We start from the raw sequence: 144179 nt of genomic DNA on the forward strand, positions 1-144179 counted from the left end.
GATTTTTATGCTCAAGTCCCTGATAGAATAAAATAAGATAGAGGGGAAATCATAAATTCGGACGAACACGAGTATTTTAATTAATTTTAATTTGCCAGTTCAATTGTCAAACATAGAACTGTGACTTGCACTTCAACCTTCTTTCTCTCTTCGCTGTAATTGTTAACCTTTATTCACAAACCTTCCCATAGTGTAGACGCAGTGTAACTACAGGCCAGCACTGGACTGCCCTGCAGCGGCACATTCATAAGCCTAATTTCTTGCTGGAAACTCATTTAAGTAATTTGCCGTCTTTTTAATGCGCTTGGTTTTTCTGGGGTGTTTTTAAAAAAAGGGCAATCCTTGCAGCCAGAGCGGTGGCCAATTGCAGTGTAAATAGCGGCGTTCCCTGCAAAGGAGACTCAATCTTCCTTATAATTAAAAATAAACAATACCGCGGCGGGGAGTCAGTTTCACTGCATTCAGGAAACTCGGGAGTGGGGAGAAAGAGGCCACTGATTGGCCAAAGGCAAAGCAAACAGGAGGCTTATCTGAGGCTCCGGGTGACAGCAAAGTTAAAATAATACGCTTACGCAAGGTGGAGGAGCCAATGGTGCAGGAGCACAAGACGTTTGCAAACTCCTCCCCGCGCTGCCCCTGTTCATGTGCACTATATAATCTCCCTCTGACCCAGTAACAAGAGGCACGCTTCAGGAGCTGGATACAAGTGGATTTTTTTTAACCTTAAAAAAAAACCATATTTGTGTGATGTGCGAGTGTATGGCCGAAATTTCCTAGGCGATCGTGGTTTCTACAATTTCCCGGACAACGTCTTTTTTTTTGCAGTCTGTTTAAAACAGGTGAAGGTAAGCTCGCTCTCTCTATCTCTCTCTCTTTCTTTTCTCGCTCTCTCTCTCCCTTTGCTTTCTTTCAGTTGCACTTTTTTAAACAATTCTAAAATGAAATTGCAACGTTCACCCACCCGCCCCCCCCTCAGCAGCGATTGTGGCTGGAAATCAGTTTTCGGTATTAATGTGTCTCATTTTTCCCTGGGCGAAATTGGCAAGAGTTACACAGTTTTTTTTTTACTTAAAAAGGTTGCGATGTGAAAGTTTCGCCCTGGACATGGAGAGTGGGCATTGAACCTACTCTCCCAGCGCGGTGTTTTTTTTGCACACACGGGCTACATTGTATTTGTTGTGTGTTTTTCTGTTTGTTTGTTGCAGCGACCAGAGAATGGCAGAGCATATGATGATGTCCATGAACCCCGGGCGCTTTCCTGACGGTGCAAACGGACTGCAGAATTATCGGATTGGCATCAACGGGCTTCCGAACCCACAGCATGCTGCGGCCGGATTAAGGCGAGATCACCCCGGCGCCCCACTTCTGCACTACGGAGGGGCCGGTATAGACAGCAGTGGGGGCATGAGGTCCCGGCCCGGGGTGGGCAGTCTGACCGGACAGATGACCCACCATCAGATGCCCTCTAACCTGATGTACAGCAGTCAACAACAGCAGCAGCAACAACAGCAACAACAACAACAACAGCAGCAGCAGCAACAACAGCAACAGCAGTTCCTGGGCAGCCTGAGCCCCCAGCAGCTGATGGCCACCATGCACTTGCAAAAACTCAACAATCAGTACCACGGCCACCCCCTCATGGGCATGAACAACGGGCTGGGGGCGGCTGGGCAGCAGTTCCGCCACGCCATGAGCCAGAACCCGCTGCCCAGCATCCAACATGTTGCAGCCCCCGCCCTCTCGCTCAATGTTATGGACACCGACCTGATCGACGAGGAGGTTTTAACATCGCTGGTTCTGGAGCTGGGCTTGGATCGCATTCAAGAGCTGCCCGAACTCTGGCTGGGACAGAACGAATTTGATTTCATCGCAGACTTTGTCAATAAGCAACAGCCCAGTACTGTCAGCTGCTGAGAACGGCTGCCTTTCAGCAACAACAGCAGCAACAAAAGGCTGGACAATTTGGATCGCCAGGTTACAAGCAGCGGAAAATATTGCACTGGGGAAAAAGGGTCGTCAAGTCTCATTATTGGAGTGTGCTGGGCGCTTTCTGCCTCTGGACGCCGGCAGCCTTGTTGCTCCTTAAAGAGACAGCTGCCTTGTTGTTGTTCTATGTTTTTTAAAATCTGCTTGAACTACCCAGAGTGTAGCGCAAGACTCAAATCAAAAATGCAATCCAAGTTCTCAACATATCAAAAAAAAAGTGTTGCAAAATTAGTTTTTGTGTTTTTTTTGAAGGGAGGTTTTAACGTGTAATTTCAGCCTAAGGGTACTTTCAGCGAAGCTCTCCACGAAATACGGCTGCCCATATCAGACCCGTCCTCTGGGACTAAATCGATTTAAAATTCTCTTGATTCTATTAGACCATGGCCAGCGACATGGTTACCTTTCGGATAATAATCCAAGCGACCGAGGCTGCAAGGAGCACTGTTTCTTTAAAGGAACAGCAACTGCTTCTGGGAAGGATACTTGAGACGCCAGTCAGAACTTTCACTGTTGTTCCGACCTGAATTTGAAACTCTGACTGCAGCAGGGTATTAAATGTATTGTGTATAAATATTTTTTTTTTTAAAAAGCAAGACTTCAGAGTGTGGCACCTCCGGAGCTGTTTATGACTGATGCAATCATGTATAATTTTAAGTATCTTATGAGCAAGACCAATGTAAAGTCGAATTGTACTTTATATGTTTGACCCGCTGGATTTTATTTTTGTTCGCTTTTATTTTGGGAGTGCTTAATTTCGTCTACTGCCAGTTGCTTCCGCCACCTACTGTTCTGGATAGCAAGTTGCAGCTCCTCATTGTTGATCGATGAAGCGAGACTTTTAACACAAAAAAAACAACAACAACAAAAAATAACGAATAAAGACGTTTAAAGTTACACCGAACTTTCTTCTTCAGTCATTTCCATGACCTGTTCGCTCAAGGATTTAGGTCGACGGCCAATTGCTGTAAGGCAGAAACTAAAACAAAGAATGTTTGCCTCTGGTGTGTTGTAGCCAGCTTCTGAAATGTTTGTAGTTAAACCTGGGTTTGACTTTTTTTTAACAAGACAAAACAAAAGCAAAATTATATATATAGATTTTAAATGAAGTAGCTCAGACAAAAGGTTAAAAACTAAGCCCTCGGGATACCTGATTCTGAAACTTGCATTTCAGTTGGCAGAAGGTTTCCTTTGAATTACAATAAGTGACCCAATAAAGTTCATACATAAACAACATTTTAAAATGTTGTGGAAACTCACTAGGGTGACATTCCACCGGGTTCAAGGTCCTCAATCCAGCTTTGCTCAGAGGTCAAGAATAACTCGAGAAACAACCATTTTTAAAGTTGTGTTTCACTGGGTGTTGACAGCCACAAACGAAAAGCTGGGATATATTATTAAATAGTGGCACAACTGCTTCATAAACATGTCTGTTCCCGCTTCTACTTCTGTTTTTTCAGGTTTATGAAGTCTGTGACGTCTCCCTTTCTCCTACAAGTATTTAATCTCAGAGATGGCAGCCCACAAATTCTTTTTAAACAGTAAATGTGTGTATTTAATTTGAAACACTTTCTGCTGGTGAGGTTTGGGTGTAGCTGGATGATAAGCTATGGACATTGCTGTATTTTTAATATCGAACACAGGGGCCACAGTTGTTCTATTTAAAATGTTTCATGAGTGGAGACATGGAGATGTGTCAGATTTTCAAGTTCTATTTCAGAATACAGTAATTTGAAAAAACAAAAGATATAACCTTAAAAATAGCCAAAGCTCTTCAGCTTACAGCATGTGTTAAATACATCATCGTATTTTTGATGGTTTATAGCAAAAAGAAATCCAAATTTTGCACCTCGAGTTTAAAGACTGGAGTTTAAATTGTCATTTGGTTAGAAAGCCAAATTGTATCCCTCTTTTATTTCCCATTTTTAATCTGTTCTGTCAAGCTCACTGAGATCAATTTTGTTAATATTATTAAAAGAAAGTGAGAGTGAAAAGGTTAATCTTATTGGAAAGTAATCCCATAAGAATTTGCCTCTGTCACTTTCACCATCCCTCCCCTTTTTCAAAAATGGAACTGTTTGAATTAAAATATAAACAGAATATGCTGGAAATACTCAGCAGGTCAGGCAGCATCTGTGGAGAGAGAAACAGAGTTAACGTTTCCGGTCGATGACCCTTCGTCAGAACTGGAAAATGTTAGAGATGGAACAGATTTTAAGCAAGTGTAGGGGCAGGGAAAGGGGGGAGGGGAGGAAAGAACAAAAGGGAAGGTCTGTGATAGGGTGGAAGGCAGGAGAGATTAAATGACAAAAGGGATGATGGTGCAAGGCAAAAGGAGATGGTAATGGGACAAGTTAAACAAAAGAGGAGTCTAGAGGAGGTGTAAATGGGAATGGCAGACTCATCAACAGCTGCCATGTGGAAAAATTGGGGCCGAGGTTATGGTCTGAAATTGTTGAACTCGATGTTGGGTCCAGAAGGCTGTAAAGTGCCTAATCGAAAGATGAGGTGCTGTTCCTCGAGCTTACGTTGAGATTCATTGGAACAGTGTAAGAGGCCGAGGACCGAGGGGTCCGAGTGGGAGTGGAGCGGAGAATTAAAGTGACAGGCAACCGGAAGCTCGGGGTCACCGTTACGGACTGAACGGAGGTGTTCTGCAAAGCGGTCACTCAATCTGCGTTTGGTCTCCCCAATGTAGAGGAGACCGCACCGTGAGCAGCGAATACAGTATACTAGATTGCAAGAAGCACAAGTAAATCGCTGTTTCACCTGGAAAGGGTGTTTGGGGCCCTGGACAGTGGGAAGGGAGGAGGAGAAAGGGCAGGTGTTGCATCTCCTGTGCTTGCGCGGGAAGGTGCCGTGGGGAAGGGAGGGTGTGTTGGGGGTGATTTGGAATTAATTCCGATTAACTTTAGTATGCTTTGCTTTTTCTGTTCATTTTTGCTGGTCAAACTGATGAGAACTCAGTATGTATGACCATTTATTTACCCGTGGTGTTTCAACAATTGTCATTTGAGCTTCCAGTTTTCTCACCTTTTCTTCGGAAGGCACTGATTCATGTTGGGCTGTAGTTTTAGGGTGCCAATAGTTGTCTGATAGCCCATCGCAGCTACGACTCTTAATGCATAGACCTAGAAATGGAGCGATGGCAGGCTATTCAACCTTTGGAGGAGGGGGGGGAATTGCGACTGAGCTCAATTGGGTGATTGGACAGAAGCACAAACGTTGGCTGATTTTTCTTTTTCAGAGACACTGTGGCCAATTGTAGCACCTTTACAGCTACCCAGCTGATATTATCAAAAGCAGCTTTAATGCTCGATTTAGTTACGATGCTCCCAACAAGCAGGTCTCAGACAGCCTGGGGAAAATTGAAATTTGGATGCTGAATCGTTAAGGCTGAGGTCGATAGGTTTTTGGACTCTCTGGGGGAATCGAGGTATATGGGGATCGGGCGGGAAAGTGGAGTTGAGGTCGAAGATCAGCCACGATCTCATTGAATGGCGGAGCAGGCTCGAGGGGCCGTGTGGCCGACTCCTGCTCCTATTTCTTATGTTCTTATGACAGATTTGCAAAGGCTGTCCACCAGGAAAACCTGCTGAAAAAGAAGTCTTCCCCAGCAACTGGCCGAAATAAATTCAGCAAGCTCACTTTGTGGTTGCCACTGGCCGCGTTAGACCGGTGCTTTCGGAGCCAGTGGCAATAACACCTTGCTAAAACCCCAGATAAAAAGCAGCTCAATTCATTTTACAGCAGGGGATTGGACTTGGAACCTACCTGCCCTATTCTACATCAGGCAGTGGACCTGTCCACTGAATCAGCAGGCCATTTGTCATTTCAATTGTGTAAGGCTGTTACACACAAATCAATTCCCTAATGATGTCTTTAGCATTCAATATATAAACAAAATTAATAAGAGAAAAATCAAAGTATGCTGACGTTCATAATAATTAATACTCATTACTAATGGCTAACCTTGCCTTTTAAATAGATTGTGTAACACAATACAACTGGCCTGAGAATTGAAGTACTGTAGATATTCTTGGTGTTTTCCCTCAATAACTGGGAGCCTGAATGTTTTTTTCTATGTAAATGAGCTAAACTGCGAAGGGTTTTTTTCTGCCGCTGTACTTTAACCCTGTGCTGTCTACGTGTGGAATGCTTGATCAAGTATTCCTCCTGCACCTCACAAACAACCCCATAAAACCACCGCCTTCCTGTTTTGTCTTACACATACCGGAAATGTGAACAGCCTTAACGAAAGTAGCTGGGGCAAGGCAAACCGTTCAAAGGCTTGAAATAATCTGTTTAGAGATTAATATTAGACTTTTTTTTTTGTTGAAAAAAACCAGGCTACGCAGAATGTTTGCATGCATTATGATTTATACACAGCTGTTCAATCGTTTCATTAAACTGCAGGAGCGGGCGGATGGCCGCGCGGTCTGAATCTAATAATTCAAAAGAAATTTTGGCTGATGAAACAACATATTTTAGCAGATCTCGCGTGGCGTTGCTCAAAGGATAGGGGTGTTATTAATAAAGTGGGATGGGGAAGTGTTACAGGAAATAAGTGTGATACTTACACTGAAGTACAGGCGATACATAAGGCTTCAGTGTATCACAACTCAATGTTGCATTTCACACAGGGACCCGAGACCAAGTTTTGTCTTAAAGGTGAGGAGAAGTTAGAGAAAGAAAGAAAGACTTGCATTTCTAAAGTGCCTTTCACGACCACCGGACGTCTCAAAGCGCTTTACAGCCAATGAAGTACTATTTTGAAGTGTCGTCACTGCTGTAATGTGGGAAACGCAGCAGCCAATTTGCGCACAACAAGCTCCCACAAACAGCAATGTGATAATGACCAGATCATCTGTTGGTTTTTTGTTATGGTGGTTGAGGGATAAATATTGGACAGGACACCGGGGGTAACTCCACTGCTCTTCTTCAATATAGTGCTATGGGATCTTTCACATCCACCTGAGAGAGCAGATGGGGCCTCGGTTTAACGTCTCATCCAAAAGACGGCACCTCCGACAGTGCAGCACTCCCTCAGTACCACACTGGGAGTGTCAGCCTAGCTTTATGTGCTCAAGTCCCTGGAGTGGAACTTGAACCCACAACCTTCTGACTCGGGCGAGAATGCACCAACTGAGTCCACAGCTGATGTAGGTCTGTCCCCATTTTCAAGCCATGTATTCTGTCCATACGTTTTGAATTTACAAGATAACTTCTTGTATACACATTTATAATGGAACTTATAATGCTGCAATTCCAAGCTCTCGGCAGTGGTAGCGCTGCAGCACCTCCACTGGGGGGGAGGGTGTAATTACAGACAACTTTCCATTATAAATGTGGACATGGGGATTTTATAATGGGAAAAATTCACATGAAGTAAGATTTTTAATAAATTATAATGGATCGATAAACTAGCACCTGGGGTTTTGGAAACAAGTATTCTGTGTGCTGTTACATAAACCAATGCAATGACCCCTCCGGAAGCCATTATCGACCATATTACACGGAACACCTTGCCCAGGATTTGCTAATCATGTTTCTATAATCATAATGATCTTTGCTCAGGAGAATCCACCAACAGTTAAAATTGAAGTTTAAAACACGTTACAAGTGTTAAGGTAACTCAGCTGCGTACTTTCAGTTTGCTGAATATTTCATCTAACTTAAGCATGAAAGCATTCAAACTCCTTTTGAGTGCTGAAAAAAACTTGTCAGGGTTTCCAAGCAGTCACACTTTTTATTAAATATACACAATTTGTGTTATTTCCTTGTATCAAACATTTAAATAAAAATTCACGGTGAGTCATTTGTTATATTAGTTTAGTACGAGTTATAAAGTACTTTCATCCATAAAAACGCTTCACTCAGTTCCAACTTCTGTATTTTATGTATCGACATAAATACATTAACAATTACACTGGGATGTATTTCAAGGCAGTAACAAATCTAGGGATTTGGATGGATTGAAATGATTTCTGCAGCTGTATGTTGTTACTTTTAGTTGGCATGCTTGTTTTACAGTTAGGCACGTCAGAGCCTAGACCTTGCATTTTGATGCTCGCCTGTGGTTTTGAATTGCATGTAATCTCCAAACAGGATACAGGTGGATACAAATCAATTTGAGAATAAAGTTAAAAATGGTAATAGTGCCATTACTGAGGTCCTCAAAGGAGTTACTCAATGGAACAGCAACTCAATGGAACAGCATTAGAAAAGAAAGACTTGCATTTATATAGCGCCTTTCACAACCAGCGGATGTCCCAAAGCGCTTTACAGTCAATTAAGTACTTTTTGAAGTATAGTCACTGTTGTAATGTTGGAAACGCGGCAGCCAATTTGCGCACAGCAAGCTCCCACAAACAGCAATGTGACAATCACCAGATAATCTGCTTTTTTTTGTGATGTTGGTTGAGAGATAAATATTATGGCCAGGACACCGGGGAGAGCTCCCCCGCTCTTCTTCCAAATAGTGGCCATGGGATCTTTTACGTCCACCTGAGAGGGCAGACGGGGCCTCGGTTTAACGTCTCATCTGAAAGACGGCACCTCCGACAGTGCAGCGCTCCCTCAGTACTGCACTGGAGTGTCAGGTTAGATTACATCACCTTGTTGTAGAAATGACTAGTTTAATTTTCCTGTAATCTGCAAAACTCCAATGACAAGCTTGTGACTGATCTACCACATACACCTACACGTGAGCTGGAAAGCACAGGGTTCCTTAGAGCATTTTTCTTAAATGTAACAGTGTGTACTCAGGGAGGGAAAATAACTTGTGAGAGACTACAGCTGGTCGACTTGCCTCAGCTGAAAGAGGAAGTGGTGGTCTGCTGTGCAGGCCCAAAACCCAATTTTACTGGCAAGTGTAAAGCAATGCTTGTGCCTTCCTGCGCGCACTAACCATCCTTCCTGAAGTACATATACAATAAAAGATCAGTAGTTTGCCACATTTCTCGATAAACTGGAAGTTGCCAAAATGACATTTATATTATCAGATTAACCCTTATTTAAGGCAATTTTCTTGACCTACCTGGATTGCCACTTAAAACTGTCAAAAATATCAAAACTCTTCCAATGGCCTAATTGATAAGGCACTGCTCAGTGTAAAGCTGAGTTATGTAGGCCAAGAAGGTCAGATTTGATTTCTAGTATATGCTACTAAATCTTGCAGCAATTGGGGTACAATTAGCTTCAACAACCATAGGCCAAGGCAGAGGGAAATCCAGCTCGGATCCTGCTCCCAATCGCATCCAGTGACGTCTACTGGGAACTGTGCGTATATGGATATCAAGTGAAGACAGGGTAGAACTTCGCTGTGTTGCCCTCATGGTCAAATACCAGCCAACCTCACCTATGCTCAAGCATGGAGAATGGTAATTTGGGGTGAGGTACCAGATGAGAGAATTTTTTAAAAAACGTACAATAAATTCCCAGAATCTCAAGTGACAATATCCTCATAGTGAAAGTGGTTTTAGGCCGCACCAGTATTGAGTCAAATCTTACTTAAATAAAGAGACATAATCAGTCTCGGGCTGCTTTCAAATGTACCTCTTTTGTGTAAACATTCAAGTGATGAGAAATCAGTGGGGGCCTGAGAGGACTAGACGCTAGCATGGTGAAGAAGATATTCCCTCCACATTTTGTTTTCTCTCCTTGATGGTCGTATGTTAAGTTTTATAAGCACTTTCAGAGCCTTCCCAAGTGTGCTGCGTGAACAGGAGAAACTAATCTTATCCAGCCGGTCCCTGTTGTGAAGGAAACAATCGCCCATTGTTTAATATGAACTGACTTTTGTGGGTTTTGCATAAATTCTCTTCCAAAATGAAATGTGTGTTTATTTATAGAAGCAAGGAACAACTTACATTTATATAGTGCCTTTCGCACCCTCAGGACGTCCCAAAGAGCATCATAGCAAATGGATTTATTTTCAAGTGCAGTTACTTATCTAACTTCCCTTTAAAGGCATCTATGCCATTCGCCTCAACCAGTCCATGTGGTTCCACATTCTCAGCACTCTCTGGGTAAAGAGGTTTCTTCAGTAGTGCACTTTAAGTGTTAGCCGAGATTCTGCACTCAGGTCCTTGAGTGGCGCTGGAACCGTACAGCCTTTTAACTCAGAGGTGAGGATGTACCACAGACCCAAGCTGACACTTATCTGACGCCGACACTTTATGACACCATAAAGATGTACAAATGTTGTACTTTTGTCATTTTTATGAACAAGTTAACGTCAAACCAATGTTGACATATCGATCGCATTTCTGAATTGAGCTCTTTAAGATTAATAAAACAGAATTATCTTTTTAAAAGTCAGATATAAAAAAAGCTGTATCAGGATGCAGGGAAAATGCTCGTATGAGAACCATGCATTTGGTTTATTGAACGCACCAGCTCATCAGGAAACTAACGTCCCATTGTAAAACTGTCAATGTGCTGCACAGTACGGTGCACAGTCAGTACTGATTTTGGTTACCAAACTCTTTACTGCTCAGCATCAAAGATGATGTGAATTTATGGGTTCCCACACAAGTGAAAGGAAAAGTTTCCAATTTATTATAAGCAATGTTTAGGTCATAAAGCACAATTGAAAAAAAAGTAAGAAGAATTTCAGTTTGGCCACCTACAGAGTTTTCCTACAGAGAAACACTGTCCATTTAATGCCAGTTTAACCAGTAGTCATTAGTTTCTAACAGGCAAAATGTGACGAACAAACAGACAGACAATGACGGACAGGTCCATCGAACTTTTTCTAAAGGAGGGCTTTGCGGTGGTTGCAAAATGGAATTGGAATGAGCCTGGTGCACAGTTCGGGGAGACCTGATGGTTGCAAAGCAATGAAAAACAACTTGTGGAAATAATTCTGTGCCCCACAATTGTTTCTGCTTTTGCCAATATTTCACCCTCTTTTTGAAGGCGACGGTTCATGTTTGGGGTGCTTTACCAGCCCTCCAATACTTTGCCTAAGTTTATTCTTCATGTAACAACAGAATATGCTGGAAAAACTCATCAGGCCAGGCAAGATAGAAGGGTTTCGACCCGAAATGTTGATTCTATTTCTCTCTCCACAGATGTTGCCTGGCTTGCTGAGTTTTTCCAGCATTTTCTGTTGTTATTTCGGATTTCCAGCATCCGCAGTATTTTGCTATCGTATTAGTGTTTATTCTTCATGTGTTAGCCCAGACAATGAGTGTTGGAAGGCTGTTAGAGTGTGGAGGCCACCACAGCCATGCCAGATCCTGTCCTCCCTCACATCCACCTTTTCCAGCTGGGGTCAGTCGCTACGTAGTGATTGGTGACCTGGCTGACCTTCTCCCTCTAGTCCAGGGCACTGAGGTTAACTACTGTCTGAGATGGGCCAGCTCAGCACAGTCTGAGGATTCGAACCTTCGACTTTCCTGGTCTGTGGCCTGGTTGCACATTATCTTTACCAAGAGAGCAATCAGTAGAGCCGTTGGCATGGTTTTAAAGGAGGATCGTGCAAATGGTTGCAAATCATAGAATTGCATAGAATGTACAGCACAGAAACAAGCCATTCGGCCCAACTGGTCCCTGCTGGTGTTTATGCTCCACACCAGCCTCTTCCCAACCTACTTCATCGCACCCCATCACCATCTCCTTCTACTCCTTTCTCCCTGATGTGTTTATCCAGCTTCCCCATAAATGCACTATTTACCTCAACCACTCCCTGTGGTAGCGAGTTCCACATTCTCACCACCCTCTGGGCAAAGAAGTTTCTCCTGAATTCTTTATTGGATTTATTAGTGACTATCTTCTGCTTATGGCCGCTAGTTTTGGACTCCCCCACAAGTGGAAACATCTTCTCTACATCAGCCTTGGAGGAGATCTCGGAACATACAATGAGCTAGCAGAAAGCTCTTCCACCTTTGGTTAAGGTTGGCTATGGTAGTTATCCATCCAATTTTTAGACTGTTCCCACTTATTTCTGTGCCACTTGATGTGAAGGCAACAATAATAATTATTGTTTTCAATAAATTTTTATTATCAGCAAACACTGAATTCAAGCCATAACCCTACTTCCTGTCCCATCCGCTGGCCAATTTCAGATGTGGTCAATAGTACAAACGTTGTCTCTGTCTGACCTGCCTCCAGTCCTCTACCGATTCCACTGTGGAGCCAAGTACCAGGAGGCGAGTGAGAGTAACTCTGATTTTCTTTCCCTGCATGGTACTAAGATGCTTGGCGCGCACTAAGCAGCATCACAAAGGAGGAATCCAGCAGGGGGGAAGATGCGTCCCATCAGACAGACCTGCACAGAAAAACAGGGAGAGAAATAATTCCAGACAGATAGCTAAGGGTAGCTGCTTGACCCTTTGTTATGTTAACTAAACAGGAACTCATAAGAACATAAAAATTAGGAGCAGGGCCCCTCGAGCCTGCTCCGCAATTCAATAAGATCATGGCTGATCTTTGACCTCAACTCCACTTTCCTGCCTGACCCCCATATGACAGATGACACGAAAATTGGTGGGGTGGTAAATAGCGAGGAGGGTAGCCTTAGTCTGCAGGACGATATAGATGGGTTGGAACAGTGGCAAATGGAATTTAACCCTGAAAAGTGCGAGGTGATGCATTTTGGAGGGACTAACAAGGCAAGGGAATAAACAATGAATGGTAAGACCCTAGGAAAGACAGAGGATCAGAGGGACCTTGGTGTGCATGTACATAGATCCCTGAAGGCAGCAGAACAGGTGGATAAGGTGGTTAAAAAGGCATATGGGATACTTGCCTTCATTAGCCGAGGCATAGAATATAAGAGCAGGGAGGTTATGATGGAGCTGTACAAAACGCTGGTTAGGCCACAGCTGGAATACTGTGTGCAGTTCTGGTCGCCACACTATAGGAAGGATGTGATTGCTTTGGAGAGGGTGCAGAGGAGATTCACCAGGATGTTACCTGGGCTGGAGCGCTTCAGCTATGAAGAGAGACTGGACAGGCTGGGGTTGTTTTCCTTGGAGCAAAGAAGGCTGAGGGGGGACCTGATTGAGGTATACAAAATTATGAGGGGCATAGATAGGGTGGATAGAAAGGAACTTTTCCCCTTAGTAGAGAGGTCAATAACCAGGGGGCATAGATTCAAGGTAAGGGGCAGGAGGTTTAGAGGGGATTTGAGGAAAAACTTTTCACCCAGAGGGCGGTTGGAATCTGGAACTCACTGCCTGAAAGGGTGGTAGAGGCAGGAACCCTCACAACATTCAACAAGCATTTGGATGAGCACTTGAAACGCCATAGCATACAAGGCTACGGACCAAGTGCTGGAAAATGGGATTAGATTAGACAGGGCTTGATGGCCGGCGTGGGCACGATGGGCCGAAGGGCCTCCTTCTGTGCTGTATAACTCTATGGCCTAGAAATTCAGTGCCCTTAGCGCCGATTTTGCGGCGCTAGAGGGCCTAGCGCTGCAATTGACGCCGGCGCCTAAATTGCCTGGGGCCCTTCCGCCGCGGTAGACCGGTAGCGCTGCGCCGGCACCGATGACGTCATCGGTGTGCGCAGCGTCCCGGTTGCCATGGTAACCCGCCCGAACTGGGAAATTGACTTGCGGCCGCCTCGCCCGTGGCAGCCGCAAGCAACGTTCTGGCAGAGGTGCCTTGCACAAGTTTGCGCCGGCGCATTAAAGGCCCCGCGGCGGCCGGCCGCTTTCCCGCCGCCCGCCTGGCCGCAGCTCCCTCCCCGGACTCCCCCCCCCCCCCCCCCGGAACAGAAGCAAGCCCGGCACTTGTCCGAGGTGCCGGGCTCATTTTTAATAAGATTATCGCGGGCCGCGGCCGGGTGCAGGCAGGTCCTCCTTAAGGGAAGGAGGAGGCCTGCACTTCCCGAACCTGCCGCGCCGCAGCGGGCGCCGCAGCGCCAGAATAGCGCCGAAATTCAGCGCATAGCGCCAGTTTTCAGGCGCTAACAGCTTTCAGCAGCGCCGGCAGCCGTTTGGGCGCAGAAGTAGTGAATTTTTGGCCCGACCAGCGCGACTTAGCTCCGGCACTAACTTCCGGCGCTAAAGCCGTTGCTGCGCCAAAACCCAATTTCTAGGCCTATGACTCTATGACTATGACTCTATATCCTATGATGCCTCTACAGTCCAAAAATCTATCGCGCTCTGGCTTGAATATACTCAACGATTCAGCATCTACAGCCCTTTGGGGTGGAGAATTCCAAAGATTCACAAACCTCTGAGTGAAGAAATTCCTCCTCATGTGTCAGTGGGCAGCACCCTCACCTCTGAGTCAGAAGGTTGTGGATTTCAAGTCCCACTCCAGGGACTTGAACACAAAAATCTAGGGTGACATTCCAATGAAGTGCTGGGTGAGCACTGCACTGTCGGAGGGGCCGTCTTTTGGATGAGATGTTAAACCGAGGCCCCGTCTGCTCTCTCAGGTGGATGTAAAAGATCCCATGGCACTATTTCGAAGAAGAGCAGGGGAGTTCTCCCCGGTGTCCTGGGGCCAATATTTATCCCTCAATCAACATCACAAAAACAGATGATCTGGTCATTTATCACATTGCTGTTTGTGGGAGCTTGCTGTGCGCAACTTGGCTGCCGCATTTCCCACATTTCAACAGTGACTGCACTCCAAAAGTACTTCATTGGCTGTAAAGCGCTTTGAGACGTCCGGTGGCCATGAAAGGCGCTATAGAAATGCAAGTCTTTCTTTTCTTTTTCTCATTTCAGACTTAAATGGCCGACCCCTTATCCTGAGACTGTGCCCCCTAGTTCCAGATTCTCCAGCCAGGGGGAAACAGCCTCTCAGCATCTACTCCATACAGTTAACATGGAAAAAACTATGATGAACACCCTGAGAATTAGTTGTACTGTAGGAATATTGGAATAAGTTCCACTTTAACTCCATGGAACGACTGAACACCCACACTATACTGTTGTCATAACAAGTTGAAAGAAGGTGTAATGTCACTTCTGAATGTGCAGTTCTTTGTATTCATATCCTTCACGTTAAAATTTTGAGGGCACCACTTTGCGCTGTCAAATATTTGTATAGTTGAAGCATGCCATTGTTCCACTATATGTTAATAAAGTAGGATCGTTGATTTAAACTTGCCTCATGAAACTCCTGCCTTTGAGAAAAGGTGGATCTTAAATGAACAGCTAAAAGCAACACCGCAGTGCCCTCTATTGATTGAACTGGATAAGCCGCCAGGCAAACAGGAACACATTTTTCTCCCGACCTTTTCTTGAATGGGCCGATACATACTGGGGTAGAGTTCTACAGGTGCAGCCTATACCTGGCCCACACAGTCGCTCTTCGCGTTAACAGATTATTTGACTGTGGGCAGCTGCCTTGCCCAATCCTGTCGTCACCTGACACCCAAATTCCACCATTTGCATTGCATTTACCTGACTTATTTTTCCATTTCTCAGACCAGTGCTGCCGAGGTCAGATGTCACATCCCTGCTGCTTCCTCAGTGTAAACCTGGGGTCCAAACTAGGACCTTCCAGCTCAGGGAAACTCAAAGTGTCACTTTTTGGGACATATACTTTGTGTAAACTGTGGCACACTGGGTAGCACTCTCACCTTATCTGAGTGAGAAGGTTTGTGGGTTCATAATCCCACTCCAAAGACTTGAGCACAAAAATCCAGGCTGACACTCCAGTGCAGTGCTGAGGGAGTGCAGCACTGTCAGTAGGTGCTGTCTTTCAGATGAGATATTAAACTGAGGCCATGTCTGCTCTCTCAGGTGGATGTAAAAGATCGCATGGCACTATTTTGAAGAAGAGCAGGGGAGTTCTCCCTGGGCCACTATTTATCCCTCAACCAACATCACTAAAACAGATTATCTGGTCATTATCACATTGCTGTTTGTGGGAGCTTGCTGTGCACAATTGGCTGCTGCGTTTCCTACATTACAACAGCGACTCCACTTCAAAAAGTACTTCATTGGCTGTAAAGCACTTTGGGACATCCTGAGGTTGTGAAAGGTGCTATAGAAGCAAGTTTGTTCTTTCTTTCTTAAACAAACAAATGCAATAGTCTTTATGTTGCAGGATTTGAGATTTGGTCTTTCAATTTCTAAAATATTCATTTCTATAATAGAACGTGGCGGTAAATGCACACCATGCTTTTGGACATTTTGTGGGAAATACATGTTCAAAAATATTCATTTGTTTTTCATAACTTGAATGGAGAAACTGTTGGTTTACAGGAACACTTTACACTGGGGCTGTTCCTTTACAGACATGGGGGGGAAAAATTTGGTTGCTTTGCTCCTCCTGTTAGCGCCCTAAGAGGGCGCTAATGGGGCGCAAAGCAATTAGCGCCCGTGCTCGGCAATGTTTGCGCCGCTCGCAAAATTGACCGGACATTTTGCGGCGGTGCTAAACACTACCGCCACGATCTTCTGCGTCGGCAGATCGTGCCGTCAGTCGAGTGCGCAACGCCCTGGTAGCGTCCCGGACCGGATATTGAGTGGCGCCCCCTGCCTTACCGCCTGTCGCTAGCAACGACAGGTTGAGGGGAGCGTTTTGCAGTCGGGAAGGGACTGGGGGAGCGCTATTTAAAGGCGACCGCTTCCTGCCTTTTTTTTGTTGGCGACATTTTTGCACCACGCATTCTGAGAGAGAGAGAGAGAGAGAGACTTCTGGAGAGATTCAACGCTGTGTGAAGGAGTTTTGGGTAATGAGCTGCACTTTGCAAGTTCATTTTGATTTGTCATTCCTTGCATCGATTTAGAAGAGACTATGGGGACTCTGCTCTGAGCTCTTTCCCTGGGTCTCCCCATTGTTCTTTCCAGCAGATTTGATGTACAGGTCTCTCCAGGCCAAGATTCAAGGCTGCAATGAGCAGGGTGTGGATGGAGAGCAAGATCGACCCTCCCCTTTAAGAACTGGCCGGCGCCAGTGTGTCTGTGTTCCATTGCTGACTGACATCACCTGAGCTTCGCCAGCGCTCTGAGGTAGTGCCTCGCTCCTCGGCGTTAGTGCCTTAAGAGAGGTGTGTAGCGCCTGATTTAGCGCTCCAATCACCTCCAGGGGCGATAGAAGCCAAGTTTGCAGTCGGCGGCGATAATTAACGCCAAACGGGACGACACCGAATTTCTCCCCCATGATCCTTAACCAGTCCTGGGATTGATCCATTACTGGATTAGCGCCAAAACACTTTAAATGAAGGCAGCTGTCCGACTTTCATTTGCACGGAGTTAATCAAGTACAGCGACTTCTTTGTTATGACTGTCAATACAGTGAAGATGATGCACACTAGGCATAACTGTAGATATTTCAGAACTGCCAGGTACAATCGTTCCTTCATCGTCACTGGATCAGGATCCTGGAATCTCTTTGCCTAACACCATCATGAGAGAACCAGCAACACAAGGACTGCAGCAGTTCATGGAGAAGGCTTCACCAGTACCTTTCCATGAGCAATAAATGTGGCACTTCCAGCATCGCCCACATCACAAGGACAAACATTTAAAAAAATACCCAGTTCTAAGAAAGTTAATGGAATATTAGCCTAGGTGTGATGTTGTTTTTTCCATTCACAGGGTGCGGGCATTGCTGGCAAGGCCCATATTTGTTGTCCATCCTTAATTGCCCTTGAGTGGCTTGCTCGGCCATTTCAGAGTCAACCACATTGCTGTGGGTCTGGAATCACATATAGGCCAGACCGGGTAAGGACGGCAGATTTCCTTCCCTTAAGGAAATTAGTGAACCAGATGGGTTTTTACAACAATCCGGTAGTTTCATGGGCCCAGAAATTCGGGTCGGGGGCTTCCCGCGGGTGCAAGCCTCCGACCTGCACTTACCTAGTGCGCCAGCCGTTGAGCTGTGGGCCCGCGTGGGATTCCGATCCTGGGCCTGCTCCAACTGCCGGCGCGCAGTGCTTGCGTATCCCAGGGGCGCAGTTAGTTCGAAGCGTCCCCTGGGATCACGTGGGCCATGGGGAGCCAATCATAGCAGCAAATCTCTATTCATAGATTTGACAGGAAGACCTGTCAAATCTATGAAATAGAGATCGGCCCCAAAACCTAGCTAAAACTTCAAATACATTTTTTTTAAAACATCACATTTTAAAAATAACTATAAATTACATAAAATAACTATTTTAAACAATAGTTTAAATTTTTGAAAAAATTAATTACAGTTTTGAACGGGGCTAAAAATAAACTTAGCTTTCTTTAAAGTATTTAAAAGTAATAAACCTGTGGAAAAAATGTTTTAATTTTACTTAATTCACCACTTACCTTGTTAAAAGCAGGCCTTGCGACTGCTTTTTAAACGCGCAGCTGCTGGAGACTTACCCTCCCAGAGAACCCTGTAAAATAAACGGAAGTTCCAGGCGTACGCGCTGCCTCTCCGGCGCACGCGTTCGACCTGTGAACCTCTTCCTTTAAGGGAACGGAAGTTCCGGTTTCCCGCGCATGCGCAGTGCATGCACAAAACTGGCACTTTCGTTGGCCCTACGCGTGAGTACCCAGCGCGTACTCACCCGTGGGGACCCAAAGTTCTGACCCGTTGTCACCATTACTGATACTAGCTTTCCATTCTAGATTTATTTAATTAACTGAATTTACATTCCCCAGCTGCCGTGGTGGGATTTGAACTCATCTGCTGGATTATTAGTCCAGGCCTCGAGATTAACCAGTCCAGTAACATAGAGTCATAACGGCACAGAAGGAGGCCATTCGGCCCATCGAGTCCGTGCCGGCTCTCTGTGGAGCAATCCAGTCAGTCCCATTCCCCCGCTCTATCCCCATAGCCCTGCAAGTTTATTTCCCTCAAGTGCCTATCCAGTCTCCCCTTGAAAACATTGAGGCCTAGAAATTGAGGTTGCGCTGCGCCGGGGCTTAACGCCGGAAATTTAGCGCCGGTGCTAAGTCGCGCTGTGCGCGCCAAAAATTCAGTAGCGCCGCGCCCAAACGGCTACCGGCGCTACTGAAGGCTGTTTGCGCCTGAAAACTGGCGCTACGCGCCGCATTGCGGCGCCCGATGCGGTGCGGCAGGCTCGGGAAGTGCAGGCCTCCTCCTTCCGTTAAGGAGGAGCTGCCTGCACCCGGCCGCGGCCCGCGCAAATCTCTGCAAAAATGAGCCCGGCACCTCGGACAAGTGCCGGGCTTGCATCTGTTCCGGGGGGGGTGGGGGAAGAAGTCCGGGGAGGGAGCTGCGGGCAGGCGGCCGGCGGGAAAGCGGCCGGCCGCCGCGCCTCCTTAAAGCGCCGGCGCAGACTCCGGCAACACTCGTTTGCCGGAGTCTTAGTTGCGGCTGCCACTGGCGAGGCGGCCGCAACTGAATTTCGGCTTGGGGCCGGGTTACCACGGCAACCGGGACGCTGCGCACACCGATGACGTCATCGGTGCCGGCGCAGCGCTACCGGTCTACCGCCGCGGAAGGGCCCCAGGCAATTTAGGAACCGGCGCCAATTGCAGCGCTAGGCCCTCTAGCGCCGCAAAATCGGTGCTAAGGGCACTGAATTTCTAGGCCTGAGTGTCTCCGCTTCCACCACTTCCGTCGGCAGCGAGTTTCACTTGTGGGGAAGAGCATAACTAGAGGCCATCAATATAAGATAGTCACCAGGAAATCCAATAAAGAATTCAGAAGAAACTTCTTAACCCAGAGAGTGGTGAGAATGTGGAACTCGATACCACAGGGAGTGGTTGAAGCGAATTGTATAGATGCATTTAAGGGGAGGCTGGACAAGCACATGAGGGAGAAGGGAATCGAGGGTTATGCTGATAGATTTAGATGAGGAAAGACGGGAGGAGGCTCGAGTGGAGCATAAACACCGGCATGGACTGGTTGGGCCGAATGGCCTGTTTCTGTGCCGTATATCCAATGTAATTCCTTTCCCCCCCCCCCCCCAGGGCCGGTTCCTCTCCCCGGGACCGGGCCCTCAGCCTCACCTTCACCTCCTGCTCGGGGACACCATTCTGATCATCCGCCATCACGCGCCGCTGCCCACAAACCGCTCTTCCGGCGTAACAGTACCACTACGCTACTATTCCCCCACTATTCTAGTAGAGGCATTAAACCAATTGTCAGTCAGTTGGTTAACATGTGGAATTCCATCCAAATGCATTAAATGTTTTCCTGCTATCATCAGCTAACAGTGATTTCCTGGCTATGGCTTAATATCTAATGTTAACATGCTGTTACATAAAAAAAACTATGACTATCTCTTGGCCAATTGTTGGAGGGTGTAGGGCTGGAGGCGGTTACAGAGATAGATACATGCACCACAAACTCCTTTACAATTCTAGTTAGGATGTGATATTGCATTCAATATTAGCAAAGAAATCTGAAATATACCCCAAAAAATACACCCATGAGGAGAACGTCCTGAGGAATTGATGTCCTAATGAGGCGTCAATTTCCACTTGGCGGGCAGCCTAACTTTCTTTGTCAAGTAGTACAAACAGTAGTCAGCTGACTTCGTTGTTCGTAGAATCATAGAAAGTTACAGCACAGAAGGAGGCCATTCGGCCCATCGTGTCTGTGCCGGTCGTAAAAGAGCTCTCCAGCCTAATCCCACTTTCCAGCTCTTGGTCCGTAGCCCTGTGGGTTCCGGCACTTCAAGTGCATATCTCTTGGGCAATTATATTCCACTGAATATTTAAAAATGACGTTAAATTTGGCGTCCCTGATTTTAATCGCTCCACCATTGGCGGCTGTGCCTTCAACTGCCGAGGCCCTAAGCTCTGGAATTCCCTGCCTAAACCTCACCGTCTCTCTCCTCCTTTAAGACGCTCCTTAAAACCCACATCTTTGAGCAAGCTTTTGGTAATCTGCCCTAATATCTCCTTATGTGGCTCGGTGTCAAATCTTGTTTGATAATCGCCCCTGTGAAGCGCCTTGGGACGTTTTACTACGTTAAAGGCGCTGTATAAATACAAGTTGTTGTTGTCTAGGCTCAAACATGAAGAGTAGCCACTTAAGCAAGGTGCTGAAGGATGTCCAATACTCGTGGAACAGTATCCAAGCACCGTCAGGAGAGATGGTGAAAAAATGACTACAAAATCCTTGAAGAGTACTGCAACAAGACTGGAGTGAATATTAGGTTTACTTGTTCAGCAAAAGAACTTGACAGAAAAAAGCGAAACCACTTTTTGAAAACGTTCTACTATGTGGCTCAAAAATATTCTTTGTTTAATGGCACCACCCAGTGTCTCTAAGCCAAAGGGAAGGTGATGGACGTCGGTGGCAGGAGAGAGGATTTGTAGCAAGAATCAAAGACCAGAAGTAGCAACAAAGAGAATGTGCATTCTGCGGTGACTGGCTCACCCGACTCACCAAAGCCTGGATGGGTGCAGCTGCAACAACACTCAAGAAGCTCATAAGATCCAGGACAAAACAGCCCACTTAATCAGCAGTCCACCCACCAGCTTAACTTATCTGAGGAAGGATGTTTATGCCATGGAGGGAGTGCAGCGAAGATTCACCAGACTAATACCTGGGATGGCAGGAATGGCGTATGAGGAGAGATTGGGTTGATTGGGCTTATACTCGCTGGAGTTTAGAAGAATGAGAGGGGATCTCTTTGAAACTTATAAAATTCTAACAGGACTAGACAGACTAGATGCAGGAAGGATGTTCCCAATGGTCGGGGGAGTCCAGAACCAGGGGTCACAGTCTAAGGATAAGGGGTAAGCCATTTAGGACTGAGATGAGGAGGAATTTCTTCACCCAGAGTGTGGTGAACCTGTGGAATTCTCTACCACAGAAGGCAGTTGAGGCCAATTCATTAAATATATTCAAGAAGGAATTAGATATATTTCTTAAGGCTAAAGGGATCAAGGGATATGGGGAGAAAGCAGGGACAGGGTACGGAATTTGGATGATCAGCCATGATCTCATTAAATGGCAGAGCAGGCTCGAGGGGCCGAATGGCCTACTCCTGCTCCTATCTTCTATGTTAACCATCTGCTCCCTCCCACCGACGCACCAGGGCTGCAGTGTACAGAATGCACTGCAGCAACTCGCCAAGGCTTCTTCGGCAGCACCTCCCAAACCTGGGACCTCCACCACCCAGAAGGACAAGGGCAGCAGGTGCATGGGAACACCACCATCTCCAAGTTCCCCTCCAAGTCACACACCATCCTGACTTGAAAATATATCGGCCGTTCCTTCATCGTCGCTGGGTCAAAATCCTGGATCTCCCTCCCTAACAGCACTGTGGGAGCACCTTCACCACACGGACTGCAGCGGTTCAAGGCGGCGGCTCACCACCACCTTCGCAAGGGCAATTAGGGATGGGCAATAAATGCTGGCCTTGCCAGAGACACTCATAATCCCAAGAAATATTTTTTAAAAATCATGACTAAATGTTTCCTGAGGAAACTCAGCCATTGACAATGTCAGCAAGTATAGTGGCCAGAAAGAGGAGCTAAGTGATCAGGAATTGGTGGATACAGGATTGAGAGTCGGAAGTTGGAAAGGACAAAAGTGTTGATGAGAATATTGTCAAGGGCTCAGGGCTCCAGTGGGTGGGGGATTGGGAGAAGGATGGGGACTGGGGAGGGGAGGTGAGAAGAAAGTGAGGATGTGGCACAGACAACAGCACTAAATCCCCGTATATAAACAGAAAGAAAAGACTTGCATTTAAACAGCGTCTTTCGATGACCTCAGGACGTCCCAAAGCACTTTACAGCCAATGAAGTACTTTTTGAAGTGTAGTCACTGTTGTAATGTAGGAAACGCAGCAGCCAATTTGCACACAGCAAGCTCCCACAAACAGCAATGTGATAATGACCAGATAATCTGTTTCAGTGATGTTGATTGAGGGATAAATGTTGGTTAGGGACACCAGGGAGAACTTCCCTGCTAGTCTTTGAAATAGCACCATGGGATCTTTTACGTCCACCTGAGAGAGCAGACGGTTCCTCGGTTTAACGTCTCATCCGAAAGACGGCACACTCCGACAGTGCAGCACTCCTTCAGCACTGCACTGGGAGTGTCAGCCTCAATTTTTGTGCTCAAGTTTCTGGAGTGGGACTTGAACCCACAACCTTCTGATTCAAAGAGCGAGAGAGCGTGCTACCCCTCGGGCCACGGCTGACCCTGTGCTTGAACACACTGTCTAGGTACATACAGGAGGAATGGCTCCTTGGGAGCGCTACTGGAACCACAGTTGTGTGAGAGTCAGCGTCTTCAGGAGATGAAAAAAAAGACATTAATCTCAAGATATTTAACCAATCCAATCTGAAATTAATTTGCATTACTGCACACATGCATTTTATTTTAATGAGAAGACACAAAGCTGCTCTATGTTTTCTGACCTTTCCACAGACTGATGCTTATGCGCACAATCAATGTTTAATGTGTATATTCAGATTTGTTTAAAGAGGAATAGTTATACGCTGTCAATATATTATTCATATGCCGAGTGTGTTGAACTGTGTGCAGCTGTGTTGTACAGGAATCCCGCTTGTGATATTGCCAAGTTCATTCCACATGAGTGACTACAATTTGATTGCTTCTCAGAAGAAAAAAGTTGTCATAATCCAGAGTACTGGGCTGCAAATTACTGACCTTGCTAATAGCTCAGAAGTATTTCGCGATTAAGTAATGCACATTGAATAATGTGACCCACCTCGGATCATTAGCGTTGGGAAGCCTGGACATTGCAGTCAGCAGCAGTAGCTGGGAAAAAGGCTAAATGTTGCCACCTTTGTGGAGGTACTGCAATAATTCAAGGTGAACGGCTTCACAACACAGCCATACATAACAACAACAACTTGTATTTATACAGCGCCTTTAACGTAGTAAAACGTCCCAAGGCGCTTCACAGGAGTGTTATCAAACAAAATTTGACACCGAGCCACATAAGGAGATATTAGGGCAGATGGCATGGTCAAAGAGGTAGGTTTTAAGGAGAGCCTTAAAGGGGGAAAGAGAGGTGGAGAGGCGGAGAGTTTTAGGGAGGGAATTCCAGAGCCTAGGGCCTCGGCAGCTGAAGGCACGGCCACCAATGGTGGAGTGATTATAATCGGGGATGCTCAAGAGGCCAGAATTAGGAGTGCAGATATCTCGGAGGGGGTTGTGGGGCTGAAGGAGATTACAGAGATAGGGAGGGGGTGAGACCATGGAGGGATTTGAAAACAAGGATAAGAATTTTGAAATCGAGGCGTTGCTTAACCAGGAGCCAATGTAGGTCAGCGAGCACAGGGGTGATGGGCGAACGGGACTCGGTGCGAGTTAGGACACGGGCAGCCGAGTTTTGGATGACCTCAAGTTTACAGATGGTAGAACGTGCACAGCTCTGAACAGTTGGCAAATGTTTCTGCTGTTGAGAAAACGATTGAAATTTATCACTACCTGATGGATAAAAGCACTGCCCAGAGTACTACCAAGTCACACACAAGAACATATGTTTAATTCCTATTTTGTGAACTAATCTCAGTCAATCATGTAGGATGTTACAATTAGCCTCAGCACCCTTGGACTTTGGAGGGAGAGAAAACAAATCAGCTAAGCTTTCTATTCTGATTGTTGCCCAGTGACTCCCCGCCCCCCAATAGAAAATGTGCACATTGTCAAATTCCCCCCAATCTCAATGTCCTGTCTCTTAATACTGTGGCCACAAGAGGTCAGAGGCTGGGTATTCTGCGGCGAGTGTCTCACCTCCTGACTCCCAAAGCCTTTCCACCATTTACAAGGCACAAGTAAGGAGTGTTATGGTCATGGAATACTCCCCACTTACCTGGATGAGTGCAGCTCCAACAACACTCAAGAAGTTCGACACCATCCAGGACAAAGCAGCCCGTTTGATTGGCACCCCATCCACCACCTTAAACATTCACTCCCTCCACCACCGGCGTACCGTGGCTGCAGTGTGTACCATCTACAAGATGCACTGCAGCAACTCACCAAGGCTTCTTCGACGGCACTTCCCAAACCCGCGACCTCTACCACCTAGGACAAGGGCAGCAGGCGCATGGGAACATCACCACCTCCAAGTTCCCCTCCAAGTCACACACCATCCCAACTTGGAAATATATTGGCTGTTTCTTCATTGTCGCTGGGTCAAAATCCTGGAACTCCCTCCCTAACAGCACTGTGGGAGTACCTTCACCACACGGACTGCAGCGGTTCAAGAAGACGGCTCATGACCACCTTCTCAAGGGCAATTACAGGGATAGGCAATAAATGCTGATGCCCACATCCTAGGAACGAATTTAAAAAAACACATGAACGACGACTACTTAAGCAAGGTACCAGAGGGCAGTCAACTGTACTCAGCAGGTGTCTGTAACTTCAAGGGAGAAAACTAGGGGAAGATTTATCACTGCGGAGATTCCTTTTCACCACTTTATTCTCTTATGCCAAATCTTCATGCATTGCAACAACCGAGGCCTCTTTCATTGCAACAGGGAACGTTATCCTATCCTCTCAGCATTTCATTAATGAGCTAAGGGACTTGCAAAGGAAAGAGAAAAACAAAGTTCATTCCATCCATATGTGAAGTATAGAAATACTCTCCTGTATTATTCTTCAAGTAATTCATGCTCATTATATTAAAAAAAAACAGAAGTAGGATTTGGAGACTTTCCATAAAGGGCCGTTCAGCAGAAGCCAATTATCTGGGATACGGTTAATAAGGGAATTGCCTGATATTGGTGACATTTTGACAACTACCTGACCAATGGAATTACTTCAATTGTCATGTTGTCCTGGTACTGTAACTCTGGATTAACAATTTTGGCTGTCAGCTTGGGAATTTGATGTGTCTTTACTTACTTGCATTGACCCTGCCCTGAAAATATTGTTTACATTATCTGCTCCGTTCATAGAAAATAACAAGCTATAGGATGAAAGAGTTTCCAAATATCAAGGGTAATGTCTTGTAACCCTATTCATAACATCCTTAGCATTAATTTACCGATGAGCTTTTCACTTCATTCAATTCTCCTCATATCATGAACAGAGTCAATAAAGATTGCCGTCTCGGAAAATAAAGTTCAATCATTAGAATTGATTCTGAAAGAGGAAATTGGAGTAATTTATCAAACAAAATGTAATCTGATTGATTAGTGAACATTACAGCTTCCAGTACAGCAATACAGAAATGGAACAAACTATGGAGCCAATCTTTTTAAAACACTGGGCTGAAGGCTGGATAATATGGTGCATTTATATTTTTCCTTTCCTCTCTACACCAGGTTCAAATCCAACTGAACGATGAGATAAGGGTGCTATGCAAATGCGGTTTAGATAATGTGATCAATCCATGTAGTGGAACAAGAACTCGAAGAGGCGATATCTTGGAACTAGTACGAGTATTTTATTAAACAGAGTAACAAACATCATGCCTGCATCCTGGCATTCCACCTTTGCTGACCTTGACAGGAAGCAAACCTCTGACCTTAACAGGAAGCAAACCTCTGACCTTAGTAGCAGCATTGGCTACAGCACCACCTGGTGGATAACCTTAATCATAACATCCCAGATTACTATATCCCTCCCCCCTTAAGATTTCAGTACGAGTTTCTTAACAGACAACCATTCCTGAGGGTCACATAAGGAGTCTCCATTCATCATGTTCCATACTTGACAAATCTAACAGTTCAGTATCAATCTCTCTGGTGGCTTGCGAGTCCTTGGTGAACGTCTAACAGTAAAGTCCCTGCTTGTTTGTGGTGAAGCCACCAGCTGCTCCTGAGCAGTGCTCAGAGTATCTGACTCTGCAACGATGGTTTCCTCTTGATGAATAGGTTCCTGTGGAATTGTCTCTGTCCCTGGTGGTGGCACCACAGATGCACTTGGATAACTGGGGGCAACCCGGTCTTCAGTCATTGCATCTGGAACCTTCATTTCAATTTCCCCTTGTCTGGGAAGTATCTGATCTACATGTCTGCGTACTACCCTACCATCTCCCAACATGACCTTGTATGATACTGGACCTGTCATTGAGTCTATGAAGCCAGGAATCCACTTTGGTCCATAACTGAAATTCCTGGTAAGGACCGCATCTCCTTCTCCAAAACTTCGGCTCTTTGTTCTTTTGTCATGGTTCTCTTTTTGTTTGTTTTGTCTGTTTTCCATTTTCCTTTTTAGGTCTGGGTGGACAAGGTCAAGAGTGTAGCGTAGTCTACGACCTAATAACATCTCAGCAGGAGAGAGTCCTGTGGTGGATTGAGGTGTTATTCTGTAGCTGAACAGAACCCGTGACACTTTGGCTGCTAAACTCCCTTCTGCACTTTTTTTCATCATCTCCTTAAATGTTTGTAAGGCTCTCTCCGCAAGTCCATTTGAGGACGGATGATATGGAGCCGAGGTCACCTGCACTATGCCATTTTTTCTCAAGAACTCTTTTGTCTCTGTACTCACAAAACAAGTGGCATTGTCACTTACCACGATCTCCGGTAGCCCTTGATTACTGAAGCTCCGATGCAGGCAGTCTATAGTAGTAGTGGCGGAAGCAGAATTTACAGGATAAACATCCATCCATTTGGAATGTGCATCAATGATTATGAGGAACATCTTCCGCATGAATGGACCCGCATAATCTAAGTGCAATCTTCTCCATGGTTTATCCGGCCACTCCCAGGGGTGGAGAGGAGCCGCTGCTGGTGCCTTCCTGTGTTCCTGACAAGTGCTGCATGTCTTGACTAGGTTTTCTATCTCCTCATCTAGCTTTGGCCACAAGTAACTCCTAGCCAAGGCTTTCATACGCGAGACCCCAGGATGACACTGATGTAGTTGCTCTAGGATGGACTGTCGTGCTGGCTGTGGAATAATCACTCGTGCTCCCCACAACGCGCAACCATCCTGCACACTCAGCTGTTTTCCTGACACTGTAGGGTGTGAAGTCAGCCCCTTCCGGATGCTGTGGCCATCCCCTCACCACATATTCTCGAACTCTAGACAGTACTGGATCTTTACCTGTCCATGTTCTTACTTGCTCTGCAGTTACAAGTGCCGTGTCCTCTAACATCAAAACTCTGTCCTCTGGAGCTGCACGGATAGGTGTGCCTGGCAGTGGAACACGGCTCAAGGCATCTGCATTCCCATGGTACTTGCCAGCCTTGTAGACGATGACATACTCATATGCCCTCAACATCACTGCCCACCTCTGGATCCGGGGTGGCACCATCTGTGGAACTGCTTTCATTTCATTGAAGAGAGATGAGGTTTATGATCGGTGCATATAGAGAAACATAGAAGATAGGAGCAGGAGTAGGCCATTCGGCCCTTCGAGCCTGCTCCGCCATTCAATGAGATCATGGCTGATCATCCAAACCCTAGCACCCGGTCCCTACACCGACAGCCATCCCAACCAAGCCCTATCCCCGTAACCACACGTATTTAATCTCCCCTAACACTAAGGGCCAATTTTTTAAAATTTTTTTTTATCATGGCCAATCAACCTAACCCGCACATCTTTGGACTGTGGGAGGAAACCGGAGCACCCGGAGAAAACCCACGCAAACACGGGGAGAATGTGCAAACTCCACACAGGCACAGGCAGTCACCCGAGGCCGGATTTGAACCCGGGTCCCTGGCGCTGTGAGGCAACAGTGCTAACCACTATGCCACCGTGGTGCCCTGGTGAACTTCCTGTCATATATGTACTTGTGGAACCTCTGTAACCCAAACATTACTGCTAACCCCTCTTTGTCTAACTGGGAATAGTTTTTTTTCGCTGGTGTTAGAGTTCGGGACATAAACCCTATTGGTCTTTCAGTTCCATCTTCCATGCAGTGTGAAAGAACTACCCCCACCCCATAAGGTGAAGCTTCACAAGAGAGAATGATGTCTTTTTCTGCATTGTAGTGAACCAGCACATCCGACGACAGCATCAGTTTCTTGGACTGTTCAAATGAAACCCCCTGCTCCTCTCCCCACTGCCACTGTGTCTCCTTGCGCAGTAGTTTGTGAAGAGGTGCTAACACAGTTAACAAGTTTGGTAAAAACCTGTTATAATAGTTCAGCAGTCCCAGGTAAGCTTTTAACTCAGCCACATTTGTAGGAGCAGGGTGTCCTGCAGTGCTTGTACCTTCTCCTTGAGTGGATGGAGCCCGGTGGTATCCACTCTCTGTCCCAGGAACACTGCCTCATTCCCCAGGAAAGTGTACTTACTCCTCTTGAGCCAGAACCCTGCCCTCTCCAATCTCTGTAGTACCTCTGAGTGCTCAGATGCTCCTGGTCGGTTCTTCCCGTCACCAGAATGTCATCCAGATAGATGGAAACATGTGGAATCCCTTGCAGTGCACCTTCCATTGTCCTCTGGAAGATAGCTGGACTAGATGAGACACCAAACGGTTATATGTAAACAAGCCCTTGTGTGTATTTATGGTGACATACTCCTTTGATTCGTCATCCAATGTAATCTGCAAGTAGGCATGACTCATATCCAACTTTGTGAATTTCTTTCCTCCAGCCAGGTTTGCAAAGAGATCCTGTTTTGGGAATCGGATACTGCTCTAGTTTGGACACCCGATTGATTGTCAATTTATAGTCTCCACAGAGTCTTACCGAATTGTCCGGTTTTAAAACAGGTACTATGGGAGCTGCCCATTCCGAACATTTCACTGGCTCCAGTATGTTTTCTCTCAATAGACGGTCAAGCTCAGCCTCTACCTTTGGCTTCATGGCATAAGGCACAGGTCGTTGTTTAAAAAACCTTGGCGGTGCCTCCTTGTCTACATAAATCTTAGCTGGGGGGGGCCATTAAATGTGCCAAGTTCCTCCTTGAACACACTCTCATGTTCACTCAACACTTCTTGCAAAGTCAACTGTTTGCCCGCATCTATTTGATGTACTGCTCCCCAGTCTAATTTAAATTCTTTTATCCAGCCCCGACCTAACAGGTTTGGTCCGGTACCCAATACTATAACTACAGGTAGCTGTTCCACTGTGTCCCTGTGTTGTACAGTTACATTAGCTGTACCTAACGTTGCTACTCGTTCACCTGTATATGTTTTAAGATGCAGGGAGCAAGGCTTTAACTCTGGAACTTTTGCACGGTTCCACAATTTTGAGTACTCTGCCTTGTTCATTAGGGTCATGCCGCACCCTGTATCCACTTCAAAGTTCACCTTAGTCATTTACTGTCAGTTGCAATGTGATAGAGAACATTCCAAAAGTGGCTCCTAACATGCTATACATTATGAACATGTCCTCGTCTTCCTGTTTTCCCACTGATGTGGTGTGCTCCATGTTTTTTCACTTCTCTCCCTTGGTTTTGCGGTCCTCCCCCTTTTGGTTTGGATTCCTCCACAGGTGATTTCGCCCTGCAAGCTCGTTTTATGTGTCCTTGTTTCCCATACTTGTAGCACTTTTCCTCCAGAAACTGGCATTCACTCGCCAGGTGATCACCCTTGCATCTATAATATGCCTTCATATGCTCACGTTGTGGTTTCTGACACATGTTCAACTTGTGCACCACAACCTGACCTGCAACTTGCATAGCATTAGCCCGGTCTGAACCCTGCATTTCTTTTACATCTCGGTTCGCTGTCCCTATGGCTTGAGCAAGTTCCAATGCTTTTTCATAAGTAAGCCCAGTCTCGGATAATAATCTACGCTGCATTCGGTCGTCCATAATTCCGCAAACTAGCCTATCTCTCAGCATTTCCTTCAGGTTGTTCCCATAATTGCAATCTTGTGCTAATTTATGCAACACCGCTATAGTCCATTACGCTCTCTTCCTCTTTCCTTGAATTAAACTTGATCCGCTGTACAATCTCACTCAGCTTAGGGTTGAAATGTTCTTTTAGCAAAGCCACTAATTCAACAAATGATTTGTCTCCAGGCTTTTCAGGACTGAGCAGATTCATCAAACTGTAGGTCTGGCTCCCCACTGAACTAAGCAGGATGGCTTTCCTTTTTCCGGCATCATTTATTTCATTTGCTTCGAAAAAAAATAACCCAACACTTCACAGTATTCGTCCCAGGTTTGTGCTTGACTATCAAAAGCGGAAACCGTTCCTACCGTGGCAGCTATGCTCTCTTCCAACTGGTAGCTAACTTCAGCTCGGGATTTTGTTGTTTAAAAGTCCTGGCAGACTTTTCTTTATCCAGGGTCCTTTTTACCTTGTCGCCAAATGTGATCAATCCATGTAGTGGAACAAGAACTCAAAGAGGCGATATCTTGGAACTAGTACGAGTATTTTATTAAACAGAGTAACAAACATCATGCCTGCATCCTGGCATTCCACCTTTGCTGACCTTGACAGGAAGCAAACCTCTGACCTTAGCAGCAGCATTGGCTACAGCACCAACTGGTGGATAACCTTAATCATAACATCCCAGATTACTATAGATAATTTCAACACTTGCCAGTAAAACACCCCCGTGACTCAACACACAAATGCATTGTGTGACATAGCACTCACCACATACTCAAGCAAAGGTATGCATTCGATCCGTAGTGTGTGCCACGTTAATCGATCTTTGCTGGGCAGTGGTAAGATATGGGAGGGGGTGGGGCAAGGGGTAATATTGAGACAGAGTTCCCACTCTTGATTCTGATTCTGCGACAGCTGATGGACTGCGCGTGTGTGGAATTTGAATGAGGGCAGGATTGTGTCCAGCTACGGTAAATAAAGAATAGCTACCTGGACGAGGCACAAATGGTCTGATGATATCTGTCGACGTCAAACATTTTCATATAAGGGGGAGGGGAAGTGGGCAGAAAAAGTGGAGGGGAAAGACCATTCAGTACAGCAAACTCCTCAAATTCTGGCCTCTTGAGCATCCCTGATTTTAATCGCTCCATCATTGGTGGCCGTGCCTTCAGCTGCCGAGGCCCTAAGCTCTGGAAGTCCCTCCCTAAACCTCTCTCCTCCTTTAAGACGCTCCTTAAAACCGACCTCTTTGACCAACCTGCCCTAATGTCTCATGTGGCTCGGTGTCAAATTTGATTATGTTAGAGGCGCCTTGGGACGTTTTACTATATTAAAAGGCACTAAGGCAGATTGGCCAAAGAGGTAGGTTTTAAGGAGCGTCTTAAAGGAGAGCGAGGTAGGGAGGCAGAGAGGTTTAGGGAGGGAATTCCAGAGATGTTTTGAGCAAGAGATAGAGGGGGGGGGTGTGAGGAAAAACTTTTTTTTTTTTTTTTTTTTTTTAAAAACGCGAGTGGCGCGGGCCCGGCCTTCGCTGTTGACAGAAGTGGTGGAAGCGGAGACTCTCAATGTTTTCAAGGGGAGACTGGATAGGCACTTGAGGGAAATAAACTTGCAGGGATACGGGGATAGAGCGGGGGAATGGGACTGACTGGATTGCTCTGCAGAGAGCCAGCATGGACTTGATGGATTGAATGGCCTCCTTCTGTGCCATTGACTCTATATAAATATAAGTTGTTATGGAGCTAAATAGCAAATAATTAGGCTCCAGCTTTTCCAGTGTTATTGTTCCCTGAATTCAGGTAAAAAAAAAGGTAACTTTAGTCATGGTAATACTTTGTCGGGTCAAAACCAGTACCAAATGTTGGTAATCACAAGAATTTTGATAGGAGCAAATAATTAATAAATGCTTAAAACTCTTCCCAAAAGTAGAATACAAAAAACAATGGCATTCCGCAATGGCTTCTCCCCGGTGGAACTTGGCTCAGTCACCTGCAAGTGACAGGTGGCTGAAGTCACGTTCACAGAAACCTCAGTACAGATAGAGGCCATTTCGGCCCATCAAGCCTGCACCGACACATATCCCTCCCAATCCCCATAACCCCTACACCAACACATATCCCACCCTATCCCCGTAACCCCACGTATTTAATCCCCCTAACACTAAGGGTCAATTTTTATCATAGCTAATCAACCTAACCTGCACATCTTTGGCGTTCTGTGAGGACAATGGCTGTCGGTGGGAAGAGTTGAAGCGCCCTGCATCACCGAGAAAAAGGCTTTGTGCGTCACAGCAGAACTACTGTAGGATAACGTTGCTGGGTATACTTCCTCAATTTTGGAATACAACCTTTGTGGCAAGGTTCAATTTTAAAACCAGAAGGCCTACTAAAAGTCGTAGATAAAAACAAACAATGCCAGCCTGTTTCTATGCTGTATATTCTATGTAATCTATGCAAATACTCAGGTCAGGCAGCCTCTGGAGAGAGAGAGAGAAACAGAGTTAACATTCCAGGTTGATGACCTTTCGTCAGAACTGGAAAAAGTTAGAGACGTAGCAGGTTTTAAGCAAGTGGAGGGGCAGGGAAAGGGAGGAAAGAACAAAACGGAAGGTCTGTGATAGGGTGAAAGGCAGGAATTAAATGACAAAAGGGATGATGGTGCAAGGTAAAAGGAGATGGTGATGGGACAAGAAACAAAAGGTGGGTCTAGAGCTGGAGTCTTCTATGGTCAACTAACATTACATGACTGTCCCACTGTACTTAACCTTGCCTGCAATATATGAAGTTTAGTACTCACCATTGTTTGAAATCACAATGTCAATTTCTCCCTAAATTCATTCCACATGTTCAATCCTAAAAAATCAATCACCTTTTACCACCCATTAAGAGTTCTCAACAACCATGAACCCATGTGAGGGTCCGCCACTGTCTGCAAGGTCATACTGCATTGGGCAGTGTGACAGGGATCCTGAAGAGCCCCCACCGCGCTGGCTGCCTCCAGCCCTCCTCTGCAAGCCTCAATCCCTTTTCCCCAGCACTGAGGATTTCCCAGGCAGGTATGGACTCACTGGATAGAACCCCCTCCCTTCCCTCCAGCTCCTGTGAAGCACCTCGGGATGTTTCACTATGCTAAAGGCACCAACTTTCCAATGAGACATTAAACAGAGGCACTGACCACCCCTCTTGGGTAGTCCTGAAAGAGCCCATGGCATCATTCAAAGAGCTGGGGTATTTTCCCCAGAGTCCAAGTTAACATTTACCCCTCACCCACAGCAGATTATCTGGTATAACAACAGAAAATGCTGGAAAAACTCAGGTCAGCCAACATCTGTGGAGAAATTTGAGTTGACATTTCGGGTCGAACCCTTCAAAACTGGAAAGAAAAGTAGATCGAAGGCAGGGCTGCGATTGCACAAAAGAAGTAGGAGACAATAAAAGGTATTCGAAGCCAAGATGAGCTGGTAATAGGCTGAGATTAGGTGTGAAGTGTACTGGCAGGGCAAGAGATAGCTGCCAGGTGGGAGAGAGAAACAAAAAGGGGGGTTGGCAGAAAGGAGTGGAAAAATTACAAGAAAAAAGTAATAGGGGCTGAGGTTATGATCTGAAATTGTTGAACTCAATATTGAGTCCGGAAGGCTGCAAAGGGCCTAATCAGAAGATGGTGCTGTTCCTCGAGTTTACGTTGAGCTTCTGTGGAACAATACAAGAGGCCAAGGACGGTGAGGTCCGAGTGGGAATGGAGCAGGGTCACCCTTACAGACTGAACGGAGGTGTTCTGCAAAGCGGTCACCCAATTTGCGTTTGGTCTCCCCAATGCAGAGGATGCAGTCTCATGGTCTTTGATCTACTGTACTCATTTCAACCAAGTGTTAATGGGCTAGGTTATTGATTTTCAGCATTGAACAAATTGTCTTACTGCAAATTATAAATTTTACAGTTTGGAAGACTGCTCATAATCCAGAAGAAAAGGCCCATTATATGGCAGAAACAGGCCACTTGGGCCACCTCCAGTCTTTCATCTCTTACCAACATAACCACCTGCTCCCTTCACTGCATCTATACCACTGACAACAAACTCCACATTCTCACCACTCCTGGAGTAAAGTTTCTCCTGAATTCCCTATTGATTTCTGGGCGACTGTCTTAGATTGATGGCCTCTAGTTTTGCTCTTCCACACAAGTGGAAACACTGTGCCCACTCGGTTAAAACCTCAATTTTTTAGATCTCTATTAGGTCACCCCCTCAGCCATCCTTTCAAGAGACCCAGGTAGAGAAAAACATTGGCACCAATGATTGGTCTGTTGTGTAACTTGTAGTACAACGCAAGTGGGGAAAACAGTCGTCGGCCATTTAGCCCTTCGAGCCTGCTCCACCATTCAGCAAGATCATGGCTGATCTTCCTCATCACCACTTCACTGCACTAGCCCCAGATCCCTTGATATCCAAAAATCTATCCATCTGTCTTGAATATGCTCAATGACTGAGCCTCCACAGGGCTCTGGGGTAGAGAATTCCAAAGATTCACCACCATCCGAGTGAAGAAATTTCTCCAGCGCAGTCCTAAATGGCTGACGCCTTATTGAGACTATGACCCCTGGTTCTACACTCCCTAGCCAGGGGAAGACATCCTCCCAGCATCTACTGTATATAGCACTTTTCACAATCAGACATCTGAGCTTTAAAGCCATGATGTACTTTTAGGAGCAGACTGCTGCAATGACCAAAGCCTTTTGGCAACAGCTCAAAGAATGGTCTGTTTTACATTTATATACAGCAAATGCAATGTCTACATGTAATGGTCACAAGGACATTTGAATGGCTAATTATTTTTTGCTGAGCTAAGCTTCAGCCTTGAATGCTATATAACCATTTGAATTTAAACTGGTATTTAAACCTCAACTGACATTCCCATGGGAAAGCAACAGCAGCTGTCACTTCTGGATAGTGACCATTTGGGAATCTGCTCACTAACTCCATTCGAAGACTAGCTTCTCAAAAGCAAGTCAGTCCTCACGAGGGCTGCATAATCCATTTGACATTAGCAATCATGAGCTTCCAACCACATACACTCCCTCAGACCTATTTCCACCTCCATAATACTGAATGCACCCATCCAACACCCTTACCCAAACTTGACCATTTCAGTGGTTGTGCACTCCCTCTTCCCCCCCACAATCTATCCCAAAACTCTGCTGTGTCCTATCCTGCACCCCATCCTTGCTAACCCCTATTAGGGGCCAGGAGCCAAACTCAGTTCCGGACATGGCAAAATACTGCAGATGCTGGAAATCCAAAATACTGCAGATGCTGGAAATCCAAAATACTGCAGATGCTGGAAATCCAAAATACTGCAGATGCTGGAAATCCAAAATACTGCAGATGCTGGAAATCCAAAATAAAAGAGGTTGGAAAAACTCAGCAGGCCAGGCTGCATTCTGGAGAAGGGTTTTAACCCAAAACGTTGACTAATTCTCTCTCCATGGAGGTTGCCTGGCCTGCTGAGTTTCTCCAGTTCCTGTCTCTCCTGTTTCTGTACAATCCCCATCCATTGGTCAACATGCTTTCAGCCAGCCACCTAGGTACAACGCTCTAGAACCCCTATTCACTGACACTGGGTTATTGGAGTGCTAGTTAACATCACACTGGCAGAAATATTCTTCAGTCTTGATTTTTTTTTAAATCACAAACAATCTTTAACCAAACATGCATGCTTTATTGGTACAAGCAGCACACTGAATACAAATGGTATCCAGTTCAAGTAGTAACAAGATGCTGGAAACACTCAAGCACCTGTGGAGTGTTAATACTTCAGGTCAATCATCTTCCAAGTTTCAATGTGCTGGATGATGTTCTATTTGGGCACCACTGCCCTTAAGCAGATCTAAAAAACACCAAGAGAAAAGCACATTAAAAAATCTTAAGTTACTTTAATACCAAATCACATTGCAACACACTGCTGGTCTCAGCCCCATATCCGCAGGCATCATCCAGCAGTCCACAGCAAATGGTTCTCATCACTGACCAGCATCACATGTTAACGATATGGAATGATCCAATTAGCAGCAATGGTTTGAGCACCCAGTGGATGTAGACAGGACCAGACAGTCATTAAAACTAAAAGCACTTGGCCATGTACTATCAGAAGTTCCAAGAACTCTTACCATTAGACAGTCAAACTAATGATCCGGTTACAAAAATCATCCTTTAAGCCTTCATAAGCAACCTAGAACATAAATTTGGTGCAAAATTAGATTCAAGGGCAATTCAGGAAGACATCTATTTATTTCTAAAGATGCTGTCTTAACCGATTCTGGCCACCACAGAACAATCCAGATGAGATTCAAAGTCAGTTAATTCTGCTATACCTCTGTTGGTAACACAAGACCGGTAGGCAGGTCTCATGGGAGAGATGTAGAGGACAGAACTATTGGCACCAATGTTCTTTTTTTGGCCCACATGGCCCCTTTAACAGGCTGCATGGGCCACTCAATTCCACACATGCAGTTTTTCCACTAAAAAAGCCAGCTCAATGGTGGTGCAGCTTAACAGGGAATGTTGATTAGCACTCATGTCCAACCTTCCAATGGACAAGGACTTACTCAAAAGCTTCTAGATGCAGTATTGCATTATTTGTGCAACAGTCAAGGCAAAAATCAGCAGAATGCCCAATGACATCTGAATTCAATAGACAAGTGAAAAGACCATTAACCCACACCCAGCACTCACATTAAGCCTACCTGCTGTGCATTCCCCATCACCTGGCACAGGAATGAGTCATCGTGAGCTACTGAACTGAAGGGCTCTGCAAAAAAAGGGAAAACTTAAGCTGAACATCCCCAATTATTTACAGTATACAGATCCAAATCATGGTTATATTTATATGTATCCATCTATATTATTCCAGGTCAACCCATTATATACAGAACACCCACTTAAGACTCAATCTTGCATGATCTGTTGCAAGAAAGATGTCGGAGAGTCGAGTGACAATCAGAGGAAATACAAGACCAACGCTGTCAAAGTCTCTCCAATTTTCTCTTGCATGATGTTGGAGAAGCCACAACTACCGACTGTGAAGCTGCAGTTCTCGGTTACCATGCATCAAGGTAGCTACCTCCAGTATAGACTCAAATATACACATTTCATCAACAGCACCTCCCAAACCAGCAACCTCTACCACCTAGGAGGACAAGGGCAGCAGGCACATGCAAACATCCCCACCCTCCAAATTACACCACATCGTCACTGGGTCAAAATCCTGGAACTCCCTAAAAACCACTATGGGAGTACCTTCGCCACAGGCTGCAACAGTTTAAGGCAGCAGCTCACCACCACTGTCTCAAGGGCAATTAGGGAATGGGCAATAAATGCTGGCCTTGCCAGCAACACCCATATCCCAGGAACAAATAAAAAATCGTGTGGGAATTTACTTAAATACTGGTCCTTTTTTGCTAAAAAAAAAGAGGGATCTCATGGAAACAAAATTCTGACAGGTTAAACAGACTGGATGCAGGGAGGTTTCCCCTGGCTTTGGGGGGGGGGGGGTCTAGAACAAGGGGTCAGTCTCAATACAGGGTAGGACATTTAGGACTGAGATGAGAAATTTCTTCAGAGGGTGGTGGCGGTGAACCTGTGGAATTCTCTACCAGACAGCGGTGAAGGCCAAGTCACTGAATATTTAAAAAGGACAGATTTCTAGACACAAAAGGCATCAAGGGGTATGGGGAGAGAGCAGGAATATGGTATTGAGGGGGGGGATCAGCCACAATCATATTGAATGGCAGAGCAGGCTCAAAAGGGCCAAATGGTCTACTCCTGCTCCTATTTTTCTATGTTCTTACTCAATACTTGAATACTGAGATTTCATAAATGTTCCAAGATCTCTCGTCAGTTTAAACACCCAAAGAAAATGAAGCACAAATATACCATGCAGATTTTTAAAATGCTTCCTTCCCTCCTGCACAAATATATAAAAAAAAAGTTACCAATAGACCAGCAACCAATGGAAAATGTTGCCATTAGCACCAGTTTAACCACAATTAGGAGCTACAAGTTTTAATGTTCTTCACCGAGGCCTTGAAGTTAACTGAAGAATGATTAATTTTCCTTGTACTTACTGCAATCATCTTTTAAACTTTACTTGGAAGGGAATCAATACTGCACATGGCAGCAAAGACCAGCAATGAGATATCAGCAATTTCCTGCAACAATACATCTGCAATACATGAAATCAATTATCAGGCTAGTGATGTAGAGCATTGCACAGCAAGGCTTCCAGCTGGTACCATAAAATCTGCAAGGGAAGGTCACTGCATGGATTTTTGTACAAAGCATTACAATTTAAAGCAAACCTGAATGAACAAACATCCTGTAAATTGCTAAACACTTAAATGGTGACAATCACAACATTTCAGCAATTGTGTTAAATGCTTCGCAATTGCAAATCTAAAGCATTAAAAAGGCATAGCGTTGTTTTCCATTCAAATGTTGCTAAATCAGATACAACATAAACCTGAACAGCGACCGTCAATGGAAGTTTGACTCTGGGCACCTGTTTTGACCACATGGAGCTACAAAAACCAGCTGAACATGGCTTCGATCAGGGCCTGGCATTGGGAGGGTTCGTGCAGGTGGTTATCTGTAGATCCAGGACAGATATAGCAAAAAGGCAGATCAGCACACAAATTAAAACAGCTAATGGAATGCTGGCTTTTATATCTAGAATACAAGGGGGTAAAAGTTATGCTGCAGCTGGACAAAGCCCTTGTTAGACCACACCTGGAGCACTGAGCAGTTCTGGGCACCACACCTTAAAGGCATATTGGCCTTGGAGGGAGAGCAGCATAGGTTTACCAGAATGATACCCAGGGTTAAGTTACAAGGAGGGATCACACAAATTAGGATTACATTCCCTAGAATTCAGAGGATTAAGGGGTGATCTACTAATGAAAGCTTTCAGGATATTAAGGGAAAAGGGTAAAGAAACTATTTCCACTGGTTGGAGAGTCTAGGACCAGGGGGCAGTGTCTAAAAATGAGAGCCCGACTTTCAGGAACGAAATTAGGAAACACTTCTACACACAAAGGGTGGTCGAAGTTTGGAACTCTCCCCCGCAAACAGCAATTGATGCTGGGGCAATTGTTACTTTTTGATTAGCTTCTCAGATTTAAAATTATTAAAAGGATATACGGCCAAAGCGAGTATATGGAGTTTAGGTCACAGATCAGCCACAATCTCATTGAATGACCTTCTCCTGTTCCTAGAATGACTTGCAATCCGCTCCCACAGATATCCTCTTTGTGCAGCCATTGCCCTGAGATGCAGCCAAACTCAGGCAAGGGGGGGGGGGGGGGGAAGATGGGGGATACGCATTACTCGATTAAAATACTCAAAAAATGGTCGGGAAATACAATCCAGTAACATCTCAGGAAAATATTCATGGCAATTTCAAGATGTTAAAACTAGTGAAAGACAGCGGATTGCAACGGATCCTCACCTCCATCGTCCTCTTACCCTCAAGGTGGCCAGCGGAAAGAGAGACGGAACCTTCCGCTCGCCGGCCTTTTATACCGCGAGAGTGCTGCACCCTGATTGGTAGGATAGGATCACCTGACCACACCGCCTGTCTGCGCTTGCGCCTTGTCCATACCGCCGTGCATTGTAGGGATTGTAGTCCACTCAGCCCAAATCCTTGTAAAGGAGTGAAAATAAATTTCGAATTCGCCAGATGCATCTGAAACATTCCCCCAAACAAATCCAAATGCACCCAGCAGTCTCCACCGGCCTGTCTGAGGAGTTGCAATGTTGATTTTTGAATAGAATGGACTGCTAGTCCCAGAGGGCCCTGCGGTTCAGGGGTCAGAGCTGCCTAGCAACCGCCCGGTTGCGATGTGAGGCCTAGCGGAGGGGCGTAAGCCTGAGGGGGCTTTCTCGGCCATGTTCAAAGCCCTGTCCGCCAGCAGTTGGTGGGGAGGGACCGAGCAGGTGGAGGAGAAGTTGTTCTTGGTGCCGGGCGAGGATTCCCAGCCGCAGCCGCCGACCGATGGAGCGACCGAACCCGGAGCCATCCTGGAACAGGCCAGAGGGGTGGGAAGTGAGTCACTGCACTGACTGGCATTTCTATAGCGCCTTTCACCACCTCAGGGCGCCCCAAAGCCCTTTACAGCCGATGAAGTACTTTCTGAAGTGTAGTCACTGCTGTAATGTGGGATACGCAGCAGTCAATTTGCGCACAGCAAGATCCCACAAACAGCAATGTGATAATGACCAGATAATCTGTTATAGTGATGTTGGTTGAGGGATAAATATTGGCCCCAGGACACCGGGGAGAACTCCCCTGCTCTTCTTCAAAATAGTGGCTGTGGTATGTTTTACACCCACCAGAGAGAGAGCAGACAGGGCCGCGGTTTAACATCTCATCCGAAAGACGGCCCCTCCGACAGTGCGGCGCTCCCTCAGTGCTGCCCCTCCGACAGTGCGGCGCTCCCTCAGTGCTGCCCCTCCGACAGTGCGGCGCTACCTCAGTACTATAGCAAAATACTGCAGATGTTGGAAATCCGAAATAACAACAGAAAATGCTGGAAAAACTCAGCAGGTCAGGCAACATCCGTGGAGAGAAATTTGAGTTGACGTTTCGGGTCGAACCCTTCTTCAAAACTGGAAAGAAAAGAAACTGGATCGAAGGCAGTACTAAGGGAGTGCTGCACTGTCGGAGGAGCAGTACTGAGGGAGCGCCGCACTGTCGGAGGGGCAGTACTGAGGGAGCGCTGCACTGTCGGAGTGGGCACTGCCACTCCGACAGTGCAGCGCTCCCTCAGTACTGCCCCTCTGACAGTGCGGCGCTCCCTCAGTACTGCTCCTCCGACAGTGCAGCACTCCCTTAGTACTGCCCCTCCAACAGTGCGGCGCTCCCTCAGTGCTGCCCCTCCGACAGTACGGCGTTCCTCAGTGCTGCCCTGGAGTGTCAGCCTAGATTTTGTGCTCAAGTCTCCGGAGTGGGACTTGAACCCACACCCTTCTGAATCGAGAGATGAGGGTGCTACCCACTGAGCCACAGTGCTAAGTTCAGAGGGGTGAAAGTGGACTGCATGGTGGCATCACAGGAGCGTACTTTAACTCTGAGCCTGTCTAGTCTTTTGTTGTCCAGCTCAGTTTGCCGGACCTTGCTTGGTCCACTCTTGCCTATCCAATCCTAGCCGGAGAATCGCCAGCAATCATGTCTCCTCTTCCATTGGGAAGCGCCTCACCGTCCCCCGAGGATCTTGGGTGGGGTGGGGCCGTCCTGATCGCATCTCCATGTTACCCCTCGGTTATCCAAAGACGTGACGTAGGGTTCCACTTGTATGCCGAGGGCACCCAGTTCTTCTTCTCCGCTGCCTCTGTGTTGTCAGCCTGCTTGTCCGACATCCAGCCCTGGATAACCTGCAATTTCCTCCAATTAAATATTGGGAATACCAAAGCCGTTATCTTCGGAATCCCCCTCCCCGGCCACTGTCTCAGAATTGAACTAGGCTATTGACAACTCGGTTAACTATTTGATGTCGAACTGAGCTTCCGACTCCATATTAAATAATATCTTGACTCGCACCCAGTCCCACTCGCTCATCACCCATGTGCTTACTGACCTAGATTAGCTCCCGGATCCCCAATGCCTTCAAGTTAAAATTCTCATCCTCGTGTTCAAATTCCTTCATAGCCTCGCCACCCCCATATCTCTGTAACCTGCACCAACCCTAAACCCTCCGATAATTCTGCATTCTTCCAACTTTGTCCTGTTAAGCATCCCCCATTCCATTCATCCCATCATTGGTGGCTGAGCCTTCAGCCTTCTAGACTCTATGGCCGCGATTTCCCCTACCTCGGCGGGTCTGGTGTGGCCGGGGTCGGTGGCGGGCTGCGACCCCGCTTCTGGCTCCTGCCCACTGTCCAAAGTAATCTTACGCTGATTGGGCTTCTTAAGCCCGCCCAGCACGTTTCCCGGCCCATTGAAGGAAGCGGGTCTGATAACTTCACTTGATGACGCATCATCAGCCAGTTTCCTTAAAGGGACCATGCGCAAATTGATTTTGACAGTTGTGCTGTCAGTGTTCTACAGCATTGAGGTGCTGCAAACACTGACGAGCACCGCACAGAAGTGCACGGCTACACCCAGGCTCTCCCATGACTTCCTCTATATGCTTATGGAGGGAGTCACAGCACGCAGGAAGGTTCTGTTCCCTTCCCATGGGCGGAAGAGACCTCCCCAGGAGACCAATGCAGCTTGATTGTACAGGAGGACACAAGCAGGGATGTCATTAGGAGGACCAGACTGCAGTGGCGCAAACCTTTCAATGATCTCAGTAGATCACAAAACATTATTGAAAAGCCACACTCAACCTCATCCTGCTGTGCTTCTCATCACATCCTCATCACTCTGCCTTCCCTACCCTACTCCTGCACACCCTTACTCACACCAACTTACCTTGCACCTCCACCCATCCCTCTCTATCTACATTATCACTTCCCCATCTCATTAGCCACCCCTCACACACACCCTCATCCTAGTCCAATCATACCAAGTAGGGATGGGCAATAAATGCCAGCGACGCCCCCATCCCATAAACAAATTTTTAAAAAAGCAGCACACAAGGGTAGGCATTTGGGTGTTTTAGCCAATGTTCATATGAAGTTTCTGTTAATGTGCTGTCATACATTGAAATCTTAATTTTCAACACTTTGCATTCTTGGACAGATTTGTGTGCACCTTTGGAAGTGTCTTAGTGAGTTGCAGTGAATGGTGAGGCATAGCAGTAACCCCTGCAATGGCGATGAGTGTGAAAGGAATGGCTTGGGCATTGTAGGGATGCTTATGGTGTTGGTGTGGGGTGGTGCCAACCTGGCGCATCATGTGGCAGCCAGGGTGTACATTGCCAAGTGAAGTAAATCTGGTCATGGTGAGGCCATCCCTGGCCTCCCAGGCAGCAATGTGGTCGGGTGCTGATGCCCTGTGTCCTGTGCAGCACCAGTTGATTGCGGAGAAGGTTGATGTTGTTGTTGGTGCTGCTGGTGTTGGGGCTGATCATAGTGGGATTCTGAGGATCAAGATGAGATAGTTTCAAGAGCACCGATGCTGATGGAATAGATGGCAGGTGAAGTTGAGATGGCAGAAGCGATCTGTCAGTGGTGAGAGAGGTTGTTCCAATGAGCTGACACTCCAAACACTTGCAAGCGGCATAAAGCTCAATCTGTCTTCCAATTGCAGTAAGCAACAGCTTCTGACCTTGGAAAGTGAACAGCTATGAAAAGGGAGCTTTTATGGAACATTTACCGCTGTCAAGTTAAGAAATCATTCCATGGTGACACAACTCCTGCCCTCCTTACCTGACGTGATCCCCGAGCAGCGGGGAAGCCGTGGGTGAACATTTAAAATCTAGAGGTGAGCTTAAAATTGTTTTTAAGTGCCTGTTAACAAGCTCTTAATCATCTAAATTGCCTCCCCCGCCGCTTGGTGTCGGGTCTGTTCAGCGCTGACAGACTCGACACCTGGGAAACTAGCGTGGCGGCGGTTTGACAGCGGATTCCCTACCAGCTGACAAAAAAAAAATTTCCCCACCGAACGCACCCGCTGACCCCCTGAAAAATTCCCCCCTATGCTCTGGATTCACAACCTAAACATCTCTGCCTCTCCACCTCCCTCTCATCCTTTAAGGCCCTTCTTAAAAGCTTCCTCTTTGATGGAGCTTTTAGTCACTCTTCCTAATGTCCCCTCTGGCTCAGCGTCTGTTTTTGTCTGTCTGTGATGGACCTTGGGATGTTTTCCAATGTTAAAGGTGTTCTATAAATGCAACTTTCCTCGTTAGTTTCCTCAGCACTGGATTCCCGTTGCAGTGGCTGCTGCTAACAAACATTCCATTATTTTTTTTATTCGTTTATGGGATGTGGGCGTCGCTGGCAAGGCTAGCATTTATTGCCCATCCCTAATTGCCCTTGAGAAGGTATATAAAGCAATGTCAATTGTATGACATACTGCAAATGTCACTCATTAAGAGTGACGGTCTGTCACTGCTTAGGGGTTAAAATGTGATCTGTTTCCTTAGCCATCACTTGTTAAGTGGGTTTGCAATCTGTGTCTGTCCTAATGTTTCCCCAGTGATGACGGCTTTGCCATTTGGAATGCTATTTAAGGAAAAGGCTGACGGCCGGTTCCAGAACTAGGAGGGTCACAGCCTCAGGATAAGGGGTCGGCCATTTAAGACTGAGGCGAGGAGGAATTTCTTCACTCAGAGGGTTGTGAATCTTTGGAATTCTTTGTCCCAAAGAGCTGTGGATGCTCAGTCGTTGAGTAGATTCAAGGCTGAGATAGATAGATTTTTGGACTACATGGGGATCGGGCGGGAAAGTGGAGTTGAGGTCGAAGATCAGCCATGATCTTATTGAATGGCGGAGCAGGCTCGAAGGGGTCCTATGGCCGACTCCTGCTCCTATTTCTTATGTTCTTGTGTTAACACGTAAAAGCCTACGATTGCAACTCATGTTACATGTATGTAACTGTCAGATGAGAAGATCAGAAACTGCTGGAAGCACTCCGCATCTGTGGTGAGAACAGGCAAGTTAACGTTTCAGGTATCAGCTGTGGTGCTGCATATGAGGAGTCGAGACTAAGTGTAGTCTTCAAATTTCGATGGTAAGGGATAATTGGAGCAGGGTGTGTAGATGTAATGTACTCTCCATTTAAAAGTCATAGATTCTGTCTTTATTTCTATATATTCCCATGATAAAATTCCTGGGCCCACATCATGCTGTAATTACATCCACCGGCCAGTAGTGCCGAACCTCCTCTGGAAGGAGACGCCATTATAGCATGCCAAGTTTACACAGCCCGTCTCAATTACAAGTGTACAACTCGGATTTATAATTGGGATAATTGACAGGAAATGTGCACAGATGTAAGACGTTTCATATTATAGATAAAACTAAATACGGTTAAGATATGATGAGTTTATTCAGACTCTCATGAGAAAGGGAGGGAGGAAAGGAAAGTCAAAAGAATGCTGTTACCCATTTGTGCAAAGCGTCTGGCTCAGTAATGTTGGCAATTGCGTAGAGGCAGAAATCCTGCGTGCACTCTTGGTTACTGTTTGTGGGAAGACGAAAGAAAACCTCGAGAAGATTGGACACTAACAAAATGAAACAAAACTTCAAGTATGAAATAGTATCGTCTCGATATGTTTCATGGCACATTGCAATTAGGAAATATTTTGACAAAACAATGCAAGCCGTTTATGTTTCAGAAACTTAAAGGTTTAATATTTTGCCTGCTAAACCTATAAGTAAAGGACATTTTAAAAATGAGTAAAACATAACTGTGTCTTTATATATTTTTTAATTACAGGTTACCTGCGTAATGTCGCGACATCTGCTACAAAGAAAGTATCGGACTCGATGCGAGAAACTGCCCAAACGATAAAGAAATCTGTAGAGGAACATAAAATAGACAATCTCCTTGATAAGGTTTGAGCAACTACAGTATTACAAGAAAATAACTGTTAGACCACACCCGGAGTACTGTGCACAGTTTTGGTCTCCTTATCTGAGGAAAGACATACTTGCCTGAGAGGCGGTGCAGCGAAGGTTCACCAGACTGATTCCTGGGATGAGAGGGCTGTCCTATGAGGAGAGATTGTGTAGAATGGGCCGATACTCTCTGGAGTTTAGAAGAATGAGAGGTGATCTCATTGAAACATACAAGTTGGATTTTCCACTGAGTGATAAAGACAGTGGCTTTGACGTTCGTCCTGGGCGGTATCGATTGGCCGTCCGTTATACGCAGTGCCTGGCGTTCAGTGCCACTGCAGTCTGTGGATCTGAATAGCAGGCGCTGCGTATAACGGGCGGCTGATCCGATCCGATACTGCCCGCTTTACGCCACCCCCAGAGACGGATTTCTCGGCCAGTGTGCTCGTTCCCCGTGCATGTTGCCTGGTGAGAAATGTTCATCTGGTAAAACCAGTTTGACAGTAGTGGTAATAGGATAGCCTTGATAATCTAGGGGGTTCATTTCTTTCACACACAATTGTTCACCTGTTCAAATAACAGCGACAGGAATTAAATGCAAATGCATTAACTAGTGCACTATAAATAGTGCTCCATCAGAGGAGATGGGATTATTGACTCTGTGATTTTCCTTTTTGCCCACAGTACCACACTCTCCACAGGAGTCATGGCCTGTGACATCTGGGCATGAACTGAATACTTGGAGACCAGTAGATCTCTCCTTGCCTTTTCTGTTGGTGCTGCTTTTTGACCTAACAATTGGCAAATTACAGCTAACACAACTGCAAAGAGTCAGGTTTGACTGCTGGCAGTAGAAGATACTTGTGGCCATTCATGTTTGGAGTAACAATAGTAGAGTTTTTACAAGCCACACACTACAAAATCAAGTCCTATAGATTTAGTTTTCAGGTTCTTTTGTGGACATTGCTGCTCAGCGCTGCATGATGTCTACGTCAGTTGTACAGTACTACAATTGTACAGGGCTTTGGTGAGACCGCACCTGGGGTACTGTGCACAGTTTTGGTCTCCTTATACATACTTGCCTTGGAGGCAGTGCAACGAAAGTTCACTAGATTGATTCCTGGGATGTGAGGGTTGTCCTATGAGGAGAGATTGTGTAGAATGGGCCTATACTCTCTGGAGTTTAGAAGAATGAGAGGTGATCTCATTGAAACATATAAGATTCTGAGGGGGATTGACAGGGTAGATGCTGAGAGGCTGTTTCCCCCTGGCTGGAGAGTCTAGAACCAGGGGTCACAGTCTCAGGATAAGGGGTCGGCCATTTAAGACTGAGATGAGGAGGAATTTCTTCACTCAGAGGGTTGTGAATCTTTGGAATTCTCTACCCCAGAGGGCTGTGGATGCTGAGTCAAGGCTGAGATCGATAGATTTTTGGGCTCTAGGGGAATCAAGGGATATGGGGACCGGGCGGGAAAGTGGGAGTTGCGGTTGAAGATCAGCCATGATCTTATTGAATGGCGGAGCAGGCTCGAGGGGCCGAATGGCCGACTCCTGCTCCAAATTCTTATGTTCTTGTGTTCTTATGTCAGTAACAAAGTTACTATGACAGAAAAATTGCAAAATGTGCGAACAACATTTGTGTAAGATTCACTCTGTAAACAGGGATGTTACAGTGAGATATTTCTACGGTACTGAACCCATAAGGACTGAGCTGTGTTTATTATCGTGCAGCAATGGCTCAGTTTGCCACAAACGAATCTAAATTTCCAGTGATAAACCTGTTTGTTTTAAATATCGTGTCGTAGCAGAAGAGCCGGGGCTCCGTGCTGCTGAATTTGCCTATTTATTTAGTAGGTGCTCCATACCAAAGTTGAATGGCTACATAACTGCAGTATTCAAGATGCTGATGTTCAAATGGGTTAACCAACTAGTCTTCACATATTATGCAAACAGTCCTTGGCTCGTTCATGGTGTAATGAGGATAGAGTATCTGGAAACAATGGGGGCAAAGACATCTAATTATAGGAAAGTTTACTGCTGTGCTGCTAGGCAACCTGTACCCACACTGCTGAATCTGCAGAGGGAGACTGTGCAGCAGAGGGTGTTCTTGTTATGGTTACCTCAGTCGCTTACACAGAATCTAAGGACTATTATAATTATTATAGCGTTGGGGAAAAATTGCTTTATTAATACCAGAATTATAAACCAAATGGGTAACTTCCAAATTTTTTTAATGGCCTAGTTATTGTTCCCACTTTTCTTCCCTGGTCTCTTGTATCACAGACACTCTGATGGTAGGAGGATGGATAAGTGACTGTGCCCAGAAACCCTCCTCCCCAATACAACACTGAATGAGCAGCTTCAAGGTGCATAATAGTAGCCTGTGGACAACTCTCCCAATCCCCTTCCTTCTTCTGGGGATGCACAAAGAAAGAAAGAAAGACTTGCATTTCTATAGCGCCTTTCACGACTACTGGATGTCCCAAAGCGCTTTACAGCCAATGAAGTGTAGCCACTGTTGTAATGTAGGAAACACGGCAGCCAATTTGCGCAAAGCAAGCTCCCACAAACAGCAATGTGATAGTGACCAGATAATCTGTTTTAGTGATGTTGATTGAGGGATAAATATTGGCCCCAGGACACCGGGGAGAACTCCCCTGCTCTTCTTTGAAATAGTGCCATGGGATCTTTTACACTCACCAGAGAGAGCAGACGGAGCCTCGGTTTAACGTCTCATCCGAAAGACAGCACCTCCGACAGTGCGGCGCTCCCTCAGCACTGCACTGGGAGTGTCAGCCTAGATTTTTGTGCTCAAGTCTCTGGAGTGGGACTTGAACCCACAACCTCCTGACTCAGAGGCGAGAGTGCTGCCCGCTGAGCCAAGCAGAGTAAGGCACTTGGCTCCTCTTGAGACCACCTCACAGCAACCCAGCTATGTTTTGAACACCAGCGCAACCACTGCCCGGGACAGTCCTTGGTACGAGCCAGCTTTTACGTCGGCAGCCCACTCCCCAGCTCTATTTAAAAAATTGCTCCCTAGCAGAGTGCATCTGACTCCCTCACCTTCCCCATGTTGCTCCCTGCAGCCTCCCCACATGGCAGTTCCAAATCTTTATCCAGAAAACCGCTGAAGAAGTAAAATGAAGAAAGTGGCAAGAAACAAGAGTAACAGGGAAAGTGAAAAAGAGGCAAACACGTGGGTAAAAGCGATGGAACTTTCTCTAGCCTACACTTGGTGTATTTCTATACGAGCACAGTGGAACTGAGGAACTCCGCAGTGTAGGGAATCCTACCCATGCCCCACTGTTGTGGCACTGAGCATTGAAATGCCAGAATATTGCAAGGAGAATACAGATATTTTGAAATCAAGCAATGGCATAAATGAAAGAACTTGCATTTATATACCGTGCTTTATGATGTTGTCAGGCCATTCCCAGTGAACTATTTTTGAAATGCAGTCAGTTATACAGGCAAATGTGGCAGCTAAATCGTGCACAACAAGGTCCCAGAAACAGCAAGTGAAGCGAATGATCAGTTGCACTTATTTTTGGTTGAGTGAGGAATGTTAACTAGGACACCAGGAGAATTTGCTCCTCTTCGAATGGTGCCACAGGACCGTTTACCTCTACCGGAACAGGTAAACAGTCTTCGCTTTAATGCCTCGCCCAAATGACAACACCTGCTCAGTGCTTCACTAAAGTGGCCATTCTGAGAAACAGCAGCCAATATTCACGCCGCTGGTATCGACCCACTATCCAGATGGACGGAATTGTGGGACGCACGGCAACATAAAGAACCGACACCTCATCACTGACCCAACAGCAGAGGTCCCTGGCTCCGACCTCCCTCGGAGACAAATCAAAGACAAGAAGCTCAACCCAATCCGCACAGGGCACGGACGATGCGGCCGGAGGATGAGGGTCGACCTGAAGTGCGACTGTGGCCATGAGTCCCAGACCATGGAACACATCACACCAACCTGCCCACTGAGATCTGTGGCGGGAGGCACCTCATTTCTCCACTTGGCATCTCAGGAGGCCATCGAACGGAGAGCCAAACCAGACATCCCATAATAAGCTTTCCCCGACATACCAAATGACAACTAAAGTGTTGGTCTGCTCCTGGAGTTGGATTTGAACCAACAGCCTTGCTGATTCAGAGCTGATAGCGCTGCTAATGGAGCCAAAGGCAATGCTGAGCCAAGTTGTTTGAAACTTTCACCTAGCTGCAAAGAAGCTTCCACATCTTTGAGCAACAGGTGTTCCAATTTTTTGTGAAGCAAAACAATACTAGAAGCAGAAAATGCTGGAAACACTCAGCAGGTCAGGCAGCATCGAGGAGAGAGAAACAGAATTAACGTTTCAGGTTGGGTCCCCGACTCGAAACGTTAATTCTGTTTCTCTCTCCTCGATGCTGCCTGACCTGCTGAGTGTTTCCAGCATTTTCTGTTGTTATTTCAGATTTCCAGCATTCGCAGTATTTTGCTATAATACCAGAAGCAGCTTAATTGTCCATATCGGGAGAGGAGACCAGCAAATGATCCTTTATTTTTGCTTTTAAGACAAAATTTTAGACGTAGCTAAAAACAAGAGGAGTGACAAGAGCAGCACATTGGTGTTTAAAGATTCAGTGCCTTCAAATTATTAGATCTGAGTTCTAGCATGTGTAATGACTTTATACGAGAGACCCCCCCGTTCGGGCAGAGTGTCAGGTGAGCCCATCACTCTGCCCATTTGATGTTCGCACAGGTATTTTCCAGTAGGAACAAAAACAGAAAATGCTGCTAACGCGCCGCAGGCCAGGCAGCATCTGTGGGGAGAACAGACGAGTTAACGTTTTAGGTGCGGCTCCTACTTCAGAAAGGTCTGCCCCCCAAAGCATTAACTTGTCTGGTCTCTCCACAGACACGCTGCTGTGTGTTGCTAGCAGAGCTTGCTGGAAAGCAATCACGAGGGGAACCCTAATCTGGTACTATTGTTCCCCTTCCCCATCAGGGGGACACTGAGGTTAACTGTAATGTCCTGACTGTTGCAGTGACTTAATTCCACTAAATTAACACACGCCAGAGATCGACCGTAGGATTTCCCGAGTCTGTGCGGTTTAGTGCTGCAACACTTAATGCATTTACTTACTGAGTAGCTATTAAGACGGATTTGTTCCAGTTTAATGATATGTCTCTTTGTAGTAAAATGTTAGGGTCGTTGGAAGCACATAATATTGGTGGCTGGATTTTATTGTGTAACTGAAATTTTTGATTATCCTGCTGCTCATGTAGTGCTAGCTTTGTCCCCAGATATCAGTGCGCATGTTATTCTAAACCCTGCACAAGCCCCCTACTGTGACAGTGCCTCTGCTACAGAAAGAATGATCTTCAACACCGTTATTTCACATGTACCTTGAGATAGGAACAGGAGCAGTCCACTTAGCCCCTCGAGCCTGGTCCGCCATTCAATGAGATCATGGCTGATCTGTGACCTAACTCCATATATTCCCTTGCCTTGTCCTTTGGTTAACAAAAATCTATCAATCTCCGATTTAAAATTAACAATTGACCCAGCATCAATTGCTGCTTGTGGAAGAGAGTTCCAAACTTCGACCACCCTTTGTGTGTAGAAGTGTTTCCTAATTTCACTGCTGGCTCTAATTTGTAGACGATGCCCCCTAGTTCTAGACTTTCCAACCAGCGGGAATAGCTTCTCTCTGTCTACCCTATCAGTTCCCCTTAATATCTTGAAAACTTGGAATATTTTGCAGTCTGTACACGCTTAAGGAGCAGATGACTGGGATCCAGGCTCTCCTTATCCGTTACTGTTTGTTTTATCCATTGAGCATTTCACGAGTTAGTGGATTCAGCCTTGTGTAAATATCAGACTCACTGCTCAGTGAAGCTCTTTAACCTTTGTTAATGTTGAACATGTTCTGTAAAAAGCATATATATTTTAAATAAGTTCATTTTTATTCGGAGTTTTCTTTAATTATTTCTGTTCATTATTGAACTAAATAAATAAAAAACATTCTTATTGATTCCTTAATTTTGAGATTAAGTAAGTATGGTTTAAAATTATGTTGTTGAAATGTATAAGATATTATAGGTAATTGGTTATGTATTCAGTTATTGGGAAATATGCTCTACGTTTTTTAAAGTTCCTGCTTTTTCTTCCCCCTCACCTCAGCTCCTGTTTGCTTCCTTTGCCCCTCTTCTGCTCAACGTGATGACTCGTGCTGAGGTACAGCTCCATGTACAGCAGCAACCCTCTGGTATCTTGGCCATGTAGTCAGCAGTATTGACGGGCTGTTCCTTCTATGGGGATATTGTAGCTGGGCCCAATCCTAGAACATAAGAACATAAGAAATAGGAGCAGGAGTAGGCCAATCGGCCCCTCGAGCCCGCTCCGCCATTCAATAAGATCATGGCTGATCTGATCCTAACCGCCAATCTACTATCACAGAACCATCTCCTGAATCTAACAGAATTAGACACACGAAATAGGAGCAGGATCAGGCTACACGGCCCCTGGGCCCGCTCCGCTGCCCACAGGGCCATGACCGATCCGAACCTAGACTCATGTCCAAATTCCTGCCCGCTTCCCATAATCCTATCCACATAAGCATTTTCTAGCAGGATTGCTGGATAGCAATTAGGAGCGAAACCCGGGGTCTGGTGCTTTGGTTTCCCTTCCCTCGACAGGGACACTGAGGTCTGCTGTGCTGCTGTCACTGTCCCCTTGACTGAGATTGGCTAACCAGCTCACTGTGAACGAGAGACTGAACCTGGGTCTGCCCTAGTCTGTGTGGCTGAGTACTGTATCACTCGGTGCTACTGAGCTATTGGGGTCGATTTTAACTGGGGGCACGTTGGGGGTGGGCCGGGGGTGCAAGTGGAGGGAAACCCTCACTGGGAGCGCAGCGTGAGTCGTGGGTCATTTTAACTCCCAGGCCTCATTTAAATAATCCAGGGCAGTCTGGATTGAATTCACCGTGGCATCTTCTGCACACTCCGCAACTCCCGGCATGGTTCGGCTGTCGGGGGTTCGCCTCGTGCGGGCTTCCCGAATGCAGAGCTTAAAATGCCATTGCAGTGCCGATGACTTAATCGGGCCGTGACTTTTAGATTAAAATCAGGTCCCCGCCTGCCTGCAGCGGGAACCGCGGTCGACTTCAAAACCGGGGAAGATAAAATGTTGCTGTGCGGGGATGGTATGGCCTGGGGCCAGCATGGGGATGTGGTGATTTTAACCCTTCCCAATGTTCCCACCAGGTGGGGGTGTTTAAAATCGACCCCATTGAAGGAGCTATAAATATAACAATGTTATCAGCCAATGCCTGTTTGTTTTTGTATTTTTATAGATGTGCATTAAGCTCATCAATGCATTTTCTATTGATAGAATAAAAGTTATTTTTTATCAGCTTAATACTTCTCATTTTATTGTCACTTCTAGACAATTATTGGAAATTTCAAAAAAGAACAAGAAAAATTTGTAAAGGAACAGAAATTGAAGAAATCAGGTACTGTATTGGTTCATTTCAACAAATGGCCCATGCATGTATATAAATATTGTTAAAATACTGACCTACAGGGCTACGGACCAAGAGCTGGGAAGTGGGATTCGGCTGGAGAGCTCTTTTTCAGCTGTCACGGACACGATGGGCCGAATGGCCTCCTTCTGTGCCGTAAATTTATATGATAATGACCCTCTTCCAATATTAGTTCTGCATTTATTGTACTTTCAAAATCAGTGAAGTGGTCCACAATCTCGTTTTAAGTTCATGTTAAGATTAGTGTCATCCACTCCAACCGTCCTAATCTTCATTTTCTTTCAAGAGACCTTTAGTCTCCATTTACCCAATTTCACATAAAAACTAACCATTCATAGGCTTCTACAGCTGGCATTACAAACTGTTAACTTGAACCTTAGAGATGGGTACTTCTTAGCACTGTATCTCATAGAGACTGTGAAGGTATTGCAGTACACATAAAGAAAGAACTTGGGATTTAGAGAGCGTTTTTACATCCTCAGAACGTACCAAAGTACTTAACAGCCAATGAAGTACTTTTGAAGTGTAGACTATTGTACTGTAGGCAAACTGAGATCTCTCCTGCTCTTCATCCATCTCCTGCCTTGGCCAAATGATCATGCTTCATTAATGGGGGCTGGCCATTGAATGTTGGTGGACAATTCAACAGTTCAACCAAACTCAGTGCCGATTCTCTCCTGGCTTTTATACATGCAGATTTCCAGCATGCGTTCCTGGAAAGCAATCCAAGCAGGAAACTTGACCCCCCCACCCCAGGGACATGAAATACAGTTGTCCTGTTCCTACCTCTCTCGCTCAATGTTGTCTTTAATGAGTCATCGAAGAGGGTGGAGCTGTGGGACGCTTCCTAAAGATGTGTCTTTTTTTTTACGATTTTGGGCCATAAATTAAATGTGAAATGGTCATTTTTAGGTGTGCTAGAAAGTGTTTGCATATTAGAAATTTAATTTGGTACAGTTGCTAAAATCAGGAGGCGCCACTGGATAGCAATCAGGAATGGCATTCCTGGCTGTTATTCCTCTGTAGCAAAGGAACACCAAGGCTAGTTGTAGCTTCTCAACTTGCTGCCCTTGTCACAATAGGCTAATTCAAAAGAAACAGGAAATTGAACCCACAACCTTCTGTCTATGTGGCCTAGTGTAGGAGTATCCAAACCGCAACCCAGAGTCCAATTCAGCCCTTGAATCCCAGATGACGTACTGCTATTTCGGTGTCTGTGGTAGCACTCTTGCCTCTGAGTCAGAAGATCATGGGTTCAAGCCTCACTCCAGAGACATGAACACACATTCTTTCAGTGCAGTCCTGAAGGAGTGCTGCGCTGTCAGAGATGGCGTCTTTTGGATGAGATGCTAAACCAAAGCCCTATCTGCCCACTCAGGTGGATGTAAAAGATCCTATTCAAAGAAGAGCAAGTGAGTTTTCCCAGTGTTGTGGCCAACATTTATCCCTTAACCAGTACCACTAAAAACAGACCGTTCATTTATCGCTGCTGCTTGTGGCACCTTGTTGTACACAAATTAGCTGCCACATTTGCCTATATTGCAATAGTGACTACACTTCAAAAACGTACGTCATTGGCTGTGAAATGATTTGGGACGTCCCGAGGACGTGAAAGGCACTATGTAAATACAACCCTTTCCTTTATCTGCACTTGTATTTCTTATTTGCTGGGTTTTTTTATTCGTTCATGGGATGTGGGCGTCGCTGGCAAGGCCGGCATTTATTGCCCATCCCTAGTTGCCCTTGAGAAGGTGGTGGTGAGCCGCCTTCTTGAACCGCTGCAGTCTGTGTGGTGAAGGTATTCTCACAGTGCTGTTAGGGAGGGAGTGCCAGGATTTTGACCCAGCGACGATGAAGGAATGGCGATATACTTCCAAGTCAGGATGGCTTGTCCTCTTTGAATTTTATGCATCTTGAGGCAATGAAAAGGCTTCTCTTACCATATTTGAAAATTATGGAAATGTGGATGTAAACCTTATACGTGCCCTCCTACCCGTCCCAAAAGAATTCATTGTACACAGCTATACAGCCTACAACTTGGAAAGGCTTGCATTTATAGGAAACGCGGCAGCCAACTTGCGCACAGCAAGCTCCCACAAACAGCATTGTGACGATGACCAGATAATCTTTTAGTGATGTTGATTGAGGGATAAATATTGGCCAGGAAACCAGGGATAACTCCCCTGCTCGTCTTCGAAGTAGTGCCATGGGCTCTTTTACGTCCACCTGAGAGCGCAGGCGGGGCTTCGGTTTAACTTTGCATCCGAAAGACGGCACCTCCGACAGTGCAGCACTCCCTCGGCACTGCACTGGAAGTGTCAGCCTAGATTTTTGTGCTTACGTGTCTGGAGTGGGACTGGAACCCACACCCTTCTGACTCCGAGGCGAGGGTGCTACCAACTGACTCACGGCTGACGCTTAGTACTACAACAGATGGTACCGTCATATACTGGGCCTCTGGGAGAGCCGCACCATATCATGGTGAATGTTAATACCAGTCTAGAAGAGACAACCCTATTTCCCAAGCTTTATTTCCAAATCCTGTCGATCAGTGTAGTTTCCCATTATTAAATACCCTCCAGATAATTACTGTAATAAAAATTAAGAGTTAAACGCCATTTTCCTAACTGCTTTCCACTCTTAACACTGCATCTCGCTCATTTAGTGGACTGATGAAAAACAGGCTAAAAAGTAAGAAAACTGCTTCTTAATTACCATATTGGTTTTATTTCCAGATACAGCACTTCCACCCTGGGCTGGATATAATGAGGAGGAGACTGTAAGACAGCAAATACTCTCTTTGTCTGCAGTAAGTTGCTTATTGAAGCTACTTTGATCCCTTTCCACCAAGTTAGCTCACTATTTATCTTCTCTCCTGTCCTAAATCCAGTGACTTGTGCAATTCCCTGCTTTGTGGTGGCAATCCAGTTCTTCACCCGGGGTGTATATTCTTCATCTGCGAGTCTAGACATTGAGTTATCACAGAAATCACAGAAACCACACAGTGCAGATAGAGGCCATTTCGGCCCATCGAGCCTGCACCGACACATATCCCACCCGATCCCCGTAACCCCTACACCAACACATATCCCACCCTATCCCCGTAACCCCACGTATTTAATCCCCCTAACACTAAGGGTCAATTTATCATAGCCAATCAACCTAACCCGCACATCTTTGGACTGTGGGAGGAAACCGGAGCACCCGGAGTAAACCCACGCAAACACGGGGAGAATGTGCAAACTCCACACAGTCCAAGGTTCCACATTCTACACTATGTAAACTTGAGCTCATCCAAAACTGTGCTGCCCGTGTCCTAACTCGCACCAAGCCCCGTTCACCCATCACCCCCTGTGCTCACTGCCCCGTGTCCTAACTCGCACCCAGTCCCGTTCACCCATCACCCCCTGTGCTCACTGCCCCGTGTCCTAACTCGCACCCAGTCCCGTTCACCCATCACCCCCTGTGCTCACTGCCCCGTGTCCTAACTCGCACCCAGTCCCGTTCACCCATCACCCCCTGTGCTCACTGCCCCGTGTCCTAACTCGCACCCAGTCCCGTTCACCCATCACCCCCTGTGCTCACTGCCCCGTGTCCTAACTCGCACCAAGCCCCGTTCACCCATCACCCCCTGTGCTCACTGCCCCGTGTCCTAACTCGCACCAAGCCCCGTTCACCCATCACCCCCTGTGCTCACTGCCCCGTGTCCTAACTCGCACCCAGTCCCGTTCACCCATCACCCGCTGTGCTCACTGCCCCGTGTCCTAACTCACACCCAGTCCCGTTCACCCATCGCCCCCTGTGCTCACTGCCCCGTGTCCCAACTCACACCCAGTCCCGTTCACCCATCACCCCCTGTGCTCACTGCCCCGTGTCCTAACTCACACCCAGTCCCGTTCATCCATCGCCCCCTGTGCTCACTGCCCCGTGTCCCAACTCACACCCAGTCCCGTTCACCCATCACCCCCTGTGCTCACTGTCCCGTGTCCTAACTCACACCCAGTCCCGTTCACCCATCACCCCCTGTGCTCGCTGCCCATGTCCTAACTCGCACCAAGTCCCGTTCACCCATCACCCCCTGTGCTCACTGCCCCGTGTCCTAACTCGCACCAAGCCCCGTTCACCCATCACCCCCTGTGCTCACTGCCCCGTGTCCTAACTCGCACCAAGTCCCGTTCACCCATCACCCGCTGTGCTCACTACCCCGAGTCCTAACTCGCACCAAGTCCCGTTCACCCATCACCCGCTGTGCTCACTACCCCGAGTCCTAACTCGCACCAAGTCCCGTTCACCCATCACCCCCTGTGCTCACTGCCCCGTGTCCTAACTCGCACCAAGCCCCGTTCACCCATCACCCCCTGTGCTCACTGCCCCGTGTCCTAACTCGCACCCAGTCCCGTTCACCCATCACCCCCTGTGCTCGCTGCCCATGTCCTAACTCGCACCAAGTCCCGTTCACCCATCACCCCCTGTGCTCACTGCCCCGTGTCCTAACTCACACCAAGTCCCGTTCACCCATCACCCCCTGTGCTCACTGCCCCGTGTCCTAACTCGCACCCAGTCCCGTTCACCCATCACCCCCTGTGCTCACTGCCCCGTGTCCTAACTCGCACCAAGTCCCGTTCACCCATCACCCCCTGTGCTCACTGTCCCGTGTCCTAACTCACACCAAGTCCCGTTCACCCATCACCCCCTGTGCTCACTGCCCCGTGTCCTAACTCGCACCAAGCCCCGTTCACCCATCACCCCCTGTGCTCACTGCCCCGTGTCCTAACTCGCACCCAGTCCCGTTCACCCATCACCCCTGTGCTCACTGCCCCGTGTCCTAACTCGCACCAAGTCCCGTTCACCCATCACCCGCTGTGCTCACTACCCCGAGTCCTAACTCGCACCAAGTCCCGTTCACCCATCACCCCCTGTGCTCACTGCCCCGTGTCCTAACTCGCACCCAGTCCCGTTCACCCATCACCCCCTGTGCTCGCTGCCCATGTCCTAACTCGCACCAAGTCCCGTTCACCCATCACCCCCTGTGCTCGCTGCCCATGTCCTAACTCGCACCAAGTCCCGTTCACCCATCACCCCCTGTGCTCACTGCCCCGTGTCCTAACTCGCACCAAGTCCCGTTCACCCATCACCCCCTGTGCTCACTGCCCTGTGTCCTAACTCACACCAAGTCCCGTTCACCCATCACCCCCTGTGCTCACTGCCCCGTGTCCTAACTCGCACCAAGCCCCGTTCACCCATCACCCCCTGTGCTCACTGCCCCGTGTCCTAACTCGCACCAAGTCCCGTTCACCCATCACCCCCTGTGCTCACTGCCCCGTGTCCTAACTCACACCAAGTCCCGTTCACCCATCACCCCCTGTGCTCGCTGCCCATGTCCTAACTCGCACCAAGTCCCGTTCACCCATCACCCCCTGTGCTCGCTGCCCATGTCCTAACTCGCACCAAGTCCCGTTCACCCATCACCCCCTGTGCTCGCTGCCCCGTGTCCTAACTCGCACCAAGTCCCGTTCACCCATCCCCCCTGTGCTCGCTGACCTACATTGGCTCCTGGTTAAGCAAGTTTTCAAATCCCTTCCTGTAATCTCCTCTAGCCCCAAAACTCCCTGAGATCTCTGCGCTCCTCCAATTCTGGCCTCTTGAACATCCCTGATTTTAATTGCTCAACCATTGGTGGCCGTGCCTTCTGTCACCTGGGCCCTAAGCTCTGGAATTCCCTCCCTAAACCTCTCCGCCTCTCTACCTCTCTTTCCTCCTTAGACGCTCCTTAAAACCTACCTCTTTGACCAAGTTTTTGGTCACCTGCCCTAATTTCTCCTTCTGTGGCTCGGTGTCAAATTTTTGTTTTAGAACACTCCCATGAAGCGCCTTCGGATGTTTTACTACGTTAAAGGCGCCGTATAAATGCAAGTTATTGTTGTTGTTATTAGTTAAGCTATTTGACCATGGAGCCTTGGAAAGGAAATCACACCAGGACCCAGTGCAGCCCTCGCCAGTGCCCACTTTTCAGCAGGAGTTGCTAGGTGGTGATGAGGCTAGGTGCTAGTTTGACTGGCTGGCGGGCGAGAAATGGAACCAAAAGAATGATAATGAACGGCAGGACCTCCACCTCCCCAGCCTTGCCGAATTCTTCGGCCGTTATCGGCCTCCTCCCGCACCCACCCCGCTTCCCCATAAATATTGCGGTCCATGAGTCCGCACTTTCAGGAAAGGAGACAATTGGAGAACAAAAAAAGGAGATACAAAATTCTAAGAGATGTGCTGAAGAACAGAATATTATGTAGCACAAATTAACTTAATAAATATGCACGTGAAGATTTGCATCCTCATTGCAAGCACTACAGCACACTCATAAGCAGAAAGAGCAGGCGAGCTGACACACACAAGAATACAACAGGAAAACTCAATTTGGCCCAACAAACCTGCCTCCTTTTTGTTGATCTCAACCAGACATTGCCACACTCTCAGCATATCCCTCTATTTCCAGAAAGACATCTTGTCTCTTGACCACATGTATATTACCTGCTTCAGTCACTTACACTGGTAATTCTTTTCATATATCTATTAAACATTACATGAAATAACTTTGCCTGAACTCACAATTCCAAAAATTCTAAAATTCGTGTGCGTGAATTCTGAAAACCTGAAGAATCCCTGCTATCCCAACCTAGCCTCATAATTTAGATTTTTAGTTGTCCTATACTACCCCATTTCAAAGGTTATAGGCCTAGAAATTCAGTTGGGCGCCGTTTGGGGCGCCAAGCTCGCCTGGGCGCCGGAATTACCGCTGCGTGCGGAGCCACCTGCGCCATCCCGATATTCAGTTTCAGCGCCCCAAACGGAAGCGGGCCGCTACTCGAGACTCCCCGCGCCCCGCTTGGGGTGCTCACACTGAATATCGCCGCGCTAAGGGCCGCAGCGCCACACTGCGGTACTGCAGGCCTTCCTCCCACTGTTAAGGGGGAGGTGCCTGCAACAGCGCGATCCCCGCTCGCGAGTGCCGGCAAATGAGCCCGGCACCAAGGAGAAGTGCCGGGCTCTCGGGAAACAGCCGGCAATGCCACGGGGGGTGGGGGGGGGGGGTTTAGGAGGCCGGGGACGGAGGTGCTGGCAGGCAGCCGCCCCGCACCTCCACCTTAACTTGCGCCACTACCGCCACAGGTAGGCCCTGTGAACCGGTCGCGATTTGCGACCGGCGTTAAAGAGGCGGGCGCGACCAAATATGGTGATCGGGGTGGGAGCGGGGCGCTGCGCACACCGATGACGTCATCGGTGGCGGCGCAGCGCTACAGGCTAACGCCGCCATTAGCGCCCCGCTAAATATCGCGGGAGGTGTGGCCAGTGGCGCTAAAGCCACTAAGTGCCCTCTTTGAGCGCTAACTGGTGGCGCAGCCCACTGAATTTCTAGGCCATAATGTCTTTGCTATAATGTGATGTTCAGTACTACATAGTGTATTACAAATGGTCATCTAACCAGTGCTTTATACAGTCACAATATCACCTCATGATTTGTAATCTAAGGTCTACCTGCCCAACCGCCTTAAGAACGGCAACTTAACCCAGCTGCAAGACCCCCCTCTCCCCCTCCAGCACCATGGTGGAGCACAAACCTCCGCACTGCAACCATCTGGGTGAAAGATCTGTGGAGCTATGGCAGCCAGCGAAGGTGGGAGTACCAGGCAGTCTGGTACCCATTTGTGGACCCCACACAAGACCCAGACACATGTCCGCGAAAGTAAGGGGGTAGCCGTGGACAAACAAATGCCTCGTGATGTGCCACAACGCGCATAGGGTAGCTCCCTAGTACCAAGGCCAGCATCCCTCACGAGACCACTCCAGCAAACCAACCAGCCCCAGATCACACGATGCATAACACTGCTATAAAACTACAGTTTTGCCAACATTTAATGCATGCTCCTGAAAATGGTGCGTAAGTAAAATGTACAATTCAGTCATTGTATAAACCAGTACTCTGGAAAAATAAGCACTTAAAACAAATGGCTGCCCCTTTCGGGTAATTTAGCTTTTTTGGCTGCAGCACTCTTACTGGTTTGGGTTTTCCACCTTCTGTGCTGTAGCCATTCTATGATTCTATTTAATGCCAATTACATTTTAGTTGGCCTTTTCATTTTAGTTGGCACTGGGTTACTGTCGACATTATAATTGGAAAACCCAGACCATTGTTCGTTTACACTTAAGAAAATGTATTGCTTCCATTTCTTTGATCTTGAACACTTTGCAGCACTTCCTTGCATGTTGACTTGCAGAAGGAGCTAATCAGGTTTGTAAAGTTTGTGTAACTTTTTCTTGTCATTGGCCAGATCAGAGAGAGTACCATGGATATTGCATTGTTTCAGAGTAACTCGGCACTACATTCAGGCCTTAAACATGGGGAATTACACACTCATCCTGCTAACGGTAGCATTTGGTACTCTTTAGCGAGATAAAGGGGTAGATTTTCCCGAACCTGTCGGGAAGAAGGCAGGACTTCCCCTTTCGGGTTTTTGACTCGCCTACTTTGACGTCCGGCCAATCCGCTCGATTTTCCCTTGATTGACCTTGTTGAGCCCGCCCAGCGGGCTCAGCAGGCCAATTACGGGCCACCTGGCAACAGGTGACATCACAGACTGAAATTTCATCTGTCAAGAGTTCTTGACAGATGAAATATCAGTGTTTCACAGCTGTTTGAAGCTGTCAAACACTGACAGTCTGAGTTCTGACATGAGTCCTTCTCCACAGACTCAGTTAGAACTCACACCGGCACTCAAAGCTGAAGGCTGTCACTTTTGACAGATCGCAGCCATTCAGCTTTCAGTTCCGGCGGAGTGATGGGCTCCTGACAGCTACAGGAAGAAAGGCTGTTAAGATAAGTACAAGTAAGTAAAAGTTCTTTACACACTTTAAACACACCAAACACACTTACCTTTACACTCATGCACCCATCACTCACCTGAGCACCGACATCGCGACCCCTCCAACTCTTTCAACCCGACGGCCCGCCTGCTCTAACCTGGCATGGTTTGGAGCCGTCGGGAAACCCACACGAAACCCCTCAAAATAGGGATTAGGCTAAAAACTGCCTGTTAACTACCTGTTAACTAGGCAGTTAATTGGCACTAATCCCTTCCCGCCTGGTTTCGGCGGGTCCCAGTGCGGGGCAGGTACCCGCTGCCCCTGAAACTTACGTGGGGCGGGGTTTTGGCCGGGATGGTGTCGGGACCCCCAAAGTCAGGATTTTCCCCTCCCCACACGCCTGAAACCCCGCCTGACGGCTCCACGAAAATCTAGCCCAAAGTCTTTGGCAAAGCGAATGCATTCCAACAGTTGGCCAGATGTTCAGTTGGGCTATGCTGTATAATAAAATTTAAAAGAACTTAATCCTCAGTCATCTTTCATTAAACTAAATTCAGTGAAAGACTGGAGAATAGTGAGATGTGAAGAATGTATTGCTGATTAAAGTCTTTCATGCACTTGTAAACTATGCAATGTGTGTGGATAAGCAGTAGGTATTTATGTGTGTGTGTAAAGGGCAGGAATCTTCTTGCACGTCAAAATTAATCTTCCAGTATTAATGATTCTAGAGTCACGGACATTCTGAACTGTGTTGTATAGCTAAAGTGGCATGGAGCTAAACTTTGAACTTAATCAAAAAATATCTAGACCTGTAAGAATTTATGTGCTCATTTTGCTTTTCTAGGAACGCCGGAACTTTCTGCGGGACCCTCCCGCTGGTGTACAATTTAATTTTGATTTTGACAGTATAGCACCTGTTGCCATGGTGATGCTTCGGGAAGATGAGCTGCTGAGCAAGATGCGTTTTGAGCTGGTGCCAAAACTGTAAGTGAACAGAAATATCTCCATTTTACTAAGAAATAACATTCCCAATGAATGTTTGTACGGGTGGGTAGCTTTAAGTCGTACACAGTAAATTATCTTTATTAAGTCTTCAGCCGTCAAATTTCAAAGTGTCAAAAATAACTCTTTTAATTTGAAAGAAGTAATTTCATGCTGGATTCTTTTAACTTGGAGCAAGGAATTTACAAGCACATGTCAATCTGCAAACTTGTTCTCCAGCAACAATTAACCTGCTATAGTATGATGCTACTGTATATTAGTAAATTATACTAATTATACTCAATTATACTAATTTACATCAATTAGATTTTGTAGCCTTAAACGTGCCAAATCTTAGCAACAGAATAATACATTGTGCCCTCTAATTCTGCCCTCTTGAGCATCCCTGTTTATAATCGCTCAACCTTTGGTGGCTGTGCCTTCTGTTACCCAGGCCCTGAGCTCTTGAATTACATGTCTAAACCTCTCTGCCTCTCTACCCTCCTTTAAGACGCTCCTTAAAACCTACCTCTTTGACCAAGCTTTTGATCATCTGCCCTAAATTTATCCTTATGTGGCTCGGTGTCAAATTTTTTGTCTTAAAATATTCCTGTGCAGCACCTTGGGACGTTTTACTACGTTAAAGGCGCTATATAAATACAAGTTGTTGTATTACATAGTATAAACGAATGCATCACCTGACTAAGTGTATGTAATACCTTTGGGATTAGTTCACATATAAGTGCACAAAGAGTATAAAAGAAAGAAAGACTTGTATTTATACCGCGCCTTTCACAACCCCACGGCTTCCCAAAACACTTTACAGCCAATTAAATACTTAAAGGAAGTGGAGAGATTTAGGGAGGGAATCCCAGAGCTTAGGGCCCAGGCAGCTGACATTGGCGGCCGTCCCTCCCTAAACCTCTCCGCCTCTCTACCTCTCTCTCCTCCTTAAAACCTACCTCTTTGACCACATTTTTGGTCACCTGCCCTAATTTCTCCTTATGTGGCTTGGTCGGTGTCCAATTTTGTTTGCTAATTGCTCCTGTGAAGCGCCTTTGGGACGTCTTACTATGTTAAAGGTGCTATATAAATACAAGCTGTTGTTGTACATGTGATTTGTTGCATTTATACAACTCTAATTTATATACAAAATCATTGGATACTGTGACTTATTAATCTGTCCAGCTGAATTGGGCCCCAGGTATCAGGAAAACAAGATGAATTAATTTGATACAAAAAGAAAATACTGCAGATGCTGGAAATCTGAAATAATAACAGAAAATGCTGGAGATACTCAGCAGGTCAGGCAGCATCTGTGAAGAGAGAAACAGAGTTAACGTTTCAGGTCGATAACCCTTCGTCAGAACTGGAAAAAAGCAGGAATGGAGCAGATTTTTAAGCAAGTGTGGGAGCTGGGAAAGGGGGGGGAGGGGATGAAAGAACAAAAGGGAAGGTCTGTGATAGGATAGAAGGCAGGAGAGGTTAAGAGACGAAAAGGCTAACGCCACCATTATCGCCCCAACTAAATATCGCGGGAGGCGCAGCCAGTGGCGCTACAGCCACTGCCTGCCTCTTTAGGCGCTAACAAGTGGCGCTACTCACCCAATTTCTCCCCCATTAAGAGATATTCAAGGCAAAAGGGGATGGTAATGGGACAGGTTAAGAAACAAAAGATGGCTCTAGATGAAGTGTGAATTGCGCTGGCAGAATGAAAGACAGCTGGCGTGTGGGAGAGAAGAGAAAAAAAAAGTGGAAAAAATGTATAAATCTCCAGAATTAATTTGATAGTTCAAGTAAATTAATTTCAGCACCATTCCTTTTATTAAATATGTAATTTTAGCAGAAATAAAAGATCAGTGAACCATCAATCTATGTTTACAGTACTTAATTTTATCTTCGGCCCCTGTTACAAACTCTTGCCGCTGATTCCATCTCTTTCGCTCCCCCCCCACACCAGCACTGTCTCAGGCTGTTGTTCCAATCCCTTCATGGCCTTGCCCCTCCCTATCTCTAATCTCACCAGCAATGTTCCCTCTCATTTTTTTTGGCCCACGCGGCCCCGTTAACGGGCTGCGCAGGCCATTCAGAATTCCACGCACGCTCGGGTTTTCTACTTAAAAGCCGGCTCACCGACTGCGCGGGACCTTCAGAGCGCTGCGCGGCTTAAAGGCGACATTGCTCACCAGCTCTACAACTTCCCCCCCCCCACCCCCGAACTCTTTGTTCCTCTGACTCTGGCCTCTTGAGCAACCTTCCCCCTCCCGCTCTGCTCCACTGTTGGCAGCCGTGCCTTCAGCCACATGATGTGCTATTTCCTCCTTAAAACACCCACTGCTCCTTTTTTAAGACCCTGCTTAAAGCCCATCTCTTACAGCAAAGGTACAGTTTTCTTGCAAAGGGAAATAAATGCTCCATTTAAGGCTTATCGAGTTCTGTATTTACAGTCCAGCTTTATTAATCTCTCCATTGAATCACTGAGGAGCCTGGCTGTGCAAATGTCCACTGAGTTGTAGTAAAGGTATTTTTGCACAGGAGCTGGGCTGGTAATCGCCCTGGAAACATGCCAGCATAAATCCACATGTGCCAATCATTTTTTGGCATAGATTCATAAGTTGTCCATTGCAGTGCAGATGATTAGATCACTGCTGAGCGGTTGCTAATTTACACTGTGCAAAGTTTCATTTGATGTGTTGTATTTTGCATTTGCATGTTGATCAGAACCCAGCCCAGGTCTCATTTTGCAGGCTGTATTACACATTCTTGTGTGGCAAGAGATGAATTGAGTCCCCTGCTATAACAAGAATAGGAATTGCAACTATTGAACAATGCAATGTGTTAAAATCTGGTATGTCATCAATCAAAACCACTTTCGGCATAAGGAAAATGTTTTATAACTGCAGCATATCCTTATTGATCCACCAATGTGAATGAAATCTTCATGAAGATGTTGATGTTATTGGCAAAAGAAACATAGGAATTATGAGCAGGAGTCGGCCATACGGCCCCTCGAGCCTGCTCCGCCATTCAATAAGGTCATAGCTGATCTTCGACCTCAACTCCACTTTCCCACCAGATCCCCATATCCCTTGATTCCTCCAGAGTACAAAGGTTTTCTAAAGACAGGTTGACTTCAGTTGGTAGCACCCTTACCTCGGAGTCAGAAGGTTGTAGGTTCAAGTCCCACTCCAGATACTTGAGCACAAAAATCCAGGCCGTCACTCCCAGTGCAGTGCTGAGGGAGCGCTGCACTGTCGGAGGTGCCGTCTTTCGGATGAAACGTTAAACCGAGGCCCCGCCTGCCCTCTCGGGTGGATGTAAAAGATCCCATGGCCACTATTTTGAAGAAGAGCAGGGGCGTTCTCCCCGGTGTCCTGGGGCCAATACTTATCCCTCAATCAACATCACTAAAAACATTATCTGGTCATTATCACATTGCTGTTTGTGGGAGCTTGCTGTGTGCAAATGGGCTGCTGCATTTCCTACATTGCAACAGTGATTACACTTCAAAAAGTACTTCATTGGCTGTAAAGCGCTTTGGGACGTTCAGTGGTGGTGAAAGACGCTATAGAAATGCAAGTCTTTCTTTTTCTCTTATTCATAATTCCAAATTTCCACTGCCTTCTCCATCAAGTTGACATCCATAAGACAGTATCGTTCAAAGGTGCTCTGATGGGTTGTAAGTGCACTGTCCATATAGACCAGGAAGGTTTTAGGCTCATTGTGGTGGGTTAGTTGATCTTTGTCAGACTGGTGTAACAAGTGGTCTCCACTATAATTGACCTCATTGCTGGGCTAAGAAGTGGGGTAAAAAAAATCAGCCAGTGTTACCATTTGGCTCATAATAAAACTCTTCCATTCCTGGTTACCATAAAGAAAATCAGAATATTGTACATTTTTATTACACATTTACTGAAGTTGTGGAGCTTAGTGTTGCTTTGTGATGTGCGCTTGAAGCTTATGAAATTCCACAAAATGAACATTCACTTCTAGGGCTAGAATTATGTTCTGCACTAGCTTCGATTTCTTTCTTTGCAGTGTAAAAGAAGAGCAGTTCTGGAGAAACTATTTCTACCGAGTGTCTCTCATTAAACAATCTGCACAACTCGCGTCACTCGCTGCTCGGCAGGCTGAAGGCTCCAAAGAGGAGTTGGAGTATCTGGAAAACAGCATCGCAACTACAGGTGATCATTTTTAGTCCGCTCTTAAATCAGAATAACAAAAGGGCTGATCTTTTTTGCTCTGTAGCTTTTAATATTACGAGAGCATTTTCTATGAGCCCTCCCCGCACACAGACCAATAGCACTCTGGCTTTGAGCAGGAAGCAAATTGACAAATTCCGACTTTATAAAATACTTTCTACCGCACGAGTTGGTACAGTTTTAAAAATATGTCTGTTTTCTTTATTTAAGATTCAACTCTGTCAAAGACAACCCCAGTCCCAGTGAAAAAACAAAATGAATCTGTAGAGGTAGGTTTTAATTATGTTTGTGTAGAATACTTATATTAAATAAACACTAAAAATGTACAAGTTAGATGGATGCATTATTTACTGAATTACAAAATACAGTATAACAAACCCCTGGTTACTGAGTAAATGCATCAAGTTGTTTAACACTGACCTGTAGTTTTGGTCACTGTGCACAGTTTTGGTCTCCTTATCTGAGGAAGGATATACTTACCTTCCAGGTGGTGCAACAAAGGTTCAGCAGACTGATTCCTGGGATGCGGGCTGTCCTATGAAGAGAGATTAGAGAGTATAGGCCCAATCTACTCAGAGTTTAGAAGAATGAGAGGTGACCTCATTGAAACATATAAGATTCTGAGGGGGTTTGACAGGGTAGATGCTGAGAGGTTGTTTCCCCTGGCTGGAGAGTCTAGAACTAGGGGGCATAGTCTCAGGATAAGGTGTCGGCCATTTAAGACTGAGATGAAGAGGAATTTCTTCACTCGGAGGGTTGTGAATCTTTGGAATTCTCTGCCCTAGAGGGCTGTGGAGGCTGAATCGTTCAGTATATTCAAGGCTGAGATTGATAGATTTTTGGACTCTAGGGAAATCGAGGGATATGGGGATCGAGCCTGAGGTCGAAGATCGGCCATGATCTTATTGAATGGCGGAGCAGGCTCGAGGGGCCGTGTGGCGGAGCAGGCTCGAGGGGCCATGTGGCGGAGCAGGCTCAAGGGGCCGTGTGGCGGAGCAGGCTCGAGGGGCTGTGTGGCGGAGCAGGCTCGAGGGGCCGTGTGGCGGAGCAGACTCGAGGGGCCGTGTGGCGGAGCAGGCTCGAGGGGCCGTGTGGCGGAGCAGGCTCGAGGGGCCGTGTGGCGGAGCAGGCTCGAGGGGCCGTGTGGCGGAGCAGGCTCGAGGGGCCGTGTGGCGGAGCAGGCTCGAGGGGCCATGTGGCGGAGCAGGCTCGAGGGGCCGAATGGCCGACTCCTGCTCCTAATTCTTAGGTTCTTATTCTAAGTTTGTGCTGAGTTGGCAAACCTCAGCTGCAACAGTAGCGAGGATGCTCCAATTAGCTTCAGTATTTGCTTTCTGAAGTGGGTATGTGGATCCCAGATAAGGTTAAGCTTGGGTCCAGCTGTGAAGATCAGTTTAGCGCACCTGCAGTACCCAGACTCTCACATGAAGAATAACCACACTTGGGATGAGGTACTGAAGGGTACTGCTACCCGTAGAAGCATTCGTCGCTACTTCTAGAAGAGGGAGAAATCTAGAGGAAAATATACAGATTCCAATATAATTTCTTACAGCAGTACCTTGTTTTGTCTGGAATTCTCCAATCCCACATTCAGTTTGTGTAAATAAAATCAAAATTGATGGGAACAAATCCCTGACATGGTTGCAATATATTTTTTGCCAAACCCCAATTCTTTTTTCATGAGGCTGTACTAGTAAAGCCATTTATTAGTGACAAGTCTGATCATCTGGAACATTTTTGTTCCTTCCAACATGTTATGAATACAGAAAATCAATTATCTTAACATTATGATTTTTAAAAATCATATTGCTGCTAACGTGTGAGCAGCAAAACATGCTTCTATCAAATTTGCCGTAGTGTGGAACCTCCTGTTTGAATCTCTCCGGTCTAGCTTCCATCCTTCTCACAGCACTGAAGTAACCCTAGCCAAAGTCCTGAATGATGTCCTCTGTGACCGTGATGCATTACACTTCTTTGTCCTTCTCAGTCTCTTGCAACATTCGGTATAGTGGACCATGCTATCCTCCTCCAATACCTGTTGTCTGTTGCCCAGGTCCATGGGATTGCCTTTGCATGGTTCTCTTCCCACTTATGCGAACAAACAGAACATCTGCAGCAGTACGAGCATAGCCCTACCTCAGCCCTTCCACCACTGAAACTCTTACACATGCATTGATCATCTCCAGACCTGACTCTCCAGCACACTCTCTGTCACCATTCCATCCTCCACTCTCTATAAAGTCCAACTTGTCCAAAACGCAGCTGCATGTATCCTGTCCCACACAAAAACCCTGCTCACCCAAAATTCCTATCCTCACTGGCCTACGATGCGTTAAATAATATAAATCCTTCCACGGCATCTTGGCCTCTCTACCTGTCCTTTTCAAAACCTTCAAAAACCCATTTCTTCAACCTAGTTTTTGGTCACCTCTCCTTTCCTGGCCTATTGTGCTTTAGTACTTTTGCACATTCTTTACTTTAAAGGCTCTATATAAATGCAAGCTGTTGCCATCTGGTATCGGGCCTTGAAATACTTTTACAAGTTCAAATTCTGTGTCAATTTCGTTTCAGCGAAATGTATCTTTGAGGCCTGTGATGGTGGCCAGTTGTGCAATGTTTTCCAGTCACTTAGGAATAACCATTTCAAGTTGAGTTAAAACAAAATGGACGCGACTGCTGCCAACGAACTGGAAGCTGTCTGCGCATGTGCACTGCCGGTTCATCACGGGAGCGGGTTTGTTTAAAAAAAAATGTAAAAGCCGGGAAGGGACCGGGCTCGTTAACGTGATCGTTTTAAAAAAAAGCAAAAACATAATGCTTGTGGTTGTTGGAGTGCGCAGTATGCTTCTGCGCAACTCTCAGTTCGTTGGCAGCAGTCACTCCGACACACGATATAGTTGAGCTGTTTAACCATGATAATTGGACATGTAGAACACAACTGTTCCACTCTGCTGCTATACATCTGGTATAAGGGTAAAAATTCTGATGGGAAATAGGTGTTTGATGAGCACGGTGGGGGGGGGGGGGGGGCGGTGCTGTGAAATTAGGCAAATATGCTAATACATCTGAACCTCGGCTGGTTCTCATCTCACAATCTTTGCCAGTAGTTCTCACAAATGCGCAACATGAGTTCTCGCACAAAGCATGCAAGGGGCTAATTAAAGTATCGGGTCTCATAAATTCATTTAAGTAGCTGTCATGTACGAATTCCTGTGCTTTCTGCCGGGAATATGCTGAGAACATCAGGAGCTCATGCAAGCTGGGTGCTGGAGCCAGCCATTGAGAGTTGGATTCTGTGGCATTGGGAATGCATTTGATTGTTTTATTCCTTTTGCTTGATGAGCCCTGTTTTTGCATTTTTGTTTTGTGACCCATCAGGCTATTCCTGCCTACTGCTATTTTACTCTCGGCAACTGCATCTCTGAGGACAGGTATTCCTTTGGCACTCCGATTTGGATGAGGAAGAGGATCATCAGAGGAGGGGGATGAGAGGCGGCAGCCTCTTCCATGCCCACTCCCTACATGCTTCAGCTACTTTTTTTTAAATTCGCTTATGGGATCTGGGTGTCGCTGGCAAGGCCAGCATTTATTGCCCATCCCTAGTTGCCCTTGAGAAGGTGGTGGTGAGCCACTTTCTTGAACCGCTGCAGTCCGTGTGGTGAAGGTACTCCTACAGTGCTGTTAGGGAGGGAGTTCCAGGATTTTGACCCAGTGACGATGAAGGATCGGCGATATACTTCTAAGTCAGGATGGTGTGTTACTTGGAGGGGAACTTGGAGGTGGTGGTGTTCCCATGCGTCTGCTGCCCTTGTCCTTCTAGGTGGAAGAGGTCGCGGGTTTGGGAGGTGCTGCCGAAGAAGCCTTGGCAAGTTGCTGCAGTGCATCTTGTAGATGGTACACACTGCAGCCACGGTGCGCCGGTGGTGGAGAGAGTGAATGTTTAAGGTGGTGGATGGGGTGCCAATCAAGCGGGGCTGCTTTGCCTGGATGGTGTCGAGCTTCTTGAGTGTTGTTGGAGCTGCAGTCATCCAGGCAAGTGGAGAGTATTCCATCACACTCCTTACTTGTGCCTTGTAGATGGTGGAAAGGCTTTGGGGAGTCAGGAGGTGAGACACTCGCTACAGAATACCCAGCCTCTGGCCTGCTCTTGTTGCCACAGTATTTATGTAGCGGGTTCAGTTAAGATTCTGGTCAATGGTGACCCCCAGGATGTTGATGGTGGGGGATTCGGTGATGGTAATGCCATTGAATGTCATGGGGAGGTGGTTAGACTCTCGCTTGTTGGAGATAGTCATTGCCTGTCGCTTCTGTGGCGCGAATGTTATTGTCACTTCTCAGCCCAAGCCTGAACGTCGTCCAGGTCTTGTTGCATGTGGGCATGGACTGCTTCATTATCTGGGCGCTCCTTCAGCAAATACTGGCTACTCTTACTTTGGCAGTCTTCCTGAGTCCTGGCATTTCTGACATTGCCTCTGATCAGAGGGTGCTCCTCTGTTCCGATGGGGCAAACCCTGGTTTGCTGGGGCTCAAGGGCAGCATCCTCAAAAGGGGCAGTCTTTAGTTCCTTCTCTTCTCAGCTCCATTCTTCCACCACACCAGAAATATTTTGCAGTACTTTTTTGCTTACAGATCCCCTTTTAAATGCAAACAGCAACCCTTTAAAAGTTGGCGCTTCACTGGAAAGTTGCCCCTCCAGAGCCATTAGCAAGCTCTCTGCTCCTGGTCCAATTGTCACAAGGAGCATGAATAATTTATTCAAACGAGTTGGCTTCAGGATTTATGTTATCAGCTGCATTTCTAACATTTGCTATCACAGGAGGGTTTAGGAAGGCAATTAGCAATGTTTCCTTTAAGCCGCGCAGCGCTCCGGACCTCCTGTGCGCGGCTTTTCATTGGGAGTAACCACGCATGCACCCAAAAAATATTGAAGGGAACATTGGTCATGAGTACTGTCGTCGCTGTATTTAATGCTATTGTTGAAGTGGCTCCACCTGTAAATACAGCACTCGGTGTCGTTCTGATCTACACAGGTGAGGGGGATCCCACTTTGGGGCTAGATTTTCGTGGAGCCATCAGGTGGGGTTTTAGGCGTGTTGGGGGGGGGGGGGAAATCCCGAATTTGGGGGTCCCGACACCATCCCATCCAAAACCCCGCCCCACGTAAGTTTCAGGGGCGGCGGGTACCCGCCCCACACTGGGACCCGCCGAAACCAGGTGGGAAGGGATTAGTGCCAATTAACTGCCTGTTAACAGGTAGTTAACAGGCAGGTTTTAGCCTAATCCCTATTTTGAGGGGTTTCGTGTGGGTTTCCCGACGGCTCCAAACCATGCCAGGTTAGAGCAGGTGGGCCGTCGGGTTGAAGGAGTTGGAGGGGTCGCGATGTCGGCGCTCAGGTGAGTGATGGGTGCATGAGTGCAAAGGTAAGTGTGTTTGGTGTGTCTAAAGTGTGTAAAGAACTTTTACTTACCTGTACTTACCTTCACAGCCTTTCTTCCTGTAGCCGTCGGGAGCCCATCACTCAGCCGGCACTTAAAGCTGAACGGCTGCGATCTGTGAAAAGTGACAGCCTTCAGCTTTGAGTGTCAGTGAGAGTTCTAACTGAGTCTGTGCAGAATGACGCATGGTAGAACTCAGACTGTCAGTGTTTCACAGCTTCAAACAGCTGTGAATCACTGATATTTCATCTGTCAAGAACTCTTGACAGATGAAATTTCAGTCTGTGACGTCACCTGTTGCCGGGTGGCCCTTAATTGGCCTGCTGAGTCCGCTGGGTGAGCTGAACAAGGTCAATCAAGGGAAAATCGCGCCGATTGGCTGGACGTCGAAGTAGGCGGGTCAAAAACCCGAAAGGGGAAGTCCCGCCTTCTTCCCGACAGGTTCGGGAAAATCTACCCCTTCGATAAAGTCCCGCACAGGAGACTGGTCAAGAAGGTAAGAGCCCATGGAATCCAGGGTGCCTTGGCACATTGGATACAAAACTGGCTTAGTGGCAGAAGGCAGAGGGTGATGGTCGAAGGTTGTTTTTGTGACTGGAAGCCTGTGGCCAGTGGGGTACCACAGGGATCGGTGCTGGGTCCCTTGCTGTTTGTGGTCTACATTAATGACTTGGATATGAATGTAAAGGGTATGATCAGTAAGTTCGCGGATGATACAAAAATTGGTAGGGTGGTAAATAGCGAGGAGGGTAGCCTCAGTCTGCAGGACGATATAGATGGGTTGGTCAGATGGGCGGAACAGTGGCAAATGGAATTTAACCCGGAAAAGTGCGAGGTGATGCACTTTGGGGGGACTAACAAGGCAAAGGAATACACAATGAATGGAAAGACCCTAGGCAAGACGGAGGGTCAGAGGGATCTGGGTGTGCAAGTACACAGATCCCTGAAGGCGGCGGAACAGCTGGATAAGGTGGTAAAAAAGGCATATGGGATACTTGCCTTCATTAGCCGAGGCATTGAATATAAGAGCAAGGAGGTTATGATGGAGCTGTATAAAACACTGGTTAGGCCACAGCTGGAATATTGTGTGCAGTTCTGGTCGCCACACTACAGGAAGGATGTGATCGCGTTAGAGAGGGTGCAGAGGAGGTTCACCAGGATGTTACCAGGGCTGGAGCGCTTCAGCTATGAAGAGAGACTGGGCAGGTTGGGTTTGTTTTCCTTGGAGCTGAGGAGGCTGAGGGGGGACATGATTGAGGTGTACAAAATTATGAGGGGCATAGATAGGATGGATGCTGAGGAGCTTTTTCCCTTAGTAGAGGGGTCGATAACTAGGGGGCATAGATTCAAGGTAAAGGGCGGGAGGTTTAGAGGGGATTTGAGAAAGAACTTTTTCACCCAGAGGGTGGTTGGAGTCTGGAACTCACTGCCTGAAAGGGTTGTGGAGGCAGAAACCCTCACAACATTTAAGAAGCATTTGGATGTGCACTTGAAATGCCATAGCATACAAGGCTACGGGCCAAATGCTGGAATATGGGATTAGATTAGACAGGGCTTGATGGCCGGCGCGGACACGATGGGCCGAAGGGCCTCTATCCGTGCTGTATTACTCTATTACTCTATGACTCTATGACTCTATGTCTGTCTGTGCTGGGTTAGTAGATCGGAACTGAGGTAGGGCCCAGGAGGAAGAAATCACCCCAGGCTCCTGCTTCTAATGGCTGTCCACTGAGCGTTTGCTCGAAGATGCTGTGTGTGGATGTCATGTTTTAGGGTCAGGCTCCAGTGTGATTGCTTCCAGGGTCATATAGCCTGTCAACATCATCCATATAGCACGAAGAAAGGGAGACCAAAAAACAGACAATCAGATATGTCGTTCAGAATCCTGGCTTATAACAAAACAAGGTAGATGGCCAGAATTGTTTTGTACATGTTCCAACTATTTATTGCAACAAAAAAAAGGATTTTTCTTTTAAAGGTTCAACCTTTAGATGAGATTTCAACAAGTCCGATTGCTAATGAGTTTGTGAGCGATGCATACGACACATCATTCCTAAACCAGGAAGACTTCTTGAGGGGCATGGAACAATTGGGCATGAGTGGTGGCCAGCCAGCACCTGTTGAAGATGGTAGGTGAAGCAGAAAAGTATCAAGTTAGATCTTATTTTATTTAAGCCCTTTAGTCCTTGGGGGGGAAAAAGCAAAAAAGGTGCACACTCCTTGTTTGGCAAAAAAGTTAAACTACGTTCTATCTGTGTGTGATTACCCGGGGATTGGACGTTGTCTGTTTGAAATAATCAATTATCGCACATACTGTGCCAAAACTTAGTTCAAAAAACGTACCGGTAAACAAACTCCGCATTATTCTCTGACTGAGTACCAGAACTCATGAGAGTAAGTTACAAGGCAGCACAAGTAGCCCCAAATTACTTCAATGTGTTATTCACCATTGTGTCTGATTTTTGAAGCACTGTAGTTCAATTGTATTTTGAGAATACAATTTCTTGTAGTAAGCATTTATTTTCACAGATAATCAGCTAAAATACAGCTGTAATTATTTTTGAAAAGTGTAACTCTTTCTCAAGTGCCGACATTGGAAGAAACCATGACATTTTAAATGCTAGTACATGAAGCAATTGTTTGGTTGAACTAATGCTGAGGGACAGCCATAATGATGAGCGATCTTGTTTTTGTACCCCAGGTACGATACTGCTACAGGTTATGTTTTCCCGTGATGAAAAGCACCATAAAACAATTCTTCAGTCTGTCATTACAGCTAACTTAGTCTTCTGACACGCTTAATTTAGCGGGAATTCTGTTCAGTATCCTTTAGTATGGTTATAAAGTTTAATTACATTTTAAAATAGGAGGTAATTTATAAGAACAGGGGTCACAACAACAGCAACTACTTGTATTTATAAAGCGCCTTTAACATAGTAAAACGTCCAAAGGCGCTTCACGGGAGCGTTATCAGACAAAAATTGACACCGAGCCACATAAGAAGATATTAGGGCAAATGACCAACAGCTTGTTCAAAGGGGTAGGTTTTAAGGAGCGTCTCAAAGGAGGTGGAGAGGTTTAGGGAGGGAATTCCAGAGCTCAGGGTCTTGGCAGCATATACAGGTGCAGTATGTAGGAGGCCATTTAGCCTGTCGAGCCCTGCCGGCTCTCTTGCAAGAGCAATTCAGCTAGTCCCACTCCCCCATCCTTTCCCCATAGCCCTGCAATTTATAAGACAAAAATGTTGACACCGAGCCTCATAAGGAGAAATTAGGGCAGCTTGCTCAAAGAGGTAGGTTTTAAGGAGGGTCTTAAGAAGGAGAGAGAGGCGGAGAGGTTTAGGGAGGGAATTCCAGAGCTTAGGGCCCAGGCAGCTGAAGGCACAGCCACCAATGGTGGAGCGATTAAATTTGGGGATGCTCAAGAGGCCAGAATTAGAGGAGCGCCGATATCTCGGAGGGTTCTGGGGCTGGAGGAGATTACAGAAATGGGAAGGAGCGAGGCCTTGGACGGATTTGAAAACAAGGATGAGAATTTTAAAATCGAGGCTCTGCTTAACCAGGAGCCACTGTAGGTCAGCGAGCACAGGGGTGATGTGTTAACAGGACTTGGTGCGAGTTAGGACATGGGCAGCAGAGTTTTGGATGACCTCAAGTTTACGGAGGCTACAACGTGGGAGGGCAGCCAGGATTGCATTGGAATAGTCAAAAATTGAAGCACGCAATGGAAGACGCTTCCATAATTTTTAAAATCTCAACACTTATTGTGAGGATTCTTGAAACAATATTTCTTGATAATTTTGGCAAATCAGTTTTTTAAATTCAGTCTTGGTCTATTTGCCCAGCTATCTCTTAAATTCAGACTGTCAATATAACCTAAGCACTGATCATTAATTATTCACATGTTGCTCACTTACAAATCACATTCCATTTTCAGTACTTCAGCTATCACACCTAAATCTTTTCTCTGCTCCACACCCTCTTTTAGTAAATGCACCATTCATTGTGAAATCATGTTTGTCATATGTAACATTATATGCTACTTTACTAAACTCGCTACTTTACATTTCTCAAAGTTAAGTACTGTACTGGATTTCATTTATCTAGTCTTTTTTAAAAATCATTTTTGCTCCTCTCCTCCCCTCCTGAAGATGTTGACTGTTCTAATAAGGTAGCTCCTGCTGCCCCTTGCTTCCGAAATAAAGCTACGTTGTAGAGTATGATAATGTAACATCAGCATGTTTTAACTTGGAAAAACGAGGCTCCACCTTCTGTCTGTTAAGCTTAAATAAAATATTAGAGAGTCTCCTGTTAATCGAAACCTGCACCCTTAACTGAGCGGGAGAGCTTGGCACAGGACTAACATTTACCTCACAGTGTCAGCTGTGGCTCAGTGGGCAGCACCCTCGCCTCTGAGTCAGAAGGTCGTGGGTTCAAATCCCATTCCAGGTACTTGAACACAAAAGATCTAGGCTGACACTCCCAGTGCAGTGCTGAGGGGGTGCTGCACTGTCCGAGGTGCCGTCTTTCAGATGAGACGTTAAACCGAGGCCCCATCTGTTCTCTCAGGTGGACGTGAAAGATCCCGCGGCCACTATTTCGAAGAAGAGCAGGGGCATTCTCCCCGGTGTCCTGGGGCCAATATTTATCCCTCAATCAACATAACATAAAAAAAACCAGATTATCTGGTCATTTGTGACGACCGGTGGTCGTGAAAGGTGCTATATAAATGTAAGCCTTCCTTCCGTCCATCCAATAAGACACAGCAATATACTAATAGTACAAATACTTGGGATGTTCTAGACTCTAAGCAATGTGTATCTTGAATGTCTCCTAGAACAAGGCTCTCCTTTGCTTAATTACCAGATCGCTCTGACCTGATTTCCCATAAACAGCCTGACTCCAGTCTCCACTTTAAATGCTAGAGAAATGGAAGTAAAGACAAAAAAGAATTATTTTTATAGCCAGGGCAACAAGTCCCAGTGACCTGTGTAATCACCGGGGAACATCACAACTTAACTTAACTTGATCCTATCCTCGTCTGGGATGCACACATGGATTTTTTTTGAGGAATTACTGGATAATGATCAAGAGCTGGAAACTTGAATGATTTTTTTTTTGGACTGCTCCCTAGCCCAGAAGCACTAAGCCTGGTTATAGTCACATTAGTGATTAAATGTAACCTTTGTTAATATATGTAAATGTTCACAGATTAATCACTTTTCCTGTCCTAGCAGATGACCTTCCAGAGTGGGAGAAGGAGCTACAAAGAGAACTTCAAGAGTTTGAAATTGTCGACGTGAAAGCAAATGTCAGTGATGTCTGGGAGAAGGAAATCGAGGCGATGCTTCAAGAAGATGATTAAAGGTCTCGCAGTAGAAAACATGATCCCGTAATACACGAGTTCCACTTTCCTAAGAGAGTGTTTTTTGTTAGATCCATTGTCTCAAAACATTTCTAAAGAAATACAGAATGCTGCCAATAAATCTTTTGTTTCTTTGTGGTGGGATTTAAGCTTCAAACGTATCCGAACACCACTAGCTTTATTAATACTGTACTGCATTTTGTACTTTTTGAAACACACATTTTCTATTATAAATACCAATTGCTTCCTGTACGTTTCCAATGATGGAAAACTTTTTTGGAATGTAAGGAACCAGTAGTATTGTCGTTTACTTGTAGTTTTCAATTATAGCCAAAGTACTGAAGTCACTTTTATTAACAGTATTTAACCTCGCTCCATAAACTTTTTTTTTAACACATATGCTGTGTAGAATCTTCTCTTTGCACCTCTCCCAGCCAACACACACAGCTGCCCAGAGACCATGATGGCATGGCACATTGGCGTTCTAGTGTGTTGCATCACCAACGTAAGGTGCAGGATTCCCCAGTTCCTTGCATGGCGAGTTCTGAATTTCAGGCTGAGCCATCAAAGGCCACGGGGGTACTGTACTGATCACAGAGCAAGTCAACAGTGGTGAGCCTTGAGGACCTCCTGGAGGTGTGTTCATAACCAGCATACTAGGGTGCAGGTTTGTTTACTATTTGTTTGGTAGGCAAAGGTTGCATGGCAGAGGGGAACCAAAATGGAGGCAAGGCAATTAAAATATGGCCTAAAGATCGTAAATGGTTGGTGTAACTATAATCCAGATAGCCTTGCTTTGGACCATTTAGCAAAACACACATTGAGGAACCCATAGGAAGAGCTGCTTCAACGAGCCAGCATCCTGTTCTGAACTTCGACTTAGGCAAAGATGGCTTTGTGTTTTGTTTTCAGGAGGAGCTTTAGAAATGAGTTCAGAAACTAGGGTTGGCCTCTCAATAAGAGAGACAGGAAAGTCCCGTGTTTGATCTGTGACCCGTGCTTTTTGACTAGTCTTTGTTGGGAGGACCCGAAAGTATTGAGGGATTGTTATATATGTTGCCTGTGGAATTATTTTGCTCCTGCATAAGGGACTTTAGTAATGTTGTGAAGTTGAATTTTGTTTTATAATGTCCTGTGAAGCGCCTTGGGATGTTTTACTATGTTAAAAGATGCTATATAAATGTAAGTTGTTGTTGAAATGCATACAGGGCTGAACAGTGTTTATTGAGTTAAAATGCCTTGCACCTTAAATGTGATACAGGAGTAAATGTGATGTTTCTGATCTAATTTGATTTTCTTCGTTATACCGTTAATGCCTTTATTATATACATTGTATTATGTTTATGGCTGCGTCTAGAATTACTTTATCTTTTTTTACAAATTCCACTATATACACTTCCACCCAAATATTCGCCACACGCCTGTTAGAAACTGGTTCGAGCTGCATTAGCAAGGCCTTGGGATCAGAGCCGTGGATTGTGGAGTGGATTGTGGTGTGGAGTGGATTGTGGAGTGGAGTGGAGTGGAGTGGATTGTGGAGTGGATAGTGGATTGGATTGTGGATTGTGGAGTGGAGTGGGAGCGAGGTTAAAGAAAAGAGAAAAGTGAAAATGAGTGCTGTGTAAAATTTCAATTCTTTTTAGCGGCGTTTAGTCTCCTGGATATTTTTCAATCGTTGCGGGTGGGTTGGGGGAGGGAGGGGTGGTGCTCGGCTTGTTCGTGTGACTTCTGAAGGCTACACGAGGCTCTGTTCCTAACCAACAAATGTCTGCTCGGAGGATTGGTCATTATACAGTGGGAAGCATATAATGGGGGTGGGGTGCAGTGCCGTAACTATTCTTGTGACATTCTGTGTCTGATTTGGTTAAGAGTTGCAGTGCTTTGTGCAGCGCTTTAGAAATTGTTAAAATGCAGGATCTTATTTTAGTTTTGGATAGTGTGGAATTCTAATTTGATTTCTGACCTTACACAAACTAGGGTTGTATTCCCTAGAATTTAGAAGGTTAAGGGGTGATCTGATCGAAGTTTTCTGGATATTATGGGGAACAGATAGGGTAGATAGAGAGAAACTATTTCTGCTGGTTGGGGATTCTAGGACCAGGGGACATAGTCTAAAAATTAGAGCCAGACCTTTCAGGAGTGAAAATTAGGAAACACTTCTACACACAAAGGGTGGTAGAAGTTTGGAACTCTCTTCCGCAAACAGCAATTGTTGCTGGGTCAATTGTTAATTTTAAATCTGAGATTGATAGAGTTCTGCTAACCAAAGGTATTAAGGGATATGGGCCAAAGGCAGGTATATGGAGTTAGATCACAGATCAGCCATGATCTCATTGAATGGCGGAACAGGCTCGAGGGGCTGAATGACCCCCTCCTGTTCCTATGTTTCCTATGTTCCTATGACCTGTCCTTTTCTGAATGTCCTAGCAGTATTTTAACAAATGCAATGTGAAATGCATGAAGAAAGATTAGCACTTGAAAGGTAACTGTTGCTGTTTGTCATAGCTTAAATTTTCTACTAAATTTACAAAAAAGTTTTAAAAGATATGTAAATTCTGTTTATGCGTTCATCAACGCACAATTTTCCCTGTATTAAAGTGAGTGAGAGGAAAACTATGGGCTAGAAAGCACAGAATTGGACTTTCTACCCCCATCGCTACTTGAACTGAATGACCAAATGCTTTCACAGAATCGTGCCAATTCACCAAGAGTAGATTTTAACTTGTGTGGGCAGAGATGTTTTGGATCCCGTAAATATGCCAAGAATTTATATTTCTGCCAAGTGTTTTGTGCTTTTTTTTTTGCCTGAAGGCAAAAGGGAAAATTATATATTATGGCCTAGAAATTCAGTTGCGTTCGCCAGCCGTTAACGCCATAAGAGGGGTAGATTTCCAGCGCTAGGCACTTAGCGCCCGGGCGCAGGTCGATCTGCGCCTACGCCCAACTTCAGTTGACATTTAGCGCCGGCGCAAAGTGTTTGCGCCCGCTCAGCTGCGCGCGCAGCTTCTGACGTCATTTCGTCGTGCAACGCTGTTTGTGCGCCCCAAACCGGAAATTCAGTGGCGCCCGCCCAATGTGGGCATGGCGCTGTTAAGAACTGTGAAGTGGAACGCAGCAGAGGCCCTGCGGGCCTCGGGGAGCGCTAATTAAAGGGCACTTACACTGAACTATAAAGGCCAGCCATTTTGCTGCAATGACTTCAGTGCTTTGGATTTCTGTACAGAGACCAAGGAACAGACCTTACTGATTTGGGACAACATAGGAGAGGTATTTTTGGCTTCTGGCCAGAGCTTGGAAATTTGACTCTTGTGATTTCACTGTTTGCAAGTTTATTATGGGGGCTGCATGGGGTTCCAACCCTCAGTTCCAGCATTATGTGCGAAGGGCTCGCAGACGCTGTGTGAGAGGGGCAGCCATGCCTAGACGCAGAGGGGCCATCAGGCGTCGGCAACGTAGGCCTTACCCACTCAGGGAATACCGGCAGCAGGTGTCCTATCTCACCATGACTGCCGCGCATTGTGTTAAGAGGCTGCGCTTCAGAAGGGAGGTGGTTGCAGAGATCTGCGTCCACAGCTGATGTGCAGGACCTCTCTGTCGGTGGAAGTGAAGGTCACGGTGGCTCTGAACTTTTATGCAAGCGGCTCCTTCCAAGCCGCTGCTGGGGACATAGTGAACATCTCCCAGTTCGCCGTGCATCGCTGCATCCGGCAGGTCACCCATGCCCTTTTCGCAAGGAGACACCAATTCATCTCCTTCCCCATGACCCTAGAGAGGCAGGAGCAGCGTGCAGTCGGATTTGCCAGGATTGCCGACTTCCCCATGGTGCAGGGCGCCATTGACTGCACGCATGTGGCTATGCGGGCACCTATCGACAATGCCGAGGATTACCACAACCAGAAGGGCTACCATTCCCTCAATGTACAGCTGGTGTGTGACCACAGGCAGCGCATCCTAGCTGTCAATGCCCGCTTTCCAGGAAGCAGCCACGATGCATTTATCCTGCGCCAGACTACTATGGCTGACATGTTCGAGGCACAGCCTCCACCAAGGGGATGGCTTATTGTGTACCCTTTGTGTACATGGCTCATGACCCCGCTCCGCGCGCCCAGGACCCCTGCGGAGGAGGCATACAACGAAAGCCATCAAGCCACAGGGAACATCATAGAGCAAACAATTGGCGTCCTCAAGCAACGGTTCCGCTGCCTGGATCGTTCCGGCGGATCTCTACAGTATTCGCCGGATAGAGTCTCCCAGTTCGTCGTCATTTGCTGCATGCTGCACAACCTGGCTATCCGCAGGACTCAGGCACTGCCACCTCGCGTTGGACCACCACCTCAGGAGGACGAGCAGGAGGACCATGAGGAGGAGGAGGAGGAGGAGTACCAGCCCAGGAGGGAGCCACAAGGTCCAAGGGCCGTCCGCCGGCGGCTTATTGAACGACACTTCTAGGCCCCCTGTCAGGGAATGGCCTGTGGCAATGAACGCACCTGAATGCAGCCGCTCCGCAAGCCCTCAGCCGGTTAACGCAACAACCACTTGAAACATGACACCTGGACAAGCTGAATAAATAAAAAGCTTTATTTAACAAACTCAGGGCCCTTCCCACATGAAACAGAGAAACAGACAAGACCCCCAAAAAACAGTCAAAAACATCTCTCACTCCCACAACCTGGGGAGGAATAACAAAACTTGTCAATAACATTTGCCTTCATCCTCGGTCTTCCCAAAATAAGCCCCCCCCCTCCCGAACACAAACACCCCCATATAAAAAAAACAGTTGGCAACACACTCTACTTGGTGTGCCGAGAGGGCGAGTCCTTGTGCAGGCTTCTCCGGCCCCTGCCCGACCTGTTGCTCCGCCTCAACCTGGGCCCTGTGGGTGTGGCAAGGCTGGGGGAAGGCTCCTGAGGGGCACACTGCGTGACGGCAGATGCCCTTGGGGGTCGGCCTAGACGAGGTCCGGCCCTGGAGGGGCCGGCTGCTGACTGCTGCAGCTGTGGCTGGGCAGCATCAGTCTCTGCATCAGCTCGTCGCACCTTGGCTGGGGGAGTGGCAGTGGCGGCTGCAGCAATGGGGGCAAGCTGGCTGGTGCCAGGCGCTCGCTGGTCGCCAGAGACACTGGCACTCGGCCAGGCTGGCACTGCAGCAAGCGCAGCAATCTGGTGGAGGCCAGACCGCTGTGCTGCAGCAGGGCGGCGGGTGCCCTGGCGATGCTTCCGTGACACCGCGAGTGTGGCAGAAGTGAGTGCCCGAACTGCCCTGGTCTGTGCCCGCATCAGATCAGCCAGTGTCTGGACGGCACCACTCATGAACTCGCGACTTGCGTCCTCTGCTGCCGCGAGTTGGTCGACACCCCTGGCCTGTGCTGCCGCGAGTTGGTCGACACTCCTGGCCTGTGAGTCCCCGAAAGCGGCCACACTATGAGACAGGGACTCAATGGCCTGAGGCATCTGTCCCACAACCCCCATGAACTCGTTGTGGCGCCGCTCCGAGGCCGCGGACATTTCATCAAGGAGGCGCACCTCCTGGGCGAGGACCGTCTCCGGACTGGAGGGCGGACTCTCCCTCTGGGGAGAAGGCCGCCGAGCTGCCCGACCCTTCCCGCGTGCCTGGACGCCACTGGGCCCAGCAACTGCCCTCCCCTGCAACACTTCCCTCCTCTGGGGAGAAGGCAGCCGTGCTGCCCGACCCTTCCCGCGTGCCTGGACGCCACTGGGCCCAGGAGCTACACCCCCCTGCAACACTTCCCCCTGGCTCTCCTCCAGGCAAGACGTCTCCCCTCCATTGCCATCCCCTGGCGCGGATGAGGGTTCCCCCGATGTGCCGCCTTCCTCTTGGTCCTCGTCGTCCTCCTCTTCCGAGGGACTGGCACTCTCAGCTTCATGGACCTCCTCCTCACCAGCTGAAAGCAGGAAGGCACAAGAGTAGCTTTAGAGTGAGGACAGGGCGTCAGCGAGGGAGACATGAGTGGTGGCATTATGCGCATTGGTCGGACAGTGGCAAAGGATGTAGATCTGAAGCGCAAGGGGAACGAGAGAGGTCCAAACGGTCATGTCCTTACCATTGGGGCCCAGCACAGGGTCCGCATCACCAATAGCAACGGGGCCAACCACCCGGCCATGCATGAGTCGAGCCACGCGCTCCTCCAGCTCACTGAGCTCCTGGAACTGGGCACGGCCTCCCCCGGTGACATTCCGGCTCTTCATATTCTGGGCCAGCTTGGCCTGCAAGAGAAAGGACGGCCTCTAAGTACAGTGTGGTGCCCTGTTGTTGTGTGCACTGCCTCCCATGGTGGAATAGCTTGGCCAGTGTGGTGCCCTGTTGTTGTGTGCACTGCCTCCCATGGTGGAATAGCTTGGCCAGTGTGGTGCCCTGTTGTTGTGTGCACTGCCTCCCATGGTCGAATAGCTTGGCCAGTGTGGTGCCCTGTTGTTGTGTGCACTGCCTCCCATGGTCGAATAGCTTGGCCAGTGTGTAAAGTGCAGAAAGTGCTATTGATGATCATGCCAGTGCCATAGCTGCAGAGGAGGGATGGCCATTAGGCCTTTGAGGTCCCTTTGCCCATAATGTGAGGTGCATATGCAAGGATGAGGAGGACACTGGAAAGGCTACTCACCTTGACCAACCGAGTGAGGTCGTTGTACTTCTTGCGGCATTGGTCACCAGTCCTGGGGACATCGCTGGTGGCTGACACCCTGTGGGCGATTTCCCTCCAGGCTCTCCTGAACTGCCTCCTGGGAGCCTTCTTGCCACTGTCCGGGCACAAGATCTCTTCTCTTTTCCAAACCCTTAAGCAGCACCCACAAAGCAGGCTCTGAGAAGCGCTGCGCTCGTTCACGGGCCTTCTGCATGGCTTCAGGCGCTATTTGGGTCCACCAGCAGTGTTGTGGCCTAGCTGCAGGGCTCCACTATCCAGGGCGTGGCAGCAGACAAAGTCGACCCTTCCCCCTTTAAGAGCTGGCCGGCGTCAGGGTGTCTGCTGTCAATCAAAACATGACCGCACCTGCGCTGCGCCCGGCCTCGGCGTTATCAGTCCGCACCGCCGGCTTAGCGCCTAAAGATAGGAGTGCAACGCCAGTTTCAGCGCTCGCCCAAACTCCTTGGCCAAATCTACTGAATTTCGGCGAAGTGGCCTACACTTTCCGGCGGGCGCTAACTTTAGTGACCGCCCGACTTTAGCGCCCCAAAAGTGGCGCGACTGAATTTCTAGGCCTATGTATTTTCTCTTAAATATGCAAGAACGTGGGCTTGATGTTCAAAAAGTACAGTATTTTGTGGGGGGGTAAATCTATAACTGCTGTTTTCAAGACATTTGTGGGTATTACAGAACTTAGCAATCTCTGAAATTGTTCTTGCACGACACTTCAAGAAAAACTTACTTCATTGGCTGTGAAGCGCTATGGGACGTGGTGAAAGGCGCTATCGAAATGCAAGTCTTTTTTTATTTGTACCGATCTTGCTGACCACCAGAAAGAAAGACTTGCATTAATATAGCGCCTTTCACGACTTCTGGACATCCCAAAGTGCTTTACAGCCAAGTACTTTTGAAGTGTACTGTGGAAGTTGCAATGTACAGAAACCGATAGTTACTTTTTATTTCAGCTACTAGGGAAAATGTTGCTTTTTAAAAAGTATTATTTTTGCAAGCTCAATGATTAATTGGGTTACTACGCCACCCTTTATGTTACTGAGCCATACAGACATCATGGACTGTCTCATGTTGGGTTTAGTTAGTTGATCTCATTCTTGGCAGCACTAAGACTCACCTCATTGCCCACAACGGCGGACCGCCAAGATTCCTGCCTCCAACTGTTGTGATTGACCCCTGCCAGAAAGTGGATGTGTAGAAACATCGGATAAGAATAGAATCTGGCTCGGCTGTTCCGCTCCATCCCTGTGCCCCTTCCCACCAAAGGGCCGGACAGCTTACCAACACTCACTGCCTTGGCATACATCTGAAGAATGGTCACGTGGGCAAGGTATCGGCGGGCAGGCCGTGCCCATGGAACCGTACCCCACCACCAGTAACTAGCTTCAGGAGAGGGAGAAAAATTGGGTGGGTGGGAGGGAGAAAATGAAAATGTTTTGTCCCTAGTCAGAAGGCTCCATGGCCAAAACAGCTTTGAGAATCTCCTTATGTAGTTGGGCAATCTGCAAAGTTTCGCAATTCGACAGGTGCAACTTTAGACAACTTGTAACCATAAGAGCACCATGACTGCTATTTAAAGAACAAGTCTGTTCCATGAATAGTAGTGTGAAGAGACTTTCGAAGATCAAGCTCGTGATCCAAAGCCCAGAGCCGGCCTGTGTTTTCTTCAGTACAAGTGCAGCATGTATTCGCACTTTGTGTATTTAATATATGTTGTACATCTTTCCAATAACTGGCTGTGTGTGTAATCTGAAAGACTAGTTACTGTTACATTGGATGAGTATGAGAGATTGTTACACAAACTATATTGCCACTGTGATTTAATTAAATATATACGTGTTAATGTGGCAGTGTTGGAGTCTGTACATTGCTGAATTAGATTTAAATTTAAATTTTGACTTTTTAATCTTGGAATGCGAGTATGAAACACTCTGTTTTCCTTGGCCATGGCCAACACTTTATATATCTGGCCAATTCATCTGCCCAGATTTATTTTATGCTTTAAAAATATATTTGTATTTGCAATATAGCACCAATATGTGCATTACCTTACATTTCTCAACCGTATGCTGTTGCTAAATATATGTAGATCCCTGAATAATGTGAATTTTCTTTGATCACCTTGCCTTTCTACAGAAATGTGTCATCTGTGAATCATAGAACTTTACAGCACAGAAGGAGGCCATTCGGCCCATCGTGTCTGTGCCGGCCGAAAAAGAGCTCTCCAGCCTAATCCCACTTTCCAGCTCTTGGTCTGTTAGCCCAGTAGGTTACGGCACTTCAAGTGCGCATCCAAGTACTTTTTTAATGTGATGAGGGTTTCTGCCTCGACCACCCTTTCAGGCAGTGAGTTCCAGACCCCCACCACCCTCTGGGTGAAAAAAGTTCTCCTCAACTCCCCTCTAATCCTTCTACCAATTACTTTAAATCCATGAACCTTTAGCATTCTACTTAAAATACTCTTGTTGAGGTCATTAAAGTGCGTTGATGGACATCTGATGAGGACCAGCTCAGCAGTGGTGGTTGGCATTGCTGATCAACAGCCTCTTGGCTGAATTACTGAGGAGCTGATAATGCCTCTGGGACTGTACTAAAGCACAAGTCACTTAAAGGAAGAAATTGAATGGGGGAATACTATCTTCCACATATATATGTGACCAAGATGAGTGGTGATATGCCTTAGAGCCATTTTGTTTTCTTTTCCAATTGTCCCCTTTCCTTTTCTGAATGAGCCGACTCCTCAATGACCAATTCCATAGGTGCTAGCAGCTCATCTGGGTTTTTTTTTGTGTTGGGCTAGGCAATGAATTGACCATTTGTATGATTACGGAGGGCAGCACAGGTGACCTAGATTCTGCTCCAACTGACCTCCGCACCTTCCAGCGGGGGTTACTGGCTCCCGAATGGGGACCCCAGCCTAAGAGCACTCTGGCCAATTGCATCATGCCAACTGGCTGAGGTTGGATAATTCAGCATTGACTGGGAATCAAAGGAAGACCCGAAATATATGCCTTGGTACCACACCATGTAGTTGTTTCCTGCACTAAGCCATTAGGAAAGCTCACAAGGGGGCCATTACAATCGGCCTCTATCTAGATTAGAAGTGGCTAGTTTGCATCTAGAGGTATTTATTTTACATCCACTTTTATTTGCTTTGTTTGTTGTTCCTTTGAATAAGAGCTTCACAATATGGCCCACTTTGTTCCCCCCACACAACTTCAACAAGAATTGAATTCTTAAAATAAACGAGGGAAAAACATTTTTTTTTATACTTTTCAGTTTAAGGTACAAATGTCACTTCGGTCCTCAAAGATTTAATGATTTGCCAGCAAATAAACTAGAGTGTTTACAAGTGTGATGGCATATTGCCTTAATGGGCTGAATCTTCTGTCTCTGATATCTTGCTGATAATATCTTATGAATTGTATCAAATCTTACAAGGACTCAAAGAAAACCAACTCCTCCCCCCCCCCCACCAATAATTTCACACACAAAGGTCTCACTTTTGAAAGCTTTGCAGTTCAACAGCATCCTTTGCAGTGAGGATTTGCTGTGACAGTTTGTACCTACTTGTACAGCATCTAATAATTTAAAAGCTCCAATTTTTGTGAATGCTGTGGTTATTCTCATGCATTTATGCTCTAACTGATCTTTCAATCGTATAATTTGCTCCCAGTTGATCACCCAGAAATTGGTGGGGCAGCCACTGAAACCAGCTCTAAACACGCTGGCGATTCTGCGGAACAACAACAACTTATATTTATACAGCGCCTTTAATGTAGTAAAACATCCCAAGGCGCTTCTATTAAAATACATCTGGGTTATCTATTTTTTTACAAATGACCAAACAGTTCTTGTGTTTAAGAAAACACCGACATACAGATTAACTTGTCATTCAAAGCGTGATTTTTCTGACTAATTTACTTCCCTTATTTAAATATAGTTTTTAAACTCTAATGAGGTACGCTCTGTCATGGACCATTTTGTGCAAAGAGATTGTGTAGCTCGCAGCACCCAGGCTTTTAATTTTGGTCAACTGCATAAGCATAGCCCTGGGAGACTCGACCTGTGATATTTTTATCACCTCTATATATAAATTCTAGAATCCTATTGGCTTTGTATGGCTTTTTCCATCTACATTCCTACTTTGTGGAGACAGGGGTACAAATCCATGCCATAGTGTTTAGGTACACCAGTGAGCTGTGTTACCACACCACCTTCTATCTTGTCAACACAGTCATTACTTTATTGATTTTCGAGTACCTGAACTAGAAATGTACTCATTCACGTTGCAGTTGGGGTCACTGGCTAATGATCAGAAGTAACCTGGAAAACTGATGGACATTGTGCTCCAACCATTGATCCAGTTGAAATCAGTTCATTCAGCACAGACCACGGATCAAATTTGGGATCTTCATGCTCTTCCTCAGTACCCACTTAGCCATGCAATGCCTTTCCCCCTCCCCCCACCCCATTACATGTCTGAATAAAACAAATCCATGCTTTTGTGCGCAAATTGGCTGCCGTGTTTCCCACATTACAACAGTGACAACACTTCAAAAAGTACTTCATTGGCTGTAAAACGCTTTGAGACGTCCTGAGGTCGTGAAAGGCGGGATAGAAATGCAAGTTTTTCTTTTACCAGAAATCAAAACATAAAATTGATACAATTATCTTAAGGGAACATCACTTTTCATGCTTTCAAACGCAGTGCAAGACACCAGAATAGTTTTGCAAGAGCAGACATTGTTGCTTGCAGTATTTCAACATCTTTGTTTATATTTATTCCTATAATCTATAATCTTCCTTTACATAGGTCACGCCAAGATGACACACACCTGGTGATAGAAGTTCAAAACTGGTTCAATCTTCTGTGGCAGAGCCAGTGGGTAGATTCCTGAGCCAGTGGGTAGATTCCTGAGCCAGGCAGGTCTGCAGTACTCCAGGTCACTATTGCTCAACCAGCTAGCCTGGCCCACGAATGAGCCGTGAGGGATGGTCACATCACTGGGGGCTGGGATCCTTCCCATTCAGCTGCAGATAACCTTGCAAACCAGTGCCTCAATGGGTAGGGTTGTTCTGGATGAACAAGCAGCAACGTCGTACTGTTAGGGTGCATGGTTTAGTGTTCAATCTCCAGGGGTCCTGAAGCCTTGACTCTGCCAATCGTGCTGATGGACCCAAGGGTGGTGTGTTCCTGTGGAAAGAGAGTGAGCACTCGCTCCTTATTGTGTGCGGATTTCTCAGTACTGTCTCATAGTTTGGAGCCCCTTAAACATGGTGGTTGTTTCCTTGTTGCATATCATCACACACCTAACTAACCAATAAATAAAAACATATAATCCTATTCCTAAAAATATACAACCTCTTTGAAGGAGTTCATTCGACACTGCATCGATTACTTTTGCTGGCAGTTTAGTGGAGAGCCATCATCTGAAGTTGATTAGTCTTGCTTGAGGTTATTCAGTGTAAACCGGTTGGTTGGGTTCTGAGCTCACAGTCCAAGTCAAACTGCCTGCTTACCCTTAAATTATCTATAACAAGCTGCTCATTCATGTCAGAACTTCCCTGGATCAGATCCCTACATACTGCACTTGTATATGCTGCCAAGGCCCTGAGCTCTGGAATTCCCTCCCTAAACCTCTCCACCTCTCTTTCCTCCTTTAAGATGCTCCTTAAAACTTCCCTCTTTTTGACCAAGCTTTTGGTCACCTGCCCTAATATCTCCTAACGTGGCTCGGTGTGAAATTTAGTTTGATAACGCACCTGTGAAGCACCTTGGGACGTTTTACTCTGTTAAAGGTGCTGTATAGATGCTATTTCCTACATTACAACAGTGACCACACTTCAAAAAGTACTTCATTGGCTGTAAAGCGCTTTGGGACGCCCGGTGGTCGTGAAACGCAAGGGCTGGATTTTATCAATGGGGGCACGTTGAGGGCGAGACTGCTGGTTGTCGTGTTTCAGTCCCGCCCCCAACGACGTCCGGCCAACCCATGCTATTTTCCCTTGATTGACCTTGTTAAGCCCGCCCTGCGGGCTCAGCAGGCCAATTAAGGGAAAGACGGTGACAGAGAATGTCAGCATATGATTTTTGACAGATGAATTGTCATTGTTTGACAGCTTTGAGAAGCTGTCAAACACTGACAATCTCTGTTCTTTGGTGAGTTCATGTACTCAAGACTCATCAAACCTCTTTCCTGAGCAGAAATCAGATGGCTATTGCATCTGAGAATGCAGCAGCCATTCTGTCATCTCTGCCGTGGAGATGAGGAACCTTCGGCTCCCCAAGGGTTGAAGCCTGCAGAAAGAAGCAAAGGTAAGTTAAACTTTTTCTGACACTTTTCACTCACCTCTCATACTTACCTCTCCACACTTGCACCCATCACTCACCTCCACAGCAGACTTTTCGACCCCTCTCACCCCCGCAGACCCACTGCTCGCCTCGCTGACCCTGGCGGGGTTTCCCGACGTCAGGAAGCCTGCACTTGTGCTGGTAAAATGGGGATAATCCTCTTAAATACCCGTTAACAGGCAGTTAAGTGGCCCTAATCCCCTTCCCGCCTCGAGGAGACGGGTCCCTGCGCGAGTCGGGGACCCGCCTCCCGGGAAGATGGCACGGGGGCGGGATGGGTACCCGTTCCCAGTTTCTGCCATTTTCCCGGCAGATCCGCCTCCCCAGGGCTGGGAAAATCTCCCTCCACCCCCCAAGTCTTTTTATAAATGCAATTTGTTGCAGGTGGATCCGACTCTACTGGGATGCAGTGAAACACAGGTGTGGTTCCCAGCTTTGAGTTTCTACGCAAGCAGCAATGTTGCAAGATTAAGACGAATTGCCCAATATAAAAAAAACACATTTTGGTCATGTCCCCACCCCCCCGTGGGTTTATTTTTTTTGAGTCAAACATATTTATTTAAATATGGTAGTACTTGTTACAACTCATCAATTACATAATAAATCCATTACATTCATTAGCCGCAATAAAACAAAGCTTTAAAAACAGCTTTAGGATTAACAGTACAAATGCAGTGGTAAATTTTACAGACAAATCAACAATATTAACAGTACAGGTACCCATAGTGAAAAACAATTTTACGCCAGTCCGATTGGCAATCTAGTAACTCTTCGTTTTTGCTTGGTATTACCTGTTGCCTTGTGGGTTTTTTTTTATTGTTCCTCTTTTATTTAAATCTAATAATAGTACTTGTTGCAACTCACCAATTACATGATAAATCCATTACAATCATTAACCAAAACAAAGCCTTTAAAAACAGCTTTAGGATTAACAGTACAAATGCAGTGGTAAATTTTACAGACAAATCAACAATATTAACAGTACAAGTACCCATAGTGAAAAACAATTCCACACCAGTCCGATTGGCAATCTAGTAACTCTTCGTTTTTGCTTGGTATTACCTGTTGCCCTGTGGGTTTATAATTGGACACGGAAATAGGGTGAGAGAACCTGTCCCACACGTGGTTCGGAGGTGCTGGGAGCTATCACATGATAGAGGGAAACTCGGAGCCAATGCTGAGCAACGAATAGAAGAATATTCACTTCCGTCACGGGGTAGAACTTATGCGAGGAAAGTTTATCGTTGGTGCGGTGTTGGGGAGAGAGGAATCTGGCTGCACTGAGCGATATCATGGACGCCATCTGGCAATACCAGTTCCGCATTATCCTGCTGGGTGACTCTACCGTGGGCAAGTCTTCCATTCTCAAGCGCTTCACGGACGGGACCTTCAGCGAGGTACAGGACCCCACGGTGGGGGTGGATTTCTACGCCCGCCTGGTGCAGGTGGAGGAGGGCTGCACCATCAAACTCCAGCTGTGGGACACCGCTGGCCAGGAACGCTTCAGGTCAGCCCGGCGCTTCGGTTTCCAGCTTCCAGCTTTGGGCACAGAGACGACCCTGCCCTCTCCTATAATAGTTTTCTGTTGTTATTTCAACCTCTCTCTCAGTCGGTTGACGAAACTTTTTGCGGTTTCAGGAATTACTTCCTTGAACGCTTTCGGACGAGTTGAGTAACTTTGCATTGCAGGGCAACTTAAAGCTTTTGCAACAGCGGTGCTATTTCTGTTCCTTCTCCCAGTACAAACTATCCGCCCTCCTGAAATATTTCCTACATTACAACATTGACTACACTTCAAAAAGTACTTCATTGGCTGTGAAGCGCTTTGGGACGTCCGGTGGTCATGGAAGGCGCTATAGTAATGCAACTCTTTCTTAAAGTGGATACATCCTTTAAAATATTTGTAACTCAGCATTGAAAAGACAAAAGACTTGCATTTCTCCAGCGCCTTTCACGACCTCCGGACATCCCAAAGCGCTTTACAGCCAATGAAGTACTTTTTGAAGTGTGGTCACTGTTGTAATGTAGGAAATGCGGCAGCCAGTTGCTCACAGCAAGCTCCCACAAGCAGCAATGTGATAATGACCAGATAATCTGTTTTTAGTGATGTTGGTTGAGGGATAAATATTGGCCGAGGACACCGGGGATAACTCTCCTCCTCTTCGAAATAGTGTCATGGAATCTTTTACATCCACCTGAGAGGCAGACGGGGCCTCGGTTTAACGTCTCATTTGAAAGACGGCACCTCTGACAGTGCAGCACTCCCTCAGCACTTCACTGGGAGTGTCAGCCTAGATTTTTGTGCTCAAGTCTCTGGAGTGGGACTTGAACCCACAACCTTCTGACTCCGAGGCGAGAGAGAGTGCTGCCCACTGAGCCACGGCTGACCCTGTCATTGGGCAAATGTAGCGTTAATCCAGTCCTTTTTTGTGAGGTTAAAAAATGTCATAAAATGAAAGTCTCCTGAGAAAGGTGGTGTCTGTCGCAATGTGCCCCGGCTGCAGTCAGTGTCTCGGTGTGTTCCTTTGTTGACTTGTGTGAGGCGATACTGTTTACAGAAGGTAATTGTTGCAGATTAATATTTCCAACGTGGTTGAAGTTGGAAACTGTAATTTGCTATTTAATGAGAATGACGGAGTCTTTAATATTTAATGTCTTCCAATTCTACAGTCAAATCTGCCAAAACCAAATGTTTGTAGAACAGGGAGTCAGGAAGGAATAGACAGCTGCACTAAGGGACGAGGGTAAAAGTTCAAATAATACGGTGTCTCCACAAGGCTGCATTGTTCATTAAAGTGTTTATTAAATACAGTACTAAACCAAACTGCAAATTCAACATGCAATAGCAAAATACTGCGGATGCTGGAAATCTGAAATAACAACAGAAAATGCTGGAAACACTCAGCAGGTCAGGCAGTATCCGCGGAGAGAGAGTCAACGTTTCAGGTCTGGGACCTTTCTGACAAAACGTTAACTCTGTTTTTCTCTCTCCACAGACACTGCCTGACCTGCTGAGTGTTCCCAGCATTTTCTGTTGCTGTTTTGGAAATTCAACATTGTCTGTCTGATTTTAAACTGATCTGAATTTCAGGGACTTGCTGTGTGAATTGGAAGCCAAGTTGGATCCTCCTCATGAGTTTCCCCTTTTAAGAAACTAGCCCGTCTGTGTTTTGATCACCACAGTTCTGTCCATTCAGGAAGTTACCAAACCACTGCTCCACTCGAGCCTCCTCCCGTCTTTCCTCATCTAACTCTATCAGCATAACCCTCGATTCCCTTCTCCCTCATGGGCTTGTCTAGCCTCCCCTTAAATGCATCGATACTATTCACTTCAACCACTCCCTGTGGTAGCGAGTTCCACATTCTCCCCACTCTCTGGGTAAAGAAATTTCTTCTGCATTCCCTTCTGATTCAGCAGCAAGAGTGCTGCCAAATGAGCCAAACTAACAATCTGAAACTGATTTACTGAATTAATCAAAGTACTGAAATCAATCAGAATCTCCATACAATAAGTTCTAAAATGAGATCAGTGACTTCTCAATTTATGGACTCCATAATATGTACCAAGTGTATATTTTTTATGTTAATGAGAAAGTTAAATTAATTATCCAAGTTTGCTGATGATACAAAGCTGGGTGGGGTAGTAAGCTGGGTGGGGCAGTGAACTGGGTGGGACAGTAAGCTGTGAGTAGAACACAAAGGGCTGGATTTCACCAGCTGAAATGAGTTGGGGGCGGGACTGCTGCCTTCCAGGTTCTAGTCCCATCCCCAGCGACATCTGATGAATAGATGCTATTTTCCCTTGATTGGCCTTGTTAAGCCCGGCTTGCCGGCCAATTAAGGGAAAGCCGGTGTCCGATGACGTCAGTGCATGACTCTTCATCTGCCGGTTTTCTTAAAGGGACAGGCCCCATAATTTATTGACTGATGAATTCTGTGTTTGACAGCATTGAGGTGCTGTCCAAAGGCGAGCCCTTTCACCCAGGCTCACCAATGACTCTCTCCTTTAGAAAACAGATGGCAGCTGCATGTGAGCTTGTTGGGCGGTGCTGCTAAAGAAGCCTTGGCGAGTTGCTGCAGTGCATGTTGTAGATGGTACACTGCAGCCACGGTATGCCGGTGGTGGAGGGAGTGACTGTTTAAGATGGTGGATGGGGTGCCTATCAAGCGGGCTGCTTTATCCTGGATGATGTTGAGCTTGTGTGTTGTTGGAGCTGCACTCATCCAGGCAAGTGGAGAGTATTCCATCACACTCCTTACTTGTGCCTTGTAGATGGTGGATAGGCTTTGGGGAATCAGATGGTGAGACACTCACTGCAGAATACCCAGCCTCTGACCTGCTCTTGTTGCCACAGTATTTATGTGGCTGGTCCAGTTAAGTTTCTGGTTAATGGTGACCCCCCCCAGGATGTTGATGTTGGGGGATTCAGTGATGCTAATGCCATTGAATGTCATGGGGCAGTGGTTAGACTCTCGCTTGTTGGAGATAGTCATTGCCTGGCACTTGTGTGGTGTGAATGTTACCTGCCACTTATCAGCCCAAACCTGAACATTCCCCGTTAGAGTTAAGTAGGGGTTGGATTATGCTTCTGAAATGAAGATAACCATAGCCAGCCTCAACATCAACGGCAGCAGGGAAGCTAGCCGCAGATTTAATAACTTTTCGGTCCTTCGGGACGGGAAGTATGCGGTGTGCTTCCTGCAAGAAACCCACACCGTTCCGGGAGACGAGGCCACGTGGCTCCTGGAGTGGCAAGGAGGGGTCAGCATGAGTCACCTCTCCAATGTTTCCAGTGGGGTGGCTATTTTGCTGGCCCCGCATTTTCAGCCGGAGATCTTGGGGGTCAAGGAGCTCGTGCCGGGCCGCTTGCTCCAGGTCACTGTTCGCCTGGGGGGCGTGCCGCTCCATTTAGTGAACGTGTACGCCCCTGGGGCCGGTGCGCAGCAAGCGCGCTTCTTTGAAGAAGTGTCCACTCTTCTGGGCTCCATCGACGCGGGCGAGTGCGTCGTCCTCGGGGGGGATTTTAATTGCACCCTCGAGGCAAGGGACCGCACCGGCCACCTGCGATGCCCGGCGGCGATGGAGAAGTTGAGGGACCTGGTCGGGTCCCTCGACTTGGTGGACGTCTGGCGAAATCTCCATCCCGACTCCAGCGCTTTCACTTGTGTGAGGCCTGGGAGAGGTGCGTCCAGAATCGACCGCCTTTACATTTCCAGGGCATACGTTTCCTGCGTTCCGGCGGCTTCCATGCGTCCGGTGCCGTGTGCGGACCACCACCTGGTGTGGGCGGAGCTCGTTCCGCTGCGCGCGGGGGGGGGGTCCGCGTACTGGCATTTTAACAACCTGCTGCTGGAGGACGCGCGGTTCCAGGATTCGTTTCGTCGGTTCTGGGCCGGCTGGAGAAGGAAGCAGGGGGGCTTCCCCTCCTTGAGGCTATGGTGGGACGTGGGCAAGGCTCACGTCCGTCTCTTCTGTCAGGAGTATGCGAGGGGGTCGACCAAGAGGCGGGAAGCCAGGGTCGGGCGGTTGGAGAAGGAGGTGCTCGACCTGGAGTCCCGTCTCGGTCAAGTCGTCGAGGACCCGGCCCTGCGGTTGGTGTACGAAGAGAAGAAGGGCGCGCTGAAGGACCTGCAGCTCGTCGGGTCCCGAGGCGCGTTCGTGAGGTCGCGGATTCAGTTCCTGCGGGACCTGGACCGCGGCTCCCCCTTCTTCTACTCACTGGAAAAAAGACGGGGGGTCCGTAAGCAGCTCCTGGAGCTGCTGGCCGACGACGGATCTCCGGTCTCGGATCCGGAGGGAATCCGCGCGGAGACCCGTGCCTATTACGGGGCTCTGTTCTCTCCGGATCCGTCCAGCGAGGACGCGCGCAGAGTTTTGTGGGAGGACCTGCCGAAGGTCGGCCTGGAGGGCGCCGAAAAATTGGATGCTCCTCTGTGTCTGGAGGAGCTGACCGGCGCCCTCCGCCAGCTCTCTAGGGGGAAGTCCCCGGGGCTGGACGGGCTGACCGTGGAGTTCCACAGGGCGTTCTGGGACGTCCTGGGGGGCGACTACGCGCGGGTCCTGGGGGAAAGTTTGGCGACCGGGGAGATGCCCCTCTCGTGGCGCAGGGCAGTGATTGTCCTGCTGCCTAAGAAGGGCGATCTCCGGCTTCTTAAGAACTGGTGCCCGGTCTCCCTCCTCAGCACGGATTATAAAATTTTTGCCAGGGCCATGTCTGCTCGCCTTGGCGCCGTGCTGGCCCACATGATCCACCCCGACCAGTCCTACACGGTCCCGGGCCGGTCTATTCATGATAACATCCATCTGGTCCGGGACCTGCTCCACCATTCCCAGAGGGCTGGTCTGTCGGTCGCCTTCCTTTCCCTAGATCAGGAGAAGGCGTTCGACAGGGTGGATCACGAGTATCTTTTCGGGACTCTGCGCGCATTCGGGTTCGGGACGCATTTTGTCGCCCGGATCCGACTTCTGTACGCTGCCGCGGAGTGTCTGATTAAAGTTAACGGGTCCTTGACGGCGCCCCTTCGCTTCGGGAGGGGGGTGCGTCAGGGATGCCCCATGTCCGGCCAGTTATATGCCATTTGCGTGGAGCCTTTCCTGCGCCTCTTGCGGAAGAGGTTGACGGGACTGGCTCTGCAAGGGCCGGGCGTGGAGGTGGTCCTCTCGGCTTACGCCGATGACGTGCTCCTCATGGTCACGGATCCCGTTGACTTGCGGAGGATGCGGGAATGCCAGCAGATTTACTCGGACGCATCCTCCGCCAGGATCAACTGGGGGAAATGTTCTGGACTCCTGGTGGGTCAGTGGCAGGTGGACTCCCTGCCGGAGGAGTTCAGCACCTCCTCTACTTGGGAGTCTACCTCAGCCTGGCCGAGGACGCCTGGCCGGCGAACTGGCACGAGTTGGAGGCCAAAGTCGCCACTCGCTTAGGTCGCTGGACGGGATTGCTCCGAGTGTTGTCCTACAGGGGTCGGGCGTTGGTCATAAACCAACTGGTGGCCGCCATGTTGTGGTACCGGTTGGTTACTCTGATCCCTCCCCCTGCGTTTGTCGCCAAGATACAGAAGAAGCTCGTCGACTTCTTCTGGAACAACAGGATGCACTGGGTCTCTGCTGCGGCTCTGAGTCTCCCGCTTAGGGAGGGCGGTCAGGCGCTGGTGTGCCTTCGCACCCAGGCTGCGACTTTCCGTCTTCAGACGCTGCAGAGATACCTGTACGTTGAGATTCCTCCAAGATGGTGCGCGCTGGCGACGTATTTTTTCCGCCAGCTGCGTGGCCTCAATTATGACACGCAGCTCCTGTTTGTGGAAGTGGGTGGCACGCGTGCCAGCCTGCGGGGGCTGCCTGTCTTCTACCAGGAACTGCTATGGGTTTGGAACCGGGTCGCTTCCAGGCGCAGCTCTCCCCCGACAGGAATGGTGGCTGTCCTTCGGGAGCCACTGTTCAGGAATCCGCACCTCCACGTCCGCAGGTTCGGGTGGCTGGCGGAGCACAGAGCTGTGGCTGGCAAGGTGACTCGAGTCGGGGACCTGCTCGATGGCGGAGGAGTGGGCTGGATGGCGCCGGAGGAGTTGGCGAGGCGCATGTCTTGGGTAAACGTCCGGCTCGCGGCCGATGCCATCGAGTCGATAAAGGCGAAAGTACGCCCCGGCACCACTAGGTGTATCGAGGTGGCTCAGGCGTGTGGGGCGATCCCGTCTGAGCTTTCCCCCGTTCGGACGGAATTCCTTGTCGGCGCCCAGCCCCGACCCCCCCCTCGGGAGCCGGCGCCTCACAACTTGAGCCGTCTCGAGGAAATACCCTCCGTGCCTTTTCATTCCGCACGGAGGGGTTTCCTGTACGGGCTGCTCCTGCACACCTTCCACTTTGCCATCTTCGCCTGCCGTCCGGACACGCCGTGGCGTGCCGTTTTACCTTCCGACGGAGGCGGAGGTCCCCAATGGGGGGCTCTCTATGCGGGAGTCCTCCCTTGTTCTATTGGGGACTTGGCCTGGAGGGTGTTGCACAGGGCAGTCCCGTGCAATAGGTATTTAAGTAGGTTCACGGACTCCCAGACCGCATGTTTGTTCTGCGGTCTGGAGGAGTCCGTGTTTCATATTTATATCGAGTGTGAGAGGTTGCAGCCCCTCTTTCATTATTTGAAGGGGCTGCTCCTCAAGTTTTGGTTGCACTTCAGTCCCACGCTCTTGATCTACGGCCACCCGGTGCGGAGGGGAGCTGGCAGGTCGGAGGACCTCCTCATGGGTCTGCTCCTGGGCCTGGCGAAGAAGGCCATTAATTGGTCCAGGCAGCGGGCGGTCGAGGGGGTCATCCGGCCGGATTGCCTCCCTCTCTTCCGTGGCCATGTTCGCGCCCGGGTGGCCCTAGAGCTGGAGCACGCGGTGTCCGCCGGCGCGCTAGATCACTTTCGTGACCGGTGGGCGCCGCGGGGACTGGAGTGCATGATTGGGCTGGAGAACCAAATTTTAATTTGATTATTAAGGTTTATTTGAAGTTTTATTGGTTTATTACAGTTTTATTGGTTTATTTACAGTTTTAATGGTTTATTTACAGTTTTTATCTGTCTAAATTTATGGTTTTACCAAAAGAGGAACCTGAACATTGTCCAGGTCTTGTTGCATGTGAGCATAGACTGCTTCATTATCTGTGGAGTTATCAATTGCCTATTCTCTGGGGCTAGGACAGAACTTATAGGGAATAGAGCAAGATGTAGAGTGACGATTTCTTATTTCTAGGGTGACCGCTCCGTTAACAGGGCGGGTGAAATTGTTGCATTGTCGAGATCTGAACAGATTCCACTTTAGGCGGTGCACCAATTGAGGTTTTTAGGAGCACCGACGGTCCTGACTTATTTGTAAACTGCGAGGTTTTGCATGCAGGCCATTACAACTGGCTTCGGTCCCACAGACCAGTGAGTGCCACTAAAAATGACCAGATTGCCAACCCTCTGGTTGCTCTCCACCAGATCCTCATTGGAAATGCCCACATTATGGACTTTGGATCAGGGTCAGCTGTGATTGTCCCTCCCTCACGGATGGACGGCCAAGATCACTGTCCAGGGTCTCTCACACACCGGCTATTCAGCAGCATCAACAATATGTGAAAGTGGTGGAGAAGAAATGTTGCGATCAAAAAGTGGACGCTGAGCCAAAGAAGCAGATATTTGGGGCGGATGAACAAAAGTTTGACCAGAGATGGGTTTTAAGGAGGGTCTTTTAAAGCGGAAAGGGAGCTGAAGCACAAGGGTTGTGGGAGGGAATTCCAGAGCGTGGGACCATGGGGGCTGAAGACATCAATCACCACTTTCAGAAGTGGGGGGGGGGTAAAGGGAAATTAGAGGCGGAGGTTGGGGGGAACCTTTGGTGTTGATATTCTTGCTAGGATTAGAAATAGATGGCTCCCCGTTTTTCCCCAGATAGATGTTTATTTCCCGGGAAACAAGTTAGTTTGAGAGACATCAAAAACATTCTGGATTACCTGTCTGATCTCCACTCTTTTTTGGGTTGTGTGTTGTATTTTATTCTCTTTGACCCTCTTGAAGCTATTGATCCTTTGCTGTCATGCCAGTCACCCTCTGGTTCCTCCTGTCAAGTGGTTATTATTCCCGCATGAGCTTTGAAGCTGAATTTTGGTCGGCTATTCAATTGCAGGGAGTATTCCAGCCAGCCCAGTCCTGGGACTACCCGTAGCGCTCTGACGCACTTTCAAGGAGGGATTGCTGGGCAGTTATCACAAACATGAATGCTGGAATACTTGCTGCCTAACCCGGGGATTAGACCAATTATAATGCTCCTAATGCCGTCTAGGCTGCAATTACTTTACTCGGCACAGACCAGGAATTGAACCTGGGATCTTTAAGTTCTGCATCGCATAACTACTCACTGGCTAGACGGTTGATCCATTTTAAAAGCTGAGTAATTTTGAGAGAGGGTGGAGAACATTCCATTGCTGAGAGCACAAGTCTAACAACTGTTGGTACTGTTTTCCAATTAAAATTTTTAGCTGAATAATCTTTAAGCAGGTATGGTACACTGATTGGAAAAATGTAACTGTATCTGTGATTCTGTCTTTTTTGAAGCAGACCCTAACTTTCATCTTTGTATTATTGAATGCGCAACGCTAGTTTTTATTAAAAAAAAAAAAAAAATTAGTTCCTGGAATGTGGGCATTGCTGGCAAAGCCGGCATTTATTGCCCATCCCTAATTGCCCTCGAGGGTGGTGGTGAGCCACCTTGCCGCACCTCCCCCCACTGCTGTCTGAGTTTTGATCATGTAACACAGCATAGATCAGTAATTCCTGATGTGTGGCTTAGCATCGAGCCCATTGTGCTGCCCCTAGTCGTGTCCTGGATTAGATCAGTTAATTTAGAAAGAAGGAAAGACTTGCATTTCTATAGCGCCTTTCGCGACCACCGGACGTCCCAACGTGCTTTACAGCCAATGCCGTACATTTTGAAGTGTGGTCACTGTTGTAATGTAGGAAATGCGGCAGCCAGTTTGCGCACAGCAAGCTCCCACAAACAGCAGTGTGAAAATGACCAGATAATCTATTTTAATGATGTTGATTGAGGGATAATTATTGGCCTGGACACCGGGGAGAACTTCCCCGCTCTTCAAAATAATGCTGTGGGGTCTTTTACATCTGCCTGTGAGCAGACTGGGCCTCGGTTTAACGTCTCATCCAAAATTTAGCAGGAACCAGAATTTAAATGATTGCCTTCCTGGTCTGTATGATTAAGTACCTCAGACAGTGTACTTGCCCACTGGCCATGAGGGTGGGGAAATGCCCTTTTGTTATTTTAACTTTACTGAAGCACACTAAAGGAAAGCACTTTGTTCTTCAGAGGCTCATTGTATTGTATTGCCTACTGAGTCACACAGTTTGGGAAGGTCCAAAGTTTAACCCCTGGTCTCTGCTGGATTAGTTGCAGTGAGGCTACCACAGTTGGCCTCGAGCGAAGTAGAGGAAAAATCAGCCCGTGTCACTGCTCCTGATTTTTTCCAATGACCCTTGTTAAGAAGTGTGGACTTTGCGCACAGCAATGTGACAATATGATAGTGTAATCTGCTTTGTTTTCAGTTATTTTTGTTGAGGGATAGACATTGGCCAGGACTCCCCTGGTCTTGTTTAAAATAAGATATTTCACGTCCAATGTTCCCTCTAATATTTAAGGGGCTGCAGGGGCCATTCAGCATACCGCGCCTGCGCAGTTTTGTATTGAAAAGCCAGCTGCGCGGGATCCTTGGAGCGCTCTTAAAGGAAACATTGTTTACATCCACCTGAGAGAGCAGACGGGGCCTCGGTTTAACATCTCGTCTGAAAGACGGCACCTCCGACAGTGCGGCACTCCCTCAGCACTGCACTGGGAGTGTCAGCCTAGGTTTTTGTTCTCAAGTCTCTGGAGCGGGACTTGAACCCACAACCTTCTGACTCAGGCGAGGGTGCTGCCCACTGAGACATGGCTGATACTTATTATTTGTATAATGATTCAGGGTCGAGTTTTCTGTAACGACAGGCCCAGTAACGTGAATTATGTCCAGCAGGAGGTTAAATATTCCATCAAATACTTCATTTTGTTTTCTATAAAGGTCACCTTCATTTTACTTTGCAGGCTAGCATTAAATTAAATCAGCAAGACAATTGTCTTTGCAATTTAATATTTCTATTTTAGCAGATGTTCTATAAGAGAAGGTTCATAAATTTGATCAGTGTGAATATTCCTTCCAGGAGACCAGCACCGCTCTTTGATCTGAATCCTTTGGATGGAAGGTGTTTTTAATCCCAGCCCTTCTATTCAGCTGCTGTCAGTCATGGCTCAGTTGGTAGCACCCTCGCCTCTGAATCAGAAGGGACTTGAGCACCAAAATCTAGACTGATACTCCAGTCCAGTGCAGTGCGGTGCTGAGGGAGTGCTGCACTGTCGGAGGTGCCGCCTTTCAGATGAGATGTTAAACCGAGGCCCCGTCTGCTCTCAGGTGGACGTAAAAGATCTCATGGCACTATTTTGAAGAAGAGCAGGGGAGTTCTCCCCGGTGTCCTGGGGCCAATATTTATCCCTCAATCAACATCACTATAACATTATCCGGTCATTAGCACATTGCCGTTTATGGGAGCTTGCTGTGCGTAAATTGGCTGCCGTGTTTCCTACATTAGCACGGTGGCAGTGGTTAGCACTGTTGCCTCACAGCGCCAGGGACCCGGGTTCGAATCCAGCCTCGGGCGACTGTCTGTGTGGAGTTTGCACATTCTCCCCGTGTTTGCGTGGGTTTACTCCGGGTGCTCCGGTTTCCTCCCACAGTCCAAAGATGTGCGGGTTAGGTTGATTGGCTATGATAAATTGACCCTTAGTGTTAGGGGGATTAAATATGTGGGGTTACGGGGATAGGGTGGTATATGTGTTGGTGTAGGGGTTACGGGGATCGGGTGGGATATGTGTCGGTGCAGGCTCGATGGGCTGAAATGGCCTCTATCTGCACTGTGGGGTTTCTGTGATTCTGTGATTACAACAGTGACTGCGCTTCAGGGGAAAAAAAAAGTATTGGCTGTAAAGCGCTTTGGGACGTCCGGTGGTCGTGAATAGCGCTGCAGAAATGCAAGTCGTTTTTTTTTGCAGTGTCAGAAACTGTTCTAGATGAACCGGTCATTCTCAATAGCAATCAAGGGCTGTTCCTATTAGATTTTCCATTTCAAGTTGAACAGGACAAAGGGCACCCATAACCAATACATTCAGGCTGACTACACAAAGAGTAGGTTTGCCACCTTTTTACAAAGCCAAAATTTGACTGACGGGTCAGACTGGGGCTAGGAGCATGGCTGGCGACTCAATCTGATGATTAATTAATCAGAGCCATTAACAATCTCAATAATTAATGGCTCCCCATGCTTAAGACGCAGCGGTGAATGGAGCAAATGAATTAAATTTTTTATAAAACAGCCTTTTGGCATCCATCTTTTACAGTGCATTCCCATTATGAATTTAGCACAGGGCAAACTGTTGTGCCTTCACATTGTGCTAAACTTGTGTGTACATTGGGTGTCGATGCTCAAACTGACTCCGAAACCGAGTCCGATTTCCCCCTTCAGGGAGTCTCGCTACTCTTCCCTCTGGTATCGTGCTGGATGCTGACTCGGGATTTAGACTGTAACTGCAGCATTGGTGAGCAGTGAAACCACTTCAGTCTGACGCTACAGTCCTCGTGTGAATGACCATTGGGAATTTCCAGACAGCTACGCCTAACACCAGACTCCTTAGTCCCAATCCTGATGGTGTCAACTCTAATTAGGACAGTGTACACAAAGCAACGCTGTCCATCATCCCAGCACTCTCCTCCTCACTGTTCACTATACTGCCAAGTTTTGTATCATTTGCAAATTTTGAAATTTTGTTAAGGTAGAGCATTGACAAAATCAATTTCGTTAAAATTATGTTAAGTACTAGCGTATTGTGCCCACGAAGAGTCAGTTAAGTTTAAATAAAAAGTAAAGGAGTTTGCCCTTCAAGATGCCGAGTATCTTGTGTGTATCTGCAACTATTTAGCATGTTTCCACCAATCCTCTGCATTTGCCCATGGGGGATGCAGAGGACTTGAACAAATTATGTAAATGTATGATTTTTATAGTTAATGAAATGTTTGTTCCTATTACTTGAATACTGGACAACAATTCAGGAAAATCGCTGGTCGTCACCAAGTTGGGAGCAAAGCAGCCTCTGGTCCTACAGACCAACAATGTTTAGAATATGATCTTTAAATTACATAGAAACATAGAAGATAGGAGCAGGAGTAGGCCATTCGGCCCCTCGAGCCTGTTCCGCCATTTAATGAGACCATGGCTGATCATCCAAATTCAGTACCCTGTCCCTGCCTTCTCCCCATATCCCTTGATCCCTTAAGCCTCAAGAAATATATCCAACTCCTTGAATATATTTAATGAATTCATCCCTCCGCCACCTTTTCAGGCAGTGCATTCCAGATCCTAACCACTTGCTGGGCTAGATTTTCGTGGCGCCGTCAGGCGGGGTTTCAGGCGTGTTGTGGGGTTGGGGGGGAAATCCTGAATTTGGGGATCCCACCCCACGTAAGTTTCAGGGGCGGCGGGTACCTGGCCCGCACTGGGACCCGTTGAAACCAGGCGGGAAGGGATTAGTGCCAATTAACTGCCTGTTAACAGGCAGTTTTTAGCCTAATCCCTATTTTGAGGGGTTTTGTGTGGGTTTCCCAACGGCTCCAAACCACGCCAGGTTAGAGCAGGCGGGCCGTCGGGTTGAAGGAGTTGGCGGGGTCGCGATGTCGGCGCTCAGGTGAGTGATGGGTGCATGAGTGTAAAGGTAAGTGTGTTTTGGTGTGTCTAAAGCGTGTAAAGAACTTTTACTTACCTGTACTTACCTTAACAGCCTTTCTTCCTGTAGCCGTCGGGAGCGCATCACTCAGCCGGCACTTAAAGCTGAATGGCTGCGATCTGTGAAAAGTGACGGCCTTCAGCTTTGAGTGCTGCTGAGAGTTCTAACTGAGTCTGCGCAGAAGGACTCATGTCAGAACTCAGACTGTCAGTGTTTGACAGCTTCAAACAGCTGTGAAACACTGATATTTCATCTGTCAAGAACTCTTGACAGATGAAATTGCAGTCTGTGATGTCACCTGTTGCCGGGTGGCCCTTAATTGGCCTGCTGAGCCCGCTGGGCGGGCTTAACAAGGTCAATCGAGGAAAAATCGCATGGATTGGCTGGACGTCGAAGTAGGCGGGTCAAAAACCCGAAAGGGGAAGTCCCGCCTTCCTCCCGACAGGTTTGGGAAAATCTAACCCGCTGAGTTTATCTATTTAATAAAAAAATTTAAAAAAAATTCTTGCGTCTCCTTTGGTTCTTTTGCCAATCCCCTTAAATCTGTGTCCTCTGATTCTTGACCCTTCCACCAATGGGAACAGTTTCTCTCTATCTACTCTGTCCAGACCCCTCATGATTTTGAACACCTCCATCAAATCGCCTCTCAATCTTCTCTGCTCTAAGGAGAACAAACCCAGCTTCTCCAGTCTATCCATGTAATTGAAGCTGAAGTTTCTCATCCCTGGAATCATTCTCGTAAATCTTTTCTGCACCCTCTCTAAGGCTTTCACATCCTTCCTAAAGTGCAGTGCCCAGAATTGGACACAATACTCCAGTTGAGGTCGAACCAGTGTTTTATACAGGTTCATCATAATTTCCACACTTTTGTACTCTATATACCTCTATTTATGAAGCCCAGGACCCCGTAAGCCTTTTTAACTGCTTTCATGATTTGTGCACACATACCCCCCAGGTCTCTCTGTTCATACTATTTAGTTTATATTTCCTCTCTCCATTCTTTCTACAAAAATGTATCACTTCACACTTTTCTGTGTTAAATTTCATCTGCCACGTGTCTGCCCATTTCAGCAGCCTGTTTGTCTTCCTGAAGTTTATCACTCTCCTCCTCACTGTTCACTATACTTCCAAATTTTGTCATCTGCAAATTTTGAAATTGTGCCCTGTACACCCACATCCAAGTCATTAATATATATCAAGAAAAGCAGTGGTCCTAGAACCGACCCCTGGGAACACCTTCCTCCAATCGGAGAAACAACTGTTTCCCACTACTCTGTTTCCTGTCACTTAGCCAATTCCGTATCCATGCTGCCACTGTCCCTTTTTATTCCATGGGCTTCAACTTTGCTGGCGAGCCTATTATGTGGCACTTTGTTGAACACCTTTTGGAAATCCATGTACACATCAACCGCATTGCCCGCTTCAACCCTCTGTTACCTCATCAAAAAAACTCGATCAAGTTAGTTAAACACGATTTGTCTTTAACAAATCCGTGCTGGCTTTCCTTAATTAATCCACACTTGTCCAAGTGACTTAATTTTGTACCTGATTACTGTTTCTAAAAGCTTCCCTACTGCCGAGGTTAAACTGACTGGCCTAGTCAGTATGCTACAAGTGGTTATGTTACTGGGCTAGTAATCCAGAGGCCTGGACTAATGATCCAGGGACATAAGTTCAAACCCCACCACAGCACCTGGGAAATTTAGTTAACTAAATAAATCTGGAATAAAAAGCTAGTATCAGTAATGGTGACCATGAAACTACTGGATTGTCGTTAAAATCTCATCTGGTTCACTAATATTCTTTTTAGGGAAGGAAATCTGCTGTCCTTACCTGGTCTGGCCTATATGTGACTCTTAACTGCCCTGTGCAGTTCAAGAAGGCGGCTCATGGGCAATTAGGGATGGGCAATGTCCCGTGAATGAATTTTTTAAAAAACGTTCAATTTTCCTGGGCTTAGCGGAGGGGGAAAATCAGCCAGGGCTCCGGCTCCTGATTTCAGCACCGCACCCCTGCTGGAAAGTGTCTGTGTGCGCGCGCACGTACACTGATCAAGGACAAGATTGTGCTTGACTGTGATGCCATTCACCATCAAAATTCTGTTGCCACCCCGTTGTCTAGACACTCGCACTTGGGCAACTAATGGAGGAGGACCAACGCCTATAGAATTCACCACGAATCGGCAGCTTTTTGAAGAGATGGGGTGAGAGTTAGAGGGACAGAAAACATTTAATCTTCACTAAATTGCTGAAATCTTCGGGTGCAACTCAATCTATGATTTTTGAATATTAAGGGAATCGAGGGATATGGGGATAGTGCAGGAAAGTGGAGATGAGGTCGAAGATCAGCCGTGATCCTATTGAATGGCTGAGGAACCAAATGGCCGACTCCTGCTCCTAATTCCTATGTTCTTAAAGGAAATTTCTGGCCCACAACCTAAATTCCTGATGACAGTGCATCTTTAAACTGGTAATAACATTTTGGCACGTGCACTGGGGATTTGTTTGGATGAGTTCTGGAATGCAGATGCTACTTTTAGCACCGAGTGCAGGGTAATGCAATTGACCAGAATAAATTGAAAACAAGTGCTGGGAGCCATTGGAGAATCTGCAATGATTGTTTGTTTGCATGCCAGCAAAACCTTGTCAGAAAGGGTTTGGTGAAGCGTAAAGGCTTGGGTTTCTGTTGTCCGCTACGCATCCAGCCACGGTTCGAGCTTGTGTCGCTGGTCACGGAGTGTGGAGCTGGTTTCTGAATTGTCAACTTTTGTTGTGCAAAGATCAGAATTGTCGCCTTTTTTAATATTGAAATGGCGGCGCAGCTGACCTCGCTAGTAATGGTGAGCAGCGGACACGCCCGTGCCCACATTACGAGTGTGGTGCTGAGTTTCAAATGCACACTATGGGCGCGTGGGCCAGACTCGCTCGCTGGCCTCGCCCAGCTCTGACATCATCTTGACATCTTCAAGCAGAATAATGCTCTGGGAGTGGAGAAAAGAGAAGTCATTTTATTTTTTTTTCTACATTCTCCCACTCCTTCTCCTTCTCCCCTCAAGCTGGTTATTGCTGGTGTGCAGTTCTTTTTGCCAGGCAGTCTCCAGGACCTTGCCCAAGTGGCCATTTTTCAATGTATGAGGCCAGATCATGAATCGGTCGGCTGTTTAACCACTAAAGCATTGCAACTAAGCCCAGTCGAGTTCTCACCCGAGATCCAAGGGTGCAGAATTCCAGCTGGACAGCAAGATGGAACTCCGCCTGACTTCCCCTGTCAACTGGTTCACAGTGACTCCTGGGAGCTAATGCCAATCGTAGTGTCCCCGACATAACCTCAACTGAGATCAACTAATTAAGCACAGGCCGAGAATTGAGCCAGGGACTCGCATGGTCTATATGGCTTAACTACTCCAGAGACTTGAGCACAAAAATCTAAGCTGACACTCCCAGGGGAGTGCTGCACTGTCGGAGGGTCAGTACTGAGGGAGTGCTGCACTGTCGGAGGTGCTGTCTTTCAGATGAGATGTTAAACTGAGGCCACGTCTGCTCTCTCAGGTGGATGTAAAAGATTCCATGGCACTATTTTGAAGAAAAGCAGGGGAGTTATCCCCGGTGTCCTGGGGCCAATATTTATCCCTCAACCAACATCACTAAAACAGATTATCTGCTCATTTTCACATTGCTGTTTGTGGGACCTTGCTGTGTGCAAATTGGCTGCTGCGTTTCCTACATTACAACAGTGACCACACTCCAAAATGTACTTCATTGGCTGTAAAGCACTTTGGGACATCGGTGGTTGTGAAAGACGCTATAGAAATGCAAGTCTTTCTTTTTACTCACTGGATAAATTTGCTGATCTATAAAGTACCAAGCCCCAGAGATTTAACGGAGGGCAGCGTGGTAAAAGTGATTGAGAAAGTATTGAGAGTCTTCTCCCTTTGGGTAAATGGGTTGTTTGATGTGTTACTGAATCCTGCTAACCAGAAAAATCACAAGCTCAACTCTGCTAAGTTACTGCTCTTGGGGAGGCTACTATTGGGAGGAGAGCGAGAGGCTGTCAGGGCTGCCACTCCTACTCACTGAAAGGTGCATGTGTGAATGTCAGGCGACGACCGGATCAGGCTTGGCTGTGATGTTCTCATAAGCAAATAGCAAGCTGACGATTTACTGTCCAGGCTCCGGCGTGGGCGAGGTAGCAGGAGCTAATGGAATTATAGTTGAAGGTGAGTCTGTGCCTTCGGGAGCGATGGGGAGAGAAGAATCTGATCGGCATTGTTCCTGGTTGCGGGAGTGATTACAGCCAAGACTTCACTCCAAGTTTAGTAGTCTAATCCCTTCTTCCAGTATTGCATGAAGCCTGATCCTTGGGGCCCTGTGTTCCAAACTGGTATGCAGGCAACCTAATTAAGTGTCTGATCTAATGCTGGAGAATGTTTTTGATCCTGCTTGTGTATCTCCAGATTACTTGGAATCCACCTTGGTCCATTGCACGTGTAATGGGGTTTGAAAGTCTCCCAGTCTATCTTTTTATAAGCTGTAGATCCTGGGTTGTCAGAATACCTGAGGCACATTTAGTGCAGGATGTAAGTGTTTTGCCAAACATTCAATTCTTGACCTCAACTAGACTTTCTAGGGAGCCACTGATGAGGACAAATATCAGAGACAACCAGCAGACAGTCACACACACTGTCACTGTGTGATGCCTAGGAACAAGTCAACCTGAAACGTTAACTCGGTTTCTCTCTCTCCACAGGTGCTGCCTGACCTGCTGAGCATTTTCAATCGCACTCGCGCTAACCTACCTGCCTGCCTTCTGAGCTAGGCAACAATGGGAGGGTGGGAGAAACAAAATGAGGAAGGAAAAATAATCTCGTCAGCAACTGCTGAATTGGGCAACTTCAGTGTATAGACATGGGTGGCAAGGAGCAATCAAAGCCACCCGTAGCCCACCTGAATATTGTGAATGTGTCTGCAGTCAGTGTGTTCATGATGAATTATTGATTTGTTTCTAAACCATTATTCAATTAAAACAATGTTGTGTTTCAGATCAATTACTCGATCCTACTATAGGAACTCTGTTGGAGGTCTTCTGATGTTTGATGTGACCAATCGGCAGTCATTTGAGCACATCAGGGAATGGCTGAAGGAAGTCAATAACCACGTTTATCCCAACAAGACCATCTTCGTTTTGGTTGGACATAAAAGCGACTTAACAGGCGAACGTGATGTGTCTCGTGAAGAAGCAGAGAAGTTGGCAGATGCACTGGGTCTGGATTACATTGAGACCTCCGCCAAAAATAACACCAATGTAGACCAGGCCTTTGTGAAATTAACACAATGTATTTATGATTCGATGAAAGTAGGAGAGATTGCACTGGAGGATGGCTGGGATGGAGTCAAACGAGGATTTAATCCAAGGGTACTGTATCGACCAAAGGAGGAGAAACAAAGCGATTGCAATTGCTAACTTGGCCTTGGGTATAATTAATGAGTCACTATTGGCAGAAGCAGGCCAGCCACTTGCAACATATATATGCATCATGCGATTGTATTTTATTCATTACCCCACCCAATAATAAGCTGTATAAGGTGCGGAATTAACAGTGTGTAAGAGATTTAGCAACCCAGCATCATCTGAGCAATCATTAACCACGCAACTTGCTCACACTGGGTGGTGCGGTGGTGCAAATTCCAGTAGTGGGAGTCATTCTTTACCAGAGGGACTTGGCGTGGGTACTGATGCACGCTCCTTGCATCCTACAATCTTTGAAAGGAATGACATGTTTTGGTCATCACGGGGTCTTCTCAGCAAGTTTAATAGGAGCCGGATTGGTTTTCTACTCCGAGATACTCGGGCAGTGAAGAGAAGCTCCACATTGATCCTTTTGGATGGTGCAGTCTAATGGCGACATCATTCCTCTGCTGATATTTTGTACGGATGTCAAGAATTTCATGCACTTGAGTTTGACGCCGCCTCAGTGTTTCTGCCTGTTGGTCTGTACACGTTTGGACTTGCAAGCTACCTTTTGTGATTGCAGAGGTTCCTCCTTTTCAATAGAAAGTAAAAACAGTAGCACAACACAACAATTGATTAAATCTGTGTAACCAGGCAAAACCAGACTATTTTAAAGTAAATAGAAAAATATTTTCAAAACCCATTATACTCAATGATATTAAAGAAATATTGGAGCCTCCTCCACGGTCAAGTGCTTATTTGCAAGGGAAGAGTAAAGTCCGGGATCCCACCCATGCTTGTTGTCCTGTGATGCTCGCTGGAACTCCGGTGTGTGGGCTTCGGGCAAGAAGAGGATGAGGTTTCACTGTGATGCCTTCCACTGTCAAACCGCCTAGAATGTAGAACGTGAAGGATGGCGCCACGGAAAAGTTTCTGGCGGGCTTCCGACACAAACCCGACCCTTCAGGAGAGAAGAAAATTGGCAACAAAAAAAAAAGTTGAGACATTTGGTTTTCAAACGAATACAATTCCCCTCTTTAAACATGCTCCCACATTGAAAAATGATTGCAACATACCATTTGTCTTTTTTGATTTTTTTTCTTGGGGATTCCGTCGCTCAAAACTCAGAAGATTTAATCTTGCTGTGATTTCTCATCGGCTTCTAGTTTGGCCATTATGGCCACTCTTTTCAATGACCATAAAGTCCTGACCTTCATCCTCTGCATAATACAAGACACAAAACCATTCATTTTAGTGGAAGCTGCTTTGTATTTGAGGGGCAAATAGTTAATATAATATCCATTGTTCAACGCGGCATAGGGTAATGGTGTAGTGTGTGTATACTCTGTAAATATGTATTGTAATAGATGAGTAAAGATTGTCATTGGATGCTTCTATCTAGTCATTTATTTAAAATTTAATTATCCCATTCCAGTTGGGCCTATTAATTTTTTTTTTAAGTGGCATTGTGATCTAATTTAAAAGTCTCTAACGATCCTATGCGATGAAGGGCATGAAGGAATTCTAGTGTCCGATTCCATTTTGCTGTCCTCAGTCCTGGGCCCAGGAAAACAGACGGATGATTCCCCCTTTTTAATCTGCGTGTAATCCTTAATTTAAAAAAAAAAAGTGTAGATTTGAGTGAATTATGGAGGAATAGTGGTAGAAAAAACAGTAATGGACCTTTGCTGCCATGCTATCAGTTTTGTGCACAAGTTAGCCCGAGCAAAAAATTAGCATGTTAAGGCTTTGTTAAGGGTTAATTAAGACAAACCCCAGAGGACTGTTGTTGCTCAGTCATTGAGTATATTCAAGGCTGAGATTGAGATTTTTGGACTCGAGGGGACTCGAGGGATATGGGGATCGGGCGGGAAAGTGGAGATGAGGTCGAAGATCAGCCATGATCTTATTGAATGGTGGAGCAGGCTCGAGGGGCCGAATGGCCGACTCCTGCTCCTATTACAGTACTTACGTTGTTTATGTACAGAATTCTGCAGGGTGGAATAAATACCAGGGAAGCTGTTAATATATATCTCACCTGATCCACTAAGACTTGCAGGGCGAGTGGGCTATCTGCAATGCACTGCCAGTCACCACTGGCCCCAACCTTTATACCACGGGGGCTTTCCAGATAGCAGCAGGTGTCTCTCGGGAGTCTCGGTTTTTGAACAATTGACCCTTTACTTTCTGCACAATGAAAGAATGATCGATTGTAAGATTTAGTAAAAGCGAACTAACTTTATCTAGTGTCGTGCTAGCGGTGTATCTATTTAATGGATTTTGCTGCAGCGTTTGTGCCTGATTCCTTCTGGACTTTTCCTTGTTAGTTGTTGTTATACTTGGCTCTGTGAGCTCCCCGAGTGAGGGACTGTCACCAGCCATCACCAGCCGGCAAGCTGCAGTGAGTACAGAAAACACACACTGTATAACAACAACTTGTCTTTATATAGCACCTTTTTTTAACGTAGTTAAAAAGTCCAAAGACGCTGCACAGGAGCGATTATCAGACAAAATTTGACACCGAGCCACAAGGAGAAATTAGGGCAGATATCAAAAAGCTTGGTCAAAGTAGGTTTTACGGAGCGTCTTAAAGCAGGAGTGAGAGGCGGAGAGGTTTAGGGAGGGAATTCCAGAGCTCTGGGGCCCAGGCAGCTGAAAGCATAGCCACCAATGGTGGAGCGATTAAAATCAGGAATGCGCAAGAGGCCAGAATTGGAGGAATGCTGATATTGCGGGGGATTGTGGGGCTGGAGGAGATTACAGAGATGGGGAGGGGGTGAGGCCATGGAGGGATTTGAAAACAGGGATGAGAATTTTAAAATCAAGGCATTGCTTAACCGGGAGTCAATGTAGTCCTGATGGACCTGGGACTTATGCTCCAGTTGTGGGCTCAAATGCGTTCCAAAATAGTGTATATTGTCACCTGGGCAGGGGGTGTATGATGGCACAGATGCACCTGCTGCTCCATTACTATTCCACAGATGGCACTAGTCACTCATCTGCGTAACCGTAGAATAACGAGCATCTATGCAGTTTCACAATTCCTCCATATGAGTTGCTTGTAACTGTTGCCTGACTGAGTTGGAGTCAGCCACGGCTGGGTCTTAGAAGTGTGGATGCCATCGCCTCCTTGGCTGTGGTGATTCATAATCGATACTTTAATATAAGGAAAGAAAGACTTGCATTTCTATAGCGCCTTTCTTGAGCACCGGACGTCCCAAAGCGCTTTACAGCCAATGAAGTACTTTTTGAAGTGTAGTCACTGTTGTAATGTGGGAAATGCAGCAGCCAATTTGCGCACAGCAAGCTCCCACAAACAGCAATCTGATAATGACCAGATCATCTATTTTAGTGATGTTGATTGAGGGATAAATATTGGCCCCAGGACACCGGGGAGAACTCCCCTGCTCTTGTTTGAAATAGTGCTGTGGGATCTTTTACATCCACCTGAGGGAGTTTAACGTCTCATCTGAAAGATGGCACCTCTGACAGTGCCGCACTCCCTCAGTACTGGGGTCGCCACTGCAAATGCAACTGAGAAGGGTAAATTCTGCCACCTGTGGCTGAGCAGGAGTCTATCTACAATACTTACTGTAATATTACTGTAGTATAATCCAAGCTTCAATCACATTGCAATCAATTGTGGTTATAGTACCTATTATTTTGAAATATTCAGCATCCGTGGAATGACATTGCATTCCACTGATTTATTAACCACAAAAATAGTCTATCCACTCGGCATTATGGAGCTGCTCCCTCCATCTGATCTAGGTTTAAATTATTGAGATGGTAACCAGAAGCATTTATATACAAAAGCAAAATACTGCAGATGCTGGAAATCTGAAATAAAAACAGAAAATGCTGGAAATACTCAGCAGGTCAGACAGCACCTGTGGAGAGAGAAACCGTTAACGTTTCAGGTCGATGACCCTTCGTCAGAGTTCTGATGAAAGGTCATCGACCTGAAGCGTTAACTCTCTCTCTCTCTCTCTCTCTCTCTCTCTCTCTCCTCTGCTTGACCTGAGTATTTCCAGCATTTTCAGTTTTTATTTTAGCATTTACATAGCGCCTTTTAAGGTAGGAAGGCGTTATCGGACAAAATTTGACACCGAGCCACATAAGGAGCAATGTTCCCTCTAATTTCTTCTTTGGGTGCGCGGCCCCTTTAACTGGCCGCACGGCCCGTTCAAATTTCCGTGCATGCGCGCTTTTCCCATTTAAAAGCCGGTGAGCCGGCTGCGCGGGACCCCCACACAGTGCCCCGCAGCTTAATGGGAACATTGCTAAGGAGATATTAGGACGAGTGGCTAAAAGCTTGGTCAAAGGTGTGGGTTTTAAGGAGGCTCTTAAAGGAGGAGAGAGAGATTTAAGGAGGGGATTCCAGCTCTTGGGGCCTCGACGGCTGAAGGTACGGCCACCAATGGTGGGGTGAAGAGACTGAGTGGGTGACTTGAGGCCAGGGTTGGAGGACTGAAAACCACACATTTTAATTTAGCTCTTTTAAACTCAAAATATTAGTTCTCTTTGTTCATTCCTGAAGGCAGCCACTCAGTGTGAAGTACACTTGCATGGGAGCTGGCAACCGTCAGTCACTAATTTTCACATTGAGCATTAATAGTGTTGGGTATCGACAACAACTTGTATTTATATAGCACCTTTAACGTAGTAAAACGTCCCGAGGCGCTTCACAGGAGCGATTATCAAACAAAATTTGACATCGAGCCACATAAGGAGAAATTAGGGCAGGTGACCAAAAGCTTGGTCAAAGAGGTCGGTTTTAAGGAGCGTCTTAAAGCAAAGAGAGGTAGGGGTAGATTTTCCTGAAGGAGGCGGGACTACGACATTCGGGTTTTAGTCCCACCTACATCGACGTCCGGCCAATCTGCGCGATTTTCCCTTGATTGACGTTGAGCCTGCCCAGCGGGCTCAGCAGGCCAATTAAGGGCCACCCGGCAACAGGTGACGTCACAGACTGAAATTTCATCTGTCAGGAGGTCTTGATAGATGAAATATCAGTGTTTCACAGCTGTTTGAAGCTGTCAAACACTGACAGTCTGACTTCTAACCTGAGTCCTTCTACACAGACTCGGTTAGAACTGTCACCGGCAATGAAAGCTGAAGGCTGTCACTTTTGACAGATCGCAGCCATTCAGCTTTCAGTTCTGGCTGAGTGATGGACTCCTGACGCCTAGAGGAAGAAAGGCTGTTAAGGTAAGTACAGGTAATTTAAACTTCTTTAGACACCCCAAACTCACTTACCTTTGCACTCATGCACCCATCACTCACCTGAACACCGACATCGCGACCCCTCCAAGTCCTTCAACCCGACGGCCCGCCTGCTCTAACCTGGCGTGGTTTGGAGCTGTCGGGAATCCCACACAACACCCCTCAAAATAGGGATTAGGCTAAAAACTGCCTGTTAACAGGCAGCTCATTGGCATTAATCCCTTCCCGCCTCGAGTCGGCGGGTCCCAGTGCGGGGCGGGTACCCGCCTCCCCGAAACTTAAATGGAGGCGGGTTTTGGACGGGATGGTGGCGGGACCCCCGATTTTTGGGATTCCCCCCCACCCCCACCAACACGCCTGAAACCCCGCCTGCCGGCTCCAGGAAAATCTACCCCATAGAGGGAGGAAATTCCAGAGCTTAGGGCCGCGGCAACAGAAGGCACGACTGCCAATGGTTGAATGATTACAATCAGGGATGCTCATGACGGCAGAATTAGAGGAGTGTGGATATCTCGGGTGGGGGTGGGTGCTGAAAGAGATTACAGAGCTAGGGAGGGGCGAGGCCATGCAGGGATTTGAGAACAAGGATGAGAATTTTTGTAATCGAGGCTTAAGCAGGGGCCAATGTAGGCCAGCGAGCACAGGGGTGTCGAGCGAACAAGACTTGGTGCGAGTTAGGACACGGGCAGCAGTGTTTTGGATGAGCTTAAGTTTATGGAAGGTGGAACTGAGCGAATGAGATTTAGTCTTCACCCAATATCCACACATGTGCATCTAACAGCAGGAGTCCTGGGATAGGAATCAGGAGTGGGAACTCGTCCTTCCCCCCCCCCCCCCCCCCCCCCCCCAACCTTACTAGTGAAATACACAGTTAAGCCTTTAACCCAGCTCTGTCTCTGCTGTGAAACATTCTGCCTTGGGGTGAGGTGGCCCTTTCAATTAACCTTAAGTCTGTTCAAGAGAACAGCTACTCATTTCTATAGAGAGGGGCAGATCCCATGAATGAGGGTTATTAATGTAGAATCTGTATATTCTTCAGTTTTCAGAAGTATAAAACAATTTCAAAAATTCAATTATTCCTCAGTGGTGTAAACAAAACTCTCACTGGGTTCGACTGGTTTCGCTGTGGAAACTCCTCTAATCCCCGAATACCAGGTGCAGCTCGGCAGAGTTTCTCCACTTCGCAATTCAACTTCCCCAATGTTCTACAGGATGTTCTTCACCCACAGTGAAGGAGTCCCAGATACAGTGGAAGGGAAAACCTTGGTAACCATTAAGGACCAATGGGAGGACTCTGGTGATTCTCAATGCATGAACTAAGATGAGCCGAATGACCTGCCTCATCTGTAATTATCTTGTGAAAAGGAAACTCCGAAATGAAACCAAAAAGGATATTGCAGTACTCTGCACTAACGGTTCAAAGTAGCTTTCAGTATCCGACTTTATCCCATTGTTCTGGGTTCTTGATGTTTATCTGCACTGTCTTCTGGTTTCCCCCCCCCCTTCCCCCAAAATCTTTCTTGCCCAGCTGTATTTATTTCCACCTGCCTTCAGTATTCTGATCTTCTCCTGCTCTCTCTGTTACTCTGCCAGTTATAATCATTTCACTTTATTCACTTTTCCCCAATGCACTACTGGCAAATATTTGGGAGCTCAGATCTATTTGTACTTCAATTTGCCCTTTAGTTTTTTACTCCTGCATTATTTCACATGTTGACTTCTTGCAAATTGTCTTCCTTTCTGGTTGAAGTTGTCTAGATGACAGGATCGTCTGTTTTTGCCAACATGGATGCCGGGAGGAACAAGAGGACACTTTTGATAATATCACAAAGCAGGAAGCACTTAACTTGGGTTTTTTTGAACTGAGGGGAGACTCTGATCATAGAATGGTTACAGCACAGAAAGAGGCCATTCGGCCCGTCAAGCCCGTGCCGGCTCTCTGCAAGAGCACTTCAGCTAGTCCCACTCCCCCGCAGCCCTGTAAATTATTTTCCTTCAGGTACTTATCCAATTCCCTTTTGAAAGCCATGATTGAGTCTGCCTCCACCATCCTTTCAGGCAGCGCATTCCAGATCCTAACCACTCGCTGCGTAAAAAAGATTTTCCTCACCTCGCCTTTGGCTCTTTTGCCAATCACCTTAAATCTGTGTCCTCTGATTCTCGACCCTCCAGCCAATGGGAACAGTTTCTCTCCATCTACTCTGTCCAGACCCCTCGTGATTTTGAATGATATTTTAATAAAAGCTGGGTCAATTTCTTCCCGAAATGACAAGCCACTACTCAACCCCGGTTTTCCAAATGATCTCGCCTCATAGACACTTTCTTTGCTGATGGGAATATGCGCTGATGGGACGGTTCGATTTCTCGCACCCTGTACGGAGTGCAAGAGTAATCAGGAGCTGTCAGTGGAACAATAGTGGAAGTTTATATTAATAAAGGGTTAACAGAGTATTTAAAGATGACAGGGAGTGACTGTAATAAAGAAGCAGTTATAAACTTCAAAGACACCCTCAAAGCCTCCTTGAAAAAGTGCAACATCCCCACCGACACCTGGGAATCCCTGGCCCAAGACCGCACAAAGTGGAAGAGAAGCATCCGGGAAGGCACCGAACACCTCGAGTCTCTTCGCCGGGAGCCAAGCGCAGGCAGTGCAAGGAGCGCACGTCAACCCAAGCACCCCACCCACCCGCCCCTTCAACCACCGTCTGCCCCACCTGTGACAGAGACTGTAGGTCCCGCATTGGACTCATCAGTCACCTGAGAACTCATTTTTAATGTGGAAGCAAGTCATCCTCAGTTCTGAGGGACTGCCTAAGAAGAAGAAGATAAACTCTTCCAATGTCGCTGATTATTTGGGCAACTAAAGAACAATGACAGGTTCGTGTTGCTTAACACGTTGATAGACTGAGATTACAGTGAGCAACAAGAACAATTTGGTCAGTATGCTGCACAACCTATTTTTTTTAACATGTAGTGTAGGTCCTTAACTTTTCTGTTTCTGTTGTGCCCCTTACCAGTTTTTTTTCCTATTCCTGTTTTCTTAAAGGCATAGGTTCAGTTCCACGGACACCAGCCATCTTTTGCTACCACAAGTGTCCATTACTTGTGTCCAAAGCTAGACCATGAACATCAACTGGCTATTCCACCGCAGAGGGTGTCACGGCTTCCTCTGACCCTCCGTGCATGTGCACTTCCGGGTGAAGTTGCCGGAGAGCTGGGAGAGGGAATACTGACCCATTTGGCAAAGCGTGGTGTCCCTGCCACTGCCCCAGCCGGGATCAGCTAGTTCAACAAAGTTGTGATCAAAAGTAAAATAAAAACAGAAAATGCTGGAAATACTCAGCATCCGAGAGAAACAGAGTTAACGTTTCAGGTCGATGACCTTTCGTCACAACAGGAAAATGTTAGAGATTCAACAGGTTTTAAGCAAGTACAGAGGTAGGGAAGAGGAGGGAGGGGAGGAAAGAACAAAAGGGAAGGTCTGTGATGGGGTGGAAGGCAGGAGAGATTAAATGACAAAATGGATGATTGTACAAAGCAAAAGGGGGTGGTAATGGGACAAGTTAAGAAACAAAAGATGGGTCTAGAGGAGGTGTAAATGGCAATGGCAGAATCATCAACAGCCACCATACGAACAAAAAATAGGGGCCGAGGTTATAGTCTGAAATTGTTGAACTCGATGTTGAGTCCAGAAGGCTGTAAAGTGCCTAATCGAAAGATGAGGTGCTGTTCCTCGAGCTTACGTTGTGATGAAAGCTGATCTACATGGCTCAGACAATTAGTGGATACGCTTGCCAAGCCATTGGGGAGCTTTTTTGTGCCTTTTATTCTTTCTTTCTTACATCTTTCTTTTATGTTTTTCCCCTTTTCCTCTCATAATTAATACTGGATCGGCTGGGGTTGTTTTCTTTGGAACAGAGGAGGCTGAGGGGAGATTTAATTGAGGTGTATAAAATTATGAGGGGCCTCGATAGAGTGGATAGGAAGGACCTATTTCCCTTAGCAGAGAGGTCAATAACCCGGGGGCACAGATTTAAAGTAATTGGGAGAAGGATTAGAGGGGAGTTGAGGAGAACTTTTTTCACCCAGAGGGTGGCGGGGGTCTGGAACTCACTGCCTGAAAGGATGTAGAGGCAGAAACCCTCATCGCATTAAAATCAAATCAACTTTTATTGTCATTGTTAGTGTACAAGTGCAGTACAACAAAATGTAGGCTTGCGGCTCCCGAGAGTGTACATTTAGATTAAGACATTTAAACATTCAACATACATTTGGCTTGTAATACATTAACATAAACATAACCATAATAAAGTGCATTGGCAGATGTGCAGGCTTTAGAGTTTATTTGTGGAGTTCAGTAGGATGACAGCCCTGGGAAAGAAGCTGTTCCTAAATCTGGTTGTTCAGGTGCGAATGCATCTGTAGCGTCTCCCAGATGGCAGGAGGGCGAGCAGACTGTGGCTGGGGTGGGTAGGGTCTTTGATGATGGACCGTGACCTCCGTAAACAGCGTTTCTGGTATATGTGCTTGGATATGCACTTGAAGTGCCGTAACCTACAAGGCTACGGACCAGGAGCTGGAAAGTGGGATTAGGCTGGAGAGCTCTTTGTCAGCCGGCACGGACACAATGGCTTCCTTCTGTGCTGTAAATTTCTGTGATCCTGTGATAATTCTTATGTTTTTTTTAAATTCCTTAAGCCTGTGGCCGATGCTAGGTTTTGTTTCCACCAGTGCTGGCTCTTGCTGAGTGACCATTCCTGCATGTAAGGTTGCACAGTTTTGGTCTCCTTATCTAAGGAAGGATATACGTGCCTTGGAGGCGGTGCAACGAAGGTTCACTAGATTGATCCCTGGGATAAGAGGGTTGTCCTGTGAGGAGAGATTGAGTAGAATGGGCCGATACTCTCTGGAGTGTAGAAGAATGAGAAGTGATCTCATTGAAACATACAAGATTCTGAGGGGGATTGACAGGGTAGATGCTGAGAGATTGTTTCCCCCTGGCTGGAGTGTCTAGAACTAGGGGGCATAGTCTCAGGATAAGAGGTCGGCCATTTAAGACTGAGATGAGGAGGAATGTCTTCACTCAGAGGGTTGTGAATATTTGGAATTCTCTGCCCCAGAGGGCTGTGAATGCTGAGTCTTTGAGTATATTCAAGGCTGAGATCGATAGATTTTTGGACTCATGGGGAATCGAGGGATATGGGGATCGGGCGGGAGAGTGGAGCTGAGGTCGATGATCAGCCATGATCTTATTGAATGGTTTGGCAGGCTCGAGGGGCCGTGTGGCCCACTCCTGCTCTTACTTCTTATGTTCTTATATCACCTTGGAGCCCATGTACCTCAGAGAAACCACACTTGCTTTCCCATCCTAGGAATGTAGTCTTTGTTATTAGAACTGACAAGCATTGATAAGCTGAGGCAGGGTGGAGACAGGCGATGGAAATCACATGGTGAGTTGCACAACTCATTGCAAAATCAGTGAGTACATTGGCAGGCTTGAGGGGCCGAATGGCCTACTCCTATCTTCTATGTTTCTATACCAAGCTCCAGCATAGACATTCGCTGCATCCCATTGAACAGTAGTTCTGTCAGTTGGCGGTTCAGAGGTTCAACAGCATATATTTGTATCGCTATAACCCAATCATGGTAGACATTTGAACCCCTGGATATACAAGCTCATGTTCTCATAACTGGCCTCCATTTAATTCCTTCCATTTGGCTGGATGTGGGCATACAATGATGGATTCTAAACGTTACAGAGGCTGAAGGAACTTGCTGCAGGTGACACCTGAGCATAAGCTGTGACTCTGGGCAACACTCTCTCACCTGAGTCAGAAGGTCATGGGTTCAAGTCCCACTCCAGAGACTTGAGCACAAGAATCTAGGCTGACACTCCAGTGCAGCGCTGAGGGAGTGCTGCACTTTCAGAGGGGCCGCCTTTCGGATGAGACGTTAAACCGAGGCCCCGTCTGCTCCCTCAGGTGGATGTAAAAGATCCAATGGCACTATTTTGAAGAAGAGCAGGGGAGTTCTCCCCGGTGTCCTGGGGCCAATATTTATCCCTCAATCAACATCACTAAAACAGATTATCTGGACATTATCACATTGCTGTTTGTGGGAGCTTGCTGTGCACAAATTGACTGCTGCGTTTCCTGCATTACAACAGTGACTACACTTCAAAAAGTACTTCATTGGCTGTAAAGTACTTTGGAAATCCGGTGGTTGTGGCAGGTGCTATATAAATGCAAGTCTTTCTTATGTCTGATTTATTCATTAATTGTAAAAATGAAGTGCTTTGAAAGTGAACAATATTTTATATGTAGCTGTTTCTGCATTTCACAACGTTTGAGACGAAACAACTTGTGATCAATATGAGAAGGTAGAGAGGAGCTTCCTTGGACTTAAGGAAATAAGATAGAAGAAATTGTTGTCTTCAAACACTCCATATCCCTATTCACTGGGCACCTGGGTGTGAGGTGGCTTTACAGCACTGGTTTGATAAGATCAGAGTTATCTTTTCTTGTTGATGCTATCAACTGGGATGAGATACCTGTCATAGTCTGCAAGCGGAGGAGGACGAGGAGCCAGGTAGATCAGGCAACAGGTAGAGGGCGGTACCATGGTAACTTCTCCTTCTTCTTAGGGAGTCCCTCAGAACCGAGGATGACTTGCCTCCACACTAAAAATGAGTTCTCAGGTGACTGATGAGTCCAATGCGGGACCTACAGTCTCTGTCACAGGTGGGGCAGACGGTGGTTGAAGGAACGGGTGGGTGGGGTGCTTGTGTTGACGTGCGCTCCTTGCGCTGCCTGCGCTTGGCTTCCGCTCGCTCCTGGCGAAGAGACTCGAGGTGTTCGGCACCTTCCCGGATGCTTCTCCTCCACTATGTGCGGTCTTGGGCCAGGTGTCGGTGGGGATGTTACACTTTTTCAAGGAGGCTTTGAGGGTGTCCTTGAAGTGTTTCCTTTGCCCACCTGGGGCTCTCTTGCCGTGCCAGAGCTCCGAGTAGAGCTCTTGTTTTTGGAATCTCGTATCGGGCATGCAGACAATGTGACCCGTCCATCGGAGCTGATCGAGCGTGGTCAAAGCTTCGATGCTGGGGATGTTGGCCTGAGCAAGAACACTGACGTTGGTGCGCCTACCCTGCCAATGGATTTGCAGGATCTTGCGGAGGCAGCGTTGGTGGTACCTCTCCAGTGCTTTAAGGTGCCTGCTGTACACGGTCCATGTCTCTGAGGCATACAGCAGGGCAGGTATCACTGCTGCTCTGTAGACCATGAGCTTAGTACCATGGTAACAGCTTTACTCTAGGGAGATAAGTTGGAAGCCGCACCCAATCTGCGACTGAGTAGTGTGGGGGGGTGCGGGGGTTCCTCCCCTCCACTTAAACACTGTGCTGGCTGAAGTGGCCATTCTTATCTGCAGTCTGCCCTGTTTACATTGCTATGTGGTTGCAGAACACAGGATGACAGAACTGTTTACTCCAAGCCACTAACTTCAGCTGACTGGCTACAGACTGTCCTCAATATTGTGGGGAGGGAAGGCTGGAAGAGTCCAGCGATGCAGAAACCAGAGGAAGTGGGCGGAATTTAGTTGAAACATCAGCAACTTGCCTTTATTTAGAAAAACAAAAATTAAGGTAGACTCAGAGAGAGGCTGAGGAGATGAGATCAGGTTGGAGGTGGCAGGAATGGCAATAATTTCAGACCTTAGCTTTGTCCTTTTTATTTATAATTTATAGGTGGGTTGATGTTTGGATATCTAGCAGGGGCCATTGACTAGCAGGCAAGAGTGGGTACCTTTGCTGTTTTTCCATGGAATCATAGAATGGTCACAGCATGGAAGAAGGCCATTCGGCCCGTCGAGCCCGTGCCGGCTCTCTGCAAGAACACTACAGCTAGTCCCACTCCCCCGCCCTTTCCCCACAGCCCTGCAAATTTCTTTCCTTCAGATACTTATCCAACTCCCTTTTGAAAGCATGATTGAGTCTGCCTCCTCCACCCTTTCAGGCAGTGCATTCCAGATCCTAATCACTCGCTGCGTAAGAAGGTTTTTTCTTACGTCGCCTTTGGTTCTTTTGCCAATCACCTTAAATCTGGGTCCTCTGGTTCTCGACCCTTCCGCCAATGGGAACAGTTTCCCTCTATCTACTCTGTCCAGACCCCTCATGATTTTGAACGCCTCTATCAAATCTCCTCTCAATCTTCTCTGCTCCAAGGAGAACAACCCCAGCTTCTCCAGTAACTGAAGTCCCTCATCCCTGGAATCATTCTTGTAAATCTTTTCTGCACCCACTCTAAGGCCTTCACATCCTTCCTAAAGTGCGGTGCCCAGAATTGGACACAATACTCCAGTTGGGGCCGAACCAGTGTTTTATAAAGGTTCATCATAATTTCCACACTTTTGTACTCTATACCTCTATTTATGAAGCCCAGGATCCCATAAGCTTTTTTAATTGATTTCTCAACCTGCCCTGCCACCTTCAATGATTTGTGTACACATACCTCCAGGTCTCTCTGTTCATGCACCCTCTTTAGGATTGTACCATTTAGTTTATATTTCTTCTCTTCATTCTTTCTACCAAAATGTATCACTTTGTAGCGGTACCACCGAGTGTCCCTTACTTACCAGCCATAATTCCCTTTAACGATGTATAGATACAGTTTGCCGGTACGGGGCGTTTCCCCTTTGGGAGCGCGGGCGAACGCGATGATGCGGGTAAACGCGATGACGCGGGTGAACGCGATGACGTCACGTCGCGGATCACGTGACCACCCAAGCACGGGCAAACGCGATGACGTCACGTCGCTAATCACGTGACCACCCAAGCACGGGAAAACGCGATGATGTCACGACGCAATCCACGGGACTGCCCAGTCAGTCCTCGTGGCGTCTCCGTCTGGTTAAGACCTACTTAATGGCTCTCCTGTACCAATCTCAGCCAGCCGTTGGAATTTGATTATTCTTGCATTAAAGAACTATTTGATTGTTCTCCTGGAGTCAACCTCGATTATTTGATAGGCATTCGTCCAACACCTACAATTGGTGAACCCGAATACCTACAATTGGTGACCAACGACGTGAGGACGGGAGCTCATCAATACCTACATTGGTGACCCCGTTTTTCGTGAACGTTTTTCACGAAAGCAGCGCAGCCAGACCCCGATTTTTCGTGAACGTTTTTCACGAAAGAAGCACGCCTGGAAGCTACAGTCGTTTCGCTCAGCTACCGCAACACTGGGAGTTATAATCGCCCTCGTGCTTTATTCTGGTAGAAGCGCCGTTCGCCCTGTGCAACATCGATACGGCGCAGACCACGTACCTGGATATGGTCTCCGTTTTCGACAGCTCTACCGAATTTTGGAGCGTCAGCCTCTTCGACAACCCCACGGCGGAACAGCAAATATAACACCCTCACAGCGCGGGTGCAGCACATTTTCGGGCTCACAGGATCGGAGCGCGCCCCGGCGGAGAGGCCACGAGGACTCAGTCCTCGCAAACCACCCCTCGCAACACACGAGGCCTCGCCCCTCGCAACCCATGAGGACTCGCCCCTCGCAATACACGAGGATTCGCTCCTCGCAACCCACGAGGACCCACCCCTCGCAAACCACGAGGATTCCTCCCTCGCAAACCACGAGGATTCCTCCCTCGCGAACCACGAGGACCCATCCCTCGCAAACCACGAAGATTCGCCCCTCACAAACCACGAGGACCCATCCCTTGCAAACCACGAAGATTCACCCCTCGCAAACCATGAGGACCCATCCCCCGCCGACGCCGCACCAGCCCTTCAGCCTGCTGGTCGGTTTCTTCTACCACGCTTTTCGGCGCGAAGGCGAAGCGTTGCCGCCCTCCCGGCAGTTTTCCCCCTAAATCAACAACAGCTAGAAGCGTTGCCACCCTCTCTACAGTTTTCCCCTCGACAAAAGCAAACATCTACTGACGCTGCGACCATCGAGGATGGGTCCAACGGGCATCCCGCGGCTGCGATTGGCCACGCGAAAATTGCTGTCACCACTGATCACCGATCAACGCAGCATCGGGTCACTCTCATCTGCGTTCCCGACTGCCGAAGAGTTCGCTGATCAACGCAGCAACGGTTCACTCTCTTCTGTGTTACTGTAGTAGCACTACCGCACACACCGTTCCGTGCGTTCCCGACTGCCGAAGAGTTCGCTCACCTGTCGGCGAGTTCACCAACCTGCCTAGACCCACGTTCATTTCCTCCTGGATCGCCCGTTCGGCGTTCCTGCAGATTTCGTCAGACTGGGGACTTTGTTTTTTTTTCTCCAACATCGACAGAGCCATAGTCCGCGCCTGCCCAGCTGGCAAGCCACCACGAGTCGGCCAGCACGTTTCGACCTTGCCCGCCACGTCGAGACAGCACGACTGCCCGCCTGACCATCAGCCGCTCATCATCGTTACGGCACACCAGGTCCGATTGTCCGCCTGACCAGCAGCTACCCATCGTCGTTACGCCAACCCAATTACGACCGCCCGCCAGACCGCCAGCCACCCAGCAGTCTCCGTCTCGAGACTGCAGGTGTCGTTCGGACAGGCTCGTCAGACCACCTCACCTTTTGACGTCCGTTAAAGCGAATTCTGGGGGGGCACATGTAGCGGTACCACCGAGTGTCCCTTACTTACCAGTCATAATTCCCTTTAACAATGTATAGATACAGTTTGCCGGTACGGGGCGTTTCCCCTTTGGGAGCGCGGGCGAATGCGATGACGCGGGTAAACGCGATGATGCGGGTGAACGCGATGATGTCACGTCGCGAATCACGTGACCACCCAAGCGCGGGCAAATGCGATGACGTCACGTCGCTAATCACGTGACCGCCCAAGCGCGGGAAAACGCGATGACGCGGGTAAACGCGATGATGCGGGTGAACGCGATGATGTCACGTCGCGAATCACGTGACCACCCAAGCGCGGGCAAATGCGATGACGTCACATCGCTAATCACGTGACCGCCCAAGCGCGGGAAAACGCGATGACGTCACGACGCAATCCACGGGACTGCCCAGTCAGTCCTTGTGGCATCTCCGTCTGGTTAAGACCTACTTAATGGCTCTCCTGTACCGATCTCAGCCAGCCGTTGGAATTCGATTATTCTTGCATTAAAGAACTATTTGATTGTTCTCCTGGAGTCAACCTCGCTTATTTGATAGGCATTCGTCCAACACCTACAATTGGTGAACCCGAATACCTACAACTTCACACTTTTCTGCGTTAAATTTCATCTGCCACGTGTCCGCCCATTCCACCAGCCTGTCTCTGTCCTCTTGAAGTCTATCACTCTCCTCCTCACTGTTCACTATACTTCCAAGTTTGGTGTCATCTGCAAATTTTGAAATTGTGCCCTGTACACCCACGTCCAAGTCATTAATATATATCAAGAAAAGCAGTGGTCTTAGAACCGACCCCTGGGGAACACCACTGTATACCTTCCTCCAGTCCGAAAAACAACCGTTCACCACTACTCTCTGTTTCCTGTCACTTAGCCAATTTCATATCCATGCTGCCACTGTCCCTTTTATTCCATGGGCTTCAACTTTGCTGGCAAGCCTATTATGTGGCACTTTGTCGAACACCTTTTGGAAATCCATGTACACCACATCAACCGCATTGCCCTCTTCAACCCTCTCTGTTACCTCATCAAAAAACTCGATCAAGCTAGTTAAACACGATTTGCCTTTAACAAATCCGTGCTGGCTTTTCTTAATTAATCCACACTTGTCCAAGTGACTGTTAATTTTGTCCCTGATTACTGTTTCTAAAATTTCCCTATTACCGAGTTTAAACTGACTGGCCTGTAGTTGCTGGGTTTATCTTTACACTCTTTTTTGAACAATGTTGTAACATTTGCAATTCTCCAGTCCTCTGGCACCACCCCCGTATCTAAGCAGGATTGGAATATTATGGCCAGTACCTCCGCGATCTCCTCCCTCAATTCCCTCAGCATCCTAGGATGCATCCCACCCGCTCCTGGTGATTTATCTACTTTAAGTACAGCCAGCCTTTCTAATACCTCCTCTTTTCAATTGTTATCCCATCAAGTATCTCCACTACCTCCTCCTTTACTATGTTTATGGCAGCATCCTCTTCCTTGGTGAAGCCTCCATGCATAGGTGTCCTTGTTGGTCCCTAATCGGCCCTACCCCTCCTCTTACTACCCTTTTACTATTTATATGCCTATAGAAGACTTTTGGATTACCTTTTATGTTGATTGCCATTCTATTCTCATACCCTCTCTTTGGCCCTCTTATTTTCTTTTTCACTTTCCTCTGACCTTTCTATATATAACCTGACATCTGTCATATGCGCCCTTTTTCTGCTTCATCATACTCTCTATCTGTTTCCTCATCCAGGGAGCCCTGACTTTAGTTGCCCTGCCTTTCCCCCTAGTGGGAATGTACCTCAAATGTACCTGAACTATTTCCTCTTTAAAGGCAGCCCATTGTTCCATTACACTTTTGCCTGCCAATCTTTGATTCCAGTTTACCCGGGCCAAATTCGTTCTCATCCCACTGAAATTGGCCTTCCCCCAGTTAAACATTTTTACTCCAGATTGCTTCCTGTCCTTTCCATAGCTAATCTAAACCTTATGATACTATGATCACTGTTCCCTAAATGTTCACCTACTGACACTTGCTCCACTTGACCCACCTCATTCCCCAGAACCAGATCCAGCAATACCTCCTCCCTCGTCAGGCTGGAAACATACTGATCAAGAAAGTTCACCTGAACATACTTCAGAAATTCTTCCCCTTCTCTGCCCTTAAAACTATTACGATCCCAGTCTATATTAGGATAGTTGAAGTCCCCCATTATTATTACTCTATAGTTCTTGCACCTCCATATCTTTCCCACTATTTGGTGGTCTATAGAATACACCTAGTAGTGTAATGGCACCTCTATTATTTCTTAACTCTAGCCACATAGATTCTGTCCTTGACCCCTCCAGGACATCCTCCCTCTCCAGCACTGTAACATTCTCCTTGACCAATACTGCCACACCACCTCCTATCTTTCTTGAACACTTTATAACCAGGAATATTTAATACCCAATCCTGCCCTTTTTTGAGCCAGGTCTCAGTTATTGCCACAACATCATATTCCCATGTGGCTATTTGTGCCTGCAGCTCACTGACCTTGTTCACTACGCTTCGTGCGTTCACATACATGTAGCCAAGTGGGAAAATGCAGTGAATATTTAAGTCCACTAGATGGCGCGGTTCATTTTCCCCTTTAGAATTTGAGAAAAGGGTTATGGGTAAGGCCATGTGATGCCAAAGGAACCTTCCCTTTCTTCACAGCCTCCATTTTCTAGATCCAGCGTGGGGGGTGTGCTCAGGAGAGTTGGGGTGAATATGACTTTTTAAATGAACTTAGTCTGCGTAAAGTACAACTAAAACAGCATTTAGTGCAGCCAGACATAGTTTTAAAGTGATATTGTTTCCCAAATCACTCGATATCACGGGGATGCTTGTAGATTGTCCCACCATGTGCTGGTGTTAACCTTTGTTAAAATTGTTGTTGAGCCCTTGGGGCTACGTTTCGAACGAGTTTAATACTTTCTGTTTGCTTGTAAGAGGTGACAAGTGATAACGGGACATACGAATGTATGGTATGATATGTTTTGTTTTGTATAATGATTGTTAGTTAATTAACTGCCTTCACCTGTGGTTTGCCTCATGTTCTGTTTTGCAGCAAGCCACTGCCGTATTTTGTCGACTGTGTTTTATGTATTTACAATTTCATCCTAAACCTAGACCCAAGTTATTAATACAGAATAAAAAACCCCAAAAACGAAAGTTCGTGTCCTGTGCTGCTCCATTTCGCCAGGCTACACATTTTGGTACCAGGAGTGGGGTCTGTTAGCTTGGAGTTTCTCAGGTTTGGGAAAGTTACATAAAATACGGCAGTGGGGGAAGAGCGGTGTGGTGCCAAGTGGACCTGGAGACGGACGGAGAGTGCTGCCTGGGGTTGCTAAGGAGGACCAGACCAGACAGACGGGATCCAGAGGGCGCCAGGACCAATCTGGGAGAGGACCCATCAAGGCACCGAGGAGGGACACCATTGGAGAAGAATCGTCACAGCGGCCATCCCATTCAGTGACTGTCAGGGACTTGTGAACTGAGTCAAAATGTTAGACCCTCCTGAGGAGGCGGGTGGAGCTCACAATTCGGATGGTGAGGACAATACCTCGAGTGTGGGTGAAGGCAACCAGATAGATCAACTCAAGGCACAGATTTCAGAGTTGAAAAAAAACCATGACCAAGCAATGGCAATTATTGCCACTCTAGGTAATGGGGCAACCAAGTCATATGTGTATGTACCCAGAGAGCGTCAGATCCAACCATTCAGTGGTGAGGTATCTAAAGATAGTCGTTCAGTTGATGAGTTCATTGAAGAGGTTGAAAGTGTACTACGAGCTAGAGATCAGACTCCTGCAGAGCAGGTAGATTTCATTCGATCTTTGTTGAGGGGGGCAGCCCTACAGGAAATTAGGTTACGGTTGGGTGGAGAGTCTAAGCAGCCCAGTGACCTGTTCAGTTACCTAAGGGGGGCTTTCACCGAAAAACGCAGTGAGTCCCAGCTGTTAGAAACTTTCTATGGACGCAAGCAAGAAGAGGGTGAAGATTTCCGAGAATACTCACATGCACTCTCTCAGATTATTAGAACTTTGGTAAAGCAATCACCTGATGCTGTGCCGGACACAAAACGGGTTGTCAGAAACAGATTTGTTGATGGTGTTAGAGATCCCTCACTCCGGAGAGAGTTACGCAAGTTTGTACGAGACAACCCCCAGTCTACCCTGTTCGATGTACGTGAGGAAGCTGTCTTATGGTCCTTAGAAGACCAGCCCTGTAGCACTAAAGTTGCAAAGAGCAAGAATGTAGTGTGTGACAGTATGGGGAGGGATCTTCAGTGTTCTGCCATTGGGGTACCAGGCAGCCAGGCTGTCACTTTACAGGATGTTCTTAAAGTGGTGGCGGAACAGGGTAAAGCTATCGGGGAACTAACAGAGGCAGTACGGGGTCTTGCTCTACAGAAGGAAAACACGGGTAATGACAAGGTTGGGAAACCTAGAGCCAAGCCAAAGTTCACTGATGAAGGTCAGCCTATTTGCTTTAAGTGCAACGGGGCGGGGCACATTGCCAAACAGTGTCCTCAGAAGCACGAGGTAGCAAACACATCCACCAATGCTGGCTGGGGTGCAGGAAAACTAACTCCCTCGATTGCCATGAGCCGGGCAATGCGAGGAAAACCTGCAGGCTCTCAGAACAGTACTGGTATTCGTGACAGATTTCTTGACCGTGCAGTAGGTAAATGTCCAGTAGTAGATCTCAAGATTGGGGGGGTTACTGCTAACTGTTTACTGGATACCGGGAGCCAAGTCAGCACTATTACTGAAGTTTTTTTCAGAGAGCACTTACTTGGGAGGGATGAGGATATGCTGCCTACAACCGGGTGGCTTAAGATCACTGCCGCCAACGGGTTGGACATTCCCTACTTGGGCTACCTTGAGTTAGACGTTGAAACTATGGGCATAACCTTACCCGAATGTGGTTTCCTGGTAGTCAAAGAGCATCAGCAGTCACAGCCTGCAGCACCAGGTCTTATTGGTATGAACATCATCAGCCGATGCAGACAACTAGTTCATGCTGAGTTTGACACTACTCTAGGGGGAAAGTTGGATTCAGATTGGAGGGAAGCATTTCAGCAAGTACAACAGTGTAACATCACTCCAAAGTCATCTTCTGTCCGTGTAGCTGGTAGGGGTGCTGTACATGTGCCTGCGTCTTCCATAGCTACAGTCTATGTAAAGGGACTTAAAACTCAGTCAGGTGGCAGCACTAAAATGCTGTTGGAGCCAGGTAACACACCATTGCCAGGTGGCCTGGTAGTTGTCCCCACTCTAGTTGAATCAAAGGGACATTTATTTCCAGTGCAGGTGGTAAATTTCTCTGAGGAGGATGTGTGGTTAAACCCCAGGACCAGGCTTGGTATTCCGACTCAGGCAGAGTGTGTAGACAAGTACTCCTGTGAGGTGCGATTTCAACGCATCTCCGCTGACACAGAGGAAGTAACTGTTGGCAGACAAGAAGGACAGATGACAGACCAAGACATTCAGTTGCTTTTGGACAAACTACACATAGGTGGCACACAGGGCCAACAAGCAGAGTTAGGTGCACTTTTAGCCAGGTATTCGGAAGTATTTGCTTTTAAGGATGAGGACCTAGGCTACACTGATAAAGTTGAGCATGAGATTAACTTGGTAGATGACGCACCAGTTACAGAGCCATACCGTCGTATCCCACCTACACTGTACAAAGAGGTGAGGGACCACATCACTAAGCTTTTAAGAAAGCGTGTCATCCAGGAGAGCAATAGTTCATACGCTTCACCCATAGTGGTAGTTCGTAAGACTGATGGAGACATACGACTATGTGTTGACTTTAGGAAACTAAACTCAAAAACCAGACGTGACGCATTTCCTTTGCCCCGCATTGACGAGAGTTTTGATGCCCTTCATGGTGCAAAGTTCTTCTCGACCATTGACCTTGCAAGTGGGTACCACCAGGTTGCTGTTCGTGAAAGTGACAGGCATAAGACTGCTTTTACAACTCCTTTTGGCCTTTTTGAGTACCTCAGAATGCCTTTTGGTGTCTGTAATGGACCTGCGACTTTTCAACGACTTATGCAAGCGACTATGAGCGACTTAGTGTTCCACATCCTATTAGTGTATTTAGATGACATCCTTGTGTTCTCTCAGACCTTCCCGGACCATTTAGAGAGGTTTGAGACAGCTCTAAGACGACTGAAAGAGACAGGTTTGAAAGTAAAGCTTGAAAAGTGTCACTTCCTGCAGCAGGAAGTCAGGTTCCTTGGGCATCAAATTTCAGGGGAGGGTATAGGGACAGATCCAGAGAAAATTGCCGCCGTAAAGAAGTGGCCAGTCCCCAGTACAGTCAAAGATCTGAGGTCATTTCTTGGTTTCTGTAGTTATTACAGGAGGTTCATTGAGGATTTTTCTAAACGAGCTGGCCCTCTCCATGACGTAGTCAATGCATGCCTTAGGGAAGACAGCCCAGCAAAAGCAAAACGGTTGTTTGAAGGTTCATGGACAGCGGCGTGCCAAGCTGCTTTCGAACAGCTGAAAGAAAAGCTGATCAGTGCTCCAGTGTTAGGTTACGCAGATTTCACTCAGCCTTTTATTGTAGAGACGGATGCCAGTAACCTAGGATTAGGTGCCACCCTCCACCAGCAGCAGGGAGATAGGAAGAGAGTGATAGCATATGCCAGTAGGAGGCTCCGTAATGCTGAAAGAAATGACAGAAACTACAGCAGTATGAAACTAGAGCTCCTCGCCCTCAAATGGGCTGTTTCAGAGAAATTTCGAGGTTACCTTCTAGGTTCCAAGTTCACTGTCATAACAGATAACAACCCCCTGTGTCACCTTTCTACAGCTAAGTTAGGTGCTGTTGAGCAAAGATGGGTGGCTCAGTTAGCTGTTTTTGACTTTGACGTCAAGTACCGCCCAGGCCGCTGTAATGCAGCAGCAGATGCCCTCTCTAGGCAGCCGTTAGCAGGGGAGCCCGAGTCAGACAGTGGGGATGCGGACTATGATGGTTGTGTGGCCATATGTAATGTCACTCACAAGGGAACAGCTCTAGGACCAGACTTAGGGACAGCAGGAGTCAAGTGCTGTAAAGTCAGACAGATCCGTGTTTCGGACGCAGAAGAAAGTACTGAGCGTAGTGAGTTGCAGGGTAACACACCAACACTTCCCGGTTACTCTAAAGAGGAACTACGTAAGTTTCAGGACACAGACCCCACCCTCAGCGTGTTTAGGAAGTTTTGGGGTGAGCAGCGAAGGCCAACTTACAAGGAGAGGTCGCAGTTATCCAAGCTAGTATTATCCACGTTAAAGCAGTGGCCCCGTATTTGTGAGCAAGATGGTTTGTTGTACCGTGTAATCGAGGATGTCCATGTTGGTGAGTGTCACCAGCTACTACTGCCCTCTTGTTTGAAAGAAGTCGTGCTTGAAGGTGTGCATGATCGTATGGGCCATCAGGGAATAGAGCGCACACAGAACCTTTTGAGACAGAGATGTTTTTGGGTTGGGATGTATGGGGATGTGGAACAGTGGGTCAAGAAATGCGAGAGGTGTGTTTTGACAAAAATGCCCCACCCCAAGATACATGCCCCTATGAAATCATTTCTAGCCTCTCGGCCCCTTGAAGTAGTTGCTGTAGATTTCACCATGCTGGAACCGGCCTCCGATGGTCGTGAGAATGTGTTAGTGGTGACCGATGTTTTCACTAAATTCACACAAGCCTTCCCTACTCGGGACCAAAAGGCTGATACCACGGCAAAAGTCCTTCTCAAAGAGTGGTTCATGAAGTATGGGGTCCCAGAAAGATTGCATTCAGACAGAGGTCGAAATTTTGAGAGTGAAATCATTGCCGAGCTGTGTAAGCTTTATGGTGTAAAGAAAACCCGCACTACCCCACACCACCCAGAAGGAAATGCTCAATGTGAGAGATTCAACAGATCTTTACATGATCTTTTGCGTACACTGCCTCCAGAAAAGAAGCGCCTCTGGCCTGAGCACTTATCTGAGTTGGTGTATGCCTACAATGTAACACCCCATGCTACGACTGGCTACTCACCGTACTATCTGCTTTTCGGGGTTCATCCACACCTTCCTGTAGATGCTTTATTAGGTCAGGAGAAAGTGTTAGACAAGAAACATGAGTGGTTGGTTGTCCACCAAGAGCGTTTGAAGGAGGCACATGCAAGGGCAAGAGAGTACACTGAAAAGAAATCAGCTCAAAGAATTGAACTTAACAAAGACAAAGTGTACTGTCCAACCATTGAGGTGGGTCAGTTGGTATACTTACGACACAGGCCTTTGGGTAGGAACAAAATTCAGGATGCGTGGGGTCCTACTGTGTACAGAGTGGTGGAGGTACAGGGTACTACACATGCAGTTGAGCCTGTAGAGGGCGGTCCTTTAAAAAGGGTCCATAGAGTTAATCTTAGGCCATGTGTTACCCCTGTCCCTGAGCCTAGGCGGACGAGAACCAAGTCCCCTGTCACCGTACCCCCTGTCACTCTTTTGACAGAATCGTTGCCAGAGCCCTCTGATACTGAGTTTGTTGTGGTAGAGGAAGTCACCTATCCAGAGTTAACTCAGGAGGAAAAAGCAAACAATGATCCTGTTGGTAACGCCCAAGATGTACAGGAATCAGAGGCTGTTTCTGAGCCAGAGCATTCAGACCCTTCTGAGTGTGGGACTGAGGTTGAGGTACCCATTCCGGCTCCTCGCAGAACTAAAAGAGCCAATGCTGGGGTAAACCCTAACCCATACCATTTGCCTCAGTCAGCCTGTAATGCAGTCTCACTCAGTCCTGAGGTGTTCTCTCATGTTTTATCGAGTCTGGGTACTGCATTTTTTCGAGAAGCTGTAAAAGAAGTGAAAAACGGGTGCTAAGTCACCGAGGACGTTGACTTTAAAGCAGGGGAGAATGTAGCCAAGTGGGAAAATGCAGTGAATATTTAAGTCCACTAGATGGCGCGGTTCATTTTCCCCTTTAGAATTTGAGAAAAGGGTTATGGGTAAGGCCATGTGATGCCAAAGGAACCTCCCCTTTCTTCACAGCCTCCATTTTCTAGATCCAGCGTGGGGGGTGTGCTCAGGAGAGTTGGGGTGAATATGACTTTTTAAATGAACTTAGTCTGCGTAAAGTACAACTAAAACAGCATTTAGTGCAGCCAGACATAGTTTTAAAGTGATATTGTTTCCCAAATCACTCGATATCACGGGGATGCTTGTAGATTGTCCCACCATGTGCTGGTGTTAACCTTTGTTAAAATTGTTGTTGAGCCCTTGGGGCTACGTTTCGAACGAGTTTAATACTTTCTGTTTGCTTGTAAGAGGTGACAAGTGATAACGGGACATACGAATGTATGGTATGATATGTTTTGTTTTGTATAATGATTGTTAGTTAATTAACTGCCTTCACCTGTGGTTTGCCTCATGTTCTGTTTTGCAGCAAGCCACTGCCGTATTTTGTCGACTGTGTTTTATGTATTTACAATTTCATCCTAAACCTAGACCCAAGTTATTAATACAGAATAAAAAACCCCAAAAACGAAAGTTCGTGTCCTGTGCTGCTCCATTTCGCCAGGCTACACATTTTGGTACCAGGAGTGGGGTCTGTTAGCTTGGAGTTTCTCAGGTTTGGGAAAGTTACATAAAATACGGCAGTGGGGGAAGAGCGGTGTGGTGCCAAGTGGACCTGGAGACGGACGGAGAGTGCTGCCTGGGGTTGCTAAGGAGGACCAGACCAGACAGACGGGATCCAGAGGGCGCCAGGACCAATCTGGGAGAGGACCCATCAAGGCACCGAGGAGGGACACCATTGGAGAAGAATCGTCACAGCGGCCATCCCATTCAGTGACTGTCAGGGACTTGTGAACTGAGTCAAAATGTTAGACCCTCCTGAGGAGGCGGGTGGAGCTCACAATTCGGATGGTGAGGACAATACCTCGAGTGTGGGTGAAGGCAACCAGATAGATCAACTCAAGGCACAGATTTCAGAGTTGAAAAAAAACCATGACCAAGCAATGGCAATTATTGCCACTCTAGGTAATGGGGCAACCAAGTCATATGTGTATGTACCCAGAGAGCGTCAGATCCAACCATTCAGTGGTGAGGTATCTAAAGATAGTCGTTCAGTTGATGAGTTCATTGAAGAGGTTGAAAGTGTACTACGAGCTAGAGATCAGACTCCTGCAGAGCAGGTAGATTTCATTCGATCTTTGTTGAGGGGGGCAGCCCTACAGGAAATTAGGTTACGGTTGGGTGGAGAGTCTAAGCAGCCCAGTGACCTGTTCAGTTACCTAAGGGGGGCTTTCACCGAAAAACGCAGTGAGTCCCAGCTGTTAGAAACTTTCTATGGACGCAAGCAAGAAGAGGGTGAAGGTTTCCAAGAATACTCACATGCACTCTCTCAGATTATTAGAACTTTGGTAAAGCAATCACCTGATGCTGTGCCGGACACAAAACGGGTTGTCAGAAACAGATTTGTTGATGGTGTTAGAGATCCCTCACTCCGGAGAGAGTTGCGCAAGTTTGTACGAGACAACCCCCAGTCTACCCTATTCGATGTACGTGAGGAAGCTGTCTTATGGTCCTTAGAAGACCAGCCCTGTAGCACTAAAGTTGCAAAGAGCAAGAATGTAGTGTGTGACAGTACGGGGAGGGATCTTCAGTGTTCTGCCATTGGGGTACCAGGCAGCCAGGCTGTCACTTTACAGGATGTTCTTAAAGTGGTGGCGGAACAGGGTAAAGCTATCGGGGAACTAACAGAGGCAGTACGGGGTCTTGCTCTACAGAAGGAAAACACGGGTAATGACAAGGTTGGGAAACCTAGAGCCAAGCCAAAGTTCACTGATGAAGGTCAGCCTATTTGCTTTAAGTGCAACGGGGCGGGGCACATTGCCAAACAGTGTCCTCAGAAGCACGAGGTAGCAAACACATCCACCAATGCTGGCTGGGGTGCAGGAAAACTAACTCCCTCGATTGCCATGAGCCGGGCAATGCGAGGAAAACCTGCAGGCTCTCAGAACAGTACTGGTATTCGTGACAGATTTCTTGACCGTGCAGTAGGTAAATGTCCAGTAGTAGATCTCAAGATTGGGGGGGTTACTGCTAACTGTTTACTAGATACCGGGAGCCAAGTCAGCACTATTACTGAAGTTTTTTTCAGAGAGCACTTACTTGGGAGGGATGAGGATATGCTGCCTACAACCGGGTGGCTTAAGATCACTGCCGCCAACGGGTTGGACATTCCCTACTTGGGCTACCTTGAGTTAGACGTTGAAACTATGGGCATAACCTTACCCGAATGTGGTTTCCTGGTAGTCAAAGAGCATCAGCAGTCACAGCCTGCAGCACCAGGTCTTATTGGTATGAACATCATCAGCCGATGCAGACAACTAGTTCATGCTGAGTTTGACACTACTCTAGGGGGAAAGTTGGATTCAGATTGGAGGGAAGCATTTCAGCAAGTACAACAGTGTAACATCACTCCAAAGTCATCTTCTGTCCGTGTAGCTGGTAGGGGTGCTGTACATGTGCCTGCGTCTTCCATAGCTACAGTCTATGTAAAGGGACTTAAAACTCAGTCAGGTGGCAGCACTAAAATGCTGTTGGAGCCAGGTAACACACCATTGCCAGGTGGCCTGGTAGTTGTCCCCACTCTAGTTGAATCAAAGGGACATTTATTTCCAGTGCAGGTGGTAAATTTCTCTGAGGAGGATGTGTGGTTAAACCCCAGGACCAGGCTTGGTATTCCGACTCAGGCAGAGTGTGTAGACAAGTACTCCTGTGAGGTGCGATTTCAACGCATCTCCGCTGACACAGAGGAAGTAACTGTTGGCAGACAAGAAGGACAGATGACAGACCAAGACATTCAGTTGCTTTTGGACAAACTACACATAGGTGGCACACAGGGCCAACAAGCAGAGTTAGGTGCACTTTTAGCCAGGTATTCGGAAGTATTTGCTTTTAAGGATGAGGACCTAGGTTACACTGATAAAGTTGAGCATGAGATTAACTTGGTAGATGACGCACCAGTTACAGAGCCATACCGTCGTATCCCACCTACACTGTACAAAGAGGTGAGGGACCACATCACTAAGCTTTTAAGAAAGCGTGTCATCCAGGAGAGCAATAGTTCATACGCTTCACCCATAGTGGTAGTTCGTAAGACTGATGGAGACATACGACTATGTGTTGACTTTAGGAAACTAAACTCAAAAACCAGACGTGACGCATTTCCTTTGCCCCGCATTGACGAGAGTTTTGATGCCCTTCATGGTGCAAAGTTCTTCTCGACCATTGACCTTGCAAGTGGGTACCACCAGGTTGCTGTTCGTGAAAGTGACAGGCATAAGACTGCTTTTACAACTCCTTTTGGCCTTTTTGAGTACCTCAGAATGCCTTTTGGTGTCTGTAATGGACCTGCGACTTTTCAACGACTTATGCAAGCGACTATGAGCGACTTAGTGTTCCACATCCTATTAGTGTATTTAGATGACATCCTTGTGTTCTCTCAGACCTTCCCGGACCATTTAGAGAGGTTTGAGACAGCTCTAAGACGACTGAAAGAGACAGGTTTGAAAGTAAAGCTTGAAAAGTGTCACTTCCTGCAGCAGGAAGTCAGGTTCCTTGGGCATCAAATTTCAGGGGAGGGTATAGGGACAGATCCAGAGAAAATTGCCGCCGTAAAGAAGTGGCCAGTCCCCAGTACAGTCAAAGATCTGAGGTCATTTCTTGGTTTCTGTAGTTATTACAGGAGGTTCATTGAGGATTTTTCTAAACGAGCTGGCCCTCTCCATGACGTAGTCAATGCATGCCTTAGGGAAGACAGCCCAGCAAAAGCAAAACGGTTGTTTGAAGGTTCATGGACAGCGGCGTGCCAAGCTGCTTTCGAACAGCTGAAAGAAAAGCTGATCAGTGCTCCAGTGTTAGGTTACGCAGATTTCACTCAGCCTTTTATTGTAGAGACGGATGCCAGTAACCTAGGATTAGGTGCCACCCTCCACCAGCAGCAGGGAGATAGGAAGAGAGTGATAGCATATGCCAGTAGGAGGCTCCGTAATGCTGAAAGAAATGACAGAAACTACAGCAGTATGAAACTAGAGCTCCTCGCCCTCAAATGGGCTGTTTCAGAGAAATTTCGAGGTTACCTTCTAGGTTCCAAGTTCACTGTCATAACAGATAACAACCCCCTGTGTCACCTTTCTACAGCTAAGTTAGGTGCTGTTGAGCAAAGATGGGTGGCTCAGTTAGCTGTTTTTGACTTTGACGTCAAGTACCGCCCAGGCCGCTGTAATGCAGCAGCAGATGCCCTCTCTAGGCAGCCGTTAGCAGGGGAGCCCGAGTCAGACAGTGGGGATGCGGACTATGATGGTTGTGTGGCCATATGTAATGTCACTCACAAGGGAACAGCTCTAGGACCAGACTTAGGGACAGCAGGAGTCAAGTGCTGTAAAGTCAGACAGATCCGTGTTTCGGACGCAGAAGAAAGTACTGAGCGTAGTGAGTTGCAGGGTAACACACCAACACTTCCCGGTTACTCTAAAGAGGAACTACGTAAGTTTCAGGACACAGACCCCACCCTCAGCGTGTTTAGGAAGTTTTGGGGTGAGCAGCGAAGGCCAACTTACAAGGAGAGGTCGCAGTTATCCAAGCTAGTATTATCCACGTTAAAGCAGTGGCCCCGTATTTGTGAGCAAGATGGTTTGTTGTACCGTGTAATCGAGGATGTCCATGTTGGTGAGTGTCACCAGCTACTACTGCCCTCTTGTTTGAAAGAAGTCGTGCTTGAAGGTGTGCATGATCGTATGGGCCATCAGGGAATAGAGCGCACACAGAACCTTTTGAGACAGAGATGTTTTTGGGTTGGGATGTATGGGGATGTGGAACAGTGGGTCAAGAAATGCGAGAGGTGTGTTTTGACAAAAATGCCCCACCCCAAGATACATGCCCCTATGAAATCATTTCTAGCCTCTCGGCCCCTTGAAGTAGTTGCTGTAGATTTCACCATGCTGGAACCGGCCTCCGATGGTCGTGAGAATGTGTTAGTGGTGACCGATGTTTTCACTAAATTCACACAAGCCTTCCCTACTCGGGACCAAAAGGCTGATACCACGGCAAAAGTCCTTCTCAAAGAGTGGTTCATGAAGTATGGGGTCCCAGAAAGATTGCATTCAGACAGAGGTCGAAATTTTGAGAGTGAAATCATTGCCGAGCTGTGTAAGCTTTATGGTGTAAAGAAAACCCGCACTACCCCACACCACCCAGAAGGAAATGCTCAATGTGAGAGATTCAACAGATCTTTACATGATCTTTTGCGTACACTGCCTCCAGAAAAGAAGCGCCTCTGGCCTGAGCACTTATCTGAGTTGGTGTATGCCTACAATGTAACACCCCATGCTACGACTGGCTACTCACCGTACTATCTGCTTTTCGGGGTTCATCCACACCTTCCTGTAGATGCTTTATTAGGTCAGGAGAAAGTGTTAGACAAGAAACATGAGTGGTTGGTTGTCCACCAAGAGCGTTTGAAGGAGGCACATGCAAGGGCAAGAGAGTACACTGAAAAGAAATCAGCTCAAAGAATTGAACTTAACAAAGACAAAGTGTACTGTCCAACCATTGAGGTGGGTCAGTTGGTATACTTACGACACAGGCCTTTGGGTAGGAACAAAATTCAGGATGCGTGGGGTCCTACTGTGTACAGAGTGGTGGAGGTACAGGGTACTACACATGCAGTTGAGCCTGTAGAGGGCGGTCCTTTAAAAAGGGTCCATAGAGTTAATCTTAGGCCATGTGTTACCCCTGTCCCTGAGCCTAGGCGGACGAGAACCAAGTCCCCTGTCACCGTACCCCCTGTCACTCTTTTGACAGAATCGTTGCCAGAGCCCTCTGATACTGAGTTTGTTGTGGTAGAGGAAGTCACCTATCCAGAGTTAACTCAGGAGGAAAAAGTAAACAATGATCCTGTTGGTAACGCCCAAGATGTACAGGAATCAGAGGCTGTTTCTGAGCCAGAGCATTCAGACCCTTCTGAGTGTGGGACTGAGGTTGAGGTACCCATTCCGGCTCCTCGCAGAACTAAAAGAGCCAATGCTGGGGTAAACCCTAACCCATACCATTTGCCTCAGTCAGCCTGTAATGCAGTCTCACTCAGTCCTGAGGTGTTCTCTCATGTTTTATCGAGTCTGGGTACTGCATTTTTTCGAGAAGCTGTAAAAGAAGTGAAAAACGGGTGCTAAGTCACCGAGGACGTTGACTTTAAAGCAGGGGAGAATGTAGCCAAGTGGGAAAATGCAGTGAATATTTAAGTCCACTAGATGGCGCGGTTCATTTTCCCCTTTAGAATTTGAGAAAAGGGTTATGGGTAAGGCCATGTGATGCCAAAGGAACCTCCCCTTTCTTCACAGCCTCCATTTTCTAGATCCAGCGTGGGGGGTGTGCTCAGGAGAGTTGGGGTGAATATGACTTTTTAAATGAACTTAGTCTGCGTAAAGTACAACTAAAACAGCATTTAGTGCAGCCAGACATAGTTTTAAAGTGATATTGTTTCCCAAATCACTCGATATCACGGGGATGCTTGTAGATTGTCCCACCATGTGCTGGTGTTAACCTTTGTTAAAATTGTTGTTGAGCCCTTGGGGCTACGTTTCGAACGAGTTTAATACTTTCTGTTTGCTTGTAAGAGGTGACAAGTGATAACGGGACATACGAATGTATGGTATGATATGTTTTGTTTTGTATAATGATTGTTAGTTAATTAACTGCCTTCACCTGTGGTTTGCCTCATGTTCTGTTTTGCAGCAAGCCACTGCCGTATTTTGTCGACTGTGTTTTATGTATTTACAATTTCATCCTAAACCTAGACCCAAGTTATTAATACAGAATAAAAAACCCCAAAAACGAAAGTTCGTGTCCTGTGCTGCTCCATTTCGCCAGGCTACACATTTTGGTACCAGGAGTGGGGTCTGTTAGCTTGGAGTTTCTCAGGTTTGGGAAAGTTACATAAAATACGGCAGTGGGGGAAGAGCGGTGTGGTGCCAAGTGGACCTGGAGACGGACGGAGAGTGCTGCCTGGGGTTGCTAAGGAGGACCAGACCAGACAGACGGGATCCAGAGGGCGCCAGGACCAATCTGGGAGAGGACCCATCAAGGCACCGAGGAGGGACACCATTGGAGAAGAATCGTCACAGCGGCCATCCCATTCAGTGACTGTCAGGGACTTGTGAACTGAGTCAAAATGTTAGACCCTCCTGAGGAGGCGGGTGGAGCTCACAATTCGGATGGTGAGGACAATACCTCGAGTGTGGGTGAAGGCAACCAGATAGATCAACTCAAGGCACAGATTTCAGAGTTGAAAAAAAACCATGACCAAGCAATGGCAATTATTGCCACTCTAGGTAATGGGGCAACCAAGTCATATGTGTATGTACCCAGAGAGCGTCAGATCCAACCATTCAGTGGTGAGGTATCTAAAGATAGTCGTTCAGTTGATGAGTTCATTGAAGAGGTTGAAAGTGTACTACGAGCTAGAGATCAGACTCCTGCAGAGCAGGTAGATTTCATTCGATCTTTGTTGAGGGGGGCAGCCCTACAGGAAATTAGGTTACGGTTGGGTGGAGAGTCTAAGCAGCCCAGTGACCTGTTCAGTTACCTAAGGGGGGCTTTCACCGAAAAACGCAGTGAGTCCCAGCTGTTAGAAACTTTCTATGGACGCAAGCAAGAAGAGGGTGAAGGTTTCCAAGAATACTCACATGCACTCTCTCAGATTATTAGAACTTTGGTAAAGCAATCACCTGATGCTGTGCCGGACACAAAACGGGTTGTCAGAAACAGATTTGTTGATGGTGTTAGAGATCCCTCACTCCGGAGAGAGTTGCGCAAGTTTGTACGAGACAACCCCCAGTCTACCCTATTCGATGTACGTGAGGAAGCTGTCTTATGGTCCTTAGAAGACCAGCCCTGTAGCACTAAAGTTGCAAAGAGCAAGAATGTAGTGTGTGACAGTACGGGGAGGGATCTTCAGTGTTCTGCCATTGGGGTACCAGGCAGCCAGGCTGTCACTTTACAGGATGTTCTTAAAGTGGTGGCGGAACAGGGTAAAGCTATCGGGGAACTAACAGAGGCAGTACGGGGTCTTGCTCTAC

The 144179-nt window shown here is 47.1% G+C and overlaps 3 protein-coding genes, 1 long non-coding RNA gene and 3 other non-coding genes across 9 annotated transcripts; 3 read left to right on the plus strand and 4 right to left on the minus strand.

Moving 5' to 3' along the window:
- The first annotated feature begins 657 nt into the window (after positions 1-657).
- Positions 658-2880, plus strand: cited4b (Cbp/p300 interacting transactivator with ED-rich tail 4b). Its single transcript, XM_085963029.1, has 2 exons — positions 658-845; positions 1206-2880. The coding sequence occupies exon 2, from the start codon at positions 1216-1218 to the stop codon at positions 1912-1914; it is 699 nt and encodes a 232-aa protein (XP_085819155.1). The 5' UTR covers positions 658-845; positions 1206-1215; the 3' UTR covers positions 1915-2880.
- A 33335-nt stretch (positions 2881-36215) lies between these two features.
- Positions 36216-40120, minus strand: LOC147103441 (uncharacterized). Of its 3 annotated transcripts, none has more exons than XR_015072966.1 (5): positions 40020-40120; positions 38641-38738; positions 37250-37325; positions 36685-36746; positions 36216-36404 (listed from the first exon to the last, which is right to left on the minus strand). It is a non-coding gene; the product is annotated as an uncharacterized LOC147103441 (long non-coding RNA). The 3 variants fall into 3 exon arrangements; XR_015072965.1 differs by having other exon boundaries at positions 37261-37325; positions 40020-40119; XR_015072967.1 differs by having other exon boundaries at positions 37261-37325; positions 40037-40094.
- LOC147103442 (small nucleolar RNA SNORD99) lies at positions 36478-36549 on the minus strand. The gene has a single exon (XR_015073006.1). It is a non-coding gene; the product is annotated as a small nucleolar RNA SNORD99 (small nucleolar RNA).
- Positions 37490-37625, minus strand: LOC147103443 (small nucleolar RNA SNORA44). The gene has a single exon (XR_015073016.1). It is a non-coding gene; the product is annotated as a small nucleolar RNA SNORA44 (small nucleolar RNA).
- LOC147103444 (small nucleolar RNA SNORA16B/SNORA16A family) lies at positions 38991-39133 on the minus strand. The gene has a single exon (XR_015073012.1). It is a non-coding gene; the product is annotated as a small nucleolar RNA SNORA16B/SNORA16A family (small nucleolar RNA).
- Positions 40121-40371: 251 nt separating the features above from the next.
- Positions 40372-79730, plus strand: LOC147103445 (synapse-associated protein 1-like). Its single transcript, XM_085963030.1, has 9 exons — positions 40372-40616; positions 45894-46012; positions 53455-53521; positions 56287-56360; positions 63252-63391; positions 67427-67572; positions 67801-67859; positions 75005-75155; positions 78263-79730. The coding sequence occupies exons 1-9, from the start codon at positions 40460-40462 to the stop codon at positions 78388-78390; spliced, it is 1041 nt and encodes a 346-aa protein (XP_085819156.1). The 5' UTR covers positions 40372-40459; the 3' UTR covers positions 78391-79730.
- A 12731-nt stretch (positions 79731-92461) lies between these two features.
- On the plus strand, positions 92462-112568 carry LOC147103446 (ras-related protein Rab-39B-like). The gene is made up of 2 exons (XM_085963032.1): positions 92462-92901; positions 110771-112568. Exons 1-2 carry the CDS (start codon positions 92687-92689, stop codon positions 111189-111191), a joined length of 636 nt encoding a protein of 211 aa, XP_085819158.1. The 5' UTR covers positions 92462-92686; the 3' UTR covers positions 111192-112568.
- Positions 112569-144179: the final 31611 nt, after the last annotated feature.

This window comes from Somniosus microcephalus, chromosome 20, assembly GCF_052327205.1.
Source record: "Somniosus microcephalus isolate GS21.2 chromosome 20, FLI_Smic_1.0, whole genome shotgun sequence".
In the NCBI taxonomy this organism is placed as follows: domain Eukaryota; kingdom Metazoa; phylum Chordata; class Chondrichthyes; order Squaliformes; family Somniosidae; genus Somniosus; species Somniosus microcephalus.

Bases quoted from the DNA above. Each gene is read 5' to 3' on its own strand.
- cited4b (XM_085963029.1), top strand. From the start codon at position 1,216: ATGGCAGAGCATATGATGATGTCCATGAACCCCGGGCGCTTTCCTGAC.
- LOC147103445 (XM_085963030.1), top strand. From the start codon at position 40,460: ATGTTCAAAGCCCTGTCCGCCAGCAGTTGGTGGGGAGGGACCGAGCAG. The intron at 53,522-56,286 runs GTACTGTATTGG...TTTTATTTCCAG, and splicing joins ACAGAAATTGAAGAAATCAG to ATACAGCACTTCCACCCTGG. The intron at 67,573-67,800 runs GTGATCATTTTT...TCTTTATTTAAG, and splicing joins AAACAGCATCGCAACTACAG to ATTCAACTCTGTCAAAGACA.
- LOC147103446 (XM_085963032.1), top strand. From the start codon at position 92,687: ATGGACGCCATCTGGCAATACCAGTTCCGCATTATCCTGCTGGGTGAC. The intron at 92,902-110,770 runs GTCAGCCCGGCG...GTTGTGTTTCAG, and splicing joins GCTGGCCAGGAACGCTTCAG to ATCAATTACTCGATCCTACT.